This window comes from Rhinoraja longicauda, chromosome 24 (assembly GCF_053455715.1).
Source record: "Rhinoraja longicauda isolate Sanriku21f chromosome 24, sRhiLon1.1, whole genome shotgun sequence".
Classification (NCBI taxonomy): domain Eukaryota; kingdom Metazoa; phylum Chordata; class Chondrichthyes; order Rajiformes; family Arhynchobatidae; genus Rhinoraja; species Rhinoraja longicauda.
In genome coordinates this window covers 24,153,357-24,297,535 of record NC_135976.1, presented here as the reverse complement: position 1 = coordinate 24,297,535, position 144,179 = coordinate 24,153,357, and the positions used below count along the sequence as shown (strand labels likewise).

Below are 144,179 nucleotides of genomic sequence, written 5' to 3'. Positions count from 1 at the left end.
TTTCTTCCTATGATACATCTGCCTTCAAACTATTTACTCAATTGAAGTACCCCCCTTTTAAACGTTCTCCAATATTTTTACAACAAATAAACAACATGGCAAATGTAAAAGATTGTTTGATTCTTTGTCTTCTGGATTTGGTTCCCAGCAGTGCATCGATTAATCATTGAATCTTAAAGTATCCAAGTCTTGGCTTTTCTACAGTAAATACCCTCAAAAGCATTTACTGAGTATGTTTTCCAATAAAACTGTTATCTGATGCCTATGAAGAGTTTCTACCAAATGTTTCGCAGTGGCGGGACAAATAAAGAAAGCTAATAAAATAGCAATACAGGTTTCTTGGGCAAGAACTAATCTTAAAGTGTTACAAAACTCAGTTTGGAGTTCACTGGATGAATTACATTCAGTTCCGGCTGCCAAACTGAAGGGGCATTGTATTAATGATGACACTAAGGATATTTGTTAGAATGGAAGATAGGTTATAGCACTTGAGTTATATTTCAAGTACAGAGGAACAGGGATCATTATCCTTAAAGCAAGTAAAGCCAACGGGAGATTTAAAAGCATGGTTCAAAATTGAGGATTTTAAAAGAGGAAATATGGAAACTCAATTTCTTTTGTCAAAAGGATTAGGAGCCAGTACACTCAGTTGGAGGTAATCCTTGTGTAAAAGGGAACTGCAGATGCTGGTTTACACCAAAAACAGGCACAAAATGTTCATGGAATCTCTTTTCGGGCTCTTAGGAAGGGAAGTTGTCCACATTTGGTTTCTTTCAATGAGAGGTGGCCATTGCAAACAAGGCACCACTTGGCTTTCACTGAGCAAGATCATGATCCAGTGGCAAGCCAACTGAAGATCAACTCTTAAAACAGGTATTAATGCACAACCGTTAACACTGCTTTACACATGCACACTCATTCGCTCACACGCCACTGTAGGAGGGTTTAGGCGTCCTCACCCACTGCCTCCCTCTAAGCCTCTCCCACCCCTCTTGCCCATCCACACTCTGGTCACCAGCTCTCACACCCAGTCTGCAAAGTCCTAATATTGCCCCTTTAAGATGCAGCGCACAGAACTCCAGGTGGGATCTAACTGGAGCTTACTGGAGCTTCAGGGCTTACCAGAGTACCAGAGACCCAGGTTCAATCCTGACTACAGGTGTTGTCTGTACGGAGTTTGTATGTTCTCCTTGTGGCCGTGTGGGCTTTCTCCGGGTGCTCCATGTTCCCCCCACACTCCAAAGACTTACAGGTGATTTAGGTTCATTGGCCCCTGTAAATTGTAAGTTGTCTTTCGTGTGTAGGATAGTGCTAGCATACAGGGTGATCGCTGGTCGACCCGGACTCGGTGGGCCGAAGGGGCTGTTTACGTGCTCTATCTTTAAAGTTTAATGTAAAGTCTAAAGTAAAGTCTTTGTACATGAATTGTATCCTTCACATCCTAGTCTCAAATTATAAAAAAACATTCCAGTAGCTTTCTGTTTACTTTAAGCCTGACCACCTCATATCATGATGCTCTATTTGAACCAATTTTCACACAGTACATATCATTCATTGTGTTCTACGCATGATTCCAGCATCTGCAGATCCCTAACAATCCTCACCAACTTCTACAGATGCACAGTAGTAAGCATTTTATCAGGATGCATCACAACATGCTTTGGGTACAGCTCCATCCAAGACCACAAGAAATCGCAGAGTTGTGGACATAGCCCAAATCATCATGCAAATTAACCTCTCTTCCGTTAACTCCATCTACACTTCACGCTGGTTTGGCAAGGTCACCAGCATAATCAAGGACCAATCTCAGCCCCGGTCACTCCCTCTTCTCCCCTCTCCCATCAGGCAAGATGTACAAAAGGTTACAAATGCGTACCTCCAGATTCAAGGGCAGTTTCTTCCCAGTTGTCATCAGGCAACTGAACCACCCTCTCACCAACGAGATAGCTAGAAAGATCTCCAATTTACCCCATTGGAAACCTTCAAACGATATTTAATCAGACTTTATTGGACTTATCCTGCACTAAACATGATATCCTTTATCATGTACTGTATCTGTGCACTGTGGACTGCTTGATTATAATCACGTGTAGGAAGGAACTGCAGATGTTCGTTTACACCAAAGGTAAACACAAAATGCTGGAGTAACTCAGCGGATCAGGTAGCATCTCTGGCAAAAAGGAATAGGTGATGTTTGGGACTCAACCCAAAACGTCACTTGTTCCTTGTAATCATGCATAGTCTTTTCACTGATTGGATCGTATGCAACAAAAAGCTTTTCATTGTACCTCAGTACACATGACAATAATAAACTGAACTACACTTGTGTCTACATAAGTTATTCTTCACTCTTTCTTGCTCTGATTGAAGTAAATCCTCTACCCATCTGGAAGTCCATGCGTCCCACTTTTGCCCACTCCCTTAATCTATGAATATCTCTGTAGGATTTTCTGCCTCTGATCTATGTGTGTGTGTGTGAAAGATACCTGAAGACATATCTCCCTCCAATGTGCTAGCCAAGTTATCTCAAGCTAACATCAAGGACTGGGTAAAATTCCATGGTCTATTATTAGGCTTGGCAGGGGCCACTTGGATAACAAGAAGAACAAAGCATGTTGGAGGTTATTTGAGAATTAGACTAGTAGAGTAGATGAGAATACATAATTGGGAGTGGTGTCTTTCAATGTTCAAAAAGCTTTGAGTCAAGTACCATGCCAAGATTAGCACTCATGGGACAAGAGATACATATTAGTGTGGACTGAAGATTAATTATAGATGGAAAATAGAATTAAAGGGTCATTTTTGGTATGGCATACTGTAAATAAAGTCAGTGGCTGGGCTCCACCATCTACAATGTACATTGATGACTGAGATCAAGTGTTCAGAGAGAACAAAATTGGGTGGTAAAGAGAAAAAATAGAAGGATTCTAATGGATGCCACAGGTGAAATGAATTGGCAAGAAGAAATGAGAGGCAATTAAATCATAATTGTCATAGTGGTATGGTAAAAATAAGAGAGCAGAGCTTCTGTTATAAGGTAAAGTAATAGGACCTTTTTAATGGTGAAGGACTGGTACACATACATACAGGTCACAGAAAGTTAGTGCACAGACAGAGGTTAATATTAACAAAACAAAGTATCATTAGCATTAATTAGAGAAGGATTGGAATGTAACACAAAGGGGCTTTGGCAGCATATACTGTCTAAAAAACAGTGCACTGGACTGTACAGTGGATGTAAATATAGCACTCAAGGGTCTGTTGCTGGGAAATTGCACAGCACATTTCCAGCATATGTTATTAATAATAATAATAATAATGCATTACATTTATATAGCGCTTTTCAAACACTCAAAGACGCTTTACAGGGATTACTAGAACATAGAGAAGAAAATAAATAGATAAATAAGTAAACGAACAGAAAAAGGAGACAGAAGGTGAGGTGACGGTCAGTGGTTGAAGGCAGTGCTGAACAGGTGAGACTTCAGTGATGTTTTGAATGTGGTGAGTGAGGAGGAGTCTCTGACGGTTTGGGGTAGTGAGTTCCAGAGGGTGGGAGCAGCGATGGAGAAAGCCCTGTCCCCCCAGGATCTGAGTTTGGTCCGGATGGGGGGGGACAGGAGGTTGGCAGCAGCAGAGCGGAGGGTGGAGGTGGGAGTGTATCTGTGGAGAAGGTCAGTCAGGTAGGATGGGGCCAGGTTATGGAGGGCTTTGTAGGTCATGAGGAGGATTTTGTACTGGATTCTCTGGGGGATGGGGAGCCAGTGGAGCTTGTAAAGGACAGGGGTGATATGGTCACGGATCGGCTCCATATAACTCAGGCCCACAAGTGGATGTGGCCAGGACTCGTGGATCTGAGCTATAGGGAGAGATTGGGCAAGCTAGGACTTTGTTCCTTGGAGCACAGTAGGCTAGGGGAGTGGGATCTTGCAGAGGTGTATGAAATCATGAGGGAAATTGATAGGGTGAATGTACAAAGTCCTTTAACCAGGTTAGGGGCTTCAAGAACCAGAGGACATGGGTTTGAGGTGAGAGGAGAGAGATTTAATAAGAATCTTAGAGGCAACCATTTCATTCAGAGGGTGGTGGGTATAAGGACCAAGCTGCCAGAGGTGGTAATTGAGGCAGGTACTATAACAGCATTTAAAAAATACTTGGACATGGATATGGACAGAAAACGTTTAAAGGGATATGGGCCAAACACAAGCAAATGGGAGTAACAGATCAGGCATCTTGGTCGGCATGGGTGAGTTAGGCCGAAGAGCCTGTTTTAGTGCTATATGACTCCATGGCTCTGGATATGAAGTTCACAACCATGTGCATCGGAAATTGGGCCTTGCACACCTTGTACATTCAGTGGCTTTTCATTTGTACAACCTGCCAGTGCAATAAGGTCTTGGAATTAGGCCTTGAGGCCTACAGGGTGTCGTGAGAGAGGGAGAGAAGCTCGGCATGGAGGAGGGCCATTTCGTTCTAATTAGAGTAAGTAAGTTTACCGCTAAATATTGAGTTGATGAGTGGCTTCTTTCCACTGAGAACTGCATATGTTTGAACCTCTCTACCTCAAAGGATGCCAAATGTTGAGCCACACAGTTTGGGCTGGAACATGGAATTGAGGCCATTGTATTAGTCATGATTTTATTACTCGATTGAACATGGCACCTACTCCTCCTCCTGTTTATTTTGTTTATATGTATCCTACCCGATGATTATCACCCAGGAATTAGTCATAGAGTAATTGAGAGATACAACACAGTTACAGGCCTTCCAGCCCACTGAGTTCACGCCAATCATCAGCCAATAGGTTTGTAGGTTAATTGGCCTCTGTAATCTACCCCCAGTGTGCAGGGGGTGGATGTGAAAATGCGATAACATAGAGCTAGTGTGATCGAGTCATCAATAGTCAACATTGGTCTCAGTGGGCCGAAGGGCCTGTTTCCATGCTGTTTCCAAGCATCTTCATTTCACTGGCCTGTTGGACTTCCAGCTCCTCTGACATGTGTGGTGATTTACGGAGATGCCAAGTTCTTTGTAAAGCATTCCTTATCCAAGAACAAAATATTATCATAACTTATACTAAACTCCAGCTATCTTGTTTATCATGCTGGGAAGGAGGAGGGTGTTTTGCTTTTGGTGTGATTGCTGAATACTTGCACTTGTAGACTGATACACTTGTTGTTTTGAAGAGAGTTTGCAGCTGCCTTGTGCTTTCATCATTCAGGTTCCCCCTCAAGCCACTGTCGGCACAATCCAAGCCATCAAACTGACCTTTCTGTTGACTTGCAGTTTGTTGGATCAGATGCCAAACATGTTTAAATCTTGTGCTCGTCAAGTTGAATCGAGGTCAGTGCTGAGCCAGGTCTCCCACTATTCCACTCTCGTTGTGGAAATCTACGCTTCATTTCAAGGGATAAGATGGGTTAGAGGCAAAGTCCATCTCCTCTGGTCCCATGAAGGAATCTCCGTCTCAAACACTACATCTATCCATTGGCTTAGCACAGTGGTGGAGATGGTACAGATACTGCCTCACAGCTTCAGCGACCCAGGCTCGATCCTGTCTTGAGTACTGTCTGCTTGTTCTCCTTGTGACCACGCATAATTACCTCTTGGGGTTCCTGTTTCCTCCCATGTTCCCAGGATGTGTTGGTTGGTGGATTAATTCACCACTTTAAATTGCTCCGGGTGTACGGGTGAGCAAAAAATCTGGGGTAGAGTTGATGAGGAGAGAATAGGTTAAGCGGAGGATGGGACAACTCTATGAGCCGGCATTGACTTCATGGGCTGAATGGCCTATTGAGTCTTGAACACAGTGTACGCTCAAAGCCTTTTTATTTGTACAGCCCACCGGTGGAAGGACCTACAGTGACCAGTGCTTACATGTGCCGTGATAGAGGGAGAGAGAGTGAGCATGGAGGCGGGTCATTCATTTCTAGTCGTGGACTGGTAGGGCCGGACAGGCCTGTTTCCATGCTGTAGTTGTTATATGTTATATAGACTAGGTCAGGGAGAATGGTCGGCGTGGACTGGTAGGGCCGGACAGGCCTGTTTCCATGCTATAGTTGTTATATGTTATATGTTATATGATGAGGGACTGCTTCCCTTTGGAGGACTGCGCATGTTTGGAATTCTCTATCCCAGAGACATCCCATGGACCCGATGGGTTAACTGGATTATGTCATCAGAAAGATGGAGCAGGAATAGGCCACTCAGCCCCTCTATACTGCCCCACCATTCAATATCATGATGATTGACCTCAGCTCGTCTTCTCTGCCATTTCACCTTACCCTTGTATTCTTTAAAAAGTATCAAATATTTTTCTGCCTTCATATGATCCAGTTTCCGCTCCCTGATAGGGCAGAGAATTCCAGAGTGGAAATGTCAAAGACTAGAGGGCTTATCTTTAAGGTGAGAAGAGCAAAATGTAAAGGAGATGAGCAGCACAAATATTTTAGACTGAGTGATAGGTGGCTGAATCGCACAGTTAGGATTCATGCTGGAGGCATTTACAATGGTGTCATTTAAGATGTTTTTAGGTTGAGATTCACTGTCCTCTGAGAAATCTCTAGGCATCTCAGTGTTAAACGTCCCTTTATTTTGAAGCTTTGACCCTTTGTGACTCTCTCAGTAATCTGCCATCTACTCCGGCAAGTACCCTTGAGATTTAACACTTAATTCGTCTAAACTCCAACTAATACTGACCTAAACTATTTAGTCTCTCTTATAGGACAACACTCACATTCCAGGAAGTAGCCTGGTGAATCTCCTTTAGACTTCCTCCAGTGTTCATCTATTTTTAAAGTAATGATTCACTGGCTAAAATGGATATTCGGAGTTTGTTTCAATACTCCTTCATATATTTCCATTGTAAAATATTACCTTGGCTTTACCTTCATTGATCTAAATCCAAAAATCTATCCTTTTTAACTCCCAATTTAGATTTTTACCTGTATGTTTGACTAAATGAATTGTTTAAAAACAAGTTTCTCTGTGGGATTTGTGTCAGACCTTTAAACCATTATTTCTGCATTGGAAATTTCCCAAAATGCCATTCAATTATTCTTTGGATGCCAATTTTTAACGAATGAAATTTTAATATCTGGAATTAAATATTTTCACATAACTCTCAACATTAATCTGCATTTCACATGGCCAATGTGGAATTACACATGATCACTGCTGAATACAAGTCTCTTCTATTAGAAATGTTCAGAATCAGTTTCTCTTGTCTCTTCAAAACAACATGATAACTCCACTGTTTTGATCACGAGCAGGCTACCTAACTGGTATGGAGAAACAAGGATGCTGGTTTGGAAAAGAAGACACAAAGTACTCAATGGGCCTGGCAGCATCTCTGGCGAACATGGAAAGGTGATGTTTCAGGTCGGGACATTTCTTCAGATTAATTATGATGGGGGAGAGAAAGCTGGAAGAGAGAAGGGACGGGACAGGACAGAGCTTGGCGTGTAATGGATACAGATGAGAATGGGTTTTGATCGGCAAATGATCGAACAAGGCCAGAGATGAAAAGGCAAAAGGTGTGAGATAAGGATAGAAGTGCAAACTGTGACCCCAGAGGAAGAAATATAAGTGGAAGGGGAGGGCAAATTGAGAAATGGGTGCAAGTTCAGGTGGGGCACTGAGAAAACGGGGGTGGGAGTTTGGGGGGGAGGGGTGTCTAGAAGGTGGAGGTTTGTAGGCTAGTTGCCTGAAATTGGACAAATCTATGTTCATACCATTAGGTTGTAGGCGATCCAAGAGGAATATAAGGTGCTGTTCTTCCAGTTTGCACATGGCCTCACACTTGCAATGGAGGAGGCTCAGGACTGAAAGGTCAGTATGAGAATATGAAGGGGAATTAAAATGGTTAGCAAATGGGAGATCCTGCAGGTCTTGGTAAACTGAGTGCCAGTGGTCGGCAAAACGGTCACCGAATCTTCTCTTGGTCTCACAGATGTAAAGAAGTCAAAGGTTTCAAAGGTCTTTTATTGTCACATGTACCAATCAAGGTACAGTGATATGCGAATTACCATACAGCCACATGGAAAAAAAAGCAACTAGACACACAACTACGTAAAGGTTAACATAAACATCCACCACAGCAGATTCCCCACATTCCTCACTGTGATGGAAGGCAAAAAAGTCCAATCTACTTCCTCTTTATTATTCCGCGGTCGGGGCAGTCAAAGCTCCCGCAGCCAGCGGTCGAAGCTCCCGCTTCGGGACGGTCGAAGCTCCCGCGTTGGGGCGGTCGAAGCTCCTGTGAATTGGAGTTCCCAAAGTCGGTGTCAAAGCAGAGACCGCAAGCTCCGTGATGTTAAGTCCGCAAGCACCCACGGTTGGAGCTCCGAGGTCGATCCCTGGCAAAGTGATCACTGGCTCCGCAATGTTAAAGTCCCGTCGGCTCCCCACGATGGGGCACTCAAATGTCAGTCTCCAGCAAAGGCGCCAGCCCCTCGACGTTATACTGCAGTGCGGACGGAGATACAATACTGAAAAAAATCACATCTCCGTCAAGGTTAGAGAATGTTTCCCCCACCCCCCACATAAAACAAGCTAAAGAACATTAAAAACATACATTTAACACGTACCATTAAAACACAAAGAAGGAAGGGACAGGCAGACTGTTGGTGAGGCAGCTATTGCTGGCGCCACCCGGTGATAAGTCCACATCGGGAACACTGAATACAGTAGATGAGGTTAGAGGAGGTGCATATGAACCTGCGTCTCACCTGGAAGGCCTGCTGGGTCCTCGGATGGAGGCAAGGAAGAAGCTGTAGGGATAGATGGTACATCTCCTGCGGTTGCAGAGGAAAGTTCTTGGGGATGGGGAGGTTTTGGAGCGAAGGGAAAAGAGTGAACCAAGGATTTGCGGAGGGAGCAGTCTCAGCAGAAGGTAGAAACAGGTGGAGATGGGAATGTTCTGCCATCTCCAATGTGCTGGGATCATATTTTAAGGTGGCAGAAATGCTGGTAAATGATGTGTTTTATACAGAGGCTGGTGGGGTGAAATGTAAGGACCAGGGGAATGCTATCCTTATGTCTGGGGGGTGGGGGAGAGTGAGAGCAGAACTATGGGACACAGAGGAGAAGCAGTTGAGGAACCGATCTATGACAGCTCGGGGAAAACCACGTTTACTGAAGAAAGAGAACAACTCAGATGTCCTGGAATGGAAAGCCTCATCCTGGGATGTGATTTGTTTTGTTTGCATTCTTTACTGTATTGCAGTTGACAGGCAGGAAGAAAGAACGAGACACAAACATAATTTGTAAACCACCCAATAAGATGCAACTCGCTGTTATTTTCTTTTCAAGCGCTTTGGGTCTGATTAACTAAACCCTAAATGACTAAAATAACTAAAATAATTAGCATCCCCATTCCTTAAAGATAATATGAACACTTCTGGACTTAAAACAAAAGAGCCAAGACTGCAAAGATTTAAGTTCAACTCTCAGCAAAATCTCTCATATTGATAATTTCTTAAAATGAACTTCACACCTATTGTCTTTGTTCTTTCTGTCATACATATATACATACTCTCTCTCTCTCTCTCTCTCTCTCTCTCTCTCTCTCTCTCTCTCTCTCTCTCTCTCTCTCTCTCTCTCTCTCCCATACCCACACTTCTTTTATCTCTCTCTCTCCTGAGTAACTAAAAGGATAAATCTTCCTTCAATATTTAAAAAAAATGGAGTAACTACACACTTCAAGCCAGTTAAAATATGACTCATGCATAAAAGGTTAAACAGACAAGATAATCATACACACTTCAAGGATGCCTTTAATTCTGGAGTGGGAGTCGCATGTCCAGCATATTTCTTCTAAACAGCATCTTGTTATCTGGCTCACACTCTCACACCCGTTTGCGTTGTGTTCTGCACTTCTTTGTCCTCATTGCAACCTCAAGCACTTTTGATTTGTAAGTTTTCTTGATTCTGAAGGAAGGTTGGTTATGTGGTACCTTCATCATTTTTCTCTCTCCACAGTTGCTGCCTGATTTCCTGTCTATTTCCTGCATTCACATGTTTTTTAAATTCTTATTTTCTATCTGTACACCTTTTAGCTTTTATTATCATAGTGTTGTTCAGGCTTCAGTTCTGGGTCCCTGAGAGTGAATAACAAGTCTGCCACAGATTGTTCTTGTCTTGCTATGTGTCATGTGCTGTGGGGAGAATGGACAAGCTACAGTAAAACTTTGATGATCCCATATCTTTGCCACTTCCGGACTATTGGAAATGCATCTCTATTAATACCCAAATACACTTTTATGTCAGTTTTTTCACATTTTACGCAGTGGATTCACAGATTCATTGAGTTATACAGCATGGAAACATTGTAATTGTACCTGCCTCTACCATCTCCTCTATCAACTCGTCCCATATACATGTACCCTCTGTGCGAAATATTTGCTTTACAGGTCCTTTTCACCTAAAATCATTCCCCTCTCACCGAAAAACTTAAAACCACTTTCATGCTTCCTTACCACCAGGGCTGTTGTAGGAGTCAGTCGTGGAAGTAGGAGTTCTGATCTTCAAGTTTCACCGCAGTGAGATGGAATGAATCAGCCTGACCACAGCCAACGGTGTTGCCATTGACGATTCTCAGTCTATGCTGAGCACATATTACCACTGTGGCTAGGCAACCTATCAGCCTCTATGTCTTTGGGGTGAGGAAGAACAGCACCTCCTATTCCGCTTGTGTCGCCTACAACCCAATGGCATGAACATTGAATTCTCCAATTTCAGGGAAACCTTCCAATTCCCCCCCCACAACCCCCTCTCATCCGCCCTGTTTCCCCCCCACCCCCTCCCTCCCTGGCATGTCCATTTCCCCCACTGCCCGCCACCCTGTTCCTGTAGCCTCCTTCTTCTGCTCATCTCCCACCTTTCCCAATTCACAGTTCCCCCATGTTCCTTTTATTAGCTTATCCCCTTCCTCCCAGTTCCCTTCCACTACCTCTCCCTCCAGTTTTACATTTTGCTCCACCTCTTCCTTCCTGATCTGATTTAACATCTCCACCCTTTTGCCTCCATTTCACCTCCATCTATGGTTACTTTTTCCACCCGTCTGCCAATCACTCCCTCATTTCACCTCTCTTTAGCAACTTTCTCTGAACCTCTCCATCAGTCTGAAGAAGGATCATGACGAGAAACATCGTCTGTCCATTCTCCTCCACGGATGCTGCCTGACCCGCTGAGTTCCTCCAGCATGTGTTTTTTATGCAGTCCTAAGCCTGAATGGATGGACAGTGTGTCTCCTTCATTCTGGTGCCAACCATACCTTTCACCAACACAAGCCAACACCGCCTGCATTCGGTCTGGTACATCGACCAGTTACTGGCCTTTAAACCCATTGATTGTGCATCTCGGAACTTGAGCTAACACCAAGGCATGTTGGCACACGTCAGATCAAGATGATTCCCTTCCTCCCCCAGGTGACAGCTCACGCTGGGAGTGTGTGCCCACCAAACCCAGCTGCAAATGCCCAAATGTGTTTCATGTCCGCCTGTGGGAGCCAGAAACTTTTGACCACTTCAAAAATGTAAGTACTAAGTGAAAAGTTGGCAGTGATTCCCTTGGACTGGCCCGTGTCATTGGCAGGCTCTTCAACACACACTGAATGAATAAAACGTTCAAAAGCATTGCTTTAACATTGCAGGTTATTTGAACGTTGAACTTGTGTACTGTCATAATGAACCAAGTTCCTCCAGTAAATAGCTGCAAAAACACAATCGTTTAGCAACCACTTGTTTGCTTACTATAATAACCTTTCGCCTCCGCAGTTCATTATTTGTCCGAGTTTACAATAGTTGTGAGTCATGGATGACTAAAATACTAATGAGTGAAGGATTTTAGAAGGATGAGGGGGGATCTTATTGAAACATATAAGATAATTTTGGACACATTAGAGGCAGGAAACATGTTCCCAATGTTGGGGGAGTCCAGAACAAGGGGCCACAGTTTAAGAATAAGGGGTAGGCCATTTAGAACGGAGATGAGGAAGAACTTTTTCAGTCAGAGAGTGGTGAAGGTGTGGAATTCTCTGCCTCAGAAGGCAGTGGAGGCCAGTTCGTTGGATGCTTTCAAGAGAGAGCTGGATAGAGCTCTTAAGGATAGCGGAGTGAGGGGGTATGGGGAGAAGGCAGGAACGGGGTACTGATTGAGAGTGATCAGCCATGATCGCATTGAATGGCGGTGCTGGCTCGAAGGGCTGAATGGCCTACTCCTGCACCTATTGTCTATTGGATGATGCAGCGGAAATGGCTAAGAATCTCTCTAGTGTTAAAGCAACCTATGAGACGCATAATACATGATACAAAATACATGAGTAACTCAGCGGGTCAGGCAGCATCTCTGGAGAGAAGGAATAGGGGATGTTTTGGGTCAAGACACTTCTTCAGCCTTCTGAGTTACTCTATCATTTTGTGTCTATCTTTGATTTCAACCAGCATCTGCAGTTCCTTCCAACACCATAAGATGCATAGATAGGGTAGACAGTCACAACCTTTTTCTCACAGTGGAAATGTCCAACACTAGAGGACATGGCTGTAAGGTGAGAAGGGGATAGTTTAATGGAGATGGGCTGGAAAGCTTTTTACATAGAGAATGATGGGGGCCTGGAACACATTGCCAGGGGTGACAATGGAAGCAGATACGATAGTGGCATTTAAGAGCCTTTTAGCTCTTATATGCTACTATAAGCATTTAATAGTGCTTAAATGCTATTAAATGCTTGTGGAAGTGCAGGGAGAGGCTTACTTATTATTATTAAAGATAGAGCACAAAAATAGGCTCTTCCTGTCCATGTTGACCATTAGTCATTCGTTCACACTGGTTCTATGTTATTCCATTCCCTGCATACTAGGGCCAATTTACAGAGGCTAATTAACCTCTAAACCTGCAGGTCTTTGGGATGTGGGAGGAAACTGGAACATCCGGAGGAAATCCACATGGTCACAGTGAGAACGTGCAAAATCCACACAGACAACACCCAAGGTCAGGAATTGAACCCGGGTCTCTTATGCTGTGAAGCAACAACACTACCTGCTGCACCACTGTGCCGCCTTGAATCTTGTGCGGTTATGGTTGAACAGGGAGCAACAGGCTGGCTGGGCTGTGGTTAGGTAAGCTTTGATTGTATGAGGTGGCACAGGACAGGCTTAAATGGGGAGTATTGAGTGCTGATGGATATTGGTGGATTATTAATGTCTGTAAAACAACAACTGCCTTCTTCTGTGAAACTCACCTTAGTTCTGGACGTGCTATAGGTGTCCTCTGGTTTACTAGAGGGGTGTTTGTGTATGAAGGATCACCACCTGTGTACTACCCTGTGTGAATCAACTGATTATGTGGAGCAAGTCTTCAGCCGGTCTTTGCAAGTTAGCAATGTGCCATCAGTTAGGTGAGGCAAATATATTATTCTGCACCATTATCAATTCCCCATGGTATGAGTTAGATTGCATCCTGGGTGTGAAAGTCTGACTAAATCAGTCACTCTTCGGGAAAGTAAACTCCTTCTGGAAACCGTGCATAATATTCGCCCTCTCGAAACACGCAGAAACATTTTAAATTCCCATACACATCACATCAACCCAGGCCAAGATTTGTTTGATATCAGAGTTACATTGGACGGAACCAGCTCCTGTTTCTGCTTTGCCGGAACGTTCTATTGCTCAACCAATAACGATAATTTTCTCTTTGTTTACAGCAGCTTTGGGACTTCTGGTGACGAAACAATGACTTTGATGTGGGTCCATCTTGCTGCAAAGCCAAGAACAGTGACACAAGAGGTTGAAATCAACAGTTACAAATAATCGGATGGCAAAAAGACAAAGGAATTGCTGGGTCAGGAGAAGCCAAACTTCTTTTTGTTCAACTTCTCCCATTTGGGTTGTCCAATTTAGACGTGCATTCATCTTGTTGTGGGTCAGGGCTTTGTTCCAGTGGTGACCAGCCACCCTTGTCGTGTTGTAAATAGGAACCATATGTAGTGCCCCTGTTACTGCCAAACAGTGACAGATGTGTGACCATCACCGAGACATTATTGGCTAGCAAACGTATTTTATTGAGGAGGCCTTCACAGTGATCCCCCTAGAGCAGGTGGAGGTGCTGCTGCCTCTCTACACTAGAGACCTCTATAAGTGTGGCCTGTGCATATGTGGAGGCCCCTGTCCTAGAACCTGTCCTGTCCTGGAGTCAAGAGTCAAAAGTGTTTTACTGTCCTGAAACGGAACAATGACATTTCTTACTTGCAGCAGCACAACAGACATGTAAACATGTCTCAGGAGACACTATAATGTCCTGCCTTGGAGTGTGTTTTGTCCTGGAGCACCCTGTCCTGGATGGTCCTGTTCTGGAGTGGCTTGTCCTGGAGTGTGGTCAGACGAAACCTCACATTTTGATGCTTCATAGCGATATCAGCCTCCACCACGAACAGTTCACATTGAAGAAATCAGATTACCGATCATTATCTGATGCAATCGCAGGGGAAGATTGTTTGTTGCAAAAGTAGTTGCAGGTCTTGCTGGTTTCAGTGGGGTGGTGCAACCCTTTTGCACTTTGCCTCAGTCCGTTTTGATCTGCTGTTCACCAACACCAGAAAGCTGTGCACACCTCTCGCACACTCGTCCTTGTGGCCGTGGCAATGTCCTTGTTTCACTGTGGATGGGTGGTACTTTCCCCTTCCTGATCTGCGATCTGCCTCGATTTTGTGTTTACTCCTGACCTTGGCTGCTGTCTGTGTGGAGTTTGCAATTTCTTTCTTGTGACCCCGTGGGTTTCCTCCCATATCATTAAGATGTGCGGGTTGGTCAGTTTATTGGCCACTTTAAATTACCCCTTCGTGTGGAGGCGAGTGCTAGAATCTGAGAGTGACTTAATAATAATGATGGTGACAATAAAGTGGGATTGATGTGGGAATGAGCGTAAACCGGTAGTTGATAGCTGGCCCAGACTCAATGGGCTGAAGGGCGTGCTCCTGTGCTCTGAGATTCTACAACTCTGTAATTCTGCACTGGGATTGTTTGGAACCGATCTGTTCTGTGGTCACTTCACTCAACCCTGGTTTGTGTCTGTAATAGAGATACTCCGCCAGGTGTTGGAATAGCCCAGCCATGCAGAGTGTATTTGTAAAGTTCCTGTAATGTGGGAACCTTTGCACCAGCATCGCTGCCTCCGCCACTGTTACTCACCGCTGAGTCCTCTTCTACTGAGCTGTTACAATCTCTGCTGTTCCTTCCCTTGCCCAAGGTTCTTCGGCAGCTAGTGTCGCACTGTTGATACAGAATCTTGGCATAATTTTAGATCAAACTAGACCACATGGACCCGTTGGGTCCTGCATTGGTGCAGCACCCTCTCCTCCCCCCCTCCCCCTCCCCTCTCCACCCCTCTGCCCTCCCCCATTCCCTTCCCCCCATCTCCACCCTCCCCCCTCCTCCTCCCTCCCCCTCCCAAATCCCCCTCCCCTCCCCCCTCCTCCTCCCCTCCCCCTCCCGCTCCCCTCTTTCACCTCCCCTTCCCCTCCCCCCACTCCATCCCCCTCAACCCCCCTTATCCTCCCTCCCTCCCTCCCTCCCTCCCTATCCCTCCCAGGGAGATAGATTTAAACTTTAAAATGTGAATAACTTAAAATATTTAACACCAATTTCAATGCAACTTCTTCCATTAGAACCAAAGGGACGACGGTGAGTAAGGTGGGCCTAAAATTGTCGCGCTATCGTGTACCGTTTTGGCTGTAATTCAGGAACAAACAAACAAACAAATGAGAGTTTTAGTATATAGATGTAGGGAAAGTCAAAGTTCAGCATCGTCTTAGTTTTCAAGCCTTGACCTTCTCCTGGACCATTCATTTACACGGCTGTAGGTGCGGCTCACGTTCCTCTGACAGAATGCACTCGGTTATCGTGGGGCTCCCTTCCCTCTCACCTGCTGTTGCTTCTAAGGTGGAGTATGTCGGAAACTCCAGGGGAGAAAGAGGAGGCAGTGGCAGTGGTGGGGAGACGGGAGGGAGAAGGGAGTGGGGGGAGGGGCAGGCACCCAAGGATCGGAAGCCAGTTCTCCCCCCTGTGAAGCACTGCACCTCAGTACACGTGACAATAAACAAAACTAAATTGAACTAAACAGGGGAAAGTTTAATACGCAAGTGCGGGACAGATTTTCTTTACACAGAGAGTAGCCGAGGCCTGGAACGCATTGCCAGAGGTGGTGGTGGAGAAGGCAGATACAATAGTGGCGTTGAAGAGGCTTTTAAATAGGCACATGGAAGTGCAGGGAATAGAGGGATGTAGATCATGTATAGGCAGGTGCGATCAGCTTGGCTTAATGTTCAGAAAAATAAATTGAGGGCCATTCTGTGCTGGTCTGTTCTATGTTCTATATGCTGTGGAGAGGAGATGAATGGCAGCGGTAATGTGTTAGGCAAGTAATTGGGGAGTGTCTTATGGGCAGTGCAAATGCCGGCAAAGGACAGCTGGGTAGAACGTTCGGCTTGCAGCTTCTGTGCAAGAAGAGGGAAGTTAAATGGGGAGTTGGGTGAGAGAAGACGACGCACCCAACTCAACCTCTGCATCGGGTAAACATCACAGCCGGCTGCAGCTCGTCAATTCATTCTCCGTGTCAGTAGAGGTCAAACGCAGGAATGCAAACCCAATTTGGTTCACTGGGGTTACACGACACAGAAATATGCTTTCAATCAGTCAAAATTAGAATCAGGCAGCGGTTATGCCTAAAAACAAACTTGCTCGTGCCACTTCCTGCCTTATCTGACCCATTTCATAGTTGCTTTGTACAATTCACTCAAGAGGAAGGTTTGTCCATTGGGGACTTCTCTCTGGGCATTGATGAGAGTCACTGCTTGATTCAGACACCATCACACCCAGGCCAGGAGATTCTGAGGCCGTCACTAATTCTGTTTTCGGCCCTAAAAAGGTCAGAGCAGGTTGGTAAAAGGTCAGCCCCGAGGTTCGGGAGGCATGGTGGCACGGCAGTTCAAGCCACCACCTCACAGGTCCCGAGACACAAGATCGATCCTTCACTCGGTCTGCCTGGAATTGGCACGTTCTCCCTGCGACTACGTGGGTTTCCCCAGGGTGCTCCAGTTTCCTGCCACTTCCTAAAGACCTGTGAGTTGATGGGTTAATTGGCCACTGTGGGGGTCACTGTCAATTGCCCCACAGTGTGTACGTGAGTGGTAGAATCTGGCAGAGAATTGGCGGGAGAATAATATGGGATCAATGTATGGTTAGTGTAACTGAGCGGCTGATGCTGTCATTGTTGAGCTCCTTACCTTAGATAGACACCAAATGCTGGAGTAACTCATTGGATCAGGCAGCATCTCTGGAGAAAAGGAATTGGTGACAATTCGGGTCGGAACCCTTCTTCAGACTGTTGACCTGAGCTCCTTTCCTTATGGGCTTTCTATGAGGGAGGCAGATATAAGTTCTCCGTGGCCACATCATGTTACAGAGCTAGGAGGAGCAATCCTACCCCTTTCTCCTTCCTCCTTAATCGTTGAACAGATCAGACCAACGATCAGACCCTGGAGCAGATCCCCACACCATAATGGGCCAATGACACATTCAGACAAGAAGTGGAATTTCATTGATCTCTGACGCAACTATGGATTTTACAGAGGTTCAAGGTTCTCTGCTCAAAAAAACAAGTGGGATTAGTGTAGGATGTGGATGAGAGTAAATGGGCGCTCAGTGGTGGGCACAGACTCAATGGGCTGAAGGGCCTGTTTCCAAGCTGTGTGACTATGAGTGAATGCAGTAGAGAGAACGCCGTGGGAGCAGACATCATGGTACGAGGTCAGGAAGCAGGTAGGACATCCTCTCAGCAGTGAGCTCAGAGGGCGTGGAGAGTGGGTTAGTGCAGCAGTTAGATGTCATGCTTCAAGAGGGTGCCTGGTGTGTGGCACACAAACAGCCCAATGGTCAATGTGTGCTCCACACCAGCCTTTGCAAGTGGGTCTTGAATTAATGGAATTCATTGCCACAGACGGCTGCAGAGGACGTTATTTGACATTTTTAAAGCAGTGATTGAGAGATTCTTTTTAGGGTGTCAAAGGTTCTGGGGAGGAGGCAGGAGAATGGGGTTGAGACTGAAAAATAGATCAGCTATGATTGAAGGATGGAGTAGACTCGATGGGCTGAATGGCCTAATTCTGCTCCTATGTCTTATGGTCCCACCTCACCAATTCCTTTCTCCCATGCATTTATCCAACTTTGCTTAAAATATTCAAGTCCACTCTGAGATGTTATTCTCTGTCAACACACAAGACCGGTGCGGCTGGCAGTCAATGCCTTACCGCTCCAGTGATCCGGGTTCAATCCTGACCTCGGCTGTGTTTTGTGTGGAGTTTGCATGCTCTCCGTGTGATCACTTGGATTGCTGTGGGTACTCTGCTTTCCTTTCACATCCCAAAGACATACCATGCAATGCAATAAGATGGGGAAGAAAAAGGGATAAGTGTAGAATTTCTGTAAATGGATAGTCAGCGTGGAATTAGTGTTTAAAAGGCGAGGAATTATGTTGAAAGACTGGAGCGACTAGGCTTGTATACACTGGAATTTAGAAGGATGAGAGGGGATCTTATCCAAACATATAAGATTATTAAGGGGTTGGACACGTTAGAGGCAGGAACATGTTCCCAATGTTGGGGGAGTCCAGAACCAAGGGCCACAGTTTAAGAATAAGGGGTAGGCCGTTTAGAACGGAGATGAGGAAAAACCTTTTCAGTCAGAGAGTTGTAAATCTGTGGAATTCTCTGCCTCAGAAGGCAGTGGAGGCCAGTTCTCTGAATGTATTCAAGAGAGAGCTAGATAGAGCTCTTAAGGATAGTGGAGTCAGGGGGTATGGGGAGAAGGCAGGAACGGGGTACTGATTGAGAATGATCAGCCATGATCACATTGAATGGCGGTTCTGGCTCAAAGGGCCGAATGGCCTACTCCTGCACCTATTGTCTATTGTCTATTGAATTGGTGAGCATTTCTATGCTGTATGATTCTACCAGATGAATCTCAATGTGGTAGCGTTGTTCTTTAATGACATTCTAACAATCATGTGGTAAAGAATCTATCCTGAACATGCTAAATGACTAATTACAGACTATGTGCATTGAAGCCACATGGTTTTGGCTTGTCAACAGTTAACATGCAGACAAAGGGAGCTCAGACAGCTGAGACAGGGACTGCTTCTCTTCATTAATGTTGCTGCTTATCAAGGATGTTTAGTGGTCGGGAATGTGTCTGCAGCCCGGATTGTATTTGACTCACTCATTGGAATTCTGGGCTTGTTGTGATCTTTCATTATCCTGATAGCAATTGGTTTCCACTTCTCAATTGCACCACGGACAATCTTTGACAGTTATAAATTACAGGCCAGTCTATCCAACTTGGGTCTCTTCACAACCTCTGCCCCAGTGATTGTTAGGATAAACACCCTTTTAAACATCAACTTCACCACTCAATCCAGCCCAAATTCTCCAACAAACCCTTGTGGAACCCATGCAGTCACACCCACCACACTTAGCCCAAGAACCCCACACCTTCAGTGCACGCTCGTTAAATTTGCCGCACCCCGTTAAGCCGAGCTCTCTCTTAGTGATCTCAAATGCATCACTCCTACTCCCACGCCACCATTCACAGCATGCTTGCTGATAGCACAAAAAACTGGAGATAGGTTGAGTCGGCTGGGTCTCGATTCCATGGAGTGCAGGAAGATGAGGGGAGATCTTATAGAGGTATACAAAATCATGAAAGGAATATCGGGTGGATGCACAGAGTCTTTTGCCCAGAGAAGGGGAATTGAGGACCTGAGGACATAGGTTTAAGGTGAAGGGGAAAAGGTTTGATAGGAATCCGTGGGGTAACTTTTTCACACAAAGGGTGGTGGGCGCATGGAACAAACTGCCAGAGGAGGTAGTTGAGGCTGGGACTATCCCATCATTTAAGAAACTTTTAGACAGGTACATGGATAGGACAGGCTTGGAGGGATATGGACCAAGTGCAGGCAAGTGGGACTAGTGTAGCTGGGACATTGTTGGCCGGTGTGGGCGAGTTGGGCCAAAGGGCCCGTTTCCACACTGTATCACTCCATGACTCTATGACTCTAAGGGTCACTGTTTAAGAATTAAGAGTCACTCATTTAAAACAGAGATGAGGCAATAATTTTTCATTCAGAAAGTTGTGAGGCTGTATCACTCTATGACTCTATGACTCTACTAGTTTCACAGTCATCATGCTTAGCTTCACTGTTTGTATCCACTCGTTGTCACTTTCTTCACAACCAACAATGGACTATTGTGGGGTCCACCTTTCCATGATCATCGTTGCTGGCTTTGATTTGTCCATTTGCATACCTTTCATTCATTTGATCTTTGTGCCTTTTCATATCGCTCGTTTCCCTCTCCCTTGACTCTCAGTCTGAAGAAGGGTCTCAACCCAAAATGTCACCTATTCCTTTTCTCCAGAGATGCTGCCTGACCCGCTGAGTTACTCCAGCATTTTGGGTCTATCTTTGACAAATGTTGTTTGATGGGAAGCTACATATAAACATAGAAGATACATAGAACATAGAACAGGACAAGACAGGGACAGGTCCATCAGTCCACAGCACCCTGCCAACAGAGGGATATAGGCCACATGCAGATAGATATGTGGAAGTATATTTTTTAAATAAGGTGTAGGCTTATTTGGAATGGGAACAGGAACCCCTTTTTCACACAGGTGTGGAGTACTTGTGAAATACATCAGGAATTCATTCCACTGAATATGTTACTGCACATCAGTAGTTTTAAGGAAATCATAGAGCGATGAGCAAAGATGGGTAATGGAGTGTGAAGATCAGATTAGGAATTCATTAGATCATAAGATCATAATATCATAAGAGATAGGAGTAGAATTAGGCTATTCGGACCATCAAGTCTACTCCGCCATTCAATCATGGCTGATCTATCTCTCCCTCCTATCCCCATTCTCCTGCCTTCTCCCCATAACCTCTGACACCTGTCCTAATCAAGAATCCATCTTTCTCTGTCTTAAATATATCCACTGACTTTGTCTCCACAGCCTTCTGTGGCAAGAAATTCCACAGGTTCTCCACTGTCTGACTAAAGAAATGCCTCCTCATCTCCTTCCTAAAGGAACGCCTTTTAATTCTGAGGATATGACCCGTAGTCCTAGACTCTCCCACTAGTGGAAACATCCTCTCCACATCCACTCTATCCAAGCCTTTCACTATTCTGTACGTTTCAGAGGTCCCCCCTCATTCTTCTAAACTCCAGCGAATCTAGGCCCAGTGCCGTCAAACACTCCTCATATGTTAACCTACTCTTTCCTGGCATCTTTAGAGTCATAGAGTCATTGAGTGATACAGTGTGGAAACAGCCCCTTCAGCCCAACTTGCCCACACCGGCCAACATGTCCCAGCAACACTAGTCCCACCTGCCTGTGTTTGGTCCATATCCATCCAAACTTGTCCTATCCATGTAAACTCCTGGTAAACTTCCTCTGGACTCTCTCCAGAAGCAGCGCATCCTTCCTCAGATATGGGGCCCAAAATTGCTCTCAATATTCCTAATGCGGCCTGACCAGCGCCTTATAGAGCCTCAGCATTGCATCAATGTTTTTTTTATATAAGCTCTCTCAAAATAAATGCTAGCATTGCATTTCCTTTCTTTACTACTGATTCAACACGCAGATTAACTTTTTGGGAATCCTGCACCAGCACTCCCAAGTCCCTTTGCACCTCCGATTTCTGGATTCTCTCCCCATTTAGAAACTAATCTACGCCTTTATTCCTAATTGTAGAACGGGCTACAGAAGAAAAAACTACCAAATGAAAACTACACTCTCAAATCTACACAGATAAGAAGAATTAAATATCACTAACTCACCCAAACACGATGAAACCTCCTCACCACCTGCCTGGTCTGACCTTGGTGTTCGCTCATGCTCAAGTGAGAGGTTATCGGAGAATGAGTGGGACTTTGAGATAGTCACTGCCTGAAAGTGCTATAATTATTATCTGCCAGCTGTGAGGGAACAGCTGGTGGCCAAGTTGAACTATTGGAGAAGTTCATATATGTACATGTTGAGTGCTGCTCCAGGTAAACAGACCAGGGACCTTGGCACTGACGTCACTGGGAGGTTTAATCACCCTGTGGTGCTCCAGTCCTGCAATGTTTACACTTTGATGTTCTCCGTCCTCTGTCGGGTGGATAATGCGATGGCAATTATCCAATAAAACACAGGGCATGGTGCCATATCTCGGTAGAAACTGCAGAACACTCTTTGCAATGTACCTTTGAGGAGTAAAGTCCACCGTAGCTTGCTCGCACCACCAGCACAGTTACACGCACAAAACCTACAAGCAACACATGACAAACAGCTGGTTATTCTTCTTTGGCGGTTGATGAAGAACTGGCACCTACATTCTGATTTTCACCACATCCACATATATATCTCAGTCACAGGTGTGCTTTTGAAGTGTTGTCTTTGCTGTCGGGGAACTAGCAGCTGACATCCAGACACCAGTTCATCTCCATTAACAACTGTAAGTCCCCCACCGCTCCCCTCCCCCAAGGTGTCCCCCAAGGCTCAGTCCTTGGCCCCCTCCTCTTCATCCTCTACCTGTTCCCCCTTGGTCAATTAATCCGCTGTCATGGTCTCAACTTCCACTGCTTCGCCGATGATATCCAGCTCCTCATCTCCACCAAGTCAATCTCCCCCACCACACACTCTACACTGACAAACTGCATCACTGAAATAAAATCTTGGCTTCAATCAACTTCCTCAAACTCAATTGCAACAAATCTGAAATCATCATCATTGGTCCAAAAACGCTCACCAAATCCACCCAAAACTTCATCCTCAACATTGATGGTCTCCCAGTATCCACCTCACCTCACATCCGGAATCTTGGAATCATCCTTGATCAAACCCTCTCCTTCGACAAACACATCAAACACATCACAAAGACAGCCTTCTTCCACCTCAAAAACATTGCCCGTCTCCGTCCATCCCTCTCCTCCACAGCTGCAGAAACCCTCATCCACGCCTTCATCACCTCCCGTCTGGACTACTGCAACAGCCTCCTCTATGGCGCACCTTCAAAAATCATCAATAAACTTCAATACATTCAAAACTCCGCTGCCCGTCTACTCACACACACCTCGATCCGTGACCATATCACCCCCGTCCTTTATAAACTCCACTGGCTCCCCATCCCCCAGATAATCCAGTACAAAATCCTCCTCATAACCTACAAAGCCCTCCATAACCTGGCCCCATCCTACCTGACCGACCTCCTCCACAGGCACACTCCCACCTGCACCCTCCGCTCTGCTGCTGCCAATCTCCTATCCCCCCACATCCGGACCAAACTCAGATCCTGGGGGGACAGGGCTTTCTCCATCGCTGCTCCCACCCTATGGAACTCACTACCCCAAACCGTTAGAGACTCCTCCACACTCACCACATTCAAAACATCGCTGAAGTCTCACCTGTTCAGTACTGCCTTCAACCACTGAAGGTCACCTCACCTTCTGTCTCCTTTCTCTGTTCATTTATTTATTTACTTATTTATCTATTTATTCATTTCCCTATGTTCTCAAAATCTCTGTAAAGCGTCTTTGAGTATATGAAAAGCGCTATATAAATAAAATGCATTATTATTATTATTATTATCCGCACAGCAAGATCCCGCACACAAGCAGCAGCAAGACTAATGGGGTTGTTACAGGAGGGGATTTTAACATTCCCAATATAGATTGGGACTGCCATCGTGTCAAGGGCTTAGACAGGGTGGAATTTGTCAAATGTGTTCAGAAAAACGTCCTTGGCCAATATGTGGAGGGCGCCACAAGGGAGAAATTGATAACTCCTTATCATTAAATGGCCAACTGAGGGAATAGCCTTCAGAATTTCAAAACAATGAAATTGCCCATGAATCTGACATTCCGCTCATTCATCATCTCACCCTCAATGAACTACAATGGCCTGGAATTTATGCTATCACCACCTGTACTTATTAATAGCATGGGCAATTGACCTACATTTACCTTTAGAAGTGTGAATTTGTTGGTCAGAAGCATCCACTTTCTAAGGGATGAGCATGCATGGATCTGTAAATAGGATCTGTAAATCAGGAATGGATCTGTAAATTGACCTACTCTTAGAAATTGTGTAGGAAAATAACTGCAGATGCTGGTACAAATCGAAGGTATCACAAAATGCTGGAGTAACTCAGCAGGTCACGCAGCATCTAGGAGAGAGGGACTGGGTCTGAAGAAGGGTCTCTACCCAAAACGTCACCCGTTACCTCTCTCCTAGATGCTGCCTGACCTGCTGAGTTACTCCAGCATTTTGTGATACCTACTCTTAGAAATTGGTCGGGCAAGTGACTTGAAGTGTGTCAAGGGCAACTTTGATGGCATTGGACAGGTCGAATGGAATAAGTTTGTTGCGGGCAAAGGGACATTTGGAAAGTGGGATGCTTTTAAAAGTTTGATGGTGAGAGTTCAATGCATGAATGTTCCTGTTAAAGTAAAGGGCACGGTAGGTGGGGGTAAAGAAGCCTGGATGATGAGAAAAAATGAAACTGGTCGGAAGAAAGAAGGAGGCAAGAGCCAGGTATAGGTAATTGTAATCAAGTGAAGCCCTGGAGTTTAGGAAACCGAGGAGCATTCTTAAGAGGGAAATTGGAAAGGTAACAAGGGAGCAAGACAATAGACAATAGACAATAGACAATAGGTGCAGGAGTAGGCCATTCAGCCCTTCGAGCCAGCACCGCCATTCAATGCGATCATGGCTGATCACTCTCAATCAGTACCCCGTTCCTGCCTTCTCCCCATACCCCCTCACTCCGCTATCCTTCAGAGCTCTATCCAGCTCTCTCTTGAAAGCATCCAACGAACTGGCCTCCACTGCCTTCTGAGGCAGAGAATTCCACACCTTCACCACTCTCTGACTGAAAAAGTTCTTCCTCATCTCCGTTCTAAATGGCCTACCCCTTATTCTTAAACTGTGGCCCCTTGTTCTGGACTCCCCCAACATTGGGAACATGTTTCCTGCCTCTAATGTGTCCAATCCCCTAATTATCTTATATGTTTCAATAAGATCCCCCCTCATCCTTCTAAATTCCAGTGTATACAAGCCTAATTGCTCCAGCCTTTCAACATACGACAGTCCCGCCATTCCGGGAATTAACCTAGTGAACCTACGCTGCACGCCCTCAATAGCAAGAATATCCTTCCTCAAATTTGGAGACCAAAACTGCACACAGTAATCCAGGTGCGTTCTCACCAGGGCCCGGTACAACTGTAGAAGGACCTCTTTGCTCCTATACTCAACTCCTCTTGTTATGAAGGCCAACATTCCATTGGCTTTCTTCACTGCCTGCTGTACCTGCATGCTTCCTTTCAGTGACTGATGCACTAGGACACCCAGATCTCGTTGAACATCCCCTCTTCCTAACTTGACACCATTCAGATAATAATCTGCCTTTCTATTCTTACTTCCAAAGTGAATAACCTCACACTTATCTACATTAAACTGCATCTGCCATGTATCCGCCCACTCACACAACCTGTCCAAGTCACCCTGCAGCCTTATTGCATCTTCCTCACAATTCACACTACCCCCCAGCTTAGTATCATCTGCAAATTTGCTAATGGTACTTTTAATCCCTTCATCTAAGTCATTAATGTATATCGTAAATAGCTGGGGTCCCAGCACCGAACCTTGCGGTACCCCACTGGTCACTGCCTGCCATTCCGAAAGGGACCCATTTATCCCCACTCTTTGCTTTCTGTCTGTCAACCAATTTTCTATCCATGTCAGTACCCTACCCCCAATACCATGTGCTCTAATTTTGCCCACTAATCTCCTATGTGGGACCTTGTCGAAGGCTTTCTGAAAGTCGAGGTACACCACATCCACTGACTCTCCCCTGTCAATTTTCCTAGTTACATCCTCAAAAAATTCCAGTAGATTTGTCAAGCATGATTTCCCCTTCGTAAATCCATGCTGACTTGGAATGATCCTGTTACTGCTATCCAAATGCTCAGCAATTTCGTCTTTTATAATTGACTCCAGCATCTTCCCCACCACTGATGGGAGATAGGATTAAGGAGAATCGAAAGATATTTTATAAGCACGTTAATGGAAATAGGGTAAGAGTGAAAGAATAGGCCCCCTCAGAAACCAAAGCATCAGTTATTAACAATAATCTTAATTCATTGTGAGACAGAAGTTGAAAGTTTCATTCCCATTCCAGTCAAAATTGTTTAAATAGTCACAGAACAGTGATCCGAACAGTTCTCCGCGGGGAAACGTTCCTGCCATCCTGGCTCATGCACCACAACCTTGCACGACTTTGTTGCTTCGCACTGCTCATTGTATTTATTGATGTATTTATCATTACTGTATGTATTCTTCTTACTCTGTGAGCTTCATGTGGACAAGTAATTTTATTGTATACCAAAGATAGACACAAAATGCTGGAGTAACTCAGCGGGTCAGGCAGCATCCCTGGAGAAAAAGAATAGATGACCTTTCAGATTGGAAACGTTTTTCAGACTGTCTATCTAACCTACAAACTTGCACACCTTTGCAATGTGGGAAGAAACCAGAGCACCCTGCAGAAACCCCACGCGGTAACGTACAAACTCCGTACAGACAGCACCCATAGTCAGGACCAAACCCGGGTCTCTGGTGCTGTAAGGCAGCAACTCTACCACTGTGGCACTGCATTGCCCTCATTAAACATAGAACATGGAATATAGAATAGTTCACCTCAGGAACAGGCCTTTCAGTCCATAATGCCTGTGCTGAACCCATGATGCCAAGTTAAACTAATCTCTTCTGTCTGCATGTGATCCATATATTGTTCTTCCAGATCCATCTCTAATTCATACATACTGGGCTAACTGCAGCCAGAAATGGCCCCCTCCATGACCCACTCCACAAGGACATGTCCCACCAACATTCACCCCACTTTCTCCCTGTGACCATGTGGGTTTCTTTGGGTGCTCCAGTTTTCCTCCCACACACCAAAAACATGCAGGTTGGCAGTTTAATTGGCTTCTGTAAATTGTAAATCGTCCCTAGTGTGTGTAGGACAGTGCTAGTGCGTTGGTCAGCACAGACTCGGTGGGCCGGAAAGCCTGATTCCACGCTGTATCTCTAAAGGATACAGACGATGTGAAGGCAGATGAGATTAGTTTAATTTGACGTCATTGTTGGCACAGACAATGTGGGCTGAAAGGCCTGTTCCTGTACTGTTCTATGGTCTGTGCTCTTTGGCACCAGTTGTTAAAGACGTTGAGTTTGAGACGAGTTGCTAAACTCCCTTGACAAGCTGCAGCAGTGCATTAGAGAAGGTTTGCACATTTACTAAAAGATAACCGTAACTGAAAACAATAAGTTGTAACAACTTACAACAAGCGATAAAATTGTGAATACTGGAAATTTGAATGTTTTATCAGAAAAACTTTGTAATGATCTTTGGCCCATTTGGCACCATCCAGAGATAAATAAGAGACAGGAATATCAACACGCCGTTTCTGTCAGACAAAGGCATCCAGTAACCAGGGTTAAACCTTGGGTTATGATGGAGTGAGGTAGACCGGCTGGGGCCAACATGCAAGAACACACGCATTGGCAGTGAGGATGTGGTGTAAGGAGCAAAGACATCCCCCCTGATGGCAGTGAGGATGTGGTGTAAGGAGTGAAGACATCCCCCCTGATGGCAGTGAGCATGTGGTGTAAGGAGTGAAGACATCCCCCCTAATCCTCATGACTGTATTCAGAGTTATATCCATGGTTTATCCGCTGGGAAACAGAGAGGAAGAAAAGGAACTGCTAGAATGTGCCAAACACAAAGTGCTGGAGAAACTCAGCGGGTAAAGCAACATCTACAGAGTGAATGGACAGACCGTTCTGAACGAAAACACTTTTCTACCTGTAAGTAAAGTACTGTTTCTAAATGTTCTAATGATATTCACTAATATCTCTGCAGGTCTGGTGATGCTACGACCCCCAGGATTGAAGGCTTTAGCTGACCTGGGCCGGCCCGACCAACGGGGCCTACTCTGACCTGCGAAGCCTGCGCCCTTCACACATCCTCCGAAGACTCGACTTCGAGTAGGTGCCAACACGACCAGACGACCAGTCCAGCTTTTCCCCTCTACTCCTGAAGTCTGAAGAAGGGTCCCAACCTGAAATGTTGTCTATCCATTTTGCTCACCTCCAAAGATGCTGCCTGACCCCACACTAATGGGTCCTCACACACCAATAACCTACCCCTAACAGGACCCCATACAACAATAGCCCATCTCCAACAAGATGCCACACATCCAGGACCACCCAATCCAAGACCCCACCCACCACTAACCCACACCCAAGAGGTCAAGCCCCTCTTACGACCCAATCTGTCCAAGACACTCCCCACACTATGCTTGACTCACAGCCAGGACTAACCCCAGCCATGCCCCACCCCAGTGTCACAGGAAAAACTGCTCAAGACGGGAAGACCACCCAATACATATTTTGCAAAGTCCGACCGCAAGCCCAGACATCTATTTGAACTTTGTTAATAGAATTGCAAATGGCTTTCAACACTGCATGTGGCATGGAGGGGGCTGGTGTCTGGCCTGTTTCAGCATTTGGAAATGCCCCATAGAGGGATTGACGTTAATCAGCCTCTAACTACACACAGTATGACCAGCACACTGACCCTGTCACAAACATCAGAGGCTCCATTTTGATGATGTGTGTATGTTTATCAATCACTGCTGGACATTCTGCAGAATGGTTCTGCAGTGACGAAGACTTTGAGTAACACCACACTCTGCGATTGATGGATGGAAGATTGTTGAATACAAGGGTGTGATATCTCAGCCCAAGTTGGATTCAGAGTTGCTGCCATAACCAGGGCCGTTTTTACAGCATTATGGGCCCCCGGGCAAAGCAGTGTACTGGGGCCCCTACCGTTACTCTCCCCCACCCCCCTTTCCCTACCAGCCCCCCCCTGTCGTGCCGGCGAAAAGCACTTACCGAAAAGCACTTAGCGATGGACTTAGGGTGCTACATTGTTGCAAAAAGCACTTACAGATCGCTGTGAGAAGCACTTAGTGACCGAAAATGTTGCGAAAAAAGCACTTATTGAACCTACATTTTTAAAGTAGTATTTATTTATTGCAAGTCACTTAACATATACAGATCAGCATGGGGCCCCTATGCTCGTGGGTCCTCGGGCAAGTGCCCATCAGGCCCATGTGTTAAGATGGCCCTTGCCATAACTCTACACTCCTGGACTGAGTGCACAGTGCACTTCTGAACACACATGTCAGCTTTATGCATTTCCTGAACACACATGTTAGCAATGTGCATTGCCTGAACATATCTCTCAACCCCCTTCTCCTGCCTGCTCACTGTAACCTTTGTCGCCCGTACTAATCAAGAACCTATCAATCTCTGCTTTAAAAATACCCAATGACTTGGCCTTCACAGCCGTCTGTGGCAATGAATTCCACGGATTCACTACCTTCTGGCTGAAGAAATTCAGCATCTCCATTTTAAAGGAACGTCATTTTATTTATGCCCTCTGGTCCAAGACACTCCCACTATTGGAAACATCCTCTCCACACCCTCCCTATCTAGCCATTCTCCAGTATAAGCATTTTGTGTGCAGTTTTCGCCGAGAGAGTGCTTTCCATAAACACACGTGTGCTTACCTACAGCATTGTACTTCCTCAGAGCACACTTGTGTCATACCCGTGCTTACACTGAACAGGAGTTCTACCTGACTTCACAACTGTGATCATGGTGCTTTGCTCCAAAGACACCAGTTTGAGCTGACCCTTCCCTGAAGACATGAGTATTGTCCCTGTGCTTCTGAACCAATGAGCCTGAGCACTGCAGTTTGTGCACACACTGAGGGCTTTCTTTCAGCCCTTTATTATGGGCACAGTATCCCCTCTGAGATCATCGGTCTATGCACTGTGCTGTCCTTCACTATGCAAGTGTGAGCCCTGAGCATATTCAGCATTCATGAGTGTGAGCAGTGTGCACGCTCAAAACTCCACGGTGCGAGGACTATCCTTTCCCTGCAGTCACAAGGACGACCACTTCTTAGTTTCTGCACACACTCGTGCAGCCACTTGTGCATTTTGTGAACTCACAAGTGTGAGTTTAGTCTAATTTAGTTTAGTTTAGTTCAGTTTAGTTTAGTTTACTTTAGTTTTATTTAGTTTCATTTTGTTTTGTTTCGTTTAGGTATACAGCACAGAAACAGGTCCTTCAGCCCACCGAGTCCACGCCGACCAGTGATTCCCATACACTAGCACTATCCTACACACTAGAGGCAATTTACAATCTTTACCAAAACCAATTAACCTACAAACCTATACATCTCAAGCGTGTGGGTGGAAACCAGAGTACCTGGGGAAAACCCACGTGATCACGGGGAGAACGTACAAACTCCGTACAGACAGCACCCATAGTCAGGATTGAAACCAGGTCTCTGGTGCTGTGAGGCAGTAACTCTACCATTGTGCCACTGTGCCGCCCTCTAATATAAAAAAAAATCCTTAGCTACTGGGAGCCCAAAATAAAATCAGAAAACATTGGAAACACTCAGCATCTGTGGAGAGAGAAACAGGGTTATTCTTCAACGTTAAAGAGTCGGGTGAAGTGTCTTCAACCTGAAACATTTACTCTGTTTCTCTTTCCCCAGACACTGCCTGACCTGCTGAGTGTTTCCAACATTTTCTGTTTCTGTTTTTGAAGGTTATTGACTGGCCAAACCAACTGAAACGTTTGAGGATGTAAGTAAGAAAGGTCGATGGGGAAATATACTGGATGTTATCTATATAGACTTTCAGAAGGACCTGACAGAGCCCTAAACAACAGGTGGTTAGCAAAGTTGGGACCTGTGGAATCAAGGGGTCAGTGGCAGCAAGCATTAGACATAACCTGAAGATCAGCAATTCAGAATTGTGTGACTGTTGTTTCTCAGACTGGGTATAGTACGTAGTGGTTTTCCAGGGGTCTGTGCTCAGACCATTGTTTTTATTTGTGGATATTACTGACAGACATGACTATGTAAGAGATCCTAATTTTCAAATTAAAGGGCGTAGTGGCACAGTTGGTAAAGCTAGTGGCTGCCTCACAGTGCCAGAGACCTGGGTCGATCATGCCCTTGGATGCTGTCTGTGTGGAGTTTGTGCGTTCTCCCCTTGACTGCATTTATTTCCCCCAGATGCTCCGGTTCCCACATCCCAAAGACGTGCTGGTTGGTGGGTTAATCAGCCACTGTAAACTAACCCCAGGAAAGTAGCAGAATCTGTGAAGGATTGATGGCCATATGGGGAGAATAAAATGGGTAGAAAGGAACTGCAGATGCTGGTTTATACCAGATAGACACAAAATGCTGGAGTAACTCAGCGGGTCAGGCAGCGTCTCTGGGAAAAAAGGATGGGTGATGTTTTGGGTCGGAACTTTTCTTCAGAGGAATAGCTAGGGTAAATGCATGGAGAATATTACCCAGAATAGGGGGATCAAGAACCAGAGGACATAGGTTTAAGGTAAGGGGGGAATGATTTAATAGGAACCTGAGAGGCAACTTTTTTACACAAAGGGTGGTAGGTAATGGAACGAGATGCCAGAGGAGGTAGTTTAGGCAGGTACTATCACAATGTTTAAAAAACGTTTGGACAGATACATGGACAAAATAGATTTAGAGGGATATGGGTCAAAGGCATGCAGGTGGGACTAGTATAGATGGGAATAAACTTTTTGTTTGGAATTAAGTAAAAACTCAGTGCAGAGGAGATACTATAGTTGGGACTTCCTCATGACAGACAGGAAGGCAATAAAGGAAAGCGCTCTATTGGCCTCTGCTGTTCACTGGTCTTTGTTCACTCAGGGAGATTGCTGCTTGTAATGAGGCAAGTGGCCTGCAGGTGGTGGTGTTAGCACACAGTTCAGTACTGATAATCCCAAGACAGTTTCCCTTTAGCATGAAAAGACACAAAGTGCTGGATTTGAACCAGGGATTTGTTGCAAATGATGATGGAAACATTGGTTTAAAAATATGAAGAGGGAGTTAATGAGCCTCAGAACTTCTGAATCCTCAAGGCAGTGCCTCTGGATGGCAGCATCTATCACCGAAGATCCCCATCATTCGAGCCATGGACTGACTCACAGCTAGCGTCCAGCCGCAGGTACAGAAGCCTGAAATCTGACAACAACCAGGTTCAGGAACAGCTACTTTCCTATCAGATCCTCGATACCAGATTACCGCAGACCGCCTCTTGTTGTCAAATTGAGTGTTTTTGTTCTCACCTCTTACTTTGCACAGAGTTTTTGATTTCACTGTTTTGTAGAATTTATGTATAATTTACATTACTGTGTGTTTGTCTAAGTCTATGTGCCTGTGATGAGCTGCAAGCAGACCCTTCGGACCAACGAGTTTAAACAGACCATCAAGCAGCCATTTGCTATGATCCCATTTTTTCTATTCATAAGTTCAGCAGTTCTAAGTTCTAGGTGCAAAATTCGGCCCATCCACGCCTCCATTCAATCATGGCTGATCTATCTTTCCCTCTCAACCCCATTCTTCTGCCTTCTCCCCATAACCCTTGACACCTGTGGTAATCAAGAAACTGTCAATCTCCCCCTTTAAGATATCCACCGACTTGGCCTTTGCAGATGTAGGGGGCAATGAATTGCACAGTTTGAACACCTTCTGACTAAAGTAATTCCTCCTCATTGCCTTTCCACAGGTACGTTATTCTGGAGTTTATTCTGAGGCTATGGCCTCTGGTCCGAGACTCTCCCACTAATGAAAACATCCTCTCCACATTCACTATATCCAGGCCTTTTACTATTCAGTAAGTTACTATGAGGTCTCCCCTCATCCTTCTCAACTCCAGCGAGTGGAGGCCCAATGCTCATCATATGTTACCCCAATCATCCCTAGGATCATTCTCGTATACCTGCTCTGGACCCTCTCCAATCCCAGCATGTCCTTCCTCAGATATGCTCACAATAATCCAGATGCAGTCTGACCAGTGCCTTATAAAGCCTCAGCATTGCATCCCTGCTTTTATTGTCTCCCCACACACCCATCAATTCTCCCCAGATTCTACCATTCACCTATAACATTCGGGACAAAAACCCAAGCTTGCCCGGCAGGGACCCCATGCTCACCCCTTCCCCAATTCACCCACTTGTGCCCGTGTGAATGATGAACACCCCATGTTTCACCAGCGACCAGAGCCCAGTAGATCATTGGCCAATATAATTTCCCCAGCAGGAAGTGGGCGTTGTACAGAAGAAGGTGGTTATGACACTCGATGTGTGGTAACAGGAGCGTGAATCCAAGGGTGGGTGTTGTGACTCCTCAAGTTCTGCTCTGTAAGGGGTTTTCTGCGCCGAGCTTTCGCCCGACCTAAGGTCCCCGTGCCTTGCTCTGATCCCTTGACCAGGCCGCGCACACTGGTTCCCCGTGAGTGGTTCGACCCACTCATCCCCTACGGTTCTAGACACTGGACTTAGATGCAGGAGCGTTGATAGTGCAGAAAAAAACTCAACCAGACCAGATTTGAAGACCAGGGTTTAAATGGAAAAGGCTTTTATTGAGCACTTGGGACTATTGTCCATGAATACTTATACACAGTTCTATTAGACATATGCATAACTACACGAATACTTAGACACAGTTCTAAACGACATATGCATAACTTACACGAATACTTTTGACACAGTTCTAAAAGACATATTCTTGACTGTAAGATGGGGAACATTCGACACATCGTAAAATTGACCAACACATATTCATTTACACACCCACGTTTATTCAAACCACCCTCCCCTCTACACTAAAACTATGTCCAGGATGTGCAGGATCGGGGTACATGCTCACCATGGGGCTATTACTGGGGTTACTGGCTGTTCGTGCTGCTTCTCCGCTGCTTTCCGTGAGGGTCGTGCTTGTCCCGTGAGTTTCTTCCTTCCGTTTCTTGCGTTCCTGGCCAGTCGTTGCGAGCGTTGCTGTCCCTGTTGCGAGCGTTGCTGTCCCTGTTGCGAGCGTTGCTGTCCCTGTTGCGAGCGTTGCTGTCCCTGCTGCGAGCGTGTCTTTCTTGCCTGTCCTTTCGTCTTCCTCCTGGCTTGCGTTCCTTGCAGGTTTTCTTGCAGTATTTCTTCTTTAGTTTAAAACCCAAAAAATCGTGGCCAGTTATACTAATTCTGGCCCGTCCTATCTCCCGCCAGATCTCGGGATCTCTTTGTTTAAAAGATATGTATTGAGTTTTCCCTTTGTCCTGCGTTATGTCCGGGGGTACCGGGGATGGACAGACGGTATGTTAATTGGTATTTCGTTGAGAGGTGATGGGTTTAACTGGTTTCCCATCACCTACCAGGTAGTTTTCTATGGGCTCTTGTGCCCCCTTAACGAGATTAACTGTGTAGGTTGGCTTGGGGCATTGTGAAGCATGCTGATGTCAGCGCCCCAGTGTCTGGACTTCGACCTGGTTTCGCAGGTTTCTGCATGGCCAATATCCATCCATTGTTCTGGCCGCGGCTTTGCAGAAACCTAGAGACTGGGCTGTAAGGTTTTTGCTTTTGTGGCTGGTCACGAGGTCCTGCGGCCATCTTAGGACCCACGGATTGTGACATCCCTTGGTAAACTGACCGCAGCCTTTCTCCGCTATCAGCCCCAGTCTCCCGTTTAAAATGTCCAAACTGCAGCTCTTTGGTTTGGTGTTGCTTGCAGAATGAGGGAAAACTTCTCAAATCTTACAGTCCCTCCTGTTGATTTGCATAACCCCAGTTTATCGAATCAATTAAATAATGTGGTTGAGCAATGTTTTCCCGATTCTCCACATCCAGACCCCTGAGGTTTTAACTAACTAGTGTTCCATTGCGAACGTACAGTCCCCATCTTTTAGGCTGACCTTTACTGCCCGTGTCCCGGGCAAAACTATATTACAAGTATTTACATTTTCATGTCAGACATATACACCTACACCTTGTCCCAGGCCGATGCCTCCGCCATCCTCCTACTGGTGTCAGCTTTAATGTAGGACATGAAAACAACACAACAGCAAAACGATACATTTTGTACATTCCTTCAACACAATCATTCTTTATATAATTTTGAAAAAGGACAATGCAAAACACAGTTCACTCGGTGCGGAGGGGGCCCGTCCTCCTAGCAGCTTGCGGCTGGGTCCTGCTCGCCCACCCGCACGTAACGGTCTCTCCATTCTCCTTGATATACCCGGTTAGTCTTTCAGTTTTCCTGGGGCACCACTCCGGCAAGCGCACCTCGGTGAGGTTTAAAATCACCGAGGCTACCGCGTAGTGCACCCCCTGGTACAATACCTGGTCAGTCGGTATCAGTACCAGGCCATTCCCGGGTCCCTTAGTGGTTTTAGGGCACTCACCCTCCTGTGCTACTGCCAGCGGAACTGTGGGAGGTGTCGTGCGTGGCCGTGTGATGAGTTCAGTGGCGTTTACCGGGATCGGGGAAAGGGGGACCCCACAAGCCCGTGAGCTAACATCCCACCTCATCCCCTTTCCGTCATCCTGCCACTGTCTCTGAAAAAATATGCTGTTGCCCGTGGGGCAGCGATACCTCGAACCCCACATACACATATAAATCCCCTCATCCGGTTCCCACCATTTGTCCCAACACACACTCAACTGTTCTTTAGTCCCAGAAATAGTTCTGTGAGTGTTGTTGTTAAGTCTCTCCCACTCAACAGTGGAGTTGGCCATTGTCCTGCTCGTTTTCCTCAGCCACCACCGCCTGCTCGCGGGGACCTTCCCCGTGCATACCAGGCAGATCCTTTTGCCAACTGTGGCGCTTACCCTTTGGGCGACGATCTTGACTCTCGGGCACAATAACGAAGTGTCCCGATAAGCAAAGCCTGAGGCGCTGGAATACTCTGAAGAGTTCGATCCCAGCCACCCCGGCCACCGGCCTTCATGGAAGTGAACTGCGGTCTCCTCCGCTTCTCTCCTTCCAGTCCCATCGGTCGCGATGGGAGCCGTGTCCCCGGAGCAGCCGTAAATGATGATGTCCTTGGTGCGGCCCCGATAGGCCCACCCACATCCGATCGCCGTGGCAACGATCCACCATACAAGTGCCTCCTTCCACTCCAGAAAAACAGATAAAGAAATATGGTATAGCCAGCCTCTTGGGGAGCGCTTGGCTTTGTTAACGCCTCTGCGGGCGGGTCTCTTGACCCCCAGCCTGCACCCCACACCCACACATCCTGGACGCATCAACTCTATCTAAAATTATCCCCACAAACTTATCTAAATTACTTATCCGTATCTAAAATAGCTTATCCTTATCTAAAATACCTATCCTTATTTATATTATCTAAAATATAATACAGCGCCGCCTTCCCCGGGCGGCTCAGCTAATCCCTGTCAGGGCTGCAGCGGTTCGTCTCCTGCGGCTGCACCACGCTGTCTCCCACCTTTGATCCTCCGCAGCCTGTCGCTGCCTGTCGGGGGCTAAACCTCCGCTGAAACGTTAGCTCCCTTCTCCTCACTTGGCTCCCGTACCTCGGGGCGTGATTGACCTCTGGCCAAAACTTTCTACGTTGGGGTTTCCTGCTGGACCTACGGAGGATCACCTTAGGCACTGCCCCCTGGACAGCCTGGCTGAGGACCGGTTCCTGCCGTGCCGCAGCTCGGGTACCCCCCGCAGCTGCCGACCCTGGCCCCGCCTCATCCAGCTCTGCCCCCTTGGTGCTGGGTACACCCGCGGCATCCGGCCTCACTCTTCCTGTATCTACAGGTGGTGAGCCTTCGCTCGCTACCCCCGCCTTCCTGGTGCTTGAGTCGGGGACGTTACTGTCGTCCCCCTCCGACTCCTCTTCCTCCGTAATGGGATCCAGCCCCTGGTCGAGCTGATCAGGCTCTTCCTCATCTGAATCCCACCCAAAACGCGAGACTCTCCATTCCTGGAGAATGTCCTCCCCCCTCATGCAGGCAGCCTTACCTGTCTGCGTGACCTGCCTCATCTTTGGCTGTGAGTCCCCACTCACAGGGCTGGCCCCTGTGGTTGACCCCTGTGCTCCCGGCTTGTACAATTTACATTGGTTGATATGAAACCACTTAATCCACCGGGGCATCTTCACGGCGTAGACCATGGGGCTGGCTTTATCTACAATGCTGTAGGGCCCCGTGTAGAGTGGTTCGAAACTACCTACCCTAGCGTAGTTCCGATCCATTACCAGTTCTCCTACCTCCCACTCCTGCAGCTTGTGCGGCTCCAGCAACAGCTTGTTGCCCAGGTGCTGCCTTCCCATGTTCCCAGCCACCTGCCCGTGGACCTGCTTCAGATGCTCGAAGAGGTTCTGGACAAACCTGTCCCTCTTAACCTCCTCGAGCTGACCTTCCGTGAGCACTGGGGCCAGAACATGGGTGGGAGTGCGCATAACCCTGCCAGTCATCAGCTCGTACGGGGAATATCCCGTGCTCTTAGACTGGCTGGCCCTGATCCCCATGAGGACTAGGGGCAGGACCTCCGCCCATTTTTGGGGCGAGCCCGTAGCCTCCTTCCTCAACCTTTCTTTCAGTGTCCTGTTCATGCGCTCCACAATCCCTGATGACTGGGGATTGTGGGCTACGTGCCACTTCCCCTCAATGCCCAGGAGCATGAGGGTGTTCTGCATTACCTGTCCGGTGAAATGACTCCCTTGGTCGGACTCCACGAAACGAGGGAGCCCCCACCGTGAGAACACCTCCCGGACCAGGATCTTAGCAGTACCCAGTGCCGTAGCTGCCTTACAGGGGAAAGCCTCCACCCACTTGGAGAACATGTCTATCAGGACGAGGCAGTACTTATAGCCTCCTTGGGTGGTGGGCAAGGGCCCGATGTAGTCGATCTGGATCGACTGCCATGGTCCCTCCACCCTCCTGACGTGTCCCATGGGCGCTTTCCTTTTCTGGGGGTCTGGGTTATTGGCAGCACAGACGAGGCAGCTGGCGCAGAACTCACGGACCTCGTCCCTAAGCCCCGGCCACCATCCCGCCTGCTCTACCCGCTGCCACGTAACCTCCGGTCCGGGGTGCCCTGCCCCTGGACCCTCATGTGCCAGCTGGAGGAACTCCCTCCTGTGCTGCTGTGGCACAACCCACTGTTCGGCATGGAAGAGCATGCCTTCTTTTACGGAGAGGGTCGCCTTACCGTAGAGACCCTCTACCTGCTCGCCCTCACTAACAGCTCTGAGGACAGCTTTTAAAGCAGGATCCTGAGCTTGGACGGTCCTCAGGTCCAGAGGCAATGTGACCTTTGGGGTCCCGACGTTACCCTCCTTACCCTGGATCGCTGCTATCGGCCTGTGCCCATAGGGGTCCCAGAAAATGCCACTGTGGGCGCCCTCCTTGGCCAGGGCATCCGCCTGCTTGCTGCCCTCCCACCGGGGCTCTGTGGCGGAATGAGCCTTTACCTTATGGATAAAAACCTCCCCTTTCTCCCCTACTGCGGCCAAAATCTGCTCTAGCAGGGGTTTAACAGTTAAAGGCCTCCCGTCTGAGGAAGTGTATCCGCGACGGGACCAGATGGCCAGGTACTCTGTACACGAATTGCAGGTGAACATACTGTCCGAGCAGATCGTGTACGGGGTTGGGAACCTCTCTGGGTGGGTGATAACGTACGCCACTGCGGACAGCTCAGCCTGCTGCGCGCTCATGATACTGGGGAGCTTAATTGCCAAGGCAATGCCTGCCTTGGGGTCATAAACTCCACATCCCGTGAGTCGTTCGCCAGCTGACACCGTACTGGAGCCGTCCACATAGATCTCCCGGCCTGTGGGATGGATCCCAGCCCGTAGACCTATGTCGACGTCCCAGACCCCCTCCACGGAACACCGATGGGCCGTTCCGGGATATATTAAATTTGCCGCGAGCTTGGGCTCGCACAGACCTTCAATCTTTAGATTCATCTGTGAAAGGAGGAGGGTCCAGCGCGCGATGCGAGCGCTGCTGACAGTCCCATCCTTGATCCTTCCATCCAGAAGCATCTGGGTGGGTGGGTGTGTGATGGGTGAGGAGAGTGATTGGAGAGGTTCCTGTGAAGATTAAAGCCCTCTTCACAGCCCAATGCGTGGCTAAAAGGTGCCTCTCGCAATTGGAGAAACTCCTCTCCACATCGGTGAGCACCCTGGAGGAGTACACCACTGGTCGCAGCCTACCGTGCCGTTCCTGCAGCAGCACGGCACTCAGGCTGTCCCCACTGGCTGCCACCTCCAGAGAAAACCCTTTCTCCCCATCTATGGCTCCTAAGGCTGGTGCGGTTTGCAGATCCCCCTTCAACTTCTCGAACGCGGCCTGGCAACCCTCATCCCAAGCCCACTCCACTCCCTTGTGTAGGAGTCGGAGTAGCGGGGCTGCGGTGGCCGCGTAGTCCTCGATGAAGTCTCTGCAATACCCGGTCAGTCCCAGGAAAGACCTCACACCCGTTACTGTATAGGGAATCGGCAACTCCTGCACTGACTCCCTCCTAGCCTGATCTATGGCCCTTTCCCCAGCGCGGATGGTCAGACCCAAGAATTTTACTTCTGGCAGACCGATCCGTGCCTTTTTCGGGTTTATCTTAAAACCCTTCCTAGCCAGCAGCTCCAACAACTCGGTCAGCAGTGGACCGTGCTCCTCCTTTGTGTCTGTGAACAAAAGGAGGTCGTCCACATACTGCACGACCTGGTGGCGCTGGCTAAACTCCCTCAGGCTATCCGCCATGCACTGGTGAAAAATGCTGGGGCTGTTGTGGAAACCCTGTGGTAAGCAGATCCAGGTATACTGTTGCCCTTTAAAAGTAAAGGCAAACTTGTACTGGTCCTCCCGCCGTAGCGGAATGGACCAAAACCCATTTGAAATATCCAGCACCGTGAACGTGGTCGCGGATGCTGGGATACTTCCTATGAGGTCGGCAACTGCTGCCACCGTGGGTGCGCAGGCGGGGATATTACTGTTGAGGACCCGGTAGTCCACCGTGGCCCTCCATAAGTTATCCGGTTTCCTAACCGGCCACAATGGAGAGTTCACGTGTGTGGCTATCGGCCTCAGTACGCCCTGCTGCACCAGTGAAGATATGGCTATCTCCAAATCGGGTTCTGCCTCCTTGGGGAAATTGTACTGCCTCTGGGGTCTGATCATGGGGTCCCCGTCTATGCTGACCTCGAACCCCACTACCCTACCACAATCGTGTTTGTGGGTCGCAAACGCGTTCAGGTTGCTCCCCACACACTCTTGTAGTTCGGCCGGGACCTCCGCCACCATGCACTCGAGGTCGTAACCCTCGGGCGGCTTCATGGTGCACAGAGTCCCTTTCCCCTCCTTTCCCCTAATCACCATTATCTCACCCTTACCGCCCTTGTCCACCCAAAGGCAGTGGTTCCGTAAGTCCATGAGGATCCCATGGCTTACTAAAAAATCGGATCCAATGATCCCCTTCCCACCCCCTTCTGTCCACTTCATTAGGATACACTCCCATGTGGTATGGAGTGCCCCCAAATGAACGGACAGCGGGATGGAAAACGTGCGCCAGCCTGTTCCTTCCCTGTGAACCCCGCCAGTGTGAAATGGACCCCTGTGGACAGGGGAGAGTCAAAGGGTTCCTCTGTGTGGACCACAGTGCATGAAGCCCCCGTGTCTAACAGATAATTGCCCCTTTGCCTCTCCATTACCATCTCCACAAGCGGCCTCTTCCACGCATCGTAGCGGAGAGGACACAGATAGGCGGGCTGCGTGGGCTGATGTCATTGGGGAATGTCCAGTGCCCCCCCCCGCACCCGGGGAGCCGGTAGCGACTGCCACCTTCCCCTGTGCGGCCATGAGGGACCGCATCACCTCGATCATCGTTTCGATGATCTCGGGCTTAACTGGGACATCGGCGCGCAGGGTGGTGCCAACCCTATCTTCCTTGGTGTGGGCCCTGCAATCCTTCCCCCAGTGCCCCACCTTACCGCACCTGAAACACTTGGACTGTGCGGTAGGGTTACCCTCCTGTCGCCACTCCTTTTGGGCCGGTGCAGTAGCCTCCGCTACGTGCACCTTCCCTTTTATGAGTCGGGTGGATGTGCCCCGGGTGTTTCTATACCCTACCGTGAGACGGTCCAAAACCGCCTCCTCTGTACTATTTATGGGATCAAACCAGGCTTTCGCCTGCTCCCTGACGGCCGCAAAAACCCTTGGGGGTTCTCCCTCCATCTGGAGGGTCCTCCCCAATCGGGCAAATGGAACCTCATCGCCCATCCCCAAGACTTCCAGGACCTTGTCCCGTAGGAGATCGTAGGTCCTGGTCCCTCTTTTGCTTTCATCTGAGAGGCTTTGGAGGATCGAGCTGTCCAGGGAGAACAGCAACAATTTTGCCCGTTCTCCCTCGTCGCAACCGTTGATTGCGGCGGTTTGCTCGATCTCCCTGAAATGCAGCGAAGGGTCCCCTGATTCGGACAATTTTGTTACATGCCCGATCATAGCTCTTAACTGCTGGGAGTTGTGGGGCACCACGATCTCACTCTGAATGGGTACGGCGTCCCCATTCAGCGCGGTGGGTCCCCATCTGGTTACCAGGACCGGGCACATGGGCGCCGGTGCCGAGCCCTCGACCGGGAGCTCCTCTCTCTCCCTTTCCCCTACACTACCCCTTTCCCAGGATGCCTCGTAGCTAGGGGGATCGCAGAGTCTGGGGGCTGAAGCCACCATGGTCTTTCTGGGGACCGGAACCGGGACCTTCGCACCCGCTAGTGACTGGCCCGCGGGGTGGGTTCATCAAACAGACCAGCCCGCTTGCTTTATTTAAAGCACCCCGCAGACCCTCTATTTCCTGCAGGCAGGCCCCGTGGTCAGCCCCTTCCGACCTGTCCTCTAAAACCATTTTGTAGGCTGCCCTAACTCCATTAAGGTTCTCTTCCTGGGTCTCCAGCTGGCGGCTCAGGGAAGCGCACTGCTGCTCCCGGAGCTTGCCCTCACTTAGCATGGCCTCAGTGATCTGGCACTCCATCAGCTCTACCCTGGCTTCGTGGCGGTTGGTCACGACCCGGCGCTCCTTGTTTAAAGAGTCCAGAGCCTCAATCAATTGGTTCCCACCCACAACCTTCTCCTCTACCTCCTCCTGAAGGTCCCTGATCTGGGCTGCCTGTGCCACAACCACGCGGTCCAAAAGCTGGACCTGCTTTTTATAGCAGGTCAGCCAGACCGCCTTTTCCACAGATTTCTTGTGGGCTTTACTGGCCGTCCACCGGATCACTGCATCCAGTGGGCGCTTGTCCTCTAACAAACCACACATCCATTGTTTGGTGATATTCACCTTGCTAAAGGCATAGTCCGCAATGCGCTCGTCCATTACGTCCCTAGTTTTCAAATCTTTTTCCGGCACACTATCATCCTGCTGCCAGTGTCCCTTCGTGGTCGCCATTATCTGTAAGGGGTTTTCTGCGCCGAGCTTTCGCCCGACCTAAGGTCCCCGTGCCTTGCTCTGATCCCTTGACCAGGCCGCGCACACTGGTTCCCCGTGAGTGGTTCGACCCACTCACCCCCTACGGTTCTAGACACTGGACTTAGATGCAGGAGCGTTGATAGTGCAGAAAAAAACTCAACCAGACCAGATTTGAAGACCAGGGTTTAAATGGAAAAGGCTTTTATTGAGCACTTGGGACTATTGTCCATGAATACTTATACACAGTTCTATTAGACATATGCATAACTACACGAATACTTAGACACAGTTCTATTAGACATATTCTTGACTGTAAGATGGGGAACGTACGACACATCGCAAAATTGACCAACACATATTCATTTACACACCCACGTTTATTCAAACCACCCTCCCCTCTACACTAAAACTGTCCAGGATGTGCAGGATCGGGGTACATGCTCACCATGGGGCTATTACTGGGGTTACTGGCTGTTCGTGCTGCTTCTCCGCTGCTTTCCGTGAGGGTCGAGCTTGTCCCGTGAGTTTCTTCCTTCCGTTTCTTGCGTTCCTGGCCAGTCGTTGCGAGCGTTGCTGTCCCTGTTGCGAGCGTTGCTGTCCCTGTTGCGAGCGTTGCTGTCCCTGTTGCGAGCGTTGCTGTCCCTGTTGCGAGCGTTGCTGTCCCTGCTGCGAGCGTGTCTTTCTTGCCTGTCCTTTCGTCTTCCTCCTGGCTTGCGTTCCTTGCAGGTTTTCTTGCAGTATTTCTTCTTTAGTTTAAAACCCAAAAAATCGTGGCCAGTTATACTAATTCTGGCCCGTCCTATCTCCCGCCAGATCTCGGGATCTCTTTGTTTAAAAGATATGTATTGAGTTTTCCCTTTGTCCTGCGTTATGTCCGGGGGTACCGGGGATGGACAGACGGCATGTTAATTGGTATTTCGTTGAGAGGTGATGGGTTTAACTGGTTTCCCATCACCTACCAGGTAGTTTTCTATGGGCTATTGTGCCCCCCTTAACGAGATTAACTGTGTAGGTCGGCTTGGGGCATTGTGAGTATGCTGATGTCAGCGCCCCAGTGTCTGGACTTCGACCTGGTTTCGCAGGTTTCTGCATGGCCAATATCCATCCATTGTTCTGGCCGTGGCTTTGCAGAAACCTAGAGACTGGGCTGTAAGGTTTTTGCTTTTGTGGCTGGTCACGAGGTCCTGCGGCCATTTTAGGACCCACGGATTGTGACATCCCTTGGTAAACTGACTGCAGCCTTTCTCCGCTATCAGCCCCAGTCTCCCGTTTAAAATGTCCAAACTTCAGCTCTTTGGTTTGGTGTTGCTTGCAGAATGAGGGAAAACTTCTCAAATCTTACAGCTCCGAGAACCATGCGTGGGAACAGAGTCTTCTGCAAGGCACACGTTACCGCAGGGAGAAGGGAGCTTAGAAACTCAGCCTGGAATCTTTGACATTTTAATCGGTACCAGGTTTTTAATTTTCTTTTTTAATTTATTTTTTTCCGGTCAATACAATACAACAGATTGATCATACAGTTGTGAAAGTTAAATAGTGCAAAAATCATTGCATCAAAAAAAATCCATTATAATCACACATGATATTTTCTGACTGAAAAATAAAGGTGTAGGCAGAAGCCAAAGCTTATTATGCCTACCCTTAATACTTAACAAATTTTTTTTTTTTTAAAACACAACATCATAGGGCAGAAGCAGATAAACAAGGTTAAGTTGCGATGTAGGCATGATGCCATATAATGTAGAAGAATGTTTGCTTTGACGCCATTTCCACCGAACCACACACCTCTGAGAGGCTCACAGTCAGTATCAACCTTACACACAGAAACTGTTAACCAGAGTGGTGATCCCTGATCCAGGCCTCCATTACGCAGGCTGTTACCACAGAAACCAAGCCTCCAACCCTTGCCCAGGTAGGTTCTACATTCTCTTTTGTGTATGTCACCACCCACCTTGGTCCCAATTCAATCCACCATCCCACTGGCCATTGACTCTCCCGATCCCAGGGCTCACAAACTCACCTCTCCACCTGCATCTCCTCCCTGAGGAACAGCCTTCTGCACCAGTCCCTGGTTGAAGGGCCTATTTTACCACATACAGGGATCCAGACATGAGGAGTATTATTGCCAAAACACCTTGCTGGTGGATCTGTGTAATAACCTCCCAAATGTATCTCTGCTGGCATGTTTGGAGACGAAACATCAGGGTGTGTTGTAAACAGTGGAAGGAATGTAATGTTATACTTGCCACACTAGTACTAACATTATTGTCCTGATTATATTCTACCACTCCAGCAGATGCTGGAATCTTGCGTTGAACACAAAGTGTTGGACTAACTCAGCGGGTCAGAATAACATATATTTTGGGGAAAAGCAGGGACAGTAGAATTGGAGACAGAAGGAATTGCAAATGCTGAAATCTTGAGCAAAACACAAAGTGTTGAAGTAACTCAACAGATCAGCCAGCATCTGTGGAAGGAATGGACCGATGACGTTTCGGGTCTGAAGAAAGGTCCCGAACCGAAATGTCTCCCACCCCGACCCTCCACAGATGCTGTCTGACCCGCTGAGTTAGTCCAACACTTTGTGTTCAACGCAAGATTCCAGCATCTGCAGTTCATTGTGTCTCCAAGTGGAATTGTTGGTTAACCTTGTTGGGGCTGGCATTGTCATGGTCAACTTGTGCAGTGTTTCAATCATTCCTCAAAAGCACAGGCCGTGGTCACACCTTGAGCAGAACTCCCGTTCGCTAGCCAACAATGGGCCTACCAGGGCACCAGCCTGCCGGAGGTCATTTGTGGCCGGCTCTGATTGTTCCTGCTCTTTTCGCGCCTCCAGCACTTCACCCTCACCTCCCCCCACCCCCTACTTTCAGCCTGAAGAAGGGTCCCGAGCCGAAATGTCACCCATCCTTTTTCTCCAGACATGCTGCCTGTCATGCTGATTTACTCCAGCACTTTGTATCTATCTCAGGCGGTGATCATGTTGTCATGTTGAGTGTGAGGGGACTGAAGGCAGTTGAATGCATGAGGATAGCGTGGTTTCTCCAATGCCATGTGATTCCACACTATGCTACAACCACAACTTTGCACAACCACGATGCTTTACAGCCTTCAGCAAGTTTCATTTCCACGTTTCCCAGCCGCACGGTATCGCAGTGGGTAGAGCTGCTGCTCCATAGACCCTGCTTCAATGCTGACCTCGGCTGCTGTCTGTGCTAAATTTGCACATTCATCCTGTGGCCATGGAGCGTTTCCCGGGTGTTCCGGTTTCCTCTCACGTCCCAAAGACATCCGAGTTCCTTGGTTAATCGTTCACTGCAAATTACCCCTGGTGTGGTGGTGGGTGGTAGAATCTGGAATGGGAAAGTTGGGACAATAGGTGACAGGGAAAATGAGTGGGGGGAAGGGAATGCTCTATGATGCGGCATTGATTCAATGGGGCGAATAACCTCCTTTTCCACCACAGGTAAATAGAGTGATCTGGGGCTCTCCCCACTGCACAATCCTTTGTGTTACATGCCACACTTCCATCTGATACCAAGCAACTTCCTTGACACACTGGGGTCCATTTGGCAATAGAACCTTCACGCTGCTGCTCAGTGAAGGGAGAGGTGGAGATGGGGTAGACAGTCAGAGTCGTTTTCCTAAGGTAGGAGTCACAAGAGAGAAATTGAAAGGAGATTTAAGCCGGAATTTTTCACACAGAAGGTGGTGGTCATCTGGAACGAGCTGCCGGAGGAGGTGGTAGAGGTGGGTACAATTACACTGTTTGAAAGGCATTACACTGTCCGAGCATTTTAGACAGCTTAGTGCTTCAATTCAACTTGGTTCTCAACCCAGAGGGGAACCAGTAGGCAGTGGCACTCCCATGCACCTGCAGCTCAGGCTCCTGCCTGTAGAGGGCGGTGTTCAGGTCTGCAATTGAAGAACCTTTGACATGTTGCGGCGGTGCAGTTAGTCAGTCATCACCGAAATAAATTGTTCAAAACACCGAGCAGGTCGGGCAGTTCTGAGGCATACAGATACACAGCATGGAAACAGGTCTTTCGCCCACCTAGCAATGCTGACCAAGATGGTATTCTGGGCTAGTCCCACTTGTTCACATTTGACCCATATCCCTCTTAATATTTCCTATCCATTTACTGAAGATGGGTCTCGACCCAAAATGTCACCTAATCCTTTTCTCCACAGATACTGCCTGACCTGCTGAGTTACTCCAGCATTTTGTGTCTATCTTCGGTGTAAACCACCATCTGCAGTTTCTTCTTACACAATATCAGTATTCTTGTCCAAATGTGTTTTGAAAGTTGTACTTGTATCCACTTGCAGCTTTCCTCTGGCAGCTCCATCCAGATACCAGTGAATGAAAAAGTTGCCCGTGAATCCCTCTTAAATCTCTCTCCTCTCACCTTAAGCCTATGCCCTCTAGTTTTAGAATCCTCTATCATGATAAAAAGGACAATGAATGTTCCCTTTGTCCATGCCCCTCAACATTTTGTATACTTCAATAAGGTCACCCCTCAACCTCCAAAACTCCAAAGAAAAATGTCCCAGCCGATCCAGTCTCTCCCTATAACCCAAGCCCTCAAGTCCAGGTAATGTCCCGATGAATCTCTTCTGCACTCCTTTGAGTTTGAGGAAAGAGGAACAGAGTTATCGTTTAGGGCGAAGACCCTTTATCAGAACTGGGAAATTGAGCAAACGAGTTAGTTTTAAAGATGAGTGATAAGACTATCTCTGACAGAAGGAGGCCAGGGTCGGAGTACGATCCGGTTGTTGACAGAGCAGCCTGGTAAATAAAATAACGAGAGTTGTTCAGGGAAGAGCAAACAAAGGGACTGGTAACAGCTGTGAAACACAGCTCAGTGCCTCTGCTTAACTTAAGACCAAAAGAAATTTCAGGCTGAGAATTTGCAGGCACCTTGGCTGAGAGAGAAATTGCAGGAACCCTAGCTGAGATATTTGAATCATCTTTAAATACCGGTGAGGTGCCGGAGGACTGGAAGGTGGTTAATGTTGTGCCTCTATTTAGCTGTAGACCAGTGAGCCAACATCTGTGGTGGGCAAGTTACAGGAGAGTATTCTGAGGGATAAGATATTTATGCATTTAGATAGACACAAGCTGATTAGGGAATCAGCATGGATTTGTACATGGGGGATCGTGTCTCACGGATCTGATTGAGTTTGTTGAAGATGTGAATAAAAAGGTTGATGAGAGCAGAGCTGTAGACGTATAAACTGGCTGTAGATTTAGATGAGAATGTACAAATGTTGGGTGTTTGTTGTATTTTGAGAAGGTATACCAGGACAGGACCTTCAGTGAGTAGCAGAGCTCTGGGGAATATTGTAGAGCAGAGAGATCTTGGAGTGAGGTACATAGTTCCTTGAAAGTAGCACAGTAGGTTCGCAGGTCTGAAGAAGGGTCTTGACCCGAAATGTCACCCATTCCTTCTATCCAGAGATGCTGCCTGTCCCGCTGAGTTATTCCAGCATTTTGTGCCTATCGCAGGTAGATAGATAGTGTGGTCAAGATGGCTTTTGGCACATTAGCCTTCATCAGTCAGGGTACGGAGGAGAATCTTTTTGTTACAATTGTACAAGACTTGGCAAGGCCTCACGGTTACAGGGAGAGCGTGCAAACTCCGTGCAGACAGCACCCACAGACAGGATCAAACTCAGGCATCTGGCGCTGTAAGGCAGCAACTCTACCGCAGCGTCACTGTGCAGCCCCAAAGATGAGAAGGTTTTTTTCTCAACCAGAGCCATTCTCTGCTGGAAAGGAAGTTGGAAGCTGATACTCCCTGGGTGTGCAGATGAGCAGTGTTACTCACAGGGCAATGGGCAAGAGCTGGTTTGATGAGCTGCACAGCTTCCTCCTAAGATTTATCCGATTCCATGAGGAAAAGGTGCAGAGTAAAGTGGGGAGTGATGTCATTCAGACCTTTGGGAAGATGGAATGGGATCATGTGTTAAATGGAACAGGAAAGCCTGATCAAGGCCAGAACATTGAAGGTGATCAGCTTTCGGTGCAGGCTCAATATGGTAATGTACAACCACATAACCAGCACACTGATGACACAACAGGAAGCGAAACTAGGGCTGAGAAGAGGTGGAGGAGGGGAAACAAGTTGTTACCGCTAAGGGCTAATTCACATGGTGAGTGGGTACATCACTCTGAAGCACATTCATCCAATGGGCAGCACACTGACTGGTCGTCAATGAGGTAACATTTCATTCAATTCTATCTGTCTATTAATTTTCCCTCTGTTTAACCGACCTCGCCTGCTATGGTAGGAAGTGAAACTGGAATGAAGCAACCTGACAGTGCGGCTTAAAATTAGATGCTTCAGTCTGAGGTTAGAAGAAACAGCCATCTTGAGAGTCGGAGGAAATAAACGTGATCTGCACTGTTTAACGTCCTGACTCTTGTGACTGCCTTAGATGTTATTTTGATTACTTCAAAGTTGCTAAATTGGGGTTAAAAAAACCACTGCGGGTGACGGAAATCTGAAACAAAGCGCTTTGCAAAAAACTCAGCAGGTCAGGCAGCATCAGAGGAAAGAAAAACAGTCGACACTTCGGGTCAGAACTGTTAAAATTTAGAGTCATTCAGCACAACGACAGGCCCTTCTGCCCATTTCTTACATTCTGACCAAGATGCCCTATCTAAACTGACCCATTTACCCATGTTTGGCCCATATCCATCTGAACCTTTCCTTATCCATGTCACTGTCCAAATGTCTCTTAGAACAATTAATGTCTTCCCATTTTGTTATTGCCTGTTATTCGCTCCATAGATGCTGCTGGATCTATTTTTTCGTGGCATTTTCCGTTTTCCTTTCCTACCATATTAGAGTGGCTTGTGTTTTGCAAACCAAAGCTCGCAGGAATATGAAAGAAAGGATGCACAGACAACGTTGCTTCCCAGATACAACGGGGTGACCAGAATTCATTCCTACCTCTGGAGGAAGTTTCTGGAGTTCATAACTTCTGGAGTTATATCTTTGCCATTGCATCTCCACTGTCAATGCTTTAAGTATAATTTGCCAGTCTATCCTAGCCAATTACTGTTTCATACCTTTAAATTCTCCTTTATTCAAGTTCAGGACCCTCGTCTCTGTATTAACTGTGTCACTCCAGTTATTAGAGTGGATAACTGTGTATTAACTGTGTCACTCTCCAGCCTAATGCAAAATTCCACCATATTATGGTCACTGTTGCCCAAGGAGCCTTGCACAACAAGATCGCTAACTAATCATTCCTCAGGACACAATACCCAGTCTAGGATGGCCTGCCCTCTAGTCGATTCCTCTATATATTGGTTTAAAAACCCATCCCGTTTATTCAACGTGATTCAACGTTTCAGGTCGAGACCCTTCTTCAGTCTGACCCAATCGTCACCTATTAATCTTCTCCAGAGATCCTGCCTGACCTGCTGAGTTACTCCAGCACTTTGTGACTTGAAGGTGACCCTGTCTGCTGAGAGAAAAAAAGTCACACTAAACGAAGATCTAAAAACTGCAGAGACGCAAAATCTGAAACAACACGGAAAATGCTGGAAACAGGTGCAGCTTGAAACTGCTGAGTGTTTCCAACAATTTTTTAGGAAAACAGCAGGCTCCTTAGGTGCCATGATGGACAGAGGGATCTTGAGGTACAAGCCCACAGCTCTGAAAATGGCAACACATGTCGATAGGGTGGTAAAGAATGTGTATGCTATGCTTGCCATCATTTATTGAGGCATTGAGTATAAGAGTCAGGAAATCACGTTGCAGCTTAATGAAACTTTGGTTAATCCAGTTTGGAGTATTGTGTGCAGTTCTGGTTACCACACTGTAGGAAAGATACCCCACTATGTGGGGTTTTGAAGTTCACTAGGGTGTTGCCTGGATTAGAGAATTGGCTGTAAGGAGAGGTTAGATATACTTCGAAAAGGACACAAAGAGTTGGAGTAACTCAGCAGGCCAGGCAGCATCTTGGATTATTTTCTCGGGAGTGTCGAAGGCTGAGTGGCGACCTGATAGATGTTTCGAAAATAATGTAAGGTGTGGATAGGGTGGACAGTCATTCTCCCAGGCTGGAAATGCCTAATATGAGAGGACATCGGTTTGTGATAAGAGGGATAAGGTTTATAGGAAATTTGTGATGCAAGTTTTTGACATAGTGGGTGCCATGGAACATGCAATAATGGGAGGTGGTGGAAGCCAATATGATAGCAGTGTTTAATATACATTTAGAAAGGCACACAAGCAGACAGGGGATGGAGGGATATGGACCATGTGCAGGCAAATGCATTAGATTCATTTGGTATCCTGCTTGGCACAGGCATCGTGGGACAAAGGGCCTTTTCCTGTACTGTACTGCACTATATTGTATATACTTTTACACCACACGTCTGAAATGTCATGTCAACCAAATGAGGCGTTTTTGAAGAATGCTCGCCAATGTAACATAAGAAGCAATGCAATTATTTACAGATGCAAATTAGAGTCATAGGGTCAAAGGGGCAGACAGCCAGGAAGCAGGCTATTCAGCCTTTGTGCCCAATCTGATCACCAAGTAATCATTTTTGCATTAATCTGACCCTAACCAATTTTATTCTCCCCATGTCCCCATCATTTCCAATCCAGATTCTACCCCTCATCTACACTAGAGACAATTTACAGAGGCTAATTAACCCACCACCCACACATCTTTTGGTGTGGGAAGAACAGGCGGAATCTTATTGGGTCATATGAAGAACGTGCAAACTCTAAACAGATAGCGTCAGAGGTCAAGACCAAACCAGTGTTGCTGGAGCTGTAAGGCAGCGGTTCTACCAGCGGCAATCGCCTATTTTTACCATCGTTGCACCCTTGTACTTACGTATGATTGTGCTTATGTGTAGTATGATTTGGGAAAAACAAGGAACAGCAGATTTCCGTTTACAAAAAGAGACACCAAATGCTGGAGTAACTCAGCAGGCCTGGCAGCATCACTGGAGAACGTGGACAGGCAACGTTTCAGATCGGGACCCTTCTTCAGTCTGACCCAAATGACACCTTTCAATGTTCTCCCGAGGTGCTGCCTGACCTGCCAAGTTACTCCAGCACTTTGTGTCTTGAAAGTGACCCAGTCTGCTGAGAAAAAAACCTTAAGTCACACTCAAAGAAGATCAAAAAAACTGCGGAGACACAAAATCTGAAACAACACGTAAAATGTGTGAAAACAGGTGCAGTTTAAAGCTGGGGAGTTTTTCCAACATTTTATTTTTGCAAAGCAGCAGGGATGGATAGAGGATTCTTGAGGCAAAACCCACAGCTCCCTGAAAGTGGCAACACATGTAGATAGAATGGTCAACAATGTGTATGGCACGCTTCCCTTCATGGTTGAGGCATTGAGCATAAAAGTCAGGAAGTCATGTTGCAGCTTTATCAAACTTTGGCTAGACCTCGTTTGGAGAATTGTGTGCAGTTCTAATCACCACACGAGAGGAAAGATGTGGGGTTTTGGAGAGGGTGCATTAGAGGTTCATCAGGATGTTACCTGGATTAGAGAATTGGCTATAAGGAGAAGTTAGACATACCTGAAAACAGGCAGAAAGGGCTGGAGTAACTCAGCAGGTCAGGCAGCATCTTGGATTATTTTCTCTGCAGTGTCAAATGCTGAGGGGCGACCTGATAGAAAATTACATAAGGCGTGGATAGGGTAGACAGTCATAGCCTTTTTCCCCAGGGTGGAAATGTCTAATAAGAGAGGACATAGGTTTGCAATGAAGGCTAAAGGGTAACAGAAATTTGGGACAAAGGTTTTTGACACAGTGCGTGCCTGGACAAGCTGCTATGGGGAGTGGTGGAAGCAGATACGATAGCAATGTTTAAGAAGCATTTAGATAGGCACACAAACACAGGGAATGGAGGGATATGGACCATGTGCAGGCAAATGGATTAGTTGAATTTGATATCATGGTTGGCACAGCTATTGTGGGACAATGGGCCTGTTTCTGTGCTGTACTGTACTATATTGTCTGCACTTTTATACCACACGTCTCAAATGTCAGGTCAATCAAATGAGGCATTTTTGAAGAAAGGTCAACAATTTTTGAACAAAGGTCAACAGTAAGAACAATGAATCATTTACGGATGCAAATTAGAAATATAGGATCAAAGGGTCACACAGCAAGGAAACAGGCTCTTTGGCCCGTCAAGCCCAAACTGATCGCCAAATGCCCATTTTTGCAATAATCTGACTTCAGCCTGAAGAAGGGCACCGACCCGAAACTTCACCTGTTCCTTTTCTCCAGAGATGCTGACTGTCCCGCTGAGTTATTCCAGCATTTTGTGTCTATCTTCAGTACGAACCAGCATCTGAAGTTCCTTCCTACATGTAGAGATAAGTAACTTCAGGTGCTGGTTTACAAAAAAGGACAGAAAGTGCTGGAGTAAATTGGCAAGTCTGTAGAAGAGTCCCGACCCACAAAGGCACCCATCCATGTTCTCAGGAGAGGCTGCCTGACCTGCTGAATTAGTCCAGCACTTTTTGTTGTTTTTAATAGTATGATTAGTATGGGCGGCACGGTAGCGCAGTGGTAGAGTTGCTGCTTTACAGCGAATGCAGCGCCGGAGACTCAGGTTCAATCCTGACTACGGGTGCTGCACTGTAAGGAGTTTGTACGTTCTCCCCGTGACCTGCGTGGGTTTTCTCCGAGATCTTTTGTTTCCTCCCACACTCCAAAGACGTACAGGTATGTAGATTAATTGGCTGGGTAAATGTAAAAATTGTCCCTAGTGGGTGTAGGATAGTGTTAATGTATGGGGATCGCTGGGCGGCACGGACTTGGTGGGCCGAAAAGGCCTGTTTCCGGCTGTATATATATATGATATGATATGATATGATTTCACTGAATTGTTTGCAAAACAAATATATCCTTCCAAACCTGTCCTATCCATCTACTTGTCTAACTGCTTCTGTTAAACGATGGGATAGTCCCAGCCTCAACTACCTCCTCTGGCAGCTTGTTCCATACACCCACCACCCTTGGTGTGAAACAGTTACCTCTCGGATTCTTATAAAATCTTTTCCCCTTCATCTTGTCCTCTGATCCTCGGTTCTCCAAATCTGGACAAGAAACTCTGCATCTACCTGATCTAATCCTCTCATGATTTTGTACACCTCTATAAGATCACCCCTCATCCTCCTGCGCTCCATGGAATAGAGGCCCAGCCTACTCAGCCTCTCCCTATACCTCACACCCTCTAGTCCTGGCAACATCCTTGTAAATCTTTTCTGAACCCCTTCAAGCTTGCTCTCAACACACTGCAGTGACTGCTCCTCTGTCCTACTGTCTTTCTCCTCGGTAAATACAGAGGAGAAATATTGATTTCGGACATTGCTCATCTCCTGTGGCACCACACAGAGGAGCTGAGTGTGGAGCTGAGAGGTCACACTCAGGTCACACTTTGATTCTTCGGAGGTCCCACTCTCTCTCTAGTTACCCTTTTCCCCCTTATGCATTTATAAAATCTTTTGGGATGACTAGGGTGGGGAAGGGATGGACAGAGAGGGAATGTGAGGGATACTTGAAGTTAGAGAAATTAATATTCATACCACTGGGTTACAAGCTACCCAAGTGAAATATGAGATGCTGTTCCTCGAATTTATGTTTGACCTCACTCTGACACTGGAGGAGGCTGTGAGAGGTCCTTATAGTTTAAATACCTCGGCTGTATCATCCAACTCAATCAAACCATGGGTGCATGTGGCTTGGCTTCGTTAGATGCATGAGACAGTCTTAGTCTGAAGAAGGGTCTCGACCCGAAACGTCACATACTCCTTTACTCCAGAGATGCTGCCTGACGCACCGAGTTACTGCAATTTTTTGTGCAATCAGCAAGCATGCTGTGAATGGTGGCGTGGGAATAGGAGTGATACATCAGGGTGTGGTTCAGTGGAGAGAGCTGGGCTTGGCGGCATGAGACAAATTTAACGAGCTTGCACTGAAGCTGACCAGTAGGGGAAGGCATGGTGGAGTGGAGCCAAGTGGTTTAGGTGGGGTGGACATAGTGGAAAGAGCTGGCTGAAGCTGGAGTGTGAGTGCAGACTGGGTATAGTGGGCTTGTTCTGAATATGAGGCTAGTGGGTGGGGTGGGCTTGGGCTGAGTGTGGTGCTCTGGATCTGGGGCTAGGGCTAAGTATGCTGAGATGGGCTAGGAAAAATTCTCATTTAGGACCTTGCCCATCTCCCGTGGCTCCACACAGAGGTGACCGCTTCAATTCCTGAGAGGTTCCACTCTCTCTCTAGTTACCATTTTCCCCCTTATGTATTTATCAAATCTTTTGGGATTGTCCTTGATGCTACGTGCCAGAGCTATCACCTGGCCCCTTTTTGCCTTTCTAATTTCCTTTTATAGTTTACTCCTTAGTTCCCGAAACTCCTCCAGGAATGCACTTGATCCCAGCTGCCTTTACCTGTCCCATGTATCCTTCTTGTTTTTGACTAATGACTCAATTTCCCTCGTCAGCCAAGCTTCCTTACGTTTGCCTGCTTTGCACTTCACGCTAACGGGGACGTACACATCCTGAGCTGTCTTCAGTACACTTTTAAAAACATCCCACCTGTTCCTTTCCCCTCTATAACCTGCTCCAGTCAACTTGAGAGAGACCTTCTCTCATACCCTCAAAGTTGACCTTACCCCAGTTGAGCATTTCAACACGTGGACCCTCTCCGTCCCTATCCATAACTATCTTAAACCTAATTGAACTGTGGTCACTGGTCCCAAAAAGGCTCCTCCTCACATACTTCATTAACTTGCCCTTCCCAATTTCCCAATACTAGATCCCTTCTCACACGTGGAGGCCTCCACATACTGCTTTAGAAAACTCTCCTGAACACTTTTGAGGAATTGCACCCGATCTGAACCCTTCACGCTGTGATTTTCCCGGTCTATATTGGGAAAGTTAAAATCCCCTCCTACAACAACTTTATTTGACCTGCAGCTGTCTGCAATCACCCGGAAAATTTGTTCTTCTAATTCCCGTTGACTATTCGGGGGTCTGTAGTACACCCCCAACAAGGTGATCATCCCTTTCTTGTTCCTCAGCTCCACCCATATAGCCTCACTTAGACGAACCATCCATAATGTCACCTCTGAACACAGCCGTGACATCCTCCTTAACCAACAATGCAAACCCCCTCCTCTTTTTCCCTCACCCCTGTCTCTCCTGAAGCTCCTGTACCCCGGAACATTGAGCTGCCGGTCCTGCCCGTCCCTTAATCAGGTTTCAGTCATGGCTACAATCACTCATACCTATCCATGGCCTAAGCTCATCTGCCTTAACCATCAGGCCCTTTGCATTAAAATACATGTAGTTTCAACCAACCCTCCTTCCTCGCTCTCTGCCTTTCACCTGCCTATTCTGACACTAACCTTTGCCACACCATCCTCCATACCAACTTCTAGCCTCTCACGTGCCACTGTCCTGCTCCAGATCCCACCCCCCTGCCTTACCCAAAGAGGTATTGGAAATATTAGCCTTAGCAGACATAAAGTTGGGTAAATCCCCAGGGCCTGATGAGACGTATGGAGACTGCTACTGGAAGGGAGGAAGGAGAGAGCTGGGGATCTGACAGAGATTTTTAACCCTTCACTGGCCACGGGAGAGGTGTCGAAAGAGTGGAGGATGCCAAAAATGGTTCCTTTAATCAAAGGTTGGAGGGATAAGTGAAATAATTACAGACCAGTGAGTATTAGGTCAGTGGTAAGGAAGTTCATGGAAAAGATTCTGAGCGAATTTCCACTTAGAATACACACCCATTGATGCTGATCCAATCCAATGTTGCACTTTTATTATCTCCCCATCTACTCCTCCCCCCCCCCCCCCCCCCCCTCAGTTTACAACAGTCACCGACTCAACTTAGAGCTGCCAATAAACCTGCCAATCTCAATGCTTTTGGGAAATGGGAGGAAACCAGAGCACCCGGTGGAAACCCACGCAGTCACAGGGAGAACGTTCAAGCTCCCTACAGGCAGCACCCAAGGTCAGGGCTGAACCTGAGATGCTGGAGCTGTGAGGCAGCAACTCTACTGGAGGAAGGGGATGTGGGTTGAATAGGGTACAGGGGACACAAGTGCGAGAATGGGATTGAGCTGAAGGCCAACATAGACTCAATGGGCTGAATGCACTCTTTCTACGTTGTAAGGAAATACACGGGCGTGTGTGTAATTCAGCTGCACAAGCAAGCCTGACATCTTCATCAAAGGCAGTGGGTGATTAATTGGGGCCGAGCCTGGTGGAGTTTTGTTGAATGAAGAAAAGTGGGTAAACAAATATAGATGATGGTGAGTCACAATTGAAGGTTCTCCTCCCATGCCTCAAACATGGAAGTGCACTGGATTTTAAAAAGGTCAAAGTTCATCCGCTTCCCACTCTCCTGTAACTTGCTCGGTTAAATTTGCATTCCAAGTCCTTTGCTAAAGATGCAAAGAGGATTGCAAGTGGGAAGTGGGATCCCCAGATTGCAGAAACATTTTCCACTTGTGTTATCATTGCACAGGAGCGTGTGCTGAGCACACAGGATGTATTGGTGTGGCCACAGCTATTTTTAATGCATAGATCTGCAAAAAGATTAATTGTTTGGTCTTTCACTGCTAATGAACTTCAGTTCACACCCTGCGAAGGGTATTTCATATTTGTCACACACCACAAGTGCATAACTTGCTCGGTTGAAAGGATGACCTTGTTTCTAGGGACCCCTGTGCACTCTGTATCGATCGTCCTCTTTAACCCAACCATTTCCTCCGTAAGGTGAAACAAAATGCTGCAAATACTCAGCAGGTCGGGCAGCATCTGCAGAAACAGAGATAACGCTTCAGGTTTGGAGATCCTTCATAAGAATGGAACATTAACTCCATTTCAAAAGTAAAACACAAACTGCTGGACTAACTCAGTGGGTCAGCCAGCATCCGTAGAGGAAATGGATGAATAACGTTTCAGGTCGGGACTTTTCTTCAGACAATTTGAAAAAAGATCCCAACTCGAAGGGTCGCCTATCCATTCCATTCACAGGTGTTACCTGATGCACTGAGTTATTCCAGCACTTTGTGTTTTGCTCAAGAGTCCAGCATCTGCATTTCCTTGTGTCTCCATGGTCTGTTTTTCTTCCTCTCCGTAGTTGCTGCCTAACTTGCTGAGTGTTTCCAGTATTTCAGATTTCCGGCATCTGCAGTTTTGCTATTAACCTTCATAGAGTCATAGAATCAAACAACGTGGAAACAGGCCCTTTGGTTCACATTGCCCACACCGACCAACATATCCCATTTACACCAGTCTCACCTGCCTGCATTTGGCCCATATCTCTAAACCTGTCCTATCCATGTACCTGTCTAAATGTTTTTAAACGTTGCGATATTACCTGCATCAAATACCTCCTCTGTTCCATACACCACCACCCTTTGTGTGAAAAGGTTACCCCTCAGGTTCCTATTAAATCTTTCTCCCCTTTAACCTTTCCGCTGACTGGATACCACACAACAAAAGCTTTTCACTATACCTCGGTACACATGACAATAAACTAAATTGTAATAAACTAAACTGTAAACCTATGTCTGGTTCTCAATTCCTCGTACTCTGGGCAAGAGAGTCTGTGCATCTACTATATAAATTAGTTATTCCTATTTCATTTATTCGACTGAGTTCAAATGGGTTCCTTTCCAAGAATTCTTTATAATTCTGATTCTCATTTATTCATAGGTGAAACCACGCAACTAGCACTTGTTCCGTTGAGAGCTTCCTCTTGCGATTGCATCATTCCCTGGAATTCAGAGGACGTCAGTTGCCATCAAGCTGGCCTTTTTTGAGTAAGTTGTAGTTTCCTTCTTCCTGCAGTGTGTGTTCGTATTGTGGAAACTCAAAGCAATTAACCAGCAGGTTCCCGGGTGCTATTCATACCTTTTGAGTTGGAAACTAAAGGATGAGTAAGTGCTCTGGGAAAAAGATTTTTAAAACTTTTATCCATCTCATTCGATGATGCTGCTGCCTTGAAGGATCATTGAGCATTTGCACCCTCTGTTCCTTCCTATTCTCCAGGCTCTGACCAGGCATTGTGTATATCCTGTTGTTAATCATCCTTCCAAAATTATCTTTCGGGATTAAGTTCCATCTGGCATCACGGTGCCATTCTTAGTCTGAATAAAAATGATTCGGACACCAATGGATTGTTCTAAAAGTACATCTACTTCATTCCTGCAGGGATAAAGGGGTGGGGATGGGGGAAATCTGCTGCCCTTATCCAACTACTCTAAATGTGGCACTAGTCCATGGAAATTGGTCTTGTTACTGGACTAGCAAGCAGTTTGTATTATAACCCGATGCCTTACAGGCAATGTGTCCACATTTCCATATTATATGTCCATCAAGTCTGTGTCAGCTCACAGAGCAATCCCTGCCACCCTGCACTGATTTTCCCTTTGCTCCACTCTCCCCACATTCCCGTCAAGGCCCCTTCATATTCTGGCGTCCACCCATGCACGAAGGGCAATTTACAGTGGCATTTTAACCCACCGTCCTTGAGACGTTGTAGGAAACTAGAGCACCAGGGAACCAATTCAGTCGCAGGGAAATCGTGCAAACTCCACACAGGCAAGACCAGAGGTCAGGATCGAACCTAGCTGAGAGGCAGCAGCTCGAGTAGCTGTGCCACCGTGTCAGCCACAGGTCTGACACATGTCACCCACAGATACTCCTGCTCTGCTCTCTAATAGATATTCAGCTCTCACAGAACCTTAAGTTGCCAGTGTGATCCAACAATTCTTCGATATATTGTCTTTGCTGCCAGTGTGAGATTAGCACAAGCGTTAAAGGACAGTTGGGCCAGTAACAAACAGCTCATAATACCATCACGGTAACACTGGGACTGTAACTGAGAGAGGAGGAGGATCTGATTGGATGAGGCAGAAGTTGGTGACAATCCTCAAAAAAACACAATATGGAACTGGGACCATGAGTGACATCAGCTGGCATTTATGCTGTAATAAATACAAGGCGGCATTGACACTGAAATAAGAATAAAATGGCTCTGTGGCTGTCATAGAGAGGAGTTGCCATAGAAACAAAATGACACTCTATGACTCTAAGCTGGAACTTGATCTGTAGGGGAAATAAGATGGTAGTATGTTTGTGAAGACATCTCAGACTTTAAGAGAGAGTCAAGCTGGAAGGAAGAGGACTTGGTTTGTAATGAAAGCAAGCTGCATTGGGCTGTAACTGAAACAAAGTAAAGCCAAGACTAAATATCGTCATAGTTCATGCTCAGTCTGTTAGCACTGAGACAATCCTGAGTCGTCTCATCAACAATGAGCCACTTCAATGTCCCTTGGAAAATATTGATAACACATACAAACATTGATGCATTAGTTGGTACCCCTTTGATATATCCCTTTGATAGATGGAGAGCAGAAGAGAATGAAAAGATAAGCCATGTTAAGTTGGAGAGGGTTTGATGAACAGTTTGATAAGGAGAATTGGACATCCCGAAATTCAACAGTAAATGAAAATCAAAGAGCAACACATGCTGGAAATTGAAGTAAAATCAGGAAATGCTGAAAACACTCAGCAGTTCAGACAGCAGCTCTGGAGAGAGAAACAGTTAACCTTTCAGGTTCAGAACACTTACATGAAAAGTAAGAAAGGGAGAAAACAAGTTGGGTTTCTTTAGGCACAGATATGATGGAGAAAGGGTGATTAGAACAAAGGGAATGTGCTTGACAGAGTGAGACCCGAAGACCCAAGGTGGGCGTTAAGGAGCAGTTAAAACAGAAAAAAGGTTATTTATCTGTGTAATGTGTTGCTAATAATAAGGTTGTGGGAAATGTCCAATAGACCAGAATTACATACAAGGCAGCATAGTGATGCACTGGTGGAGCTGCTGCCTTACAGCATCAGAGACAGAGGGTCGGGGTCCTATGGAAGACTGAGTTGAGAAGTCAGTATGAGGCTAGAAGTCAGTGATGAAAGAAAGTTCAGTGGGCAGAATAAGCAGGAGCATGACAGGGAGCTAGGAAGGACAAGTCTTGCAAATCCTGTGGTTACTTTGGCAATTGCCATACCACAGGGTCTGATAATAGACACAAAGTGCAGGAGTAACTCAGCAGGTCAGGCAACATCTCTGGAGAAAAAGGATGGGTGGTGTTTCGGGTCGAGACCCGTTTTCAGACTGAGAGTAGAGGGGAGGGAACCGGAAGTAAGAAAAAGCCAGAACAGAGCAGGACCAGCAACAGATGACCAAGAAAGGGTGGAGCCCATATTGGCCTATTGTTGGCTTGGGAAGAGGTGATGGTGAAGGGATACAAGGATGCGAACAGTGAAACTAGTAGGGTGACTAGGGCAGGGAAGGGGAAGAGGGAGAGAATGCAAGGGTTACTTGTAATGAGGACAACCAAGATTTAAGATGGGTTGTCAGCTGCCCAAGAGAAATATGAGGTGCTGTTCCTCCAATTTACGTGTGGCCTCACTCTGACAGTGGAGGAGGCTCAGAGCAGGAAGGTCAGTATTGGAATGGGAAGGGGTGTTAAAATATTTGGCAACCAGGAGATCGCATAGGCTAATGTGAACTGAGAGTAAATGTTCAGTGAAACGATGTGGGTCTGATAGGTGGCAGAGGAAGAACATAGCAGGGAATTGTGAAGGCAATTATCCCTTTGAAATGCTGAAATAGAGAGGGGAACTTGACATACAGTAAGAGACATATTGATCTGTCGGTTGATGCTGGCTTCGCATCCCTGGTGGTAGTTCTGGTGCATTTGGGAAGTCATCCTGCACTCGTTCTGACACAAAGGTTACTTCAATCAAAATACAACATTTTTTTAGAAAGGAGGGTTTTGCGAAGTTTGGGTTTATTCCATTCAAACACTGTTGAAGCAAGAATACAACCCATATTGTGGGTGGCACGGTGGAGGTGTAGTAGCCTTGCTGCCTTACAGCACCAGAGACCTGGGTTTGATATTGATGTCGGGTGTTGTCTGTATGGTGTTTTTACGTTCTCCCTAGGGTATAGTTTCGAACTAGTGTACGAGTGAACACTGGTTGGCGTGGAGTCAGTGGGCCGAAAGGCCTGTTTCCACACTGTATCTCTAAACTCGCTTGAAGACAAAACCATGTGTGTCTGGTGATGGAATGTGGTGAACCTGGTAGAAATTCCAAAGGATAAAGGAACTGTTTAATATAGAAACTGAGGGGGTGCAAAGTAAGGATCAGGGGACCTTGCTCTGTCCAGGAGGAAATGGGGTGAGAATTGGCGTGCAGGCTAAAGGCTCTGTCCACAATGATAAAAATGCCCCATGTTTCAATAAGAAGGCACTGTGTAGTCAGGCTCATCATCAGAGCAAAGATGATGAAGATAAAGGCACTGGGAGAATTGAATCGAGTCCTTACAGGAGGTAGAGTGGGAGGAAGTATAATCACGAGGGCTGTGGGAATCTTGGGGTCTGTAGTGGATGTTGTGGTGAGTCTATTCCCAGAGATAGAGATGAAGAGATCCTAAGAAGGATGCAAGGCAAGAATGCAGGATCATAGTCCTGGACCTGAAACATTGACTGTTTCTCTCCCCACAGACACTGTCTGACCAGCTGAGTGTTTCCAGCATTAACCAAAAGATTCACCCGATATAAGTGCATCCACTGTGCCTCGGCTTCCAAAATTAATTTGGATTTAATTCACCAGTGCTGTATTTTGGAAGTGGAGCACAGGATGGAAAAGTCAAATACTAGAGCAAATAGCTTCACGGCGAGAGGGGCAAAGTTTAAAGGAGATGTGCAAGGCAAGTTTCTTTACACGAGGATGGTGAGTGCGTGGAATGCACTGATCGGAGTGGTGGTTGAAGTACGTACGTTAGTGGCATTTAAAAGACTTTTGGATAGGCATATGGATATGCAGAGAATGGAGGGATATGGGTTATGTTCAGATAGATAAATGATGGTCCTGGCATCATATTTGGCACATTGTGGGCCAAAGGGTCTGTTCTTGTGCTGTACTGTTCTATGTTCTAATGCAAAGATGGGCCCATATTGCTCTTGTAGTGACGATAACATTCTCACTCTGACGGGTGCCTTCACCAGGGACTGACATGACCCTCACCCATGGGGCATGGGCAGCCCCTTCAGTTAGCGAGGTATGCACATTGCACGTGGTATCCCTCTGGGTGCTCCAGCTTCCTCCCACAACACAAAGAAGTGCTGCTTGATAGTTTAATTGGGCTCTATGAGTTGTCCCTAGTGTGAAGGGCAGCTCACAGCATCTGGTGAAGATTGCTGCTTGGCTTGACTCTGCAGTGTGAGCGGTGAAGTGGAAAGAGAAATTGGCGTCCCGCTCTTCAGAGAAACGTCCCCCACCCAGGGCACACCTGCCCCAATTCCATCTGTGCTCATTCGCTTTCTTTCTGCTTCTATTCTTTTTTAGCTTCTGCATGCCTGCCTGGGCAGGGCTGAAACCAGACACCTGTGTGGGAAGCTCGCCAGAACCCAGCCCTGGTTGCTATTACAACTTTGTTCTCCGGTGTGGCAGCAAATGTCTCAACCTCACTCTCTTGCTGGCGGGGGTCGAGGTGGAGTGGGGAGGGGAGTTAGGGCTGATAGAGGGAGGCTTGTGTTGGATGGAGCACTCTAACTCTGACTGCAGGAATCTCCTATTTTCCACCGGAATTGTTGCAATTTGCACTTTTGTATGATTCTGCTTGTCTATGGTACGAGTTTGGAGAAACAAGGAACTGCAGATGTTGGCTTACACCAAAGGACACAAAGTGCTAGAGTGACTCAACCGGTCAGGCAGCATGGTTAGGTGTTGTTTTGGATTGGGATCCTTCTTCGGACTCTGATTGCTTTCTCCAAACACAAACCAACTGGAGAAAGCAACCCTGATGTACATACGTAGAGAGACAGAGCCCGGAAATGCCAGGCCACCGTGCACGCCAGCTATCAAGCACTCTAATCCCACACTGAACACATTTTATTTTCACAACATTCCCATCAACTCTCAGATTCTACCACCCATCTTCGCAGTGAGAATGATTAACAATGACCAATTCACCCACCAGCCCACACATCTTTGCGATGTGCGAAGAAATCCACTCTGTCACAGGGAGAACGTGCAAACTCCATGCAGCCAGTACCAAAAGTTAGGATCCAACCCCCATGTCTCTGGAACTGTGTGGCAGCAGCTCTACCAGCTTTGCCACTATTCCACCTTGTGAAAATAGTCATCAACTACCATCCGGAACAGTACGTAGTGGAGGACCTGCCAAACAGCTAAGAACGAAGATCCTAGAGCTTTATCCGGCAATAGCAAAGGCTTGGTACAGGCAGCCCTGGTTATGTAAAGATTCCCTTCCTGAGAAATCTCCCTCAGCCAGAAATGTCAATTTTCTAGAGTTACCAATATCGTATCACTCTACATACACTTACTATAATCCATTCATTCCGCGAGAGTGTAGCTCAATAATGGAATTGATGGGAATGTGTTAAGTCGAGTTTATTGTCATATGCACAACTAGTAAGAAGTTCTGATACAATGAAAATCTTCCGTGCAGCAACATCACAGGTACATAAACTGAAACAGCACACAAAAACATAAATTGTACATAGATTATACAAAAAAGATTGTGCACAGCAAAATAACATGAGTCCAAAAATGTACCATTAGAAAACAAGCCTGTGGTAGTGCAAGAGATGGTCCATCGGCTTCCATTGCCAAGGTAGGGTTAGGCGTGCAGATTAGTTCAAAAACCTGATGGATGTAGGAAAGTAATCGTTCATGAACCTCGTGGTATGGACTTCAGGCTTCTGTCCCACCTGCCTGAGGGTAGCAGTGAGAACAAGGTATGGGCAGGATGGTGGGGCTCCTTAATGATAAATGCCATCTTCTTGAGGCAGCTCCTCGTGTTGATCCTATTGATGGTGGACAGGGCTGCTTCTGTTATAGATGATGGATCTCGATGAGTCCACCACTCTCGGCATGAGTTACAGTAAAAAAATTGTGGACGAATAAGATAGATCTATGTGATGGCAATAGACTTGATGGGCCAAATGACCTTCCTCAATGTCATAAGGAAATATGAAAATAAGAAATGCTCATGACTGAGGGGTGGAAGGAGAGGAAGTTGTAGACTGCAGAAAGAATGCCAAAGAGGAGGAGTAAGGAGGAAATGACGTGGGTTGGATACGGCAGGAAGTAAATGGAGAGTCAGGAGCAGAATGGTAGAGAGAATGGAGAAGAGAGGAGGAGAAGCGAAATGTGAAGAAAGAATAGGGGAGGGTGGAGAGGAAAGATGATGAAATGTGAACAGAGGAAGTAATGAGAGAAGAGCAGTGAAAGGAGGAGGAAACAGCAGGGCTCGGGTCTAAGGCCCAGGCAGGATGTGGCACAGGAAATTCAGCTAAGCTTTACACCACCACTCATCACAAATTGTTCAACCAAAGCAGGTAGTGAGAGTGACCCAGCGTTGCAACAGCTGGCGCCTGATCTGCACCCCGAAAGAGGCACCCTCGGCCAGAGTGGGATGGGAAGAGAGGGGGGCAGCTTATCACTCCAAATCCCACTGCCTCTCCCAATCCCTCTTACTCAAAACTAGAGTTCAGTCATAAAGTCTTGGGGTCAAATAGCAGAGACGGTTTTCTAACCATCTCTTCCATGCTGATCAATAAGTGTCCATTTCCCACTACTTGGTCCGTAGCCTTCCAAGTGTTGGCGATTGGAGTACTCATCGAGATCATTCTTAAGCTCAACTATATGAACACCCTTGGAGTCCACTCCTTGAACTACCACCCCATTGTAACACGGGGGTTGCTGTGTTACCGGTGATTCGTTCCGTGGATTGGAAGTACATACTAAGATGGGTGTTCAGGAGCTGTGCCAGTCAGGAGCTCGAGCAAAGTTGGTAAACCAATATAATAATATAATATTCATTTATTGTCATTGCAACGAGTACAACGAAATTAAAAAAATAGCCAATCCTGACGGTGCGTACAAACATATATGCAATAAATGCAAAAACAAATAAATACATAAATACAATTAAATACAATTATATTAAGTACAAGATTTTTTAACGGTGTTGCCTAGTGCAAAGGTAGTGTTCAGTTCTCGTATGGCCCTGGGGTAAAAACTGTTCTTAAGTCTGTTTGTTCGGGATTTGATCGACCTGAAACGTCGACCAGAGGGCAGATGAACAAACAGACGGTGGCCGGGGTGGGATGGATCTTTTATTATTTTGCCTGCTGTACTGAGGCAGCGTAGGCTGAACAGGTGCTCCAGGGAGGGCAGTGAGCAGCCGATGATCTTCTGGGCCGTCGTGATGACCCTCTGAAGGGCCTTCCTGTCCTTTTCTGAGCAGCTGGCATACCATGTGGTTATACAGTATGCCAGCACACTCTCGATGGAGCAGCGATAGAAGGACAACATGAGCTTCTCCTGCAGGTTGGTTTTCCTGAGGATCCTCAGGAAGTGGAGTCTCTGCTGTGCCTTCTTTACTGTGGTGATGGTGTTGGTAGACCAGGTAAGATCCTCTGCGATGTGCGTACCCAGGAACCTGAAAGCTGGTACCCTTTCCACACAGACCCCATTGATGTAGAGTGGGTCGTAATCTCCACTGGTTTTTCTAAAGTCAATTATAAGTTTCTTTGTTTTGGAGGAGTTCAGGACCAGATTGTTCACTGAACACCATGCTGCCAGCCTTTGGATTTCATCCCTATAGGCTGTCTCATCTCCTTCTGAGATGAGTCCAACCACAGTCGTGTCATCCGCGAACTTGATGATGGTGTTGGTGGGATGGGTGGGGGCGCAGTCGTGAGTGTAGAGGGAGTAAAGGATGGGGCTCAACACACAGCCCTGTGGTGAGCCGGTGCTCAGTGTAATGGTGGAGGAGAGGTGAGGGCCTATTTTGACGGTCTGGGGGCGGTTGGTCAGGAAGTCCTTGATCCATTGGCAGATGGTTTGGGAAAATCCAAGGTCGGAAAGTTTGGTGACCAGTCTGCTCGGGATGACCGTGTTAAAGGCAGAGCTGAAGTCGAGGAAGAGCATCCTCACATAGCTCCCCACATAACTCCAGCCCTCCCACACTTCCTCAGAGAATGCAAGAGTTAGTGTCAACCCCCAGACTGAGAAACAAAAACTTCAAAGGGAGGATGTTATTTGGTTTTCAGGGATCCCAATAGGGAGCATTAATGTGAAAATGGAGAGGCAACCAGGTCCTGAAAAAATGTGCAGGATTGAAGCAGGTTACTGAGAAATGGTGATCGATTGAAGTGTAAACTCTGTTTCTCTATCAGGAGGTGCTGCCTGACTTACTGAGCATTTTCTGGCTTTGTCTCAGGTTTGCAACATCTGCAAGTTTTGTTTTGAGATAGAGAGCTGCTTGATTAGGAGGAAAGTATGCAGGGTTAAGGGGAGAGAATCAGATGGACATCAGCAGTGGGAAGAAACCGAGGCACAGACCATCCTCGTGTCCCGCCTGTCGCCACAGAATCTACTGTCCGTACCTCGGACAATGGAGTCACCCACTACTATGGCTCATGCAGACTTCGGTCTCCCCGGTCGAGTTTCCTTGCCTGGATTAGAGCCACCGACCTGTCCGCTGCTCGGACTGGAAGCGTCTTCTGCCCCAACAGCTCCCAAGAGGGTGTACCTGTTTGCAATAGGCACAGCCACGGGGTCTCCTGTAGTCCACGTTCGCTCCCCCCTGAAACGGTCTCCCACCTTCGCTCGACCTGGACCCTTGGCGTGACAGCCTCGCAGTAGGTCCTGTCCAGGAAACTCCCGCATTCCCGGATGGCCCTGAGGTCTTCCAGCTGCCTTTCCAACTCCGCCACACTTCCATTCAGGAGCCGCACCTGGACACAGTTCTTGCAGGTGTAGCTCCCAGAAGCTCCAGCGGTGTCCCTACCTTCCCACATCCTGCAGGAAACACACTGCACCAACTTGTCCGCCATTACTTCAGAGAAGTAAAAAACAATTCAGGCTCAAAAACAAGCGTAACCTCCTCACCTCAGCCAAAGACTCGCAGCCAAAGACTCGCACTTTTCTCACAGGGCACTTCGCTCGACAGGGCCGCACCCTATGTGCGTCTTGCTTATATCAGTCACTAAATTACTTAATTGGCCAATTTACCAAACCTCTACTTTAATTAATCAACCAATCCAGGTACTCACTTCTATACTGTCTTCCTGACAAACTTGGATTTATGCACTTTTCTGACTGACTACAAATGGACTCTTGGCGCTCTTTTTAAACTGCCTTTACACACAGCAATTAACACTTACTTTGCTCTCAGCCAACTGTCTTCCTTGCTCTGTTCCCGACCTTTTCTGACGAGAAGAGGGGTGAAATGTAAAAACAGATGGAGGGCTATAGGTGAAAAGAGGCAGGTGGGATAGGGGAAGAGGAGGCGGGGAGAGGCAGGTGTTCAGGCAAAACAAAAGAGTGAGTGGGGGTATTTTAGGCAGTTCAAAGTAAAGTGAGACTAATGGACATGGTGCCTGGGAGAGTACAAGAGGACAGTGAGTACACACAACTTTGAGGTAACAAAATCCTCAAACTGAAGGAGCAAAAAATACCTGTGGTTTTCCAATGCCTGTGTTCGATTGTGTTTCGCACAACATGTTCATTCTTGAATCTAATTTCAACATCCAAAAAAAATGCTTAAATTGCAAGGATTTATTTTACTTTTAATACTATTTGATCGTCCACGTGAATCTTGGAAGCATTGGAAGGTGAGGTTCAATGCACAAAATCATGGGTGCCGATTTATTCTGTGACATCTCACCAATTGAATAATAATTCGTGAGACAATCACATCACGCATTGAATAATAATTCAGAATTCCCAGATTTCAGAATTATCAAATCTGCAGATTGAATGCCATAAATTCACCAATGATTGTGGTGCTCTGAAACTGAATATCATCAAATTAAACAGATTACTTAATCACAGTCAATTTTTAAATAACATCCCATATTACTTATCAAACAGAACCATACAGTGAAGGACACAAAGTGCTTGAGTAACTCGTGTGTAAGAAGGAACTGCAGATGCTGGTTTACACTGGAAATAGACACAAAATGCTGGAGAAACTCAGCAAGTCAGGCAGCATCTCTGGAGAAGAGGAATATGTGACATCTCGGGCCGAGACTCTTCATCAGACCGTCTGCTGAAGGGTCTCGACCCGAGATGTCACCTATTCCACTTCTCCAGAGATGCTGCCCGACTTGCTGAGTTTCTCCAGCATTTTGTGTCTGCTTGAGTAACTCAGTGGGCAGACAGCATGTGGAGAACATGGATAGGTGATGTTTCGGGTAGGGACCCTTCGTCTGAAGTTCTCCAGAGATACTGCCTGACCTGCTGAGTTGCTCCAGCACTTTGTGCCCTTGTGTTTAAACCAGCATCTGCAGTTCCTTGTTTCTACAGAACCATACAGTGGATGTAACCAAGCATGTTGTGGTTATTGTACTCACGTGCAAAGTCTACAGAAAGCCTCAAATAAATTATTTCTCATATTTCGTCTCACTGCAGGAGGTCGTTTAGCCCATCAAGTCTGTGCTGGCTCTCATAGCATTCTCCACATATTCCACTAACCTGTTCTCTCTCACATCCCCCTTGCCCCCCCCCCCCCCCCCCCCCCCCCCCCACTTCTTTCCAATTCCCCTGCCACCCATTACACTTGGGGCTATTCACAATGGAGAATTAACCTTTTGCCAGAGGGTAGTGAATCTGTGGAATTCATTGGCACAGATGGCTGTGGAGGCCAGGTCTTCGGGTATTTTTTAAACAAAGATTGACTGGTTCATGATCAATAGGGGTGCCAAGATTTATGGGGAGAAGGCAGGAGAATGTGGTTGAGAGGAAAGACAATCAGCCATGATTGAATGGTGGAGTAGACTTGATGGGCTAAATGGCCTAATTCTGCTCCCACGACTTAGGAACTTATAATTATGAACTTCTGAACCTACCAACCTGCATGTCCTTGGGATGTGGGAGGAAATCCAAGGGGAGAATGTGCAAACTCTGCGCAGACAGGATTGAACCTGGGTCTCTGGAATTGGGATGCAGCGTCTTTACCAGTTACACCATTGTGCCTCTAGTGCAGCCAACCAGAATGAAGTGGAAGCTGGTTGAAACTCGAGCCAGACCATTTAGGGGATGAAATACTTCCTAACGCAAAGCAGAACGGATATCTTAAACTTCCTCCTACACAATGCTGATGAGTGGAGAGGAGAAGTGGTGAATGAAGAGTTTCGATAAATGTATCTTCAACCAAAGGATACAAAGTTAAGGGGAATATATATATATATATATATATGATACATACAGCTGTGAAATTGGAGGGGAGCTTGGAATGTGGGACAGAGGAAGGGATCAGGAGGTGGAAAGGGGGCTTGGGGTGCAGGGGACAGGCCAGAGAAACACCCCCTTCAAAGGTGCCAACAAGACCAAACAGTGTGACTGTTGTAATATTTACAAACAATGCCGTACATGATTCATTAATGGAATGTAACAAAGTGCAAATGCAAATAAGTCAAGTCAAGTCAAGTCAATTTTATTTGTATAGCACATTTAAAAACAACCCACGTTGACCAAAGTGCTGTACATTTGATTAGGTGCCAATAGAAAAAAAATGAAAACATACAGTAGCACGCAAACAGTTCACAGCGCCTCCTCAATGAGCCTCAAACGCTAGGGAGTAGAAATATGTTTTGAGCCTGGACTTAAAGGAGTCGATGGAGGGGGCAGTTCTGATGGGGAGAGGGATGCTGTTCCACAGTCTAGGAGCTGCAACCGCAAAAGCGCGGTCACCCCTGAGTTTAAGCCTAGACCGCGGGATAGTGAATAGCACCAAGTCGGCCGATCTGAGGGACCTGGAGTTAGAGAGGGGGGTTAGAAGATTTTTGATGTAGGGGGGGGAGTGTCCATTTAGGGCTTTATACGTGAATAGGAGGAGCTTGAAGTTGATTCTGTACCGTACAGGGAGTCAGTGGAGAGAGGCCAGAATCGGGGTGATGTGGTCCCTTTTACGGGTACCCGTCAGGAGTCTCGCTGCGGCGTTTTGGACCAGTTGCAGGCGGGACAGGGAAGATTGGCTGATCCCAGTGTATAGGGAGTTGCAGTAGTCTAGGCGGGAGGAAATGAAAGCGTGAATGATTTTTTCTGTGTCGTCGAATTGGAGGAAAGGTTTGATTTTAGCTATGGTTCGAAGTTGGAAGAAGCTGGCTTTTACCACAGCGTTGACTTGCTTATCAAATTTTAATGCAGAGTCAAATATCATGCCGAGGTTTTTGACATGCGGTTTGACTAGGCAGGATAGGCTTCCAAGACTGCCTGTTATCAATTTGATGGAGTCGGGGGGGGCCGAATAGGATGACCTCAGACTTGCTCTCATTTAATTGGAGGAAGTTCCGTGCCATCCAACATGTTATGTCCTCAAGGCAGTGTAAGAGGCTGTTTAAATTTGACTGGTTGTTGGGTTTCAGGGGGAGGTAAAGCTGAGTGTCATCGGCATAGCAGTGGAAAGAAATGCCGTGCCTTTGAATGATTTGGCCAAGGGGGAGAGAAGAGAATGGGGCCTAGGATGGAGCCTTGTGGAACTCCGCAGGAGAGGCTAGCTGGAGCAGAGGAGCAGAGGAATAACTGCCTATGTTGATGGCGAAACTCCTATCTTTGAGGTACGAAGCGAACCAGCTCAGGGCAGTGCCATCAATGCCAACCGCGTACCGGAGACGGTCAATAAGGATGGTGTGGTCCACTGTATCGAACGCTGCGCTGAGGTCGAGAAGGAGCAGGATTGCACAGTCGCCGGTGTCGATGGCGAGAAGCAGGTCGTTGTGTACCTTCAACAAGGCAGACTCTGTGCTGTGGTGGGCTCTGAAACCTGACTGGAAACTTTCCAGGATGGTGTATTGGTGCAGGTAGGGCACTAATTGGTTTAGGATTGCCTTTTCAAGGACTTTTGACAGGAATGGCAGTTTGGAAATGGGTCTGTAGTTGCTAGGCAAGGTGGGGTCTAGGTTAGGTTTTTTCAGTAGGGGCTGGACCACCGCGTGCTTGAAACTGGTTGGAACAGTGCCAGTGGCCAGAGAACTGTTGATAATAGAGAGGATGCTGGGACCGGCTATTGCAATGACATCCTTCAGAAGGGCAGTGGGGGCTGGATCAAGTAAGTGTCTGGCTGCAATGCACAAACAAAACTTCCCATCAGAATCAGATGTTTTGTGCTCCTCTGGCCCTTATCCCTCATCCCAACCCTCCTCTCCATTCTCCTGACCCCTTTCCCCTCTCTCCCATTCCAATCTCCCTCCAACTCCTATTCCATTCACACCCCGTGAGCTCTTGGATTGGGTGTATTTAGCCACAACATAGAGTGCAGGTGTACATAAAGTGCTGGAGTAAGTCAGCAGCATCTCTGGAGAACATGAATAGGTGATGTATAAGAAAATAACTGCAGATGCTGGTACAAATCGATTTATTCACAAAATGCTGGAGTAACTCAGCAGGTCAGGCAGCATCTCGGGAGAGAAGGAATGGGTGACGTTTCGGGTCGAGACCCTTCTTCAGACTGATGTCGGGGGTGGGACAAAGGAAGGATATAGGTGGAGACAGGAAGATAGAGGGAGATCTGGGAAGGAGGAGGGGAAGGGAGGGACAGAGGAGCTATCTGAAGTTGGAGAAGTCAACGTTCATACCACCGGGCCGCAAACTGCCCAGGCGAAATATGAGGTGCTGCTCCTCCAATTTCCGGCGGGCCTCACTATGGCACTGGAGGAGGCCCATGACAGAGAGGTCAGACTGGGAATGGGAGGGGGAGTTGAAGTGCTGGGCCACCGGGAGATCAGTGGCGTTAATGCGGACCGAGCGCAGGTGTTCAGCGAAGCGATCGCCGAGCCTGCGCTTGGTTTCGCCGATATAGATGAGTTGACATCTAGAGCAGCGGATGCAATAGATGAGGTTGGAGGAGGTGCAGGTGAACCTCTGTCTCACCTGGAAAGAATGTTTGGGTCCTTTGATGGAGTTGAGGGGGGAGGTAAAGGGACAGGTGTTGCATCTCGTGCGGTTGCACCGCACTTCTTCTTCCCACCCGGTCCCCTGCAAAAAGTCTATCCCCTACTCCCAATTCCTCCGTCTACGCCGCATCTGTGCCCGGGATGAGGTGTTTCAGACTAGGGCTTCCGAGATGTCCTCGTTTTTCAGAAAACGGGGCTTCCCCTCCTCCATTATAGATGAGGCTCTCACTAGGGTCTCTTCTACATCCCGCAGCTCCGCTCTTGCTCCCCATCCCCCCACTCGCAACAAGGACAGGATCCCCCTCGTTCTCACCTTCCACCCCACCAGCCAGCGGATCCAACATATCATCCACCAACATTTCCGTCACCTACAACAGGACCCCACCACTGGCCATATCTTCCCATCCCCTCCCCTCTCTGCATTCCGCAGAGACCGTTCCCTCCGCAACTCCCTGGTCCACTCGTCCCTTCCTACCCAAACCACCCTAACCCCGGGCACTTTCCCTTGCAACCGCACGAGATGCAACACCTGTCCCTTTACCTCCCCCCTCAACTCCATCAAAGGACCCAAACATTCTTTCCAGGTGAGACAGAGGTTCACCTGCACCTCCTCCAACCTCATCTATTGCATCCGCTGCTCTAGATGTCAACTCATCTATATCGGCGAAACCAAGCGCAGGCTCGGCGATCGCTTCGCTGAACACCTGCGCTCGGTCCGCATTAACGCCACTGATCTCCCGGTGGCCCAGCACTTCAACTCCCCCTCCCATTCCCAGTCTGACCTCTCTGTCATGGGCCTCCTCCAGTGCCATAGTGAGGCCCGCCGGAAATTGGAGGAGCAGCACCTCATATTTCGCCTGGGCAGTTTGCGGCCCGGTGGTATGAACGTTGACTTCTCCAACTTCAGATAGCTCCTCTGTCCCTCCCTTCCCCTCCTCCTTCCCAGATCTCCCTCTATCTTCCTGTCTCCACCTATATCCTTCCTTTGTCCCACCCCCGACATCAGTCTGAAGAAGGGTCTCGACCCGAAAAGTCACCCATTCCTTCTCTCCCGAGATGCTGCCTGACCTGCTGAGTTACTCCAGCATTTTGTGAATAAATGAATAGGTGATGTTCTGGGTCAGGACCATTTGGAACCTATCTATGTTCACCTGCTGAGTTACTCCAGCACTTTGTGTCCTTTTGTGTATTAAACAGCACCTGCAGCTCCTTGTTTCTACAGAATGCGGATGAGCAGGCAGTCACAATCCTCCTTACAGAAGCAGATCCTCCACCCCATGGAGTCCATGTTAACTATCAACCATTAACACTCGTCCCATTTTATTCTGTCCGACCCAAGCAGAAAACAAAGCGCTGGGGGAACTCAGCGGACCAGGCGGCATTTGTGGGGGGGAAATGTACAGACGAGACGGGTTTAGTCAGGGGTTGGTGAATCTGTGGAATTCATTGCCACAGGCGGCTGTGGAGGCCAAGTTATCGGGTAATTCTGGCGGTCACGGTGGCGCAGCGGTAGAGTTGCTGCCTGACAGCACTCACAGCGCCGGAGACCCGGGTTCGATCCCGACGACGGGTGCTGTCTGTATGGAGTTTGTACGTTCTCCCCGTGACCTGCATGGGTTTTCTCCGAGATCTTCGGTTTCCTCCCACATTCCAAAGACGTACAGGTATGTAGGTTAATTGGCCCGGTAAATTGTCCCTAGTGGGTATGGGATAGTGTTAGTGTGCGGGGATCGCTGGTCGGTGTGGACCCAGTGGGCCGAAATGGCCTGTTTCCGCGCTGTATCTCTAAACTAATTTTAAGGCACAGATTGACAGATTCTTGATTAGTCAGGAGTTATGGGGAGAAGGCAGGAGAAGATTGTTGAGAGAGAAAGATATATCAGCCACGATTGAATGGCAGAGTAGACTTGATGGACCGAATGGCCTAATTCTGCTCCTATAACTTAAGAACAACGGTTTGGGTCCAGTGGATCAATAGACAATAGACAATAGGTGCAGGAGTAGGCCATTCAGCCCTTCGAGCCAGCACCGCCATTCAATGCGATCATGGCTGATCACTCTCAATCAGTACCCCGTTCCTGCCTTCTCCCCATACCCCCTCACTCCGCTATCCTTAAGAGCTCTATCCAGCTCTCTCTTGAAAGCATCCAACGAACTGGCCTCCACTGCCTTCAGAGGCAGAGAATTCCACACTTTCACCACTCTCTGACTGAAAACGTTCTTCCTCATCTCCGTTCTAAATGGCCTACCCCTTATTCTTAAACTGTGGCCCCTTGTTCTGGACTCCCCCAACATTGGGAACATGTTTCCTGCCTCTAATGTGTCCAATCCCCTAATTATCTTATATGTTTCAATAAGATCCCCCCTCATCCTTCTAAATTCCAGTGTATACAAGCCCAATCGCTCCAGCCTTTCAACATACGACAGTCCCGCCATTCCGGGAATTAACCTAGTGAACCTACGCTGCACGCCCTCCATAGCAAGAATATCCTTCCTCAAATTTGGAGACCAAAACTGCACACAGTACTCCAGGTGCGGTCTCACCAGGGCCCAGTACAACTGTAGAAGGACCTCTTTGCTCCTATACTCAACTCCTCTTGTTACGAAGGCCAACATTCCATTGGCTTTCTTCACTGCCTGCTGTACCTGCATGCTTCCTTTCATTGACTGATGCACTAGGACACCCAGATCTCGTTGAACTCCCCCTCCTCCTAACTTGACACCATTCAGATAATAATCTGCCTTTCTATTCTTACTTCCAAAGTGAATAACCTCACACTTATCTACATTAAACTGCATCTGCCATGTATCCGCCCACTCACACAACCTGTCCAAGTCACCCTGCAGCCTTATTGCATCTTCCTCACAATTCACACTACCCCCCAGCTTAGTATCATCTGCAAATTTGCTAATGGTACTTTTAATCCCTTCGTCTAAGTCATTAATGTATATCGTAAATAGCTGGGGTCCCAGCACCGAACCTTGCGGTACCCCACTGGTCACTGCCTCCCATTCCGAAAGGGACCCATTTATCCCCACTCTTTGCTTTCTGTCTGTCAACCAATTTTCTATCCATGTCAGTACCCTATCCCCAATACCATGTGCCCTAATTTTGCCCACTAATCTCCTGTGTGGGACCTTGTCGAAGGCTTTCTGAAAGTCGAGGTACACCACATCCACTGACTCTCCCCTGTCAATTTTCATAGTTACATCCTCAAAAAATTCCAGTAGATTTGTCAAGCATGATTTCCCCTTCGTAAATCCATGCTGACTCGGAATGATCCCGTTACTGCTATCCAAATGCTCAGCAATTTCGTCTTTTATAATTGACTCCAGCATCTTCCCCACCACTGATGTCAGACTAACTGGTCTATAATTACCCATTTTCTCTCTCCCTCCTTTCTTAAAAAGTGGGGTAACATTTGCTATCCTCCAATCCACCGGAACTGATCCTGAATCTATAGAACATTGAAAAATGATCTCCAATGCTTCCACTATTTCTAGGGCCACCTCCTTAAGTACCCTGGGATGCAGACCATCAGGCCCTGGGGATTTATCAGCCTTCAGTCCCATCAGTCTACCCAAAACCATTTCCTGCCTAATGTGGATTTCCTTCAGTTCCTCCATCACCCTAGGTTCTCCGGCCCCTAGAACATTTGGGAGATTGTGTGTATCTTCCTCAGTGAAGACAGATCCAAAGTAACGGTTTAACTCGTCTGCCATTTCTTTGTTCCCCATAATAAATTCCCCTGCTTCTGTCTTCAAGGGACCCACATTTGCCTTGACTATTTTTTTCCTCTTCACGTACCTAAAAAAACTTTTGCTATCCTCCTTTATATTATTGGCTAGTTTACCCTCGTACCTCATCTTTTCTCCCCGTATTGCCTTTTTAGTTAACTTTTGTTGCTCTTTAAAAGAGTCCCAATCCTCTGTCTTCCCACTCTTCTTTGCTATGTTATACTTCCTCTCCTTAATTTTTATGCTGTCCCTGACTTCCCTTGTCAGCCACAGGTGTCTCTTACTCCCCTTAGAGTCTTTCCGCCTCTTTGGAATAAATTGATCCTGCAACCTCTGCATTATTCCCAGGAATACCTGCCATTGCTGTTCTACCGTCTTCCCTGCTAGGGCCTCCTTCCAGTCAATTTTGGCCAGCTCCTGCCTCATGCCTCTGTAATCCCCTTTGCTATACTGTAATACCGACACTTCCGATTTTCCCTTCTGCCTTTCCATTTGCAGAGTAAAACTTATCATGTTGTGATCACTGCCTCCTAATGGCTCTTTTACCTCTAGTCCCCTTATCAGATCAGGATCATTACACAACACTAAATCCAGAATTGCCTTCTCCCTGGTAGGCTCCAGTACAAGCTGTTCTAAGAATCCATCTCGAAGGCATTCTACAAATTCTCTTTCCTGGGGTCCATTTCCAACCTGATTTTCCCAGTCTACCTGCATGTTGAAATCTCCCATAACCACCGTAGCATTACATTTTTGACAAGCCAATTTTATCTCCTGATTCAACTTCCTGATCCCAAGATGAAATATCATCTGTCCATTTTCCTCCACAGATGCTGCCTGGCCCATTGAGTTGCTTCAGCGGTTTGCTTTTTGCTCCGGATTTCTGCATCTGCCATCTTTTCCTGTCCCCGTCAACTCTACCCCACCCATCTACCCCGGACACCATTATCACTGCACACATCTTGCACACAAGGAGCAATTTACAACCTGCCCACCTTGTCTTTGGCATGAGGGAGGTAACCAGGGATAGCCCGCAAAATGTGGACATTTGAATCCAGCGTGCTGCCGTGAAGTGGGATTCGATGCACAAGCGACTGTATTTGTTTTGCTGGCGAAATAAATATCATTTGAATATGTTGACTGCTTTCTACTTTAAACTGGATTGCAGAATCGACTGTAGTGGGAAACGTTCCTTCCCATCCCATCCCGTCCCGTCCCGTCCCGCCCCGCCCCGCCGGAGTTCAGTCCTGGGGACGATGGATGGCACATTTTAAATGTTAGTCCCATATGTTGCATTCACGTCTCACGTCTTATTATTGTAGGTCTGTCTCCTTCTGCATCGTTCCCAGCTCAGGCATTGCTTTAGGAATAACTTCCCCCCCCCCCCCCCATGCAATCCCGAGCAGGGGTCTGCAGCGAGTGAGGGAGAGATATGGGGTGAGGGTGGGCTCGATGCCGGCTCTCCCCACCCCTCCCCACCCCTCCCTCCTCGCCCAGCCCCGCCCCGGGGGCGGAGTAGTAGCGCCGGCCGCGGTCCCAGGGCGCCGCCCAGCCCGGAAACCGCCACCTGAGTGAGTGAGTGAGTGGTGAGAGCGGCGGCGGGCACCAGCCAGGTGAGTGCTGGAGGTTGTCCTCACCGCGGGGCGGGGGTGACCAGGTGCACGCCGCCACTGCCCTGCTGCTGCCCCCCGTCCACGGCCACTGCCCCCCCCCCCCTCCTCGGGCATTGCACCCCCCCTCCCCGGGCACTGCCCCTCCCCGGGCATTGCACCCCCCCCCTCCCCGGGCACTGCCCCCCCCTCCCCGGCCACACCCCCCCACTCCCCGGGCATTGTAGCCCCCCTCCCCGGGCACTGCACCCCCCTCCCCGGGCACTGCCCCCCCCTCCCCGGGCACTGCCCCCCCCCTCCCCGGGCACTGCCCCCCCCCCTCCCCGGGCACTGCCCCCCCTCTCCCCGGGCACTGCCCCTCCCCCTCCCCGGCCACACCCCCCTCCCCGAGCACTGCACCCCCTCCTCCCCGAGCACTGCACCCCCCCCTCCCCGAGCACTGCACCCCCTCCTCCCCGAGCACTGCACCCCCCTCCCTGGGCATTGCCCCCCCCCTCCCCGGCCACCCCCCCCTCCCCGAGCACTGCACCCCCCTCCCTGGGCACTGCCCCCCCCTCCCCGAGCACTGTCCCCCCCCCCCCCCTCCCCGGGCACTGCACCCCCCCTCCCCGGGCACTGCCCCCCCCTCCCCGGCCACACCCCCCTCCCCGGGCACTGCACCCCCCCTCCCCGGGCACTGCACCCCCCCCCTCCCCAGCCACATCCCCCTCCCCGAGCACTGTCATCCCCCCTCCCCGGCCACACCCCCCTCCCCCCCGGGCACTGCACCCCGCCGCCCACTGACCGCTGCCCCGTTTGTCTGTTGCAGAGCGGGCGGCATGAGCCACTTCACGTCGGCCCTCAGGCGGAGCATCCGGCGGCTGACCTGGCACGGAGGGCAACAGCGGCAGCACCCCAGACCCAGTGAGTGCGGGCTGGGCACGGGGACGGGGAGGGGAGGGGAGGGGAGGGGTCAGATTGGGGAGGGGTTAGCCGAGTGGATTGTGGCAGTGGGTGGAGGGGAGAGTGGGGGGAGGGGAGAGTTGGGGAGGGGGGTCAGTGGGGGGAGGGGAGAGTTGGGGAGGGGGGTGGGTGGAGGGGAGAGTTGGGGGTCAGTGGGTGGAGGGGAAAGTTGGGGAGGGGGGTGGGTGGAGGGGGGGTCAGTGGGTGGAGGGGAGAGTTGGGGAGGGGGGGTGGGTGGAGGGGGGGTCAGTGGGTGGAGGGGAGAGTTGGGGAGTCAGTGGGTGGAGGGGAGGTCAGTGGGTGGAGGGGAGAGTTGGGGAGTCAGTGGGTGGAGGGGAGGGTTGGGGAGTCAGTGTGGGGAGGGGAGAGTTGGGGGGTCAGTGGGTGGAGGGGGTCGGAGGGGAGGGTTGGGGGTCAGTGGGTGGAGGGGGGAATTGGGGGCGTCAGTGGGGGGTGGGGAGGGTTGGGGGGTCAGTGGGGGGAGGGGAGGGTTGAGGGGCATTGGGTGTAGTGGAAGAGGAGCAGGATTGGGGAGGGGGGTGTCAGTGGATTAGAATGGATGGGGTCAAGGGGTCAGATTGGGGTAGGGGTCATCTGAGTAGGTTGGTGTCTGCAGGCTGGGGGTTGGTGAGATTGCTGAGGGGCAGTGGGGTGGGGGTGGGGTTGAATATCAGTGGGTGACGTTAACCGGTCAGACTGGGTGAGGGATCAGTGGGTCTGAGGGAGGGAGCTGTTGGCAGGGGTCAGCAGGTTGGGGACAATCACCACCCTGGGTTGTGGGGGGCAATTCCTGTGCTTTGGGGCATGGGTTGGAGTGTGTTGTTGTGTTGGGCATGGTGCACTGGGTTCTCTGGTTCAGGCTCAGGAAGCAGTCAGTGTATCATTGATGGGCCGGTGTATTAGGTCATGATTTCTATATATTGGTACAAGTGGGTCAGGATATTGGGGATGATGCTGTCTCCACCTTAGACAATAGACAATAGACAATAGGTGCAGGAGTAGGCCATTCAGCCCTTCGAGCCAGCACCGCCATTCAATGCGATCATGGCTGATCACTATCAATCAGTACCCCGTTCCTGCCTTCTCCCCATACCCCCTCACTCCGCTATCCTTAAGAGCTCTATCCAGCTCTCTCTTGAAAGCATCCAACGAACTGGCCTCCACTGCCTTCTGAGGCAGAGAATTCCACACCTTCACCACCCTCTGACTGAAAAAGTTCTTCCTCATCTCCGTTCTAAATGGCCTACCCCTTATTCTCAAACTGTGGCCCCTTGTTCTGGACTCCCCCAACATTGGGAACATGTTATCTGCCTCTAATGTGTCCAATCCCCTAATTATCTTATATGTTTCAATAAGATCCCCCCTCATCCTTCTAAATTCCAGTGTATACAAGCCCAATCGCTCCAGCCTTTCAACATACGACAGTCCCGCCATTCCGGGAATTAATCTAGTGAACCTACGCTGCACGCCCTCCATAGCAAGAATATCCTTCCTCAAATTTGGAGACCAAAACTGCACACAGTACTCCAGGTGCGGTCTCACCAGGGCCCGGTACAACTGTAGAAGGACCTCTTTGCTCCTATACTCAACTCCTCTTGTTACGAAGGCCAACATTCCATTGGCTTTCTTCACTGCCTGCTGAACCTGCATGCTTCCTTTCATTGACTGATGCACTAGGACACCCAGATCTCGTTGAACTCCCCCTCCTCCTAACTTGACACCATTCAGATAATAATCTGCCTTTCTATTCTTACTTCCAAAGTGAATAACCTCACACTTATCTACATTAAACTGCATCTGCCATGTATCCGCCCACTCACACAACCTGTCCAGGTCACCCTGCAGCCTTATTGCATCTTCCTCACAATTCACACTACCCCCCAACTTAGTATCATCTGCAAATTTGCTAATGGTACTTTTAATCCCTCCGTCTAAGTCATTAATGTATATCGTAAATAGCTGGGGTCCCAGCACCGAACCTTGCGGTACCCCACTGGTCACTGCCTGCCATTCCGAAAGGGACCCATTTATCCCCACTCTTTGCTTTCTGTCTGTTAACCAATTTTCTATCCATGTCAGTACCCTACCCCCAATACCATGTGCCCTAATTTTGCCCACTAATCTCCTATGTGGGACCTTGTCGAAGGCTTTCTGAAAGTCGAGGTACACCACATCCACTGACTCTCCCTTGTCAATTTTCCTAGTTACATCCTCAAAAAATTCCAGTAGATTTGTCAAGCATGATTTCCCCTTCGTAAATCCATGCTGACTCGGAATGATCCCGTTACTGCTATCCAAATGCTCAGCAATTTCGTCTTTTATAATTGACTCCAGCATTTTCCCCACCACTGATGTCAGACTAACTGGTCTATAATTACCCGTTTTCTCTCTCCCTCCTTTCTTAAAAAGTGGGATAACATTTGCTATCCTCCAATCCACAGGAACTGATCCTGAATCTATAGAACATTGAAAAATGATCTCCAATGCTTCCACTATTTCTAGAGCCACCTCCTTAAGTACTCTGGGATGCAGACCATCAGGCCCTGGGGATTTATCAGCCTTCAGTCCCATCAGTCTACCCAAAACCATTTCCTGCCTAATGTGGATTTCCTTCAGTTCCTCCATCACCCTAGGTTCTCCAGCCCCTAGAACATTTGGGAGATTGTGTGTATCTTCCTCAGTGAAGACAGATCCAAAGTAACGGTTTAACTCGTCTGCCATTTCTTTGTTCCCCATAATAAATTCCCCTGCTTCTGTCTTCAAGGGACCCACATTTGCCTTGACTATTTTTTTCCTCTTCACGTACCTAAAAAAACTTGGGTTGAGATTCACTGTATTTGGGACTGGGAGGGATCAATCTAGATCGGTTCAGCACGTTGGGGTTCATGGTGCTGAGGTCATGTGTATTTGGGGTGGTGCAGAGTGGATTCATGCTCAGAGTATTGGGGTTGGATGGTGACACAAGTGAGATCGGTTTGGAAGTTAAATTGGAATTGCGAGTTTTCTGAAAAAATATAAAGGGGAAAATGCAGCTTTGGAGTTTGGTTTCAGGAGGTGAATGAAGTGAACCCTACAGTGTATATTTCATATTTCCTTAGGGCAGAGTGTAAGGCCTATCAGACCATTGGATTGGTGCCAGCTCGCAGAGCGATCCCATTGCGTCATTCACTGTCACTGATCCCTTCCAGAACTCTTCAGCTCCTCCCACATTTTTTTTCCTTCCAAGGACTTTATTCAATAATTGCTTATTACAGTGATTCAGTAGGTACAGATACGTTACATCAGGCAATCATTATAATACAATAGTGGCATCTTTACAATGCACTCGACCCCCCGCGGCGAACAGCAGTCATGGAAGGCCTCTAGAGTCCCCTTGGACGCCACGTGTTCCCTCTCCAGGGACACGTGATCACGGACATAGGCACGGAAGAGGGGCAGGCAGCCGACTCTGCTATGACCATTGACTATCCGCTGCCTGGACCTGCGAATAGCCATCTTGGCCAGGCCCAGGACCAGACCAACAGGGAGATCCCACCCTTCTGATCGACCCTTCCCACTCCCTGCCTTGTACCCAAATACCAGAATCATGGGACTAAAATGCAACCAAAACTTGAAGAGCAGCCCCTTCAGATATTCGCACAGGGGCTGCAACCTCTCACACTCTATATACACGTGGAACACGGTCTCTTCCTCACTGCAGAAGTCAGCTCCTCCCATTGTGTCGTGAACTGACACACTTGAGAGCACTTCACAGTGGCCAATTAACACTGCCCTATGTGGGAGGAAACCAGAGCCCCTCAGGCATTTGGGGGGGGGGGAAGTGAGCCTCATAGTTGCAGGGGGAACGTGCAAGCTCCCAACACTGTGCCAGAGATCCAGATTGAATCCGGATCACAGGAACTCAACCAGCTGCATTTAAATTGATCTCCGGTAGATTGCATTGGTTATAAGATAGGCTGTAGTGGCACAGCAAATATCTTTCGCTCCGTAGTGAATGTCAAATCTAAGTTTGCCAATAATACAGTGGATGACTAGCAGCAGTATAAACATTGGAAGCATTAAATTGCAAAGACACAAATCATTTATTAGCCAAATTTATTAATGCAGAAAAATCCCCACTTTCTTTCCCAAAAATATTTTTTATTTGTAAATATATCTTTCTCTGCCTTAATTGTACCAACTAAGCAATACAGTTCATTCCCTTGTACTTTGCCAACACTGCTCGTATGCCTTCTTGAAGAAATATCTGTGTGTCTGAGATGTTGTTACACAGGATCCAGTCCCTCGCTATCCAGTGATAGTTGGACCAAGGGCCGCAGTGCTTCCCCACAGAGGAATTTTGCAGTGGCTGCAATGAGTTCTTCTCGGCACTGCTCCTGCACCACTGGTCGTGTTTGTCTGCAATATCTCCTCAGCTGAGCAAAGTGCACTTTCACTGAGAAGTTAATGTCTATCTCATGCGAGAGGCAAATGCCTGTGGCCACTGTGGGCTGGAAGAAAGGTAGATGAAATCTCTTCACCTTAGTATAGAACTTTCATTCAGCAGCAAGCCATGCACACTGAGATAACAGGTATAACAGAGCTTTATTTGTCGTTCGGCACCGAAGTACCGAACGAAACTACATAGCAGTCATAGAAAAAAAGAACACAAGACACATAACCCCAACACAAACGTCCATCACAGTGACTCCAAACAGCCCCTCACTGTGATGGAGGCAACAAAACTTCCCCTCTCTTCCCCACGCCCACGGACAGACAGCTCGTCCCCGACCGACCCGCACAGTCCCCGCACTGGGCGCTGAAACGTCCCGCGGCCGAACCGGGCGATGAAAGGCCCGCGACCAAGCCTTGCGCAGCTAGGTCCCGTGGCCGAGCCGCACCGGGCGATGTTAAGTCCCGTGGCCAAGCCGCACCGGGCGATGTTAAGTCCCGTGGTCGAGCCGCACCGGGCGATGTTAAGTCCCGCAGTCGAGCCGCACCAGCGATGAAAAGACCCGCAGCCGAGCCGCACCGGGCGATGTTAAGTCCCGCAGCCGAGCTGCACCGGGCGATGTTAAGTCCCGCAGCCGAGCCACACCGGGCGATGTTAAGTCCAGCGGCCGAGCTGCACCGGGCACTGTTAAGTCCAGCGGCCGAGCTGCACCGGGCACTGTTAAGTCCAGCGGCCAAGCCGCACCGGGCGATGTAAAGTCCAGCGGCCAAGCCGCACCGGGCGATGTTAGGCCCCGCAGCCGAGCCGCACCCCGCGCCGTGAGGAAGAGAAAAGTTCCCCCCCCCCCCCCACACCACCACCCCCCCCTCCCACACATACACAACCAAAAAAATATATAAAAACCATCCCAACACCGACACACAACAAAAAAAAAAGGAAAAAAGACGAACAGACTGCTAGTGAGCCGCTGCCGTTAGGCGCTGCCACTTCCAAAAAAAAAAAAAAAAACAAGCTGGGAATCTTATAGTGACCTTCTCTCTTGACCTCCCTGGTTAAACAGTCCAGGCACCTGTTTGAGGTTTAGAGTTTAGTTTGGTTTAAGATGCAACATAGAAATAGGCCCTTCAGCCTATTCAGTCTACACAGAGCTTTGATCTCGCCTCACACCAGTTCTATGTTCTCCCACTCCCTACAACTTGCACATCTTTGCACAACGATCATGGGAATGATAAAAGGCCCATCAACCCACTGAGCCAGACTGACCATTAACTGCCCGTTAGTCCTGCATTAATCCTATTTTTTAATCCTCTCTACGTTCCCATCAACACACCCCTAGATTCAGCCACTCACCTACTTTCTAGGGGAAATTAATATTGGCCAATTAGCTTCACAGCTCACACATTCTCCGGAAGTGGGAGGAAACCGGAGCAGCTAGTGTAAACTCATGCCGTCACTGGGAGAGCGTGCAAACTCCACGCAGACAGTGTCCTCGATCAGCTGGGAGGTAGTAGTTCTACCAGCTGTGCCACTGTACCACAGGAGACCAAGGATCGTAGTTTGTTTTTAGCTTAGAGACTATAAACTAGGGGGGGGGGGGCAATTTACAGAGGCCAATCAACCTACAAACCCGCATGTCTTTGGGATGTGGGAGGAAACCGGAGCATGCTGTTGCAAGGAGATGGCGGAAATTCCACACAGGCAGCATCCAGGGTTAGGATGAAACCAGGGTCTCTGGCGTTGTGAGGCAGTAACTCTACCAGCTGTACCTCTGGCCCCTTTAAATAGCATAGTTCCAGCAGAAAGATGTTAGCTTGCCGTGTCATTTCTCAGATGTGTGAGACTGCACGTCACGGCAGATGCACATCTGCAATTTGTTAATTTGGGAATGCATGGGAGAATCAAGATCCAGCTGGCAAATGAGAAGACAGGTCTGCCAATCAATACCAGGAAACAACAGTGTCCTAATTGCTCTCGGCAACGAATTTACTTGATCCCGACTGCCTAAACCTGACAAATGTCTTCTTTTTCCTGACCTCAATATTTCTCAACAACCAGGGTTCCCTAATCTTGCTTGTATTGTCCTTCGTCCTGGCCAGAACATGCTGTCCCTGAACTTCTCACTTTTAAAAGCTTCCCATGTGTCAGACATCCCTTTAGCCCAGTCCTGCCGAGTCAATCTCTGCAGGTTCCTGCCCAATGCCACCAAATGTGGATGTGGAGAGTATGTTTCCACTAGTGGGAGAGTCTAGGAGCAGAAGCCACAGCCTCAGAATACAAAGGACGTACCTTTCGAAAGGAGATGAGGAGGAATTTCTTTAGTCAGAGGATGGTGAATCTGTAGAATTCATTGCCACAGATGGCTCTGGAAGTTGTCAATGGATATTTTTACAGTACAGATTGATAGATTCTTGAATGGTAAGAGTGTCAGGGGTTATGCGGAGAAGGCAGGAGAATGGAGCCAAGAGAGAAAGATAGATTCACCATGATTGAATGGCAGAGTAAACTTGATGGACCGATTGGCCTAATTCTTCTATGACATGAAAACTGTCATTGGCTCAATTTAGGACCTTAACTTGTGGCCTAGTCCAATCTTTCCCCATAATTATTTAAAAACTAATAGAATTATGGTCACTGGTCCCAAAATGCTCTTCCACTGACACTTCAGTCACTTGCTCTACCTCTGGCCCCAAGATGCCCTCTTTAGTGGAGCTTTCTATATTTTGAGCTCCTGGCTGTCCTGTCTTCTAAACTTGCTCTTTGATTTACAGTATTGGCCCCCAACTTCTCATCTGCCTCCACTGATCCTGGACGCACCTACTGCCAACCGAGTTTAAACGCTGCCTGGCAGGACATGCTGCCCCTGAACACGAGCATTTCTCTCCCCCAGGACATAGGTTCCCCCTCTAGTTCAGTGCAATCTGCCCCTCTTGCACATGTCACCTCTGCCCCAGAAGAGATCGCAATGGCCTAAGAAGCTGAATCCCTGCCCCCTACATCGGCTTCTCAGCCATGCATCCATTTAACTTATCCTATTTTTGTCCTGGCCAACTCATGGCACTGGGAGATCTCCAGAGATAACTACTCTTGAAGTGCTGCTTTTTAACCTCTTTTCTTATTCCCGATATTCACCCCACAGGACCCCATCCCCTTTTCTACGTATGTAATTGTTACTGATGTGCACTAAACCTCTGGCTGCTCACCGTCCCGTTTGAGAATGCTCTGCAATTGCCCCAAGATGCCCTTGACCCTGGCACCCCGGGGGCAACACACCACCCTGGTGCATCATTTGGGGCCACAGAATCTCCAGTCTGTCCCCCTAACTACCTAGACTCCTGTCACTATCACTCCGACTAACTCCAACCTTCCCCACTGACCCTCAGAGCCTGTCATGGTGCCACAGGTCTGGGTGCTGCTACCATCTGAAAAGTCATCCCCCCCAACAGTATCCAAAGACATAAACACCCCCAATGCCCCCCAGCAAAAGCAAGAGGGTGTAGGTTTAAAGTCAGACCGAGGAGATTAGAAGGGGATCTGAAGGGTACATTTATTTCTCACAGAGAATGGTTGACAATTAGAACTTGCTGCCAGAAAAGTTGGAGTTAGTTACAATCTTTTTGTATAAAAGACATTTAGACAGACATTAAATAGGCAAGATTCATAAGGATATGGACTGAATGCATCCAAATGAGACTAATGTAGATGGGCAAAGTGGTTAATGTGAACATGATGGGCCGAAGAGCCTGTTGCTGTGCTGTATCTCTGTGACTCTAATAGAATGTTTGGTTGAATGCTCTGAGGACAAGAGGTGGAGGGTTGAGGTTGCCGGGACACAGGGCAAGGGGGGGACTCGGGGGTGAGTGTCGAGGACACAGAATCACAGGTCAGAGGGATGTGGTGTTGAGTGATCCTGACAGTGACTGTAAGGTTGGCTGGAGAGGGGCTGATTGGTTCAGTGAGTAGTATTGGACATTGGGTCAACAGGCCAGGTGGAAAGAGGTATCTGCCAAATGTAAGTGAGGTGAGGGGAGGGGATCTAGTGATTGGAACAGTTAATTCTTGCCCATGATGAAATTATTTCCGGGACAGTTATGGGGTTTGGTGTTGGAGATCCGTGCCGAGATACATAGAACAATTCAGCACAGATAAGGCCCTTCGGCCCACAATGTCTATGCTGAGATTGATGCCAAGTTAATTTCCAAATGGGCACAAAGTGCTGGAGTAACCCAGCAGGTCAGGCCCGAAACATCACTTATCTATGTTCTCCAGAGATGCTGCCTGATCCATTGAGTTTCTCCAGCACTTTGTGTCCTTTTCACTATTAACCAGCATCTGTAGTTCTTTGTTTCTACACTAAGTTAATCTTCTCTGCTTGCAAGTGATCCTTGTCCCTCCATTCCCTGCATATCCATGCGCTTCTAAAAGCCTCTGAAAAGCCACTATCGTATCTGCCTCCACCAGTCCTCCCGGCGGCTTGTTCCAGCCTCCTCAGATCTGATGTCCTCTAATCCAGGCAGCTTTCTGGCAGCTGTGAAGATGTCACGGTAACCAGGCAGCCATGACAGTACAAAGTCCCAGGGATTCCACAGCCGGAGTCCATCAGAGTCTGAAGTGTTTGTGACAGGCCGGATATTGTAAGGCTGCCATGGCAACCCATGAGTTTAGCAGAAATGAATGTCACCGCGCCGATGATCTCCCCTTTGACCTGTGACCCATGGAGGCAGCTGGAATGTGGAGCTGTTCCCAGCCTGGGACCCTGGAGATTTCCTCAGCGGAATGTGCTTGGGGCCTGGTCACATCATCATATAATACTTGGCCAAACAGTTAGACGGGAATTCTGCAAGATTATTTTTAATGCTGTGTGCTGCTGTGGAGGCAGACACGATAGTGCCTTTTAGAGGCGCATGGATATGTTACAGATTTACTCTATAACCCCCCCCCCCGGTCTACTTCCTGCCTCCATGCACCTGCCTCACATCCCATCTGACCGCCCTCCTCACCCCCTCTCTTTCCCCCCTCCTCGGCCCCTCACCCCATTCCTCGCCCCCTCACTCGCCCCCTCACTCCCCCCCCCCCCACCCTCCTTGCACCTTCCTTTCCTCTCCCCTCTTCCTCACACCTTCCCTTCCTTCCTCAGTCCCTCTCAACCTCCCCCTTCATCACCCCCCAACCCTCACCGAAACACCTCATCCGTTCTCTGGCCCGTACCCCTGTGCACTGGCCGTATGTTGGCTGTGCACCGAGAGTGAGTCACGAGTTCTATGCTGATTAGTGTGGTGATGCTGTTGCCAGAGTTGCATGAATAACATGCACTGCAGAGAGGCGGGACGTTTCCTTGTTTATTTTGGGAAAACCCCCCAAGCATTAATTACTTATAATAGGAGGAGCCACAGGGATGCAAATCAGAGCCTGGGACACAGGGCTGCAGATCAGAGCCTGGGACACAGGGCAGCACATCAGGTCTGCTACACTGAGCAGGAGTGTGTGGAGGAGACTGAGGGATTGGGTAGGAGATTGCCGAGCAGAGGCAGCCAGGAAGACAAGATCCCTGAGAATAAGGAGAATGCCAGAAGCAAACGATAAAAGTTTCCGATGGAAGTTTGTGAATTACATGAGCTGTGTTTCTAAAGCAGGTATCGAAAGGAGCCTCTCTGAGAGAGAAGTAAAGCCGGAAAAAGATTTGCCCCGTTATTCTGGTCAATGTTTCTTTGAATACCTGGTGGTTGTTTCACTGAAGAAATCTGGAGATGTGTATGAGCCACAGATTACTTACCAGTTTCCGAAGGTAGGTTCCTATTTTAATTTGTCACAGCGAGTCAATCAACTTTCGGCTTGAGCGGGGTGGGGGGTGGGGGGGAAAGTGAACGATGTTATTCAGCAGTCTGCCTGGCAAAGATGGCTCAATAACTTCCTCCTGGATGTGAATGCTTATGAAATGGGTTTGAGCAAAGAGGAAATGTCAAAAGTCATTGCATCACCTGCAATGTTTAAGCAAATGCCAGTGTGTGTATATCGTGGACAGTGAGTTTTGCAGGTGGATAATCGGTGAATCACTTCACACGGTGATATTGTAGGCACTGACAGATTCACACCTGGAAAACTGGCTTCATGATGGTATTAATTGTTGATTAGTGTATTTACCACAGCACCATTTTACTGTCGGTGTCTGTATTTACCACAGCGTCTGTTTTACTGTAGGGGTCCGTATTTACCACCATGCCTGTTTTACTGTAGGGGTCCGTATTTACCACAGTGCCTGTTTTACTGTAGGGGTCCGTATTTACCACCATGCCTGTTTTACTGTAGGGTGAATGTATTCACCACTGTGCCTGTTTTACTGTAGGGGTCCGGATTTACCACAGTGCCTGTTTTACTGTGGGGTGAATGTATTTACCACAGTGCCTGTTTTACTGTAGGGGTCCGTATTTACCACCATGCCTGTTTTACTGTAGGGTGAATGTATTCACCACTGTGCCTGTTTTACTGTAGGGGTCCGTATTTACCACAGTGCCTGTTTTACTGTAGGGTGAATGTATTCACCACTGTGCCTGTTTTACTGTAGGGGTCCGTATTTACCACCATGCCTATTTTACTGTAGGGGTCCGTATTTACCACCATGCCTGTTTTACTGTAGGGTGAATGTATTCACCACTGTGCCTGTTTTACTGTAGGGGTCTGTATCTACCATAAAGCCTTTTACTGGAGGAGGTGTTGAACGTGGTGGGGAGCGCGCGTTTCAGTCGTTACCAGGGTCCACATCTCAAGTTGTTGACTTTTTGGGGTTCCTTTCAGAGGGAGAATCTTATACGTTCTCAGAGGGAGGAAGAGGAGAATTTACTCAAGGCAATCCCACTGTTTTGCTTCCCCGACGGCAATGCGTGGGCCCCACTCACCGAGTATGAGAGGTTTGTACATGTTCATTCACCCTGCCTCACCACTGCGATAACAATAGAAGGCAGTGGAGGCCAATTCTCTGAATGCATTCAAGGGAGAGCTAGACAGAGCTCTTAAGGATAGCGGAGTCAGGGGTTATGGAGCGAAGGCAGGAACCGGGTACTGATTGAGAATGATCAGCCATGATCACATTGAATGGTGGTGCTGGCTCGAAGGGCCGAATAGACAATAGGTGCAGGAGTAGGCCATTCAGCCCTTCGAGCCAGCACCGCCATTCAATGCGATCATGGCTGATCACTCTCAATCAGTACCCCGTTCCTGCCTTCTCCCCATACCCCCTCACTCCGCTATCCTTAAGAGCTCTATCCAGCTCTCTCTTGAAAGCATCCAACGAACTGGCCTCCACTGCCTTCTGAGGCAGAGAATTCCACACCTTCACCACTCTCTGACTGAAACAGTTCTTCCTCATCTCTGTTCTAAATGGCCTACCCCTTATTCTTAAACTGTGGCCCCTTGTTCTGGACTCCCCCAACATTGGGAACATGTTTCCTGCCTCTAATGTGTCCAATCCCCTAATTATCTTATATGTTTCAATAAGATAACATCGCCACCTGCTCACTCTCTCCCCGCTTTTAATTGGCGTGCTAAGAAGAAAGATCTTTCTTGTGATGTCCTCAAAGCATTTACAGGGGAGAAGTATTTTTGAAGCATAGTCACTGTTACATTGCTGCGTAAATGGTCCACAGCGATAACGGTAAGGTGGTATGGATCAGGTCCAGTTTGTGTTGATTGAGGGTAGTTGTTGATAATTTAGATTCAATGGGTTAAAATCCCATACTTTTCCTCCACTAGTTTCATGATTCAATTACCTCAGCACGGAGGGGCAAGTAGATCACAGCCTAAAGTCTTATTTACCTGACAACACAGTTCAGATTAGTTTATTGTCATGTGTAGCAAGGTGGAGTGAAACACGGAATGGCTCCCATTGCACAGTCCCAGAGCAGCTACAATGAGGATAGTTGCAAAGTGAAGTGCTCGCCACACTGCCCCAACGCCCACTTCCAGGGAAGGTACAACGTAGAGTGAAGCTCTCTCTCTACACTGTTCCAACACTATACCCATGGGTATAGTGGCAGAGCCAAGGGCTGAGGGACTGGCATTTGTAATTTAAAAGGCAGGACTGTGGTGTAGCTGGCAGAGCTGCTGCCTCACAGCACCAGAGACCCCGGTTCGATCCAGGTGCCGTGCTCTTATCTGCTTGATAGCACGATCCAAACGCCAACCATTTCCTGTGTGAAACATTTCTCCCTCACCTCCCCTCTAAACCTCCCAACTATCATGTGTAGACCGCCCTGCCAGAGCTTTAGATCATTATACCGGCTTAATGCCAGAATATAAATGCACCTGTGCCTTTATCTACTGAAGATTTTTGTTTCTTTTTCAGTGAAACCTTCTCCTTTGTCCTGACCAACGTGGACGGCAGCAGGAAGTTCGGGTACTGCAGACGGCTCCTGGTAAGGGCAGCTCTGTGCAAGATTATTCTCCAGCCTAATTTCCCCCCTCAAAATCAATTGACGTTCTTGATCAGTGCATTGGAATAATGACAAACTTTAGTCTGAAGCTAGAGTCTTAAATTGAAGCAATTGTGATATGTGTGTTGTTTGGAGTAGATGGGAAATTAAATTATAAATATTACAGTAGATAATCACCAGTAAAATACAGAATTAAATTTAAGGGTGAGTTAAAGACTTGCATTTGTCCCTCTCAAAATGAAAGTGGAATTCATAAGATAGAATATGATCAAATGATAGAAACATAGAAACATAGAAAATAGGTGCAGGAGTAGGCCATTCGGCCCTTCGAGCCTGCACCGCCATTCAATATGATCATGGCTGATCATCCAGCTCAGTAGCCTGTACCTGCCTTCTCTCCATACCCCCTGATCCCTTTAGCAAAAAGGGTCACATCTAACTCCCTCTTAAATATAGCCAATGAACTGGCCTCAACTACCTTCTGTGGCAGAGAATTCCACAGACTCACCACTCTCTGTGTGAAGAAATGTTTTCTCATCTCGGTCCTAAAAGACTTCCCCCTTATCCTTAAGCTGTGACCCCTGGTTCTGGACTCCCCCAACATCGGGAACAATCTTCCCGCATCTAGCCTCTCCAACCCCTTAAGAATTTTATATGTTTCTATAAGATCCACCCTCACTCAGTCTTCTAAATTCCAGCGAGTACAAGCCCAGTCTATCCAGTCTTTCCACATATGTAAGTCCCGCCATCCCAGGGATCAATCTGGTGAACCTTCTCTGTACTCCCTCTAAGGCAAGAACGTCTTTCCTCAGGTTAAGAGACCAAAACTGCACACAATACTCCAGGTGCGGTCTCACCAAGGCCCTGTACAACTGCAGCAGAACCTCCCTGCTCCTAAACTCAAATCCTCTTGCTATGAATGCCAACATACCATTCGCTTTCTTCACTGCCTGCTGCACCTGCATGCTTGCTTTCAATGACTGGTGCACCATGACACCCAGGTCACGTTGCATCTCCCCTTCTCCCAATCGGTCACCATTCAGGTAATACTCTGCTTTCCTGTTCTTGCCGCCAAAGTGGATAACCTCACATTTATCCACATTATATTGCATCTGCCATGCATTTGCCCACTCGCCTAATCTATCCAAGTCACTCTGCAGCCTCCTAGCATCCTCCTCGCAGCTAACACTGCCACCCAGCTTCGTGTCATCCGCAAACTTAGAGATGTTGCATTCAATTCCCTCGTCCAAATCATTAATATACACTGTAAATAACTGGGGTCCCAGCACTGAGCCTTGCGGTACCCCACTAGTCACTGCCTGCCATTCCGAAAAGGACCCGTTTATTCCTACTCTTTGCTTCCTGTCCACCAACCAATTTTCTATCCACCTCAACACTGAACCCTCAATACCGTGTGCTTTAAGTTTGTACACCAATCTCCTATGTGGGACCTTGTCGAAGGCCTTCTGAAAGTCCAGATATAACACATCGACTGGTTCTCCCTTATCCACTCTACTAGTTACATCCTCGAAAAAATCTATAAGATTCGTCAGACATGATTTGCCTTTGCTAAATCCATGCTGACTTTGTCCGATGATTTCACCACTTTCCAAATGTAATAGTCATTATACCCCAGAAATTCTTTGCAGATTAAATCACTAGCTCATCCCGTTTCAATAGATGATCTAATACAAGCCAGTTGGTTCCATAAGGTATTATTTTGAGAAACTGTTTTGAAGGGACCATGTGAATACATCCTCGACTATTTTTCTGAACTGTATTTACCCAGTTAACAGAAGGCTACAGACCACATCATTTTTGTTTATTCATTTATCGTGAATGATGACTTATTTTTAGCTATAAGAAAGCTTATAAGAAAGGCCAGAGCAGACTGTACCCGCTGAGGAGACTCGGGTCCTTTGGAGTGCAGGGGGCACTCCTGAGGACCTTCTTCGACACAGTGATGGCATCAACCATTTTCTATGGAGTGGTCTGCTGGAGCATCTCAACTGCTAACAGGAAGAGACTTGATAAACTGATCAAGAAGGCCGGCTCTGTCCTGGGTTGCCCCCTCGACTCAGTGCGGGCGGTGGGAGAGAGGAGGATGATGGCAAAGCTATCATCACTGCAGGACAACGACTCCCACCCCATGCAGGACACTGTCACTGCACTGAGCAGCTCCTTCAGTGACAGACTTCTTCACCCCAAGTGTGTGAAGGAGAGATATCGAAGGTCCTTCCTTCCTGCTGCTGTCAGACTGCACAACCAGCACTGCTCCCAGTAGGTCATTATAATAAAGATAATTACTGTTATTTTAAATATAAAGAATGCTTATCTATTTTTGCTATCCACTTTGCTGCTGTAACCATGCAAATTTCCCCGTTGTGGGACGAATAAAGGATTATTATTATTATTATAAAAACCTCACGGCAGGAATGGTCTGCCCACAGTTTTGATCCCCTTGCCCAAAGAAGGATATTCATAAGTTCATAAGTTATAGGAGCAGAATTAGGCCATTTGGCCTATCAAGTCTACACTGGCATTCAATCATGGCTGATCTATCTTTCCCTCTCAACCTCATTCTTCTGCCTTCTCCCATAACCTCTCACACCCTGAAATGTAGTATTGGAGGTAATCCAAAGGAGATGGACTGAGGAGGTTGTCCGATCAAGGGAGGCTGGATAGTTTGGGTCTGCATCCCTTGCACTATAGAAGAATGAAGGGAGACCTTACTGAGACATACAAGATCCCTGATGGGGCGCGTTACAGCGTAAATGATGGGATGTTTCCTTGGTGGAAGAACCTTGAACAATGGGGTTACAAGATATGGGGCTGGTCATTTACAACTGAGGTGCTAGAAACCTGTTCTCTCTTCTCATGTAACCCTTTCCCAGCTAATGGAGAGAGTGAAGAATGGTACGAGACTAGAAGGAAAGGCTTAGAAAGTTGTGAGTTGGTTGTGATTGCAGAGGATTGGGAGAATTCTGGGACCGACCCAAATAATCAAAAGAAAGGGGAAGGATTCAGAATTTTAGCAACATCAATTGGCATAAAAACAAATTGTAAGAAGCCCCAAGAGTTTGTGCAAAGGAAGAGCAGAAAAGGCAAGCTCTGGTCTTGTAGTCGCTTATTATTCCTGCAATGATGCAGAAGGTGGCCATTCCCGACTATGCCAGGGATCCTCTGGCACTTGTGACCTTGTCTGGCTCCCGGGTCCCTGTGATCATCAATATTACCCTTCTAGGGGGTCAGTAAATTAAACATTACCAGTTCGCAGACTCCTCTATAGAGAAACAATTTGTTTAAAGAACTGCAGATAGACGCAAAATGCTGGAATAATAAGGAACTGTAGATGCAAGCTTACCCCCAAAAAAAGACACTGTTTAGTTCAGAGATACAGTGTGGAAACAGAACCTTTGGCCAACCAGCAAACCCCATGCACTAGTACTATCCTACACACTAGGAACAATTTACAATATTTACCGAAGCCTGTAAACCTGTATGTCTTTGGAGTGTGGGTGGAAACCGGAGCACCCAGGGAAAGCCCACGTGGTCACAGGGAGAATGTATAAACTCCATACAGACCGCATCCGTAGTCAGTCTCCCTGGCCCGCTGAGTTACACCAACCCTTTGCGTGTTTGTGTTTTCCTCCATCGAGAAGGCGTTTTTCTCGAATAAAAATCCCATGGGAGGGTCATTTTTGAACATTGCAATGATGTCCCACAGGCTGTGACGTTTTGATAGAATTTCTGTCATTAAATAGTTCATTGTCACCTTGAGTAGCGATGACAGCATCACCGTGCCCAGGAACTACTATGATTAAAACAAGCCCACGTTTATGGTGAATGAGACCCAGAACCAGCCAGGAAATTTCCCAATGGATGAATTTCTGCCAGAAATGGGTGCTTAATTTTGCTTTTGCGGAGCTTCTTATGGCCTACGAAGGCTTGCTGGTTAAAGTGGAGCAACTCGAATTACTGATGCTATCATTCAAGTTTCTAATTTCCAAAATATGCAAAATCTCTTCTCAAAGTTTCAGTACTTGACTCTGCGTGAATTCACGTTCCCATCGATGATTCTTCTAATCATTATGAATCACTGTCATACTGCAAAGGAAAAATAGTCTCTGCCAAATGAAAGAAATGTCTTTGAAGTTGGGAGGCCATCTGTAAGAATCAAGTCAGAGAGCAGTACAGCACGAAAACAAGCACTTCAGCCCACCTGCTGACCAAGTTGTAATATTAGAGTAGTCCCATTTGCCTGTATTTGGCCCGCAGGTCCCTAAACCTTTCCTTTCCATATCTGTCAAAATATCTTTTAAAAGTCGTATCTTTTTAAAATGGTATCAGTTTCTATAGCGTCCTCTGGCAGCTTCTCATCGAGGTTGGTGGATCTTTGGAATTCCCCATTTTTGAAGTGTTTCGGAGGCGGTCATGAAGTCTATTCAAAACTGGGAGAGGTTTTGGAGGGAGGAGATGGTTTAAGTTTAGATTTTACTGTGGTACAGTGAAAAGCGTTGTTTTGCATGCTATCGAACCAAATCAGATAATACCATACATCTATGTAGAGCCAAATTCAAATAGAGCCCTTCAGCCCTTCAAATACAGGCCCTTCAGCCTACTGAGTCCATGCCCACCAGCGATCACCCTTTACACTAACACTATCGTACACACTACGGCCAATTTACATTTTCTTACAGAAGCCAATTAATCTATAAGCCTGTCTGTCTTTGGAGTGTTGGAGGAAACCGGAGCACCCGGGGAAACTCACACATTTCACAGGGAGAACGTATAAACTCTATACAGTAGTAAGGATTGAACCCAGGTCTCTGGCACTGTGAGGCAGCAACTCAACCCTTGCGCCACTGTGTCGCCAGGAGCATGTGGCTGATTCCTGTTTCCAGGAGCACGTGGTTGATTCCAAGAAACAAATTCTTGTTTCCTGACCCCTACCACACTACGAGAGAGCCCTGAACATGTGGGCTGTCGTTCACCATCCCTTCCTCAAGACAATGCAAGGAAGGACAGTCAGCACTGACGTCCTGAGAGGGAGGGCCTGACCAGAAGATACCACGCAGTGCAGAGCTGACTCGGCCAGGACACACACTAGGTCCATGCAGTTGGCCTCAGGGTCTCTGGCGCAAGTGTCCCTGCCTCCTTGAGATGTGCCAAGATGTCAGGTGCATTTGCTGCTTTGTTGCAAAGAATTAGACACTTGGGCCCATTAGCTCCGTGCTGATGCTCCCTACCCAAATGGAATAAGAGAGAATGGGTCACGGGCAAATCTGTGGGATGGGATTGAGAGCTGGAATGGACCTAGCGGGTTGAATGGCCTCCTGAGTTATACAAAAGTATGAAATGGTACAAGGTGGAAAATGGTTGAATGGAGATTCCCCACAGTTGGTAGAGGAGGTACGTTGTGCTATGCCTCTGAAATCCATGTCTCTGGTTAATGTAGTTGCCTCCCCTCCTCTCTCTTGCAGCCTCGTGGTGGAGGGGTACAGTTGCCGGAAGTTTTCTGCATCATCAGCTGCCTGGGCTGTTTTAGCCTCTTCTCCAAGGTAGGCTTCGGAATGTGGGTGTGGGGCTGGGGAGTGGTTACAGGTGAGGTGGGTGGGTGGCACATGGTTACAGCCCCCGGGTAGGGAGGGGGTGGTTACAGGCTGGGTATGTGGGGGAGGGAATGGTTACAGGCTGGGTGTGGGGAGGTGAGGTGTAAGGGGACTTATGGGCGTGGGGGTGGTTGCTGATGCAGAGCACAGGGAGGTATTACATGGATGGTGGATGGAGAGGGAGTTACGGTTGAAGGTGTGTAGGGAATGTAGGACTGGGGTGCATGTGTCGGTCTGCCGTTTCTACTGGTGGGATCCCGCGCCGTTCACAGTTACCCCGGGCTGTTCACAGTTACCCCGCACCGTTCACGGGATCCCGCGCCGTTCACGGTTACCCCGCACCGTTCACGGGACCCCGCGCCATTCACGGGACCTCGCGCCGTTCACAGGACTCCCCCGCGCCGTTCACGGGGCCCCGCGCCGCTCACGGGACCCCGCACTGCTCACGGGACCCCGCGCCGCTCACGGGACCCCGCGCCTTTCACGGGACCCCGTGCCGTTCACGGTTACCCCGCGCCGTTCATGGGACCCCGCGCCGTTCATTGGCCCCGCATCGTTCACGGGACCCCGCGCCGTTCACGGGGCCCCGCGCCGTTCATGGGACCCCGGGCCACTCATGGGACCCTGCACATTGCCTCTCGGCAGATCCTGGATGAGGTGGAGAAGCGGAGGCAGATCTGCATGGCTGTGATCTACCCTTTCATGCAGGGGCTTCGGGAAGCTGCATTCCCAGCCCCGGGGAAAACCGTCTGTATTAAGAGCTTCATCCCGGAGTCTGGGACAGAGGTGAGTCTGCAGGAATCGTGGGCCAGGGCTGGGAGAGTCAGCTTGCTATATTGCTTAATGTTGTGCTTCATGCTAAATCAATCTATTGGGTTTGAAGCTCAAAAGAGGGAATGTCCAGGGTGAGACTGGTCCTTGATTATGCTGATGGCCTTGACGAGGCAGCGTGAAGTGTAGATGGAGTCAATGGCAGGGAGGTTGGTTTGTGTGATGGTCTGGGCTGATGGCCTTGATGAGGCAGCGTGAAGTGTAGATGGAGTCAATGGAAGGGAGGTAGGTTTGCGCGATGGTCCGGTTACGTCCACAACTCTCTGGAGATCTGGCATGAAGGAGAAGTTGAGACCTGGGACAGATCAGGCACAATCATGTTGAATAACGAGGCAGGCTTGAGGGGCTGAGTGGCCTATACCTGTCCCCATTTTCTGGTGCGTTGTGTACAACCCATGGGTAGGCAGGGTGGGTGCTGCTAGAGGCAAATCTGTTCCTCACCACTCCTTGGACCTTGACCCAACTATGACCCGCCACACACTGCATGAGGTTCAGGACCCACCAAGATGGTTGACTGGACAGCAGTCTTGGAATAGGTTCACTGCCGCGTGGGATTTCACCCATGGGCTTTGATTTGGCGTGGCACGCCTAATAGATGCCCTTTCATTCAAGGATTACTTTCCCCTGCCCTCCCATCTCTGCTCCCCTCCAAACTCCCCTGACCCTCTCCACCCCTCCCTTCTTTGCCCTCATCATCCCCTACCTCCAACGTGCCTACCCCACCCTCACTTTCTCCCCATCCACCTCTCCCATTACTTAGATAGCATTGGAGACAGCTCATTTCTGTACACGTCAATTAGTGGCCCTCCCTATTCAGATTAAAACTATTTAGGATTGAACATGTTTTAAAGAGGTAAAGTTGTTTGCTGGGTACTATAATTGAACTGGTTCCCAAATGGTTAGCCACTTCCTCCCATTATAGTGCTTCCTGTTCACTGCCTTGTGTGGTGGAGACAGCTAGGTGTAATGGTAAAATCTTGTGGCTTTCATGCAATCTCAATCAACTTCCAACAAGACTCCCCTACCTCCCTCCACACAGCCAACAATCCTTTCCAGCCCTTCAACAGACAAACTCGGTGTTGGTTTATTATTGCCACGTGTACCAAGAGACAGTGATTCGCAATGTTTTGGATGCTATCCAGTCAAATCGTGCATATATCTGAATCTATTAGGTAGCACGAAAGAGAGAATAAACAGAGTGCAGAATACGGTGTTGCAGCTGCAGAGAGAGTACTGATAAAACAAAGTATAAGGGTTATAGAGGTAGATCAAGAGAGGGGGAATTCATGCCCAGCGTGTGCTTTGAACTTGGCTCTGACAATGCACAAAACAAAGTTAGCAGGCAGCTGCAACATGTAGTGGGAATGCAAATGGCATATTGGCTTTTATTGCAAGGAGTTTGGGGTTTAAAAATAAGGAAGCATTTAGGAATAAGGAAGCATTGTTTCAAAGGTCTTTTATTGTCACGTGTACCAATTAAGGTACAGTGATAATCGTATTACCATACAGCCATAATAAAAAAAGCAACAAGACATACACCAACATAAAGGTTAATATAGACATCAAACACAGCAGATTCCATATTCTTCACTGCGATGGAAGGCAATAAAGTCTAACCTTCTTGCCTCATTTTTCTCCCGCGGTGGGGGCAGTCGAACCATCTGTCAAGGCGATCGAAGCTCCCGCATCGGGGCGATCAAAGTTCCCGCATCGGGGCAGTCGAAGCTCCTGCGGTTTGGAGCTCCCAAAGTCGGTCTCTAACCAGGGACCACGAGGTCCATGATGTTGAAAGTCCGCAGGCTCCCGCGGTTGGAGCTCAAAGGTCAATCCCTGGCAAAGGGATCGCCAGTTCACAATGTTAAAGTCTCGCAGGATCCCGCAGTTGGTGCTCCAAAGTCGGCCTCCATCAAAGACCTCCCGCTCCTCGATGTTAGGCTGTATTGTATAGAACGTTGGTGAGGCTGCACCTGGGGAACTCTGTTAAGTTTTGGTCCCCTGATTAAAGAACACTGTGATCCAACACCCACAGAACTGTAGAACTGTTCTTGTTAAGAATAGACCTGCCAGGACATGTAAGGATGCTGAGTGTGTCTATAAGCAGAAACGTCTCTCAATCTGAAACAGTGCAGCTGAAAGAAACACTACTCTGAGGTACAATGAGAAGCTTTGTTTTGCTTGCTATCAATACAGATATATGAGGGGGAGAGGGTTCATCCTGGAATTCTGGAGGTGGGGGGGCGAGTTTAGATTTGCAATCAAGGCAGATTCATTTAACGTGAGGGGTGGGTGTTAGGCTTAGAATTCTGGAGGTTTGACTGGTGTCTTGAGTGATGGGTTCAGTAGACACAGAGAATGGCTGCTGTTAGTGATTGGCAGTGGGATGTGGTGGAGGTGATGGTGAGGTATCAGGGAGATTGTCTGGTGGTGGTGACTCTGCCCTGAACAACTAGTGGCGATGTAAAGGCACAGGACTGTGGATCTACCACCGACCTGCACCGCCCCCTCCTCCCACCCCGTCAGCATCCCACCACCTCCACCATCCAACCATTCAACCCATCCAACCCATCACACTGGTTCCACAAATGCGGCCTGACCCGCTGAGTGTTTCCACCATTTTGCTGTGAGTTCACAGAGTTCCCATTACCTCTCCTTCTCCTCCTCAGAACATTGAACTGACGCGACCCTCCGATTCTCGCCTCGAACACGTGGACTTTGCTTCACTCTTCAAATATTTGTCGGAGGAGCACATCATCGACATCTTTGTGTCATTGCTGTTGGAGAGGAGAGTGATATTCCTTGCTGAGGAACTCAGGTAAAGGAGAGAGAAGCAAAAAAACCTGTGGGCTGGGCACAAACACTGCGCTGGGCATAGGGTGCGGCCACATATGTGACTGAGCAAGCGAGCGCATGCACCAAGATCAGTGGTTCTTGATTTAGTTACCCGGTTCAGTTCCCACACCAGAGACCTGAGACGGATAACTTCTTTGGCTCAGACTGTCGGGGTTGAATGACATTTAAAATCCTGAAGTGAAATGTAAAAAAAAGCCAGAAATACTCGGCAAGTGGGCAGAGTGAAGACAAACCGGTGGATGTTGCAGCTCGAAGAGCCTTTGTCAGGACTTTGCAGGAAAGAAAGCAAGTTAAGTTCTCAGCGGCGGAGGAGAGGGGAGAATGATGGGGAGAACAATAGGAAGTATCTCCGATAGAGTGAGACCAAATGCGTTAATGTCGCAGCTGGTAGCATGGATAGAAAGCCTGAGCTGACATCACATTCAGATGATAGACACAAAATGCTGGATTAACTCAGCGGGACAGGCAGCATCTCTGGATAGAAGGAATGGGTAATCCAGAGATACTGCCTGTCCCTCTGAGTTACTCCAGCATTTTATGTCTATCTTTGATTTAAACCAGCATCTGCAGTTCATTCCTACAACATCACATACATTTCTGTCAGTCATCAGATGACTGGCAGAAATGACATGTTCTGGTCGACTGAAAGATAGAAAGGTTCTGACCGCCCACCCTATCTTTACCTCCCATAAATGTTATTGACATTTATAAAATTATGAAAGGGAAAGTAAGAATCCTTTTCTCAGAGTGAAAATGTCATAGACTAGAGGGCACACCTTAAAACCAAAGGGGGGATGGTTCTCGGGGATTGATTGGTGGAGATGGAGGAATGGAGAAGGGTGCGATACCCTTCAAAATGCTGGATGGGAGCTGAGAAGAATGTGTGTCTAGTAATGGAATTCTGATATTTCATGCAGCAATAAGCAAGTTCAATGTACTGAGCCAGCATCTACATTACACCTGTAACACTAAACCTGCCCCAAGGTCCTACACATACACATAATGCAAAGTAGGAAGGCACAGTGGAGCAGAGGTAAAGTTGCTGCCTTACAGTGCCAGAGACCCGGGTTTGATCCTGACTACGGGTGCTGTCTGTCGATAGTATGTTCTGTATGTGACCATTTAGACTTTCTCCGGACCTCCAGTTTGCTTCCGCATTCAAAAGGCATGCAGGTTTGTCGGTTAATTTGCTTCTGTAAATTGTCCCAACTGTGTAGGATAGAACCAGTGTACGGGTGACTGCTGGCTAGTACGGACTCGGTGGGCCGAAAGGCCTGTTTCCATGCTGTATCTCTAAACTAGACTAAACATTACGTCAGAAATGTTACTAAGGCTTCGAAGAAGAGGGGAATTGTTACAGGATGGATCCCCAGTATGATGGGGCAGGTGTGGGTGAGAGGGGGTGCAGGGGAGGCTATTGTTGGGGGAGTGCAGAGTTCATGGGTAGGGGAGCTGTACTTTCTGGAGAATGTCCTGTCATTGTGGAGGCAGGGTTTGATGCCAAGTCAAGTCAAGTCAAGTTTATTTGTCACATACACATAAATGTGCAGTGAAATGAAAGATTACCCACAGTCCAACAATAAGAGCAATAAAAATAGGCAATAACACACACAATCAAACAAAAAGAAACATCCATCACAGTGAGTCTCCTCCAGTCAACTCCTCACTGTGATGGAAGGCCAGAACGTCTTTTCTCTTCCCCTACCGTCTTCTCCCGCAGACCACAGTTATGAAAGGGCTGGTTGTGTCGTGGAGGGAGGGGTTATGGAGCAATGCCACAACTAGAGAGCAAACTGGCTGTTCCTGTTCTGGGAAGTTCTTACCTCCTCGTTCAGCAGAGGATGTGTCATGGAGCTTTTGGGTGAACCAGTGGGGTGGGAAACAGGAGACAAGAGGCTGGGAGTCAGCAGTACCCTGGCTAATCAGCAACCTGTTTCAGGCAGAGTTAGACTTTAGAGATACAGGTCAGAAAATGCCCTTCGGCCTACTGAGACCACGCCGACCAGCAATCACCCCGAACACTGGCATTAAATTGTTTCTACGGTTGTGTTTGTCCATAGTTTGAATTTACTGGATTGTACGCAGAACACAAAATTCCACTGTACCTAGGTACATGTGGCAATAAAGTATCATTGAACCAAGTGCTCGTCTAGATAGTCCATGAATGCTGTGACTATCATCCGCCTACTCAGAGATTCTAACCACCATCTAGCTGAATAAAGTTTTTCGTTGGATGTCCTGCAAACCTGCCGACTCTAACCCCAAACCCATGCCCTCTACCGTTAAAGTTCAGCACCGTAGGTGGCCGCTATTTGTACACATTGGGTATACAAGCAAATAATTTCGCTGTGCCTAGTCACATGTGACAATAAAGTATTCCATTCCATTCCAAAGTTGCTGCCGCAGTGAAATGTTTCCCATGTGTACCCTGCCTCCATCCCTCATCATGTTCTGCATCTCTGTCAGGTCTCTCATTACTGAAACTAACTATTCACAGTCCTGATGACACCTCACTGACCTGCAATGTTCATTCTGTTCCTCTCTCCACGGATATTGCCTTAGCTCCTGAGCATTTCCAAGTATTTAATGATTTAGTTTCACATTTCCACCATTTGCACCAGTTCATTTATGGGAGTATCCTTGCCTCTAGATCAGAATATCAGGGGTTAAAATATTTCGAGTCTAAATACGTTTTCCAACCTTATCTCAAAGGGCTGCATTGATAGATATACCTTTATCAGATGAGTCATTAAGCTGCCTCAAAGGGAAAGTGAATCATCTCAAGTTACTTGTTAAAGACAAATACTGTAGTTCATAGGTTCATAAGTCATAGGAGCAGAAGTAGGCCATTCGGCCCATCAAGTCTACTCCGACATTTCATCATGCTGATCTATCCTTCCCTCTCAACCCCATTCTCCTGCCTTCTCCCCATAACCCTTGACACCCTTACTAATCAAGAATCCGTCAATCTCTGCCAAAAAAATACCCAATGACTTGGTCTTCTCAGCCGTCCGAGGCAATGAATTCCACAGATTCACCACCCACTGACTAAAGAAGTTCTTCCTCATCTTTCTAAAAGTGTATCCTTTATTCTGAGCCTATGCCCTCCGGTCCTAGACTCTAACCCTAGTAGAAACGTCCTCTCTGCATCCACTCTATCTGGGCCTTTCACTTTTGAGTATGTTTCAATGAGGTCCCCCCCCTCATCTTTCTAAACTCCAACGAGTACAGGCCCATTGCCGTCAAACGCTCATCATATGTTTACCCAATCGGCCCCGGGATATTCTGCCAAACCTACTCTGGACACTCTCCACTACCAGTACTTCCTTCCTCAGATATGGGACCCAAAACTGCTCACAATACTCCAGATGCAGTCTGACCAGTGCCTTATAAAGCCTCAGCATTGCATCCTTGTTTTTATATTCCAGTCCTCCTGAAATAAATGCTAACATTGGGCATTTTCCTTCCTTACTACTGATTCAACTTGTAAATTAACTGTAAATGAATCCTGGACCAGCACTCCCAAATCCCTTTGCACCTCCAATTTCTGAATCCTCTTCCCATTTAGAAAATAGTCTAAGACTTTATTCCTACTACCAAAATGCATGACTCTACACTTTGCTATACTGTATTCCATCTGCCACTTTTTAGCCCACTCTCTCAACCTGTCGAAGATTTTGTGTGCCTCTATAAGATCACCCCTCATCCTCCTGTGCTCCAAGAATAAAGTCCTAGCCTACTCAACCTCTCCCGAAAGCTCAGGCCCTTGAGTCCTGGCAACATCCTCGTAAATCTACTCTGCACCCTTTCCAGCTTGACAACATCTTTCCTATAACATGGTGACCAAAACTGAACACAATACTCTAAACGTGCCTTTGCTGTGTAAAGGTGCCCTACCACATCGCAAAGACGTGGGGAGATTAATTGGTTGCTGTGAATCAAAGGGGATTAGATGGGCATGCAGGATCAAGAGAGAGAGAGTTGTAGGACTCGAGGGGAATGAAACTGATGGGACATCCCTGATGGGCCAAATGGTCTTGTGTGTTGCTGTAAGTAAACGCATTTTAAAACATAAGCATTCAGTAATGGAACAGGGTTGACAGGTCGCCACTTGCATCACCTGTTTTTATCTGCACTCTTTGCAGTTCATGTCGAGGTTTGTAGAGTGCGGGGGGGAGGGGAATTACCACCGCGTCCAGAGCAGATGGGTCAAGTGACCGTGCGATCAGGCCAGGGCTTATTTCCCAATAGACAGAGCTTGGAACATGTCACAACATGCATCTCTGGCACCAGCCTTGCACGGCTACTCAAACTGATTTATATTGTCGTAAACCTCTTTAGATGTGGGCAACGCAGTGGGTGGGTGGTCGCAGAGGTTGTGGCTTGAGAGTTTGAAAAAGTACACTACGCGATTGTGGACATTTGAGGGATGATCTAATTGATGTATTTAATAAAATAACGTGGTAGACAATTTTCTTTGTTGGAAATGTCCATGGGTCTTGGAGTTTAATTGTACCTCATCATCCAGGGCATGGTTGTCCTGGTCGAGTCAGGCTGAAGGGCTTCCCTGGGTTTCCCAGCTTTATGACTCTGTGGTTCGGTCGCCCCAGAGGGTCAAGTCTGAATGTGAAGCAAAACTAATTTGTGGAAAGAATGCCTCAGCAAGCAGTAATCTGTCTGCAGTGTGCCATTGAATTCACTGGAAATTCATAGCTTTCTATCAGAATATATCGTGTTGTGGCACGGTCTGTGGGCGTGGAGTGTGTGGGGCGGGGATGTCTCTGAGGATTTAGTCACCCTGTGGCAGAGGGGGACTGGGTGAGCACCTCTGGCGAGTAGTGGCTTGCTATGATGTTGTATTCTGGCACTGTGTCTAATGCTAGGCTGTTCGGGGTGATGGGGTGAGGGTTTGGAGTGTTGAGGCTGGGAGTAGGTGATCTTGGGGTCAGAGTCTAGGGTAGGACTCTGTGCAAGGTGGAAAGTGGGGATCAGTACAGAGCAGGACAGGGTCAGGGGAAGGGATGAGCACTCAGGGAGGTCAACAGAGGGTGAGCAGGCCACGAGGGTCAGAGGGCAAGTTGTAAGGGTCAGCAGAGAGTGGTATGGGGCACGTGGTTTAGGAGATGAGCAGTTCAAGAGGTCGGGAGTCTGGAACGGCTCACGTGGGAGGTGGAAGGGCGAGGTGTTAGAGTCCGAAGAGGGTGGGTTGGGGTGGTGAGGTTCAGAGAAGCTGGTGTGTGGTCAAGGAGGTTTAACGGCAGATGGTATGGGTGGAGTGCGGACTGCGTGAGAGCTGGACAGAGAGGTTCGGAGGAGGGGATAAACAGTCAGGGAGGTTTAACCAAAAATACTAGAGGAACAAGATAGACCACTCGACCCTAAAAACGTAGTATGTCATGGCGCTATTTTTGTAGGCAGAAACTTGCATGAACATTTAAAAAGAAAAATAACAAAAATCTGTGAATTGATAGATGAGATATATTATGCAGTTTAATGGTATCATCACAAATACTGTTCCCCAAAACACTGATTACATTGCGAGAGGCATAACGGACGGCGGGTTTTGCCTGTTAAAATGGCTCCTTTGCGTACTACACTTCAGTATAGGCGATTTCAACGGAGTGGTCCGTCTTGTTCCTCTAGTATCTTTGGGTTTAACGGTGTGTGAGGTCTGGGAAAGAGCTGGACTGTGGGGTTGCGGAAGACGAGAACGAGGAGTCACGGAAATCTACGATGGGAGGGATGGTTGTTGTGAGAGTCTGAGGGCAGGATGTGGGTGGCAGTAGAAGGGGGCCCAAGGTGATGTACCTCAGGGAAGGGGGAGTGCAGAGTCAGCGGTGCGCAGGCTGAGGATGAGGAGGGAGGGCAAGGGGCTGGAAATTGGTTTTGTGTCCACAGAGGTCGGCATGGGCATCATGGAGGCTGTGGGAAGTGGATGGGTGATCTGGGGGTTGGTGGGGTGGGGGGGAAATCGGGCATTGTGGAGGGTGGGCGAGATGTGCGGTGCTTGGTCCAGGGTGGCAGGGCCAATGGGTTGGTGGTGTGTGCACTGGAGGAGCGGAGAGAGGGGGAGAGTTGGGGGAGGCAGAGGGTGGGGCATTGGTCGCCACGTGTCAGAGAAGATGTTTCACCTCGGCTCCCTTAACCGGAGGTGTGACCAGCAGCCCCTTTGATATATTCCTCCCCACCCCCATCCCTCTCCTCATCGCTATCTACAGGAAGCAGCAGCTAACTGTGCGCTTCCTCCTTGCTCTCCTGCAGCACCCTGTCTCAGTGTATCCACGGCGTGGCGGCTCTGCTCTACCCCTTCACTTGGCAGCACACCTACATCCCCGTCCTGCCCAAGGTGATGCTCGACACCGTCTGCTCCCCCACGCCCTTCGTGGTGGGAGTGCAGAGGCAGTTCCTGGAGGAGCTACAGGAGATGCCCATTGAGGAGGTGAGTGCAACGTGCAAGCATCTGCCCCAGCAGGGCTGTGAGATCGGTCGCAGGGACCGAAACCAGAGGCGCCAACGGAACACGTGTCACATCCAGGGGGGTTCGAGCTCCAGCGGTTGTGTCGCAGTTATTGGGTCTCTGGATGAGGTCTGTCGGGAATACTGCATTGTTCTGAGGATGCAGGTAGTTCTGTTGCAACATGATATAAAAATTGTTAAGAAACTTGTGCAGGAAAGAACTGCAGATTCTGGTTTCCACCGAAGATAGACACGAGATGTTGGAGTAACTCAGCAAGTCAGGCAGCATCTCTGGAGAAAAGGAATAGGTGACATTTGTTCGTTACCCTTCTTCAGACTTCAGACTTTATTTGCAAGTTTTTATTGGGATGAGTGGAGTGGAAGGCACTGCAGCCACGTGGAAGTTCCGGGGAAAAGTTTGGATCTTGTTTTTTGGACAGAGTTTGAAGGGGCACAGAGCAGAATGCAGAGAGGAAATAAATGACAAGCTTGTCAACTGGGCCCTGCTGTACCCTGCCTGCCCCCAGCATTCCCCCCTCTGATCCTCTTGACCATTCCCACTGCCTCAGCCTGTACCCCTGACCCACACTCATCCACTGTACCCATCTTCAACTCACCCCCACCACCTGCCCCCCACCACTGCCCCCCTCAGCTATTGCAAAACAAGATCTCTCCACCAACTCTGTGAGTCGCATAATGATTACAGCAGAGAAGATGGCCATTTGACCTGTCATGTCCATGGTGGATTAGAGCAACTCACTGGTTTCACCCCCTCGCTCTTTCTCTCCAAGTTTGAAGTCTTTTCCACCCAGTATTTATCCAACTTCCTCTTCAAAGCTACAATGGAACCTTCCTGCACCATATCTACAGGAAGTATGCTGCGGTGGTGAATTGGGGATAACTATTTGTATGAAGTGGGCTGAATTGGTTACAATGCAATTTCAATCACAAACAACAGAACCACTTAAAAGTTACTTTGGAAATTGCCAGCAGAAAAAAGCTGTTTTAGAGGGAAAAAAGTCTAGGGAAAAATAACTGTTTCCATGTAAACTCTCTGCAGGAATCAAACACCATCTTCTCTTAAGATGCTGCCGCTTTATCATGTTTTCACCAAACTACCTGTCCCATTAAATCCCAGTTACTTCTTACTACTATTGTTCTCCCATGCACTCTTGCACTCTTTTTGAATCTCTTATTTTAATTTTCTCTTCCCCTCTGATTCAGTCTCAATTAACCAGGTTCTACCAGGTTCTACCAGGTATTTGCAACCTGTCACTTGCTTCAGTTAGTATGAATGCTCTGCAGTCATTGACACGAACCTCACACTCTGAATGGGCAGGGTTGCGGCCTTCTAACTTCTACACGGAACAGAAGCATTCAGCCCATTTTGTGTCAGCTTTTACCCATTCAGTCAGACTCTGGCTGATCTTGTACCCCAGTGCCACTCAGCGATTCCCTTACTATCTAAAATCTTATCAATCCCGCACAAGGGAATGATCAATGAACAAAGGAGAGAGTTAACTTGGAAAATCGCTCAGTAACTTGTGGGTGAAGTGGGTAAAGAAACAGCAGGCGACAGGAAAACTTGTTGGGTGTTGTCTTTAGGCCTCCAAGCCACACACATGTGAAACTTAAAGGTACAATGATTATGGGGACTTCGACATACGTATAGATTGTGTAAAGCAGATGAACTGTAACAGTCAGGAGGGTGAACTTATGTGATATATCAGAGGTCATTTTTAGAACAATACATTGAGTAGCCAGTGGGGAAACTAGTTTATATTTGGAGAGACAATAGAATTTAGGAGCTGGAATCTTGAACAAAAATCAAACTGCTGGAAGATCTCATCAGGTCAGGCAGCATCTGTGAAGGTAAAATTTCCACTTCCCCTGTGCCCTTCCACCCACAAACCCCTCTCCGGTTCTACACTTCACTCCCACCTTCCTTTCATACTATATTCCACTATTTGCACCCCTTAATCATCTCCACATCAATTCCAACTTTGGATACTACCTCCAGCCTTTCTATCCCCACCCCACCCACCCCACCCTGACTCATCTGCCAATCAACTCTCCTCTCCTCGATCCATCTATCACTTGCCAACTCTTTCCACCACCTCTTCTGGATATACATCAGTCTGAAGTAGAATCCTGACCCAAAACGCCATCTGTCCATTTCCCTCCACAGATGCTGCCTGATCTGCTGAGATCCTCCAGCAGTCTGTTTTTAAAAATTAGATCTAAGATGGTTCAATAAGTAAAGGTGTGCATAGGCATAAGTTGGCAATTGAAGACTGGACATTTACATTGGAATAATTGACCCTCTTATGATTAGTCAATCACCCTGCCCTTAAAATAATCCACTGGCTCCTCAGGATGTTTAGAAGGCACAATTCCGTAATTGAAGCTAAGTATTGTGTGCTGATAGACAATAGACAATAGGTGCAGGAGGAGGCCATTCGGCTCTTCGAGCCAGCACCGCCATTCAATGTGATCATGGCTGATCATTCTCAATCAGTACCCTGTTCCTGCCTTCTCCCCATACCCCCTGACTCCGCTATCCTTAAGAGCTCTATCTAGCTCTCTCTTGAATGCATTCAGAGAATTGGCCTCCACTGCCTTCTGAGGCAGAGAATTCCACAGATTCACAACTCTGACTGAAAAAGTTTATCCTCATCTCAGTTCTAAATGTCCTACCCCTTATTCTTAAACTATTGGCCCCTTGTTCTGGACTCCCCCAACATTGGGAACATGTTTCCTGCCTCTAAAGTGTCCAACCCCTTAATAATCTTATACGTTTCGATAAGATCTCCTCTCATCCTTCTAAATTCCAGTGTTTACAAGCCTAGTCGCTCCAGTCTTTCAACATATGATGGTCCTGCCATTCCGGGAATTAACCTAGTAAACCTACGCTGCACGCCCTCAATAGCAAGAATATCCTTCCTCAAATTTGGAGACCAAAATAGCAAATGGAATCCAATTTTTTCAGTCTGAAGAAGGGTCCCGACCTGAAACATCACCTATCCATTCTCTCCAGAGATGCTGCCTGACCCGATGAGTTACTCGAGCATTTTGTGTCTATCGTTAATACATCATATTTGGCACCACTCGATGGGCCGCCTCATGGTGCACTGGTAGATTGGCATCTTTGGAGCTCCAGTGACCTGGTTTTGATCCTGATCCCTGGTGCTGACCAGGTGGAGTTTGCACGTTCCCCATGTGGGTTTACCCCAGGTTCTCTGGTCCCCTCCCACATCCCGAAGGTGTGCAGGCTGACGGATCGCTGTTAATCGCCCCCAGCCTAATACCCTAGGATGCAATGTGAGTGAATAGGTTAAAGGGAAATAAGTCACTTGGTAGGATTGCTCTGTGTGCTGCCATAGATTTGGTGGACCAGATGGTCTGTCCTTGTATCACAAGAAAATAGAATATGAATTTAAAAATTAATCGGTGACCATGATGTCCCAGTTTTGCAGGAACTTGACACCAATTTATATCCAATTATATATTTTCAACAGCAGATCAGCTGTCCCATCAGATCCATGAGAGCTCTCAGGGGAACAAATCCAACAGGTCCTGCCTCCCCGCCCCCATCATTTCCATGCGGCCTTACAAGTACCACTCTCCGGTCTGACCGTCAGCTCCCCTTTGATTGATTTACCATAGACCTGGGAGGAAACCAGGGGGCACCTCATGCAATCATGAGAATGCATGCAAATTCCACAAAGACAGTGCCAGAGGTCAGATGAAGGTGTGAGGAAGTGGTTCAACCAGCCGTGCCACTGTGCTGCTCTGAGCAATGAGAGCAGAGGTGGTAGAGCCTTTTGCTCAGAGAGATTTGATTAAATTAAATGTGCCCTTCTCTTTTAGGGTATAATTGTGGATCTTCACACTGGAAAGTTCTTGAAAAAAGTAAGTAGCAGTTTTCGGAATGCAAGTAGATCTCGGTAGTAGGATAATTAAACACTTGCAATCCTGGCTTCTTATCTTCAGCAGTATTCCAGTTCCCTTTCATGGGGCGGGGGATCGGAGAATAATTTAACCAAGTTACCCATTCAATGGGGTGAGGTGTTTGCACCGAATCCACCATTGGATGGGGTGGTGAAATTAATCCAAGTTCTCAGTTGGGGTGGGGGGAAGATGTAAAAATGTCCAATCAAAGTACTTTAAGAATATTAATCAGTCTCCTCTGTCCATGGGTGACAGCATCTTGGCAGCAAACGTTCCTGATTTTGTACCTTACGTCTCCAGTATGGCACAGAACGTGACTGGTTCTTGAGAAGTTCGGGCCTGTTGGTCGATACAGGTTCCTGATTCGGTCTGACTTAGTATCCGGCAATTGGGAAAGCTTGCAAACAGCTAAATGTGGGCCTCCAGTAAGTGATCCATCCCGGCCAAACCAGGGCCAGACCTGGGCCTCCAGCGGGTGATCCATCTCGGCCAGGCCTAGTTCTCCAGCGCGTGATCCACCCTGGCCAGACCAGGGCCACACCTGGCCCTTCAGCATGTGTCCAACCTTGGCCAGACCCCGGCACTCAAAGGATGATCCACTCCAACCAGGCCTGGACTCAGTGCATGATCCACCCTGGCATCCAGATGGTGATCCACTCTGGCCAGACCTGGGACAGATGTAGGCCTCCAGTGCGTGGCCCACCCTGGCCAGACTTAGACCACTTTTGTGTGTGATCCACCCCAGCCAGGCTTGACCCTCAAGTGTGTGATCCACGCCGTCAGTGGGCTCTGAGAGGGCTCGGTGAACGATGGGCCCAAGGAGGGGCTGTTCGAGGACAGCTCATTACTTTAGCTTTTCTCACTGCAGATTGGAGATGAGAAAGACCTTCTGCCCAAAAAACTGTACAAGGAACTGTTGAACACTCTGCAGAACCAAAGAAAGACCTGCCAGTGTAAGAGGGCCAATTGCCTACCCTTCTCCAATATTGCCAACTCTATGCTGATTTGTAATCCTTTCCTCCACTTTGAGGGTGCCCATATTTGGCTGGGTCTTGGCCCAGTGTAATTCTTGTTACTTTAACATTCTCCAATCACTAATCTTGCAGACATATCATGCTGTTGGATTTATCTCCTTTTTAATGTTCTTCCCACTCAAGCTTTGGCTCTCCGGCTTCTACTGCCAAATCTTTTTGGATGTAGGAACTAAATGCTTGAATCCAATGTCTGAATTTGGCGTCAGAGTTTGCACAGTTTACAGTTAGCTTTCATTGGCTTCACATACAAAACAAACCCAGCATTTAACTCTCAGTTAATGATCTGGGTTTACCACCATCATCTATGCCCCCTCCTTCTGTACACATCTTTCCTCCACCTCACCATCCTTCATCCAATTATCCGTGAATTTACTCAACGCTCTACATTTTTCTGTCAAACTTTCAGTCTCTTTCTTTAGAAGTAAAACAAGTAATTAAAACAGTGGTCTTTGTGTTTCTTCAATTCTCTTGCAGTTCTATCAGGGCAAAAAAACCTCTAACCCTTAGCCACCAAAATCTTGCTCTCTTTTCTGATCAGCACTAATAATCAGTGTGCCCTTTATAAGTTCTTCAAGAAGCTTGGATTTCTCTTTATAATTTCTAACCCTATTGCCGCCTCTGAACTTGACGCTCCTCAAAACTTGATTCCAGCTGCCAAATCTTGGGTTGATTGGAACTTGATTCCAGCTGCCAAATCTTGGGTTGATTGAAAAAGCATAAAATCGTTCTACTCTCTCGTCTTTGGTTTCTTCTTGAGTCCCTTTGTGCTATTTGCAGCAGTCCTCTGAAACCTACTCTCTCCAGCTCCAAGTTCACAGCGTACCTTCCACTTCACTCTCCATATCCTTAATTTGCTGAACTGAAAATTCATTGCATTTTGCTCAGATTTATCATTTTCCCTCGAACATGGAGCTCTGTACCTAGAAGTCATAGTCGGAGCCTCCAGCCCATCTGTCTATGTAAATCTTCAAGTACCCACCAACATTAATCCCATGTACCAGTCTGTGGCCTTCTATGCCTTAGACCTTTGTCCAGAGACGTCTTAAATGTTGTGAAAGTATCTTCCTCTGCCACACTGTGCTCAGATTGTAACTGTTCTCTGCATTAAAAAAAATCTTCCTGAGACCCCATCTGAGTGAGGTCAGGTGCTGAAAGACTGGAGGGTGGCTAATGTTGACCCTCTATTTAAGAAAGTCTGCAAGGAAAATCCTAGGAACAACAGACTTGCATCAGTGGTGGGGAGTTATTGGAGGGGATTTGGAAAGGCAAGAACTGTTTAGGGATAGTCAGCATGGTTTTGTGTGAGAAATCGTCTCTCTCCAACTTGAGTTATCTGAAGAAGTGACCAAGCAAATTGATGAGGTCAGGTAGATGTTGTCTACGTTGACTTTATCAAAGTCTTTGACAACATACCACATAGTAGTCTGGAAGGATACATCACAAAGGATCCAAGGACAGCTAGACAATTGGATACAAAAATTAGGTTGAAGGTGGGAGACACATAGCCCTGTCTGGAAGCCTCTAACAAGTGGTGTGCCACAAAAGTTGGGTTATTTATGTTGATGAATTTAAATCCATTATTTATGTTGATGAATTGGACGCAAATGTAGGTGGCGTGATTATATGCTTACAGATTATACTAAAATTGGTGTTTTAGTGGACAGTGAAGAAAGTTATGTACGATTACAATGGAACGTTGATCAACTGAGCTAATGGGCTGAGGAATAGCAGATGGAGTTTAATTCAGTTAATTTCCGATAGAGTGCATGTAGAAAGGATGGTTTCCTCTGAAGTAAAATGACATATCTTTAGAATGGAAATAAAGAGGAATTCTTTAGCCAGTGAATCTGTGCAATTCATTGCCACAAGGCAGGGGCGCAACAGTCGAGCTGTTGCCTTACCATGCCAGAGACTACGGGTGCTGTCCGTGTGACCCTCTGTGACTGCGTGGGTTATCCCCAGGTGTTCCGGTTTCCTCCTACATTCCAAAGATGAACAGGCTTTTAGGTTAATCGGTTTTGGTAAAAATTGTAAATGATCCCTAGAGTGTAGAATAGAGCTGGTGTTTGGGGATGGTAGGTCGTGCAGACTCGGTGGGCCGGAGGGGCCTGTTTCCGCACTGTATTTCTAAAGTAAAGTTTTAAAAAGCCAGTGGAGGTCAAGTTATTGGGTATTTTAAAAGCGAAGATTGATAGGTTCTTAATTTGTAAGAGCATCAAAGGTTACGGTGAGAAGGCAGCAGAATGGGGTTTAGAGAAAGAAAATAGATCAGCCATGATCGAATGGTGGAGCAGAGTTGATGTGCCAAATGGCCAAAGTCTGCTCCTACTTCTCATGGTCTAAATGTGAAGTGATGCATTTTGGTAAAACACACACTAGTCTCCATTAAGGAATGGTAGCACTTTGCTCCTGGTGGGATGGGTGGGAATGGACTTGTGCTCTCAGGGGACAGCTCTTCCTAAGTTGACAGTGACTCCATAGTCATATTAATGTGCCTCTCCATTCGTCTCCCAACAGCGAGTGAAGAATTGAATGATGTGGTGACAAACACCTTCGTCCTTTTCTTTGTTAAAATTGTCGGCCATTATTCCGCGCACATCAAGCGAAACAGGGGGCACATGGTCTTCCAGGAGAAGGAGTTCCGGAAATCCGTCACGTCCAAATCGATACGGAGCTTTCTCAAAGACTTCATGGTGACCCAGATGTTCTCATTGTTTATTGAGGATCTCCAGGGACATCCTCTCGCTGAGGAAGGTAAGGACGAGGACCAGGTGATCTGTGGAGTCACATACAGGCAGGCCCAAAGTTGCAACAGGCTTCAGTTCCATTGAACTTCGTAACTGAACTGCCCCTTAGTCAGTAATGAATAAGAAACATGCATGGGGGGGGATCACAGAAACAGCTGTGATGGGAGAGCGGCCTGACATGGGAAGAGCGGTCGCTAGCCGGCCTCATTGACCCAGTGAGTGGGTGAGGAGTCTGCTCAGAGCTTCGAATTCTGCTCCGCTCCAGCCACTGAGTCCTTGCTGGTGGTGGGGACTAGGAGGAAGAGAGAGGAAACACGTAGAAATGTCCTGTTCCCACCCTCCGGGTGCAGAAGATGCCTGCAGTCCCACAGCAGCCGGCAAATCCATCCCCACCCATCCCACCAGACATTCCCTCACACGTCCTGAGGTAGCCTCGCTCTTCGACTCCACACTTTCCCCTCCTTTTCCCACCAGCTCCCTACTATTCCCAAATCTACCCCATCTAACTCTTAGAATCAGGATGGGATTTGTATGGAACAATAAACAAACTGCTGGAGGAACTCAACGGGTCAAGCACGATCAGTGGAGGGAAAGTAATTGTGACGTTTCAGGTCAAAGCCCTGCATCTGGACCCTTTTTATCTCCATTTTGCTACTTCACTACTGTTTCTGGGATTTGTGTGGATGGGAACTTGCTGATCAGCAGTGATGTGATCAGTCTGCTTCTGTGCTCTAAAACAGCATGCAATGTAGCAGAGAGCATCAACAGTAGAGCTGGAGGAGCAAGATGTAAAATAAGTGCATTTAATCTTCAATCAGACCTCTATCTAGAAACACCAAACTAATACAGAGAGCTAATCTAGAAGGTTATGTAATGGTTCCATGCCTGAGAACTGTCATGATGTCAATTTCTCCATACCTTTGGAATGTCTATTTTCTATAACTACCAATATCATATTGTTTCACATATACGTGCTATATTGTTTCACATATACGTGCTATAATTCTTTTATTGCACTGAATATTCACTCTTGCATGACCATAATTATATGAATGGGATAATGTTGTATCCAGTCATTATAAACCTTAAAACATTATTAGAACTATGGAGCACTGAAAGAGACCCTTCTGCCAATCTCTACTGTATCTCTTAACTAAACTAAACTCTGTACATTGCCCCTAGTGTGTAGGTGATTGGTAGAATCTGTTCACATACCCTCTCACATCCTTCTCCACTGCAAACACTGGCCTCTGCATGCTCCCAATGCATGTCCCACGGTTCCACGTATCCTCCCACGAACTCTCTCTTCTTCATCCACTGGCCTCTGCATACTCCCAATGCATGTCTCACCATCTCAATACTGCCCTGAGTACACCTCCACTTGGATCGGTCCCAGGCCAGAGATTCCTAGCAGGCGTGGGAAGAGATTACCAAGTGGACCGATAAAAAGGCTCCATGATGTGCTCATTGCCTCCTTGAATAAATGTGACATTCACACATCGCCCTGTCATGGGCGATACTGACCATTTCATCTAATTCTGCTGCCCCAAGTGTATTGTCCCCAACCTGGGCTCTCACCACTATACATCTCCCTCTGACAGCCCTTGTAAAGCCTGTCATTTCAAGTCTTGACTCATTGGGTGTAAAGAGCCTGGAACCCGAAACCGGTCCAAACCAAGATCAGAAAAAAACTGCAAATGCTAGAAATCTCAAATTGAACATAGAACAGTACAGCACCTGAACAAGCCCTTAGGCCCACGATATATGCGTCGACCATAATGCCAATTTATACCAAACCCACCTGCCTGCACATAGACTACATCCCTCTATTCCCTGCCTGTTCATGGGTCTGTCTAAACGCTTCTTAAACATTGCATTGTATCTGCTTCCATGTGTTCCTCTGGCAATGCATTCTAGACCCCTGCCACCCTGTGTAAAAATACTCCACATCTCCTTTTAAATCTTCCCCCTCTCGCATTAAACCCATGCCCTCTAGTATTTGACATTTCCACACTGCGAAAAAGATTCTGACTTGCTCCCTCATTGTGCCTCTTATCATTTTGTATACTTCTATCAAGTTCCCCCCAAAACACAAAATGCTGGAGAAACACTCAGCAGAACAGGCAGCATCTGTGGAAAAAGAAACGGTTCATGCTCTAGGCCAAAGACCCTTCATCCTGAGAGGTGGCACAATGTCGCAGCAGTACATTGACTTACAGCGCCAGAGACCCGGGTTCAATCCTAGCTACGGATATTGTCTGTATGGAGTTTGTAGTTCCTCCTGTGACCACATGGGTTTTCTCCAAGTGCTCCAGTTTCCCACCACACTTCAAAGATGTACAAGTGTGTAGGATCATTGGCTTCAGTAAATTTATAAATGTAATACAAAGATTATGTAGGATAGTGTTAGTGTGCGGGGTGATCACTGGTCAGTGCGGACTCGGTGGGCTGAAGGGCCTGTTTCTGCACTCTTATGTCTAAAGTCTAAAGAACTGCTTGGTAACACCAGGAATCTGACTCTCTTCCTCTTTTACTCATCTTTCGTTGTCTCTGTGCAGGGCTTTTTGAACGGAAGATAAAAGAATATAATGAAAGCAGAAAGAAGGTGAAATAAGTCGCTTATCAGATGGAGCAGATGACATCCCGTGGACCATCTGAGGGTAGTCTCCAACCTCTGCCTGTAAAAGAAAGATCAGGTCCCGCAACGCCGTCAGAATAACCTCTTGGCGTTCAAACAAGAAGGCAAGGCCTCAAAAGGTGACTTGTAAATATTAGTGCTTGTATTTAACTGGGAATATTTTCGGGAAGGACTCTGTGGAAACGAGGATGTGATATAGGTAGGACTGGCAGTGATACTTGGTTACTGTCCTCTGAACTCTCTTTGTGGAACTGGAATTACTGACGGCTGAGCAAAGACTACGCCTGATGCCGGATTGTCCCTGTGTGTTCCTGGCCTGTGTCAATCCCAGCACCTTTGGACATAACCAGCAAGTGAATGAGTTATCACATAAAGCAGATGGGAGTATCACAACCGAGACAAACCTTCCAATTAAGACACAGCTGCATCAGTCTGCTCAGGGGCTAAGCAGCATACTCTTGGAAATTGTTTTTTGTAGAAACCTAGAAACAGACCCTTCAGCCCACCCTGACCATGCAAACTACCAACTACCCATCGATACCAATCCCATTACTCAACACTTGGTGTAGCCTGCTGTGTCTTGGTAATACAAGTTCTCATCCAGATACTGCTTAAATGTTGTGGGAGTACCTGTCCCCACCATCCCCTCAGACACCGTTACAGATTTCAGCCACCCTCTGGGTGGAAACCCCAAACTACCTCCGATCCCTTTGAAACCATGCCCCTGTGTCCTAAAAACTGTGCCCTCTAGTTTTAGATAGCCCTGACTTAGGAAAAGGTTATTTTATCATCTATCCTTTCTGTGGTCTCAATTTTACACACCTCCATCAATCTCTTTTGCTTCAAGGAAAACAGACCCAGTCTCTCCTCCTAACTGAGGCTCTCCATCACAGACAACGCCCTGGTGGACCTCCGCAGGTAGAAGCTGCAAGTTGTGCCAAAGCTCCTCGATGTTTAGAAACATAGAAAATAGGTGCAGGAGTAGGCCATTCGGCCCTTCGAGCCTGTACGCACCGCCATTCAATATGATCATGGCTGATCATCCAGCTCAGTAGCCTGTACCTGCCTTCTCTCCATACCCCCTGATCCCTTTAGCAAAAAGGGCCACATCTAACTCCCTCTTAAATATAGCCAATGAACTGGCCTCAACTACCTTCTGTGGCAGAGAATTCCACAGATTCACCACTCTCTGTGTGAAGAAATGTTTTCAAATGGAAAACCTCAATGTCCACTGCCCCCCTCCTCTTCCCCCATTTCCCAAGAATTCCCCATCATTTGATCCATCCCTGTACCAGTGCCACGTACCCAGAAGCCTGGGGAGCTGCCCTTGACTGCTCTGCCTGATTGCACTTGTTGTAACTCAGTGCCGCCACTTGTAGCCTCCCTCAGGGAATTGAATCCCAGCTCCCACTCCACAACAGAACTGAAGGAGCAAGGCACTGCCGAAGGTGACATATTTTGATTGAGACATCAGACCCCGCCTGCTTGCTTTTGAAAGCCTTTGCAGGCAGTTGTCAGTAGGATTCGTACAGTAACACTTTTAGGCAAAAACCATTCTGATGGAATTTTATTTCCAAAAATCAGGAAAAAAATGTGCAGATGCTGAAAATCTGAAATAAAAACTAAGAATGTTGGGAACATCCAGCAGGTCAGGCAGCATCTGTGGAGAGGAACAGTTAACATTTCAGGTCTGGAACCTTTCATCAGACTGAGAGAAGCAAGTTCGTCTAGATACAGAGAAGGTGTGTGGGTGGAGGGCGAGTGCAACAAGGGAAATATCTCTAATAAGGTGGGACGGGTGACTGAATGTGGTAGATGTGATCAGATTAAGTTACTTTATGTATGTGTAATACATATTTAATGGTATAGCTGTGGATACATTCAGCAGCACAGACTACACAAATGGATTAAAAAGTATTCTTTAATTTAATTTATTTAATTAACATCTAATTCCTGCACCCATTTAGTGTAATGATATTGGGTGAACTATTTCTAAGCACCTGCATTTTGATGTGTCCGATGTGGGAAAGGGTGGTATTTCAATGCAAATCTTTCCCGAGCTGCCGGCTGTAGGTGGGAATTGGCCCATGAGCGGGAATGCCAGGAACCTGAAACCAGGGCTGGTTTAATGGCAGTCCCGTGGTTTTGATGCTGCCAAAGCCTTTCAGTGATGCTTCCTGGACTTCCAATAATGCTGTGAGTTTTAAATAGAGATTATCTTTAATTGACTTGTTTTTCAGATAATGTGAATTTTTTTGTTAATTTAGAAATTGTGATGATACACTGGCCTGTACATATTGTAAAGAAAATTACAGATGGAAATTTGAAATAAATGGCTTGATTCAAACATCATGGCATGTTTCTGTTACTTTATCAAATGCCTTTTGGAACACCATATGTACCACATCATCTAAAACACCTATAACGACCCTTTGAAAATCTTTTAGCAAGTTGCTTAAATGTGTCTCTCTATGTTCTATGGTTTTACATGCTTCTGTAAATTTGCTTAATTATGGGAAATGGTGTCATTCTGGTTGGAGGTCTGTGACCCATGGAGTTCCACAGGGATCTGTGCTGTGGCCCCGGTTGTTTGTGACAGAGATAGAGACGGATAAATGTCTTGGATGTAAATGTGAATGGGTTTGTAAGATTGCTGGAGTTACGGTCAGTGAGGAAGGCTTTCAAAGTGTACAATAGGACACAGCTACTGAAATGGGCAAAGAAATGGCAGATAGAGTTTAATCCGAGCAAGTGTGAAAGGTTGCACTTTGGGAGGTCGAATGTCAGGGGACAGTATATGGTTGAGGGCATGACCCTTAACAGCATTGATGTGCAGAGATTTTGGGGTCCAAGTCCATAGCTCCCTGAAATAGCAATACACATGTAAAAAAGATAAACATCATCTGTACTTTTTCTCCAGAGATGCTGCCTGACCCACTGAGTTACTCCAGCACCTTTTGTCTATCTTTGGTATGAACCAGATTCTGCAGTTCCTTATTTCTATGCGGTAAAGAAGTTGTATGGTATGCTCGTCTTCATTGGTCGGGGCATTCGGTGCAAGATTCAGAAAGTCCTGATGCAGCTCTATAAGACTTTGCTTAGGCTGCATTTGGAGTATTGCGTGCAGTTCTGGTCACCCCAACACAGGAAGGATGGAGAGGCTTTACATATGGGGCCGAATGGCTGAAAGTTCACCAGAATGCTGCCTATATTAGATGGTATTAGTTAAAAGTTGGACAAACCTAGATTGTTCTCTCTGGAATGCCAGACGTTGAGAGGAGACCCCTGTAGAAGTATATAAAATATTGAGAGGCATAGATAGGATAGACCGTTAGAACTTTTTACCCAAATGTCATGAATTGAGGGCATTGCTTTGAAGTGAGTGTTTTCAGTGTTAAGGAGATGTGCAGGTCGTTTTTTTTTTACACAGTGGGTGATGAGTCCCTGGGTCATGCTGCCAGGGGGTAATGAGTCCCGGGGTTATGCTGCCAGGGGGTGATGAGTCCCTGGGTCATGCTGCCAGGGGGTAATGAGTCCCGGGGTCATGCTACCAGGGGGTGATGAGTCCCGGGGTCATGCTGCCAGGGGGTGATGAGTCCCTGGGTCATGCTGCCAGGGGGTGATGAGTCCCTGGGTCATGCTGCCAGGGGGTGATGAGTCCCGGGGTCATGCTGCCAGGGGGTGATGAGTCCCTGGGTCATGCTGCCAGGGGGTGATGAGTCCCGGGGTCATGCTGCCAGGGGGTGATGAGTCCCTGGGTCATGCTGCCAGGGGGTGATGAGTCCCTGGGTCATGCTGCCAGGGGGTGATGAGTCCCTGGGTCATGCTGCCAGGGGGTGATGAGTCCCGGGGTCATGCTGCCAGGGGGTGATGAGTCCCTGGGTCATGCTGCCAGGGGGTAATGAGTCCCTGGGTCATGCTGCCAGGGGGTGATGAGTCCCGGGGTCATGCTGCCAGGGGGTGATGAGTCCCTGGGTCATGCTGCCAGGGGGTAATGAGTCCCTGGGTCATGCTGCCAGGGGGTGATGAGTCCCTGGGTCATGCTGCCAGGTTTGGAGCGAAATACAATAGTAATGTTTAAGAGGCTTTCAGATTGACAAACGAATCTGCAGAGAATAGAGGGATATGGATCATGCGCAGGCAGATGAGATTAGTTTATCTTGGCATCATGTTCTGCAGACATTGTGGGCCAATGTGCTTGTGCCTGTGTTGTAGAAGGGTATGGATCTAATATGGGCAAATGGGATTTTTTGAGATAGATAAAATGAACAGCATGGAGGTGGTGGGTCAGGGAACCCTTTTCTGTAACTGATATGCTGGGAGGGAGCTCCAGTACAAGAATACATCTATGTTCATACATAGAACGTGGAACAGTAAAGCCCAGGAACTGGCCTTTCAGCCCACCAGGTTCATGCTAACTAGGGAATTGAAGGCTGTCGAGAACCTGTGTAGAGATAAGAGACTTGGGGCAAATTAGCCACAAATGGTGGGGAATTTGAGTGACCTTGTGACCCACTCCAGCTCCTATCTCCTGTTCTTGTACTCCATACCTCTGGTCACAAAGCAGTTTTACTATCCCCTCCATCAACATCCCATCACAGAAGATGTATGCACACGTACCGAGGTCCCCAGCACAATGTTTTACACTGCCATGGTAACTAAAATCCCTCCCTACACTTTCTATTAAATAATATTGCTTCACACCCTTGTTCAACTTCCCCATCTGCAAACCCATCTTGGTGATCTGTTTTTACTATCTGCTCAACACATTAGCTTGTTTTGAACTTTTACCCATAATGGACTCACTTCATCAAAACAAAATGGTTTAGAGCTTCGACTCCGAAGCATAAATATTACCAACAATTTGTCAAGGACAAATCACTTCGAAGCAACAGCCAAAATAGCCCACCAAGTCCTCTACCTCCTCAGGACATTTAGGAAATTTGACATGTCTCAAATGAATCAGACAAACTTTTACAGAAGCACCAGAGAAAGCACACTGTCAGGTTGCATCACAGCTTGGTTTGGAAACAGCTCTGCTCAAAACCACAAGAAATTGCAGAGAGTTGAGGATGTAGCCCAGTCCATCACACAGACCAGACTCTCCATTGGGCCAGACAATGTGGGCCAAAGGGCTGTCCTATGCTGTGCTCTGCATGGAAGCTAAAGACACATCGAATAACAAAAAGCCAAGCTCCTCTGAAGAAGGGTCTCAACCCAAAACGTCGCCAGTCCATGTTCTCCAGAGATGCTGCCTGACCAGCTGAGTTACTCCAGCACTTGGTGTCCTTTTCTGCTATACATGTGCATTTTGTGGAATCTTGTTCTACATGTATTTCAACAGAAACTACACTTCAGAAATACTCTATTCTCCAGGAGTTATTTCAGTATAAACTGATGTCATGTGGAGAGAGACTGTAGAGTTCCCCGGCCTTTGTTCTGGCTGTTTGAACAGGGGTCAGATGGGGAAGGTGAAAATTGCCCATTTTCTGTTGCGGGTAACACAGCTGCGATTGCTCAAGTGCAGCCTGACTGAAATATCTCGACATTGTCCCTGGCTGCAGGGAACTGCCAGCTTCTCACTCTCTTGGCAAGTTACAGCTTGTCTCTTGCTGTTTGATTAACCAGACCACAGTAAATGGATTAAAGCATTTTAACGTCAACTAATATTTCCACAGCCCACATTGTTTCCTCATGCCTGGGCTTTACCCAGCAATTAATTTCCGTCTTCAGTCAACGTAGACTTCCCCTGTTACAGACCTTACCCTGTAATTATCTCTGCTCCCACAGCACAAATAAACTTTTTATTTATATTATGTTTTATATATATATTATGTTTTTTATTTTTTATTGATAGTTTGAAGAAGGATCCCGACCCAAAACATCACCAATCCAAGTTCTCCAGTGATGCTGCCTGACCCACTGAGTTACTCCAATACGTTGTGTCCTTCTTTGGTATAAACCAAGATCTGCAGTTCCTTGTTATTGCAAATAAACCCTTACAGTCACAGGGTCCACTCGGCAGCTAATCTCCCTCCACAGCTCATGGATTCCCATTATCCCAGTTTAGAAGGAGAGATAATGGGGGAGAGTGGAGAGAGACAGCGGGAGAGAAATAGAGGGAGTGAAGATAGAGACAAACAGTTGAATAAGATGGAGCGAGATTGAGGTAGAGAAACGTAAAGGGAGAGAGAGATAAAAAGGAGAGATGAAATGTATGATGTTTTCCAGTGAAGGGGCAAAGGGATGACCAGAGAGGCTTGCATAATGCATTTTACTAAGATGCCATTTCTCCGAGTGACACCTGGTCACTGCGATACACTCATCACCTTGGACTCGGCCAACAAAAACTGAAAATTACAATGCTGAAAATAATGTTGCACAGTTGAATTTCTAGGCTCACCTTTTTTGGCACTTGCCAAGCATGGCCATCATTGTTTCACCATCTACCCTCTCGTAAACCACAGCCAGGTCTGAAACACCACAGATTGCATTCAGAGTACAGTTACCTCAGGCACTGCCATATACGAGTTGACCATATACTACCAGTGTACGTCAACATGGGATAGATACAGAGCCATTTATGTACCTTATTTCTCACGTCCAGACCAACATCCAGCACCCTGTGAAACAATTTTGTTTTAGATGGAAATAAGACCAATAGTGGAGAGACTCAACCCTCTGAAGCTTCAATGAATCCCCAGGCAATGGATTATAATCAGATTATTATTTATTAAAGTCAGAATACTGGAACATAAGATCTGACAGTTCACACACCAGGGGCCCGAGCTGCAGCTCAGTCCAGCTGAACACATGGAACAACACGAATAAATGCCGTTCCAATGTCGCCATGTGGGTTAAGCCACTGACCCAGCGAATTCTCGCTCCAAACCAGGAGATCGGGCTAATTCTCCTTGCAAAGTGCAGTTAGTGCCTTTCTAAAGAATTACGGACCTATTGCTCCTTCAAACCTTACAGCATCCTTAGGGCTTTTTTGGTCTTGCTCTTTAATTGGGGATGACCAGCATTGGTGAAGTCTTTGCACCTCTTTTCATCAACGTGGGCATTCCAGACTGGACGGTTAAAAAAACATCAGCACAGTAATGATTATTGCATTCAGTTCATAATTACATTGTAATCTTTCTCACTAACAGCGTATAAAATTAGAAGGAATGTGCCATATACTGTATGTTGTAACTTGATTTGAGACGGAATTGAAATTGGAATTTGAAACTGGCGGGGTGGGGGAGGGGAAATATGTTTATGTTTAGAGGAGGGCTTCTGATTCTGGGGGGAGGTAGCACTGTATTCACAAGCTCCCCGCCAGGAGCGCACTTCGCTCTCCATTGCGCTCCAGTCCCTGACGTCTGTCGTAAAGAGTATCGCCGCACAAGTCCACCTCAGCATGAAGGGAGATCTTCTGCTTGAAAGGAAAGAGGGAGTGAGATTAGTGGTTGTACCCACACACAACAACAACATTACCAATATGTATGTATAATCTGTTCTTAACCTTACGGTTATCCCTACAGATTTGACGTTACTGTGCAGATGGGGTGATGGAGGGAGGCAGCGCTGTCAGAGGTGGGGATGTTTGGATGGTATATTAACCAACGGTCCAGTCCACTAATACACCAGAGTACGCAACCCCTTCAAAGGTCCACAAGGTGACGCTTGCTGTGTAAATGTTAACGTTAACGATTACAGCTATAAGCACAGAAACAGGCCCTATTGCTCTCCAAGTTCACCCGGACCTTCAAGAACCCATATTAATCCCATTTTCTTCTCCCCACATTCCCATTAACTATCTCTCCCACCCCCAGATTCTACCAATCACCCACACACACCAGGGGTAAATTACAGGAGGCAATTAATCTTTGGGATATGGGAAGAAACTGCATCACCCAGGGGGGGAACCCATGCAGTCACAAAATGTGCAAACTCCACACAAAAATCATCCGTCAGGGTTGATTAGGGGTCTCTGGAGCTGTGAGGCAGCAGCTCTACCAAATGTGTCACTATACTGCTCTTAAAAACTTTGAGTCTCCCTTTATGACTTCTGTCTGTTACATAACAATTTAACATTTATACAGCAGTGTAAATAACCAACTTGTCCCACAAGGTTATTTTTTATTACCAACTTTCTTTCGTTTATGACCAATTCTGCCAATTTACGATCCATGTAAATAATTAAGCTGTTTGGCCGAGAGCTCAAATCCTCATCCCCGTCCTTGTGCATGTTCCCAGCTACAGTCTGGTGCTGCACTGATGCACGATGTTGTCATCACGCCTTCTTTACACACTCAAAGGAGAATTAAATGGTCCTAATGGATGGAAGTGTCCGCACAGCTCTCCCCCTCCTCACTCTGCCAACCTCTCCCAACCCAGCTCACCTGAAAATCCTGGATGTAGGTCAGGAAGTAGCTGAGGAAGGAGATGGCGAGGGACCACTCGGAGATTGTGCTGACCAAGTGCAGCTTGTAGCCCTGGTGAAAGCAGAGACTGCCAGTGAACATTACTTTGTAGAAATCCAAGCGGTCACAGAACAAACATACAAACTCCTTACAGAGAGCAGCCGTAGACAGGATTGAACCCGGGTCTTTGGCGCTGTATGGCAGCAACTCTACCGCTGCAGCACTGTGCCACCCACCACCGCTGTGCCACAGAGTAGTGGAACCAGAGCCAGATGTGTCTGAACAAGCACATGAATTGCCCAGGCATAGAAGGCCATCTGCTGGAAGATGTGATTAATACAGATGGTTACTGGTCAGCATGAACACAATGGGCCGTTTCCCTGCTGCACATCCCCATTGGAAAATGCCTTGCAGATGTTCAGTCACAAACAGTTCCTGCAGACTGGGCATTGCATTTAACATTGAGAGGCCTGGTACTTCTCTTTTGTTGCTAGTTTGCAGGCTCTATGGGCTTTTGTTGCAGAGCAGGTCCCAAACCTGTTCCCCTGTACTACTTGATTAGTAAGGGCATCAAGGAATACAGGGGCAGCTGGTCTCCTGCGTTACAGGTGTGAAGGCCTGAACTGGCCTCCACTCTCCACCATCCTCGTGATCCTGGGTCATGGCTGCCTCACCCTATAACTGAATGACCCAGTCTCCATCCTGTCTCACTGCACGAGGGTCAGAAGGACCATTCCCTGTTGTTATTTAACAACATAATAATTAAACATTAAATAATTAAAAACTATTAAAACATACTTCCTCCCATTCAGTAATTAGAAGGTGTGAAGGGCTGAATGGTCTCTTATTTTCCTGATTAACAGCATTGAGGGGCAGAGTGGTCTCGTCTTGTTCCTAATTAACAGCTTATTGGGGGCTGAATTGCCACTCCATGTTCATCATTAACAGCATTGAGGGGCTGAATAGCATCTTCCTAGTTATCAGAATCGAGAGGTCAAACATTCCTAGGTAACAACATTGTGGGTTGAATTATCTTTTCCTGTTCCTAGTAAACAAACTTAGATGGGCTAAATGGCCTCTTAAGATAGAGCTCAAGAGCTAGATAGAGCTCTTAAAAGCTAGATAGAGCTCTTAAGGATAGCGGAGTCAGGGGGTATGGGGAGAAGGCAGGGATGGGGTACTGATTGAGAATGATCAGCCATGATCACATTGAATGGCGGTGCTGGCTTGAAGGGCCGAATGGCCTCCTCCTGCACCTATTGTCTATTGCCTCTTCCTGTTCCAAGTTAACTGTAGATGGGCGAATGGCATCCTCCTGTGCCTAATTAGTAATTCGATGCACTGATTGGATGATACAGCACGGAAGCATGCCCTTCAGCCCATGACATCTGACAACCAAGGTGTCTACTTGAGCTAGTCACATTTGCCTGTGTTAGGCCCATATCCCTCTAAATCTTTTCTATCCATAAACCTGCCTAAATGTCTTTTAAACTAATGATAGTATTTGTCACACGACTGACAGCAGAGTGGCCTCTTCCCTGTTCCTTTGTATCAGGCCCAAGTGGCAGAATGGCCTGTGGCTCCACACTCTGTTTCCAGAGTTCCCGGCTACTATCACAGGCTTCTCAGACTCCATTGCTTGTTCATTCTCTCAGGTCCCAGTGCAATGGATTGTTTCATTCAAAATCGGTATCAAGCACTCTTGATTAGGATGAGGGATTAGTTATGTGGGCTGCTTCACTTAATTCAACATCAAGCCTTGTGAGCGAATGGGGATTTCACATGCTATCAATGGAGTTCCAAATGTTACAAATTGGGCTAGTCAGGAATTAAACAAATGCATCCATGTTATAAAATCATGCAGCACGGAAGCAGGCCCTTTTGCCCCATCTCGTCCATACCCACCAAGATGACAACCTAAGCTAGTCTCATTCGCCCATATTTATGTTAATTGGTTGAATATTTTAGCGTTCAAGTCACATTACGAAGTTTAAGGGCTATGAACTTGCAGGAGCATCAGCCTGCTTCGGGAGAAGAGCACACCCTGCTGGCCATAGCTGAGAACTTTGAACATCTATATCTCGGACACCAAGAGTTCCAATTTTATTATTTAAGATACTCATACATGGAAACTTGTCAAAAGTCCACTGAAAGCCCATATACACATCGACTGGCCTGCTAGTTATCTAAAAAAAACATAACAGACATGTCAACTATAATTTCCCTTCATTGAGCTCATGGTGATTCTACCCATTTGCTCCCAAGCATCCTGTCACCACCTCCTCAATTATAGATTATAGCATTTTCCCTACTTCTGATCTCTGGACCACAGGTTGAGAGATGTCTGTTTTACCTCTCCACCCCTTGCTTAAATGGTGATATTACTGTTGCTGCGTTCCAACTGTTCTGAAATCCTTATAATTTTAGAGATGGGAATCTGTCTGGCATGTAGCACAAATTGCCTCTAGCTTTTCCTCAAACTTTACCTTGTCTGAAGGGTTCCAATGTAACTTCATTGCCATCTCAATGGTGGGAATTGTAGTGTAGAGAGCCAGCGAGGAAACAAACACTGTGCAGGAGAACGTTAAAGAAATGACAACAAATTCAGATAACATGGCCTTTCTTCCAGTCTGCATACAAATCATTTCCACCTGCCTTGCTTATTCCTTTTCCTTTCTGTGTATAGTCTGGCCTCCTGAACTAGTCCCTGTAGTCATAAACTACACAGCAATAGAAACCTTATCCATCTTGCCACATGTGCACACTCCATCAAAAAAAGCGTTGGATGTTTTCAAGAAATTTGAGGGTTTAGTTAATTAATTATTACAGTCATGTGTACGGAGGTAGAGTGAAAAGTTTTTACACACCTTGGACACAACCTGGTTAACTGAACGAGCCTTTCAGGAGAAGTGTGCAAAACCACTTAGGGTGTGTGCTGTTGGCTTGGCATGATTCTTTAAAATATTAATCAGTAAAGTTTTCACAGGGCATGGAAAAAAAGATAGGAACAGAGGGAGGGAGGGAGGGAGGGAGGGAGGGAGGGAGGGAGGGAGGGAGGGAGGGAGGGAGGGAGGGAGGGAGGGAGGGAGGGAGGGAGGGAGGGAGGGAGGGAGGGAGGGAGGGAGGGAGGGAGGGAGGGAGGGAGGGAGGGAGGGAGGGAGGGAGGGAGGGAGGGAGGGAGGGAGGGAGGGAGGGAAGAGAAGAGAAGAGAAGAGAAGAGAAGAGAGAAATAAATGAGATTCAAAAAAGAAAGCACACTAACCAGCATGTTGATGAGTAAATTAGGGATTTGGAAATTTCAAGTCATAAGCCTATACCTGGAACTTTACATTTGTTCTACTTCATGTAGTGACAGAATTGGGCTGCATTTCAAATTAGTCTCCAATTTTTGTTCTTATTTCAAAGATCCCATTTCCTTTCTGGCAAAATTAATTTGCTGAGATATCACTGTGCAGTTCCCCCAAGCACATTCTAAACACCAGCACATCCACAACACATTCTAGTAATTATAAGGCAGACTTCCAAACCTCCAACTTAACTCCTAAACTGATCCCAGGGAAGTCCCTTCTGACAGGAATCTCCTCCCATCCTTCTTTGAAATGCTCTTGATTGGAAAATTCCTGTTACTCTTGTCAGAGTCTTTCCAAATGGGAATTTCCAACTGATGTGTGGAAGTTCTCATTTTCAGGGAATCTGCAAATGAAATAACATTAGGGAGTGCTGGAAATACTCAGCAGTTCAGGCAGCTTCTCTGGAATGAGAAACAAGGTACAGGCAGTTCTACTGAAATGCAACAACTGCGTTCCAGAGAAACCCCACTTGATAGAAAATCCCTAGAGATTATCAGACGTTATTTCACCTGCAGAATTTTCAAAAACAAAAAGGTTTCTATATATAGTTATAAGTTTATTTTTGTTACTGCAAGTTAAAAGTACCAAAGTCTGTTCAGAACACAGCTGCTAGTTTCATTGCGGGAGACCATAGAAATTGTCAATGATTGGTTGGTTAATCTCTCCCCCCCCCCCCCCCCCCTCCCAAGCTGCACTCCCACCAATTTCTCCTCTCCACCCTCCTCCCTTCCTGTTACATTCCTCCCCATGGCATCTTAATTCACAACTCATGAAACCGCTCGCACACCAATTGTTCTTATCTCTGGCCTTTTTGCGATGATACTCAATGAAACAAGGTTGCTTACTAAATGTACATTGTTTGATAGAGTAACATTGCAACAGTATCAACAGAAGCAATTGCTGGTCACTATCAATGACCACCTGCAGTGAAGCTAGCAGCTGTGTTCTTAAGAGAAGATAGTGTCTGATTATTGTGGGGAGGTACATGTGGGAAGGTTTTTCTTTTAACACTGATTTGTTTTTTCCAAGACAGCTTTTGTTCTGTTTGTCAATTTCCAAAGTAACTTTTAAATGGTTCTCTTGTTCCTGATCAAATCATGGTGCTACCAATTTGGCCAGCTTAAGACAAATAGCATTTCGTGATTCATCAATTGGGTTATATTCAATTCACGTTATGGAAACAAATATTATAACATATTTTAATGTAATAACAAATGAGCTGCAGGTGCTGGTTTACCAAAGAAAGCCACAAAATACTAGAGTAACTCAGCCGATTAGGCTGCAACTCTAGAGAACATGAAGTGTCCGGACCCGAAACATCACCTATCCGTATTCTCCACAGCTGCTGCCTGACCCGCTGAGTTACTCCAGCATTTTGTGTCCTTTTATTATAGCAGAACTACCTGTAACTATAAAAGTTTCATGTTGCAGATTACAGAATCTATAATTGATACTATGGGAGTTAAGTGTAGAAAATCTCATTGTGGAGAGATTTTCCCTAATTATTCTTGTAGGGAATCTTCTCCTAATCCTGCAAGAATTTGTCTTAACAGTACTGGGAATTACTGCTCCTGTCTCCAATGTAATGAATTGTTGCAGAAGGATACTGCTGAGGATGCTTCCGGCACACCAGATTAGGAATGTGCACCGGATCCAGAAGATCCCTATTCCATGGATTGCAGGCTGCATCTTGTAGGATATAATGGTGTGGAGCAGGAGGTAGATAATCCCCATCCCAAAGGTCAACACGGCACCAGTGATGTGGGCTTGAATTAACGTGGTTTTCTAAGGGGTAAAAGAACAAATAAAAATCGATTTAATACCCAAAAGACACTTCACATAGCAAATGATTCAGACCTGGGGCCCTGTTGTGGGTTCAAATGTAAAGAGTCATAGCTTTGTAACACAGAAATAGGCCCTTCGTCCCACAAAGCCCATGCCAACCTTTTTTGCTCATCTCCACTAATCGCATTTCCCCACATTATGCCCATATCCTTCTAAGCCTTGCCTATTTCAGTGTCTATCCAAATGTCTTAAATGTCTTAACTGAGGTGAGAAAAAGCTTTTTCACTCAGAGAGTTGTGAATTTGTGGAATTATCTGCCACAGAAGGCAGTGGAAGCCAATTCACTGAATGCATTTAAAAGAGAGTTATATAGAGCTCTTGGGGCTAGCGGAATCAAGGTGTAAGGGAAGAAGGCATGCACGGGTTACTGATTGTGGATGATTAGCACCATGGGAACTACACTCGTCCCCCTGCAGGACCTATACATCAGGAGGTGCAGATCCAGAGCAAGCAAGATCATGAGGGACCCCTACCACCCCAGTAACGGACTGTTCCAGATGCTACGATCAGGAGAGGATGAGACGGAGAGGATGAGATGGAGTTTCTTCCCACAGGCCATCAGGACTGTCAACTTTTATAACCCCAGAGACTAAATTTTTTGTCTACACTATAGTAACTTATTAACTTTATTTATATGCTGTAACTGTAATTCTTTTTTTGTGCACAATCCGCAGGCATTGCCACTTTCATTTCACTGCACATCGTGTATGTGTATGTGACAAATAAATTTGACTTGCAATGATCACAATGAATGGCAGAAATGTTGGTGACGTTCTCGTTTATACTGGTTGCCGACTAATGAACGTACAGCCCTCCACTCACTCTGCAGCAACCCCGACTAACCAACATTTCCGCCACCTCCAACGGCCACATTTTCCCATCTCCACCCCTTTCTGCTTTCCGCAGAGACCGTTCCCTCCGAAACTCCCTGGTCCACTCGTCCCTTCCCACCCAAACCACCCCTCCCCAGGTACTTTCCCCTGCAACTGCAGGAGATGCAACACCTGTCCCTTTACCTCCCCCCTCGATTCCATCCAGGACCCAAACAGTCTTTCCAGGTGAGACCTGCACCTCCTCCAACCTCATCTATTGTATCCGCTGTTCCAGATGTCAACTTCTCTACATCGGCGTGACTAAGCGCAAGCTCGGCAATCGTTTCGCTGAACACCTCAGCTCAGTCCGACACAACCAACCTGATCTCCCGGTGGCTCAGCACTTCAACTCCCCCTCCCATTCCCAATCTGATCTTTCTGTCATGGGCCTCCTCCATTGTCAGAGTGAGGCCCACCGCAAATTGGAGGAACAGCACCTCATATTTCGCTTGGGCAGTTTACACCCCAGCGGCATGAGCATTGACTTCTCTAACTTCAGGTAGTCCCTGCTTCCTCCCTCTATCCTTCCCCCTTCCCAGTTCTCCCACTAGTTTTCCTGTCTCCGACTACATCCTATCTTTGTCCCACCCCCTCCCCTGACATCAGTCTGAAGAAGGGTCTCGACCCGAAAATTCACCCATTCCTTCTCTCCCGAGATGCTGCCTGACCCGCTGAGTTACTCCAGCATTTTGTGTCTACCTTCGATTTAAACCAGCATCTGCAGTTTTTTTTCCTACACAGCTTTTCACTGTACCTCGGTACAGGTGGCGATAAACTAAACTGAACTGAAACTCTCTCGACACTGCCCCAGATAAGGCCTAGGATTAGTTAGAGAAGGAAGATCACTTAACACAATCGCAGCAAACAACTCCCACGACAGAATAGTACAACACGATACTTTGTCACATGTACCTATGAACAGTGAAAATCGTTGTTTTACCTACAATCCAATAAAATAATATTATAGATAAGAACAATCATAGATAAGTACAAAGGTGCAATGATTGTAGTGTAATAGTACACAGTTCCTGGCACCAACAAAGTTTCAAAGTTCATAAGAACTTATCTTAGCCTTAATGGCCCAATGGGCGGCACGGTAGCGCAGCGGTAGAGTTGCTGCTTTACAGCGAATGCAACGCCGGAGACTCAGGTTCGATCCTGACTACGGGTGCTGCACTGTAAGGAGTTTGTACGTTCTCCCCGTGACCTGCGTGGGTTTTCTCCGAGATCTTCGGTTTCCTCCCACACTCCAAAGACGTACAGGTATGTAGGTTAATTGGCTGGGTAAATGTAAAAATTGTCCCTAGTGGGTGTAGGATAGTGTTAATGTGCGGAGATCACTGGGCGGCACGGACTTGGAGGGCCGAAAAGGCCTGTTTCCGGCTGTATATGATATGATATGATATGATTGTCGTGGCGACCCTGATCCCCCCCTCGGTCCGCTGCCATCTTCAAAACGGTCCTTTGTCCGGCATCCATGGTTGGAAGATGTCGGTAGGCTCAAGATAAGCCCTATGTCTGACTCCTTTCACTCTGAGCAGGCGAGCGGGGCCTTCTGGGTTGGTCCTCTGTCCACGGTGGGCAAGTCGGGCCCTCCGGGCGGGTGAGACCTCGGTTGGCAAGTCAGGCGGGTCCACGGTACTCTGTCTGCGGTGGGAAAGCCAGGCCTGCTGGTGGGACTGGCACAGGAGTGTCTGGGATGGGGCACCTGGGCCCAGCCCTGCTGCTCTTCCTCCTGTAGTGAGGTACACATGGAGGAATTTTGCCTCAAAGCAATTTTGAAATGCTATTAGGGCAGGTTTTGCACAGGTTGGGTAGAGAGTCAGACTCCCTCAACATTGCCCATTAAACACTCCCAAGTCAGATATAAAAGAGTTTAGATATAGAGTCATGTTTCCACTACTGATTTACTTAGATGTTTCCAGGGAAGATAGATGGTGTACATTATGAGTACCAATGAATAAGATCTCATACCCAGAGCCTTTATGCAGGTTAATTATAATGAGTTTCCATGGACACCACTGAGTGCAATGTCCATGCTAACCCAATGCTCCACTCTAACCCCCCTGTATCATTGCTGCATTGGGAAACCCCACATCCACGCATCTTTGCTTACCTGGAAGTTTGCCACTATGCAGAGCCCCAGGCAGCTGATTAGACCAAGGCCAAGGCTTATTTGGTTCAGTCTTAAAATGACGCTGACTTTGTCTCGGTTCAGAGCCTCCACCTGTTTGTATCGCACATACATCGTTCCAACACCTGTGGGGTAAAAGACCAGGTAACAACATACAGTGAGCTGCAAACTACTCTAAGTTTACCTCAATTTTTAAAATTTTAAAGCACAATGGAACATAGTTGAGTTTGGTTAAGCAACTGTTATGATTCTGAACTGGTAATTTAGAGGCCTGGGTTAATCAAGATAATGAGTTCAATCCCACCAGGACAATACTAAAAATCTCGTTAAAAGAAGTCAGTGACGGTAAAGGTAACTGTTGGCAGATTTGTCATAAAAGCTCAATGAGTTTGCCTTGTCCTTTAAATGATCAGTCTTGGGAACCTTGCCCAGTAAAATTGGACCAATGCCAACATAATCAACCCTTATCTATCCCGAACAAAGATCAGTTTTCATAGTTGGAGATAAAGGAACCTCCAGCTGCTGGAATATTGAGCAAAACACAAAATTCTGGAGGAACTCAGTGGGTCAGGCAGCATTCATGAGACCCTTCTTCAGACTGCTGTAGTAGGGGTATGAAAGCTGGAAAAAAGAGGTGGGAGCAGGGCAAAGCCTGGCAAGTGATAGATGAGTATCAGTGAGGGGGTGGGTGATTGGCAGAAGGATGGAGATAGTGACAAAGCTAGAGAGAAAGGAGACAAAAGGGTGTTAGATAGGAAAGAGAATGAATAAAATCTAAAGCTGGATGGAGGGATATTGGTGGAAGGAGGGGACAAAAGGAAATATTGGATTAGGAGAGAGGAGCATATGGGGGGGGGGGTCGGGGGGGTCGTGTTCTTTCCCCAGTCCCATATTTCCTTTTATGCCCTTGTTTCACTCACATTCCTCCTTCGTTTTACATTGCACGCCTCCTCTCTTTTCTTTATCTGACACCCTTTATCTCCTTTTTACCTCCTGCTTTTGTCACTATCGCTACCCATCAGCCAATTGTTCCCCCTCACCTGTATCCACCTATCATTTGCCAGGCTTTGCCCCGCCTCTATCCCCACCTCTCCCATCAAGCTTGTATCCTGCTACTCCGTCAGTCTGAAGAAAGGTCCCATCCCAAAACATCGTTTGTCCATTCTCTCCACGGATGCTGCCTGACCCGTTGTGTTCCTCCATTATGTTGCTGAGTTTTGTGAATTGTTGGACGATGTGCAATGAGTTGTGTTCCGGGAAGGAGCAAACATGATGGATAGGTTTGACATTTATTTCAACACTATCGGCACTGTGGCACAGCGGTAGATTTGCGGCCTTACAGCGCCAGAGACCCGGGTTTGATCTTGACCATGGGTGTTGTCTGTACGGAGTTTGGACGTTCTCTCCATGACCTGCCTGGGTTTTTCCCGGGTGTTCTGGTTTCCTTCCACTCTCCAAAGACGTATAGGTTTGTAGATGAATTTGCTTCAGTAAAATTGTTCCTAGTGGGTGTAGGATAGAGTTAGTGTGTATGATCGTGGTCAGCACGGACTCGGTGGGCAGAAGGGGCTGTTTCCGCACTGTAACTCTAAAACTAATAAAACTATTGTGTTATTGAAATCTATGCATGGATTTGTTATTGCAGTAAAACTGATCGTCCTGAATTCTTGGGACTTTGGAGGTTCTGGACTGGCAGACTTCTGAGCTATTGGATGTTTCCCTCATTATTACTTAAACATACCTTATTTTTACATGCTATGCAGTAGTGCAAACATATTTCAGTTAGCAAGGAGAGCTTAAAAGGAGCAGGAAATAGACAAGAACTCTAACCCTTATCCGACTGCCAAATCACCCACATTCAGGGGAATGCGCAAATAGACACTTTCGTCTGCTGAAGAGAAAAACTATTCAGCATGATCCTCTGTTACTTCACCAACTTCATACTTTCACTATCAATGTCCCTTTTATTCAAACATTCGAGTTTCAATACATCCATCACTATATCCTGGAGATACCCCGTCCCAGGCAAACGACCCATCCTGCCCTGTGCGGCCAGATGCCCCATCGCATGCAAGGCTGATGCCGCTTCCTGCCCGGTACCAGGGAGACACCCTGCCATGGGCAAACACTCTGTCCTGCCTGGGTAGAAGCCCTGTTCTAGTCTGGACGAGGCCCATCTTGGTCTGTACTGCGGAATTAAACACCAGTTCCACTGCAGGTACATACGCCCCATTGTGTGCAATGTGATTTTTTTTCATTTAGTAGCTAGAATGATTTTAGGTCTACGGTTCAATAAGTAGGTTTGTTGTGCGATCCTGACATTGTGTGAAAGTTGGGTTGGATTTGGAAAAATATGAGGTTTATGATCAGACAAGTGGTGCATTTGGTAGATTCACCGCCTCACAGTTCCAGAGACACTTCATGCTAACCTGGGGACCTGCTCGTGTGGGATTTACAGATTCTCATTGTTTGTTGCCATATCCCAAAGATGTGCAGATTGGCAGATTAATTGACGTAAATTGTCCCTAGTGGCAACACAAGTGTTAGAATCTGTGGTAAGTTGACGGGGATGCAAGGAGAATAAAATAGGATTCATGTAGGATTAGTGTAGTGTACACTGCGGTCCTAAATGTCTGGCCTGGCTCCGTGAGTTTTACTCCTCTTGCCTCATTGGGCAGTCCATTCCGAAGACCTGGCGGAAAGCCACCGTCATTGCGCTACCAAAACCAAACAAGCCTGCGGACGACCCAAGGAACTATCGGCCCATCTCACTCCTCTGTGTCCCGTACAAGCTCCTCGAACGGCTTCTGGCCCGGCTTGATCCAATCGTTGACCCTCAACTACCCGCTGAACAAGCCGGATTTCGGCGTGGACGTTGCACCACCACCAAATAGTCAAGACGACCAATGACATCGAAGACAGTTTCGAAAAGGGTCACAAGGTGGGCATCACACTGGTGGACCTCACCACCGCATATGATACTGTGTGGCACCAGGGCTTGATCTAGAAGCTCCTACGAACCATCCCTGACCGTCATTTAGTGCGGCTCCTTGCCAACATCCTTGCCAACCGCAGTTTTGTACTCAAGACCAGCGACGGACAATCAAGCTGAATGCAATGTCTAAGAAACGGAGTCCCCCAAGGCTCGTTACTGGCCTCCATGCTCTTCAATCTCTATATCAGCGATCTGCCACGCACGACCTCGCGCCAGTATGGATACGCAGATGACTTGGCCCTACTGCACTCGGACAAGAGCTGGTCAAATGTTGAGGATGTGCTCTCGGCGGATATGGAACTTGTCGCAGGCTACCTTAAGACCTGGAGACTAAAACTGAGTATGGCAAAAACCATACAAGGAACAACAAGGAAGCTCAACGCCAGCTAACCATCACCCTCAATGGGTCACCCCTACCCTACAACCCATTTCCTATATACCTCGGGGTGAAACTAGATCGGCAGCTGACCTACAAGCAACACCTTGAAGCTCTCCGTGCTAAAGTCTCGGCATGGAACATCCTCCTGCGTTGCTTGGCCGGATCGTCATGGGGCGCCAGGACATCTACTCTTCGAACCAGTGCTCTTGCACTCGTGTACAGCGCCGCTGAGTACGCCGCCCCAGCATGGTGCCGCAGCGCTCATACCAGCAAGCTAGACTCCACCCTCAACGACACCATGCGGATCATCACTGGCTGCCTACGCCCTACTCCGACGGATCTCCTGCCGGTGCTCGCAGGTATCGCACCCGCCAAGCTTCGCAGAGTTCTTCACTCATAGGCTGGTGTGCAAGGCCCCATCGGACACCAAACATCCTTTGTGCCACCTCGCCCAGGATTCACAGCAACTGGGACCTCAACGCCTGTCATCTCGTCACCCTTTCTCCCATCATGCAGCGACCCTCTGTGGCTCCAGTTTCAACATACTAGGAGCATGGAGAACCAGCTGGGAACAGACATCGCGACCTCCTCAATGCACTGTCGCACCGAACACCACAGCCCCACCCGGCTCGGACATGCCCCGCAAACAGTGGGTCGTCCTGAACCGGCTTCGCACAGGGGTCGGCCGGTTCAATGCGAACGTGCATCGTTGGGGGTTGCGTCCATCAGCAGCCTGCGTGTGTGGAGCAGACCAGCACACAGCGCAGCATGTCATTTTCGACTGCACTGTCCTCCGTCCCCCTGGTGGAGGGGTAGACCTCACGGCCCTAAACAACAGCACATTGCACTGGCTACAGTGCCTGGAGGGCGTTACATAATTTCTGCTGCCTCAAACGCAAGAAGAAGTGTATTTGGGAAGCTGCTGGTTACATGAAAGGGCCTGCTTCCATGTTGGGTCACATCTACCACACACGAGTGTGCTGCTGGATGCAGTTACATTAAAACTTTAAAAAATATTTTGTATAATACAATAAAGTTTTAGTTTTGTTTTGCCATTGTTATCAAATTGTAACACATGACAGCTTAAACCGTGTGTCCAATTCAAGAGTCAGGCATTGGGGATATATTTAGTCTGACGTATTATTTCATCAATGAGCGAGGGTTATGCCAGCAGCTGAATGACTTCCCTTTGCTCAGTGGAGACACGAACATTAATGCACAGTAAGACCACTGAGAAATGCAACCATTGCTCAGTCCTCCATTGTCTTGTCACACAGTTCCAGGAGTTGGTCAACCAGACATTCACCTTCACTGATTCCCAACCAGTAATTCCAAAGCTTCAAATGACTGAAAATCACCCCAAAACGCTCTGTGATTACAACACAGTCTTGGGGGGAAGATGGGGGGAATAATCAGTACTGATGGCAACAGTTAAAGAGTTCAACCTCCTTCCAAAACCCTTTCCCCACTCTAACTCACCAATCAATTGAACAGAATTAAAGATACAACAGAACTCTTTGCACTGGACTTCTCGGGTGGTGCAGCAGGTGTTTCAGAGTGTGGCTTAAGTCTGCCCTTACCCAGGAATGCAGAAATAGTCAACATGATCCCAAATAAGCAGCGTTCAGGTGGAGTTGTCCCAGTGTCACTGTGAAGGAGAAAGAAACCATGGTGAGCATTCAGGAATGGGTAAACGCACCATAAAACTGCAAACTAAATCCTGGAAACAGAAGGAAAAAAAACTTGGGACAGAGCTGGTTCAATCAGATCTGGGGAGGGGAAGGATTGTTCTATGAAGATCACAAGAAAATAGGAGCAGGAGTAGGCCACCAAGCCTCTCAAACCAGCCCTGCCATTCAATACAATCATAGTGAATCTATGCTGACCTCAATTCCTCTTCTGTGCTAGTTCCCCATAAACCTTGATTTCTGGAGTTTTCAAATATTTACCTACCTTCACTGTAGATACATTTTATGAGCAGGCCTTCACCACCCTCAGGAAGAGAATTCCAGAGATTTAACACCTAGGTCATAGGATACAGAGTGGATCATGCGATAGCTCAAGATATTGAAATGGATCATGGCTAACATCCTTGGACACAGCTCCATTCCTTTGTTTAGAAGTCTTAACCCTCCCTAAACCAGGTCCCAAAGATTCCCTCTCAATGACTGAGCCTCTACAGTTCTCTGGGTCAGGAATTCCAAAGACTTGGAAAAATCAGAAGGGAAAAAAAGGACTGCTCAGCTAAGTCTTAAATGTGCTATGACTTGATCCAAGTTTATGCTCCCTCACTGTAAATACCCCCAGTGGGAGTATATCATCTAGCCTTTTGAACACCCCTCACTACAACACAACCCCCACCCCCCACACCCCACAGAATCATCAGGCCTGGACTTGCGTGGAGCCGACCAGTTGCAATGGCTTAGTAATGTCAATGTTATTCACCATGGCCTAATCACACCAGCTGTGCTATATAAATCATTACCGACTACTACTTCATCTGATGTTACTTCATCTGAACCACAGCCCAGGACCGGAAAGAGACAAGGCTATCTGAAGTTGCATGCAAACTAGGAGCAGTGGGTAAATCAGCTCCTTATGCCCGCACCAACACGTCATTTAATAAGATCACTGCTGATCTGAATTTCACCTCAACTTCCTGTGTATCCATAGTAACCTTACATCCCCTTGCTTAACAGTCTATCCATGTCTTAAAAATATTCAAAGACCCTGTCACTACTTGAACAATGGTCCTATCATCGCAGGATGGAAATAGGAAATACTAGAGGGCATAGCGTTAAGGTGAGAGAGGCAAGGTTTAAAGCCCACTCACACCCGCTGTGCTATCTAAAGCGTTAAGCACCCACTACTCACTTAATTTGAGGCTGCTGATCCACGCTTCAGTCAGGGACCGGGGAGCGTCAACAATCCCTCACCATACCCTTTGTAAGAAAATAACTGCAGATGCTGGTACAAATCGAAGGTATTTATTCACAAAATGCTGGAGTAACTCAGCAGGTCAGGCAGCATCTCAGGAGAGAAGGAATGGGTGATGTTTCGGGTCGAGACCCTTCTTCAGACTTCTTCACCATACCCTTTGATACCTTTGTATGTGTAAATCCATTAGCACTTTCTTACAGATAATCAGCAACTCAGCCTCCACCACTCTCTGTAGTGAAGCATTGAGAATTCCACCCTCCTACTGCTGGGGTGTAAGCTGCCCAAGTGAAATATGAGGTGCTGTTCTATTTACACTGGGCCTCACTCTGACAATGGACAGAAAGGTCAATGTGGGAATGGGAGAGGGAGTGTCCGGCAACCGGGAGATTAGGTAGGTTCAGGCGGACTGAGCAGGAGTTCAGCAAAACAATCACCGAGCTTGATCTCGCCGATATAGAGGAGTCCACACCTGGAACAGCAGATACAGTACATGAGGTTGGAGGAGGTGCAAGTGAACCTCTGCCTCACCTAAAAAGACTGTTGGGGTCCTTGGACATAGTCAAGAGGGGAGGTATAGGGACAGGTGTTGCATCTCCTGCAGTTGCAGGGGAAAGTACCGGGGGGGGGGGGGGAGTGGTTTGAGTGGGAAGTTGCGGAGGGAATGGTCTCTGCAGAAAGCGGAAAGGGGTGAAAAGTGAGGACTAGAGGGACTCTGTCCCTGTTACGGCTAGGGGGTGGGGGAGTAAGAGCAGAGCTGCAAGATATCGCGGAGACCCTAGTGAGGGCCTCGTCTATGATGGAAGACCCTCGTTCCCTGAAGAATGAGAACATCTCTGATATCCTGGCATGGAACACCTAATCTTGGGCGCAGATGCGGCGTAGACAGAGGAATTGGGAGCAGGGGATACAGTCTTTACAGGAAGCAGGGTGGGAAGAAGTGCAGTCTAGATAGCTGTGGAAGTCAGTGGGTTTATAGTAGATGTCAGTTGATAGTCCGTCTCCTGTGATGGAGACGGTGAGATCAAGAACCGGTCGGGAGATGTCGGAGATGGTCCAAATGAATTTGAGTGCAGGATGGAAATTAGTAGTAAAGTTAATGAAGTCAATGAGTTCTGCATGTGTGCAGGAGGCAGCACCGATGCAGATGTCAATGTAGCCGGAGGTAGAGTTCGGGGATACGGCAAGTGTACGCCTGAAACAGTGATTGGTCGAAGTACCCTACAAAGAGGCAGGCATAGTTGGGGCCCATGCGAGTGCCCATAGCTACACCTTGGATTTGGAGGTAGTGGGAGGAGTCGAAGGAGAAGTTGTTGAGGGTAAGGACCAGCTCTGCTAGGCGGAGGAGAGTGTTGGTAGAGCGAAATTGGCTAGTTCAGCGGTTAAGGAAGAAACGGAGGGCATTACGACCTTCCTGGTGGGGGATGGAGGCGTAGAGTGACTGAACATCCGTAGTAAAGATGAGGGAGTGGGGCCTGGAAAATGGAAGTCATTGAAGAGACGAAGAGCGTGTGAGGTGTCTTGTACATAGGTGGGGGGGGGGGTTGGACCGGGAGGATAGGATGGAGTCGAGGTATGCGGAAATTAATTCAGTGGGAGAGGAAGAAGCAGAAACAATGTTTCTGTTTGTGGATTTTTGGGAGAAGATAAAACCGGGCCGTGCATGGCTGGGGAACGATAAGGTTGGAGGCATTGGAGTGCAGACAGCCGGACGTGATGACATCTCTGAAATGCTCTGTAAGATTATGGCCTGGTGCTCATCTGTGGGATCACAGTCCAAGGATAAGTAGGAGGAGGTATCCAAGAGTTGTCGTCTGGCCTCAGCCCGGTAGAGGTCAGCACGCCAGACTACCACGGCAATTCCCTTGTCGGCGGGTTTGATTATAAGGTCGGAGTTGTTACAAATCTGCTCATCTCTGGAATGTGGGAGGAAACATGAACACAAGGAGAAAGCCCACATGGTCACAGGGTGAATTTACAAATTCCATACAGACAGCACCTATGGTCGGGATCAAACTTATGTCGCTGGCACTGTAAGGCAGCAACTCTACCGCTGCGCAATTGTGCCGCCTCAGTATTGTAATGAATACAGGACAGTCAGCGTTTAAGTATGTTGCACAGTTAATCTCTGTGTCATGGGGCGGTAACTATAGTTAGCTGCACCCTGCCCCACACCGTGACTGACCTGATGTACGGCACCAATGGATCAACATGATGCAATGTGACAGCTGTAATGAAGGAGAAGACGAAAGCAGCTCCTGACCAGACGACCAATGCAGCCGGAAGGAAGCTCATGCCCTGCTGGAACCACCACATCTCCGTCAGTCCAGGGTTTCAACTCTCCAGAGAAAAGTCACCACCCAACTCAATCTATCAGAAGGAAAGCAACACAATACCAGGCTTCAATGTACGTGCAAAATGAGCGACAGAACTAACTGTGAACAAGTCTTCCTCAGCAGCAGCTTGCTGTATTTTCACTTCCCCATTTACCAATTGAAATTTCTCCTCCCACACATTTAGCGGAAGCAGGTTTTAAAGTCATCTGCACTTCACATCCCGAAACATGTGCACAGTTTCACAAAGAAGGCGTAGGGGATTTTCTCACACTTGCACTCTTTGGAAGTGGCACAAGGGTCAATAATGTAGAATCATAATCTAGTCTTTCATGAATCTAGAAACACCCAGAAAACAACAAGAAGCTCCATTGAATTGGATAAACATTGGCTCAGTATAACTGGCATGTTCTTGGTACTGGAATCAAGATGCTTTGGCTTGGAATGGATAAAGAGGAGATTTACTGGAATCATTCCAGAGATAGGGAACTTCATTTGTATGATGAGATTAGAGAACTCAGTAGACACAAGAAATTACAAATCTGGTAACACCAACCATCAATTTACAATAATCCTACAGTAATCCCACATTTCCATCCTCTCTTTCCAGATTCTATCACTCACAGATGCACCTGGTTCAATTTACAGTGGCCAGTTAATCTACCCAGAGTCTAACATCTATGGTCTGAAAGTTACTAGAGAGTATTCTGAAGGATACGATCTATATGCATTTGGAAAGACAAGGGCTGAATAAGGATAGTCAGCTTGGTTTTGTACGTGGGAGGTCATGTCCTACAAATCTGACTGTTTTTTGAAAATGCGTCCAAAAATGTTGATGCAGGCAGAGCTGTAGACGTTGTATATATGGATTTTAGCAAGGTACTTGATAAGGTTCTGCATGGTAGATTGCTCTGGTAAATTTGATCTTATGGGATCCAAGGAGAGATAGCTGAATGGATAGAAAATTGGCTTAATGGAAGGTGATGGTGAAAGGTTTTTTGTCGGACTGGAGGCCTGTGACGAGTGGGGTGCCTCAGAATTTGGGGCTGGACCCATTATTGTTTTGTCATCTATATCAATGATTTGGATGAGTACGTAGTTGGCATGATTAGTAAGTTTACAAATGACACGAAAGTGGGTGGTATTGTAGATAGTAAAGATGATTGTCAAAAATTGCAACAGGATCTTTATC

The 144,179-nt window shown here is 47.4% G+C and overlaps 2 protein-coding genes and 1 long non-coding RNA gene across 6 annotated transcripts in view; 1 reads left to right on the top strand and 2 right to left on the bottom strand.

Annotated features, from left to right (window-relative positions):
- Window positions 1-7,984: 7,984 nt before the first annotated feature.
- On the bottom strand, window positions 7,985-21,988 carry LOC144605313 (uncharacterized). 2 transcript variants are annotated; one of them, XR_013548836.1, is made up of 4 exons: window positions 21,890-21,988; window positions 17,279-17,409; window positions 15,186-15,281; window positions 7,985-8,489 (listed from the first exon to the last, which is right to left on the bottom strand). It is a non-coding gene; the product is annotated as an uncharacterized LOC144605313 (long non-coding RNA). The 2 variants fall into 2 exon arrangements; XR_013548835.1 differs by having other exon boundaries at window positions 15,186-15,266.
- Window positions 21,989-58,237: 36,249 nt separating this feature from the next.
- Window positions 58,238-120,059, top strand: LOC144605483 (DENN domain-containing protein 2D-like). Of its 3 annotated transcripts, none has more exons than XM_078420793.1 (13): window positions 58,238-58,292; window positions 78,624-78,718; window positions 88,817-88,971; window positions 89,979-90,091; window positions 91,525-91,594; window positions 97,096-97,173; window positions 97,870-98,010; window positions 100,719-100,867; window positions 107,167-107,344; window positions 111,232-111,273; window positions 112,181-112,265; window positions 114,864-115,100; window positions 117,652-120,059. In XM_078420793.1, the coding sequence occupies exons 2-13, from the start codon at window positions 78,634-78,636 to the stop codon at window positions 117,705-117,707; spliced, it is 1,389 nt and encodes a 462-aa protein (XP_078276919.1). In that variant the 5' UTR covers window positions 58,238-58,292; window positions 78,624-78,633; the 3' UTR covers window positions 117,708-120,059. The 3 variants fall into 3 exon arrangements, with proteins under 3 accessions (XP_078276919.1, XP_078276920.1, XP_078276918.1); XM_078420794.1 differs by lacking the exon at window positions 58,238-58,292 and adding an exon at window positions 77,751-77,818 and having other exon boundaries at window positions 88,820-88,971; XM_078420792.1 differs by lacking the exon at window positions 58,238-58,292 and adding an exon at window positions 77,751-77,818.
- A 4,404-nt stretch (window positions 120,060-124,463) lies between these two features.
- Window positions 124,464-144,179, bottom strand: part of dram2b (DNA-damage regulated autophagy modulator 2b) — a 23,655-nt gene continuing 3,939 nt past the window's right edge. Inside the window, exons 2-8 of the mRNA XM_078420434.1 lie at window positions 142,840-143,024; window positions 139,298-139,365; window positions 134,326-134,468; window positions 131,100-131,277; window positions 128,629-128,711; window positions 126,122-126,214; window positions 124,464-125,151 (exon numbers count right to left, since the gene is read on the bottom strand). Of these exons, the coding sequence (XP_078276560.1) occupies window positions 125,041-125,151; window positions 126,122-126,214; window positions 128,629-128,711; window positions 131,100-131,277; window positions 134,326-134,468; window positions 139,298-139,365; window positions 142,840-142,970 (807 nt within the window). The 5' untranslated portion in view covers window positions 142,971-143,024 and the 3' untranslated portion in view covers window positions 124,464-125,040. The remainder of the gene's footprint in view (window positions 125,152-126,121; window positions 126,215-128,628; window positions 128,712-131,099; window positions 131,278-134,325; window positions 134,469-139,297; window positions 139,366-142,839; window positions 143,025-144,179) is intronic.

What these genes read in the sequence shown, in the direction of transcription:
- LOC144605483 (XM_078420793.1), top strand. Translation starts at nt 78,634, where the DNA reads ATGAGCCACTTCACGTCGGCCCTCAGGCGGAGCATCCGGCGGCTGACC. An exon ending in CCACTCACCGAGTATGAGAG is followed by an intron (nt 90,092 to 91,524) that starts GTTTGTACATGT and finishes TTTCTTTTTCAG; the next exon opens with TGAAACCTTCTCCTTTGTCC. An exon ending in TCCCGGAGTCTGGGACAGAG is followed by an intron (nt 98,011 to 100,718) that starts GTGAGTCTGCAG and finishes TCTCCTCCTCAG; the next exon opens with AACATTGAACTGACGCGACC.